This window comes from Podarcis gaigeae, assembly GCF_964106915.1.
Source record: "Podarcis gaigeae genome assembly, chromosome: 8".
NCBI lineage: Eukaryota > Metazoa > Chordata > Lepidosauria > Squamata > Lacertidae > Podarcis > Podarcis gaigeae.
The window spans coordinates 55,485,397-55,627,753 of NC_139684.1; the positions used below are offsets into that span (position 1 = coordinate 55,485,397).

General features: G+C 44.3%; 6 protein-coding genes and 1 long non-coding RNA gene across 10 annotated transcripts; 6 read left to right on the forward strand and 1 right to left on the reverse strand.

Moving 5' to 3' along the window:
• Positions 1-10,315: 10,315 nt before the first annotated feature.
• NUP93 (nucleoporin 93) lies at positions 10,316-79,606 on the reverse strand. Of its 2 annotated transcripts, XM_083751423.1 has the most exons (22): positions 79,483-79,606; positions 69,150-69,357; positions 67,889-68,006; positions 39,340-39,402; positions 35,321-35,449; positions 30,743-30,817; positions 29,709-29,798; positions 28,567-28,706; positions 27,327-27,459; positions 26,356-26,513; positions 25,747-25,912; positions 24,348-24,441; positions 23,564-23,755; positions 22,310-22,436; positions 22,116-22,188; positions 21,875-21,919; positions 20,675-20,791; positions 19,129-19,247; positions 17,775-17,892; positions 15,907-15,990; positions 13,279-13,407; positions 10,316-10,546 (listed from the first exon to the last, which is right to left on the reverse strand). In XM_083751423.1, exons 2-22 carry the CDS (start codon positions 69,326-69,328, stop codon positions 10,436-10,438), a joined length of 2,460 nt encoding a protein of 819 aa, XP_083607549.1. In that variant the 5' UTR covers positions 69,329-69,357; positions 79,483-79,606; the 3' UTR covers positions 10,316-10,435. The 2 variants fall into 2 exon arrangements, with proteins under 2 accessions (XP_083607549.1, XP_083607550.1); XM_083751424.1 differs by lacking the exons at positions 67,889-68,006; positions 69,150-69,357; positions 79,483-79,606 and adding an exon at positions 49,777-50,027.
• Positions 79,607-79,910: 304 nt separating this feature from the next.
• Positions 79,911-91,687, forward strand: POLR2C (RNA polymerase II subunit C). Its single transcript, XM_083751518.1, has 10 exons — positions 79,911-80,025; positions 80,825-81,202; positions 83,102-83,151; positions 84,108-84,176; positions 85,538-85,590; positions 86,310-86,438; positions 87,357-87,408; positions 88,206-88,374; positions 89,294-89,368; positions 90,015-91,687. Exons 2-10 carry the CDS (start codon positions 81,117-81,119, stop codon positions 90,157-90,159), a joined length of 828 nt encoding a protein of 275 aa, XP_083607644.1. The 5' UTR covers positions 79,911-80,025; positions 80,825-81,116; the 3' UTR covers positions 90,160-91,687.
• Positions 91,688-93,449: 1,762 nt separating this feature from the next.
• Positions 93,450-101,877, forward strand: RHBDL2 (rhomboid like 2). 2 transcript variants are annotated; one of them, XM_083751512.1, is made up of 8 exons: positions 93,450-93,578; positions 93,976-94,212; positions 95,746-95,897; positions 97,069-97,181; positions 97,893-97,993; positions 98,787-98,847; positions 99,805-99,866; positions 101,497-101,877. In XM_083751512.1, the coding sequence occupies exons 2-8, from the start codon at positions 93,997-93,999 to the stop codon at positions 101,677-101,679; spliced, it is 888 nt and encodes a 295-aa protein (XP_083607638.1). In that variant the 5' UTR covers positions 93,450-93,578; positions 93,976-93,996; the 3' UTR covers positions 101,680-101,877. The 2 variants fall into 2 exon arrangements, with proteins under 2 accessions (XP_083607638.1, XP_083607637.1); XM_083751511.1 differs by lacking the exon at positions 93,450-93,578 and adding an exon at positions 93,606-93,760.
• Positions 101,878-106,479: 4,602 nt separating this feature from the next.
• Positions 106,480-108,870, forward strand: GJA9 (gap junction protein alpha 9; the record flags this gene model as incomplete). Its single annotated transcript, XM_083752043.1, has 1 exon — positions 106,480-108,870. The coding sequence occupies exon 1, from the start codon at positions 107,533-107,535 to the stop codon at positions 108,868-108,870; it is 1,338 nt and encodes a 445-aa protein (XP_083608169.1). The 5' UTR covers positions 106,480-107,532.
• A 275-nt stretch (positions 108,871-109,145) lies between these two features.
• MYCBP (MYC binding protein) lies at positions 109,146-110,999 on the forward strand. Its single transcript, XM_083752342.1, has 5 exons — positions 109,146-109,299; positions 109,410-109,482; positions 109,755-109,803; positions 110,198-110,327; positions 110,911-110,999. Exons 1-5 carry the CDS (start codon positions 109,285-109,287, stop codon positions 110,953-110,955), a joined length of 312 nt encoding a protein of 103 aa, XP_083608468.1. The 5' UTR covers positions 109,146-109,284; the 3' UTR covers positions 110,956-110,999.
• Positions 111,000-112,132: 1,133 nt separating this feature from the next.
• On the forward strand, positions 112,133-121,937 carry RRAGC (Ras related GTP binding C). 2 transcript variants are annotated; one of them, XM_083751466.1, is made up of 7 exons: positions 112,133-112,571; positions 113,292-113,495; positions 114,054-114,253; positions 116,022-116,136; positions 117,782-117,924; positions 118,878-119,098; positions 120,625-121,937. In XM_083751466.1, exons 1-7 carry the CDS (start codon positions 112,179-112,181, stop codon positions 120,774-120,776), a joined length of 1,428 nt encoding a protein of 475 aa, XP_083607592.1. In that variant the 5' UTR covers positions 112,133-112,178; the 3' UTR covers positions 120,777-121,937. The 2 variants fall into 2 exon arrangements, with proteins under 2 accessions (XP_083607592.1, XP_083607593.1); XM_083751467.1 differs by having other exon boundaries at positions 118,878-119,026.
• A 3,985-nt stretch (positions 121,938-125,922) lies between these two features.
• On the forward strand, positions 125,923-127,660 carry LOC310850142. The gene is made up of 2 exons (XR_014567236.1): positions 125,923-126,042; positions 126,141-127,660. It is a non-coding gene; the product is annotated as an uncharacterized lncRNA (long non-coding RNA).
• Positions 127,661-142,357: the final 14,697 nt, after the last annotated feature.

A 142,357-nucleotide genomic window follows, 5' to 3' on the forward strand; every position in this document is an offset into this window, starting at 1 on the left:
TGAATTAAGTCCTGAGGACATACCAGCTAAAAATACAGTATTGGTGGGATGCTGGAATGGAGATACTTTTCTGATTCATTCTGTTTGGGTACATTGTGTTTTCTTTATAATTGGGTCAGGCAAGGCATGTCCTTGGAGGAAGGAGAAGAGGGTCTCTTCCAGTTGACCTCCTGGCTGAGTGTTCATCCTGATTTGCTTGCACAAAGCTTACCATGGAGGCTTATAAAGCATTTGCCCTGATTTGTTTGCAGGGAGGTTATACAGCAATGGACACTTATCCTGATTTCTTTCCATGGAGGTTATATGTCTTCCTGTCAATTGACCATTATCTCACTTTTTTGGGGGAGGGGGGGGCATTTCCCCATCACTTTCCTAATCACAAATGTCCATTTTTAAAAGGGGTTGTTGTGGCAAAGCTCTTAAATCCACTTTATGCCACAAATATAAGAGTCACAGACCCATTTCATTGCAAATTATTGGACTGCAGATGGAAAGGAAGTGTCATAAGGCAGATAAGATCAGAACAGCCATGCAATGATTCTTACCAAAGGAGATGCAGAAATCCTTAGATCTTGCAACATTAATATAAGAAAAGTTAAGATTAATGGAAGGAAAGAAACAATGAACAAGCAAATGGTCTTTATTTGTTCACTATTGAAATGTTTAATAAAAACACAATTAACATGAAAAGTTTCGCCAACATTTTAATATTGTGATATGATTAACTCTAATAAAGAACAAGTGAGCTAGAAATGTCAGTTTCATTGTTGCCTGGTGGATTGGGCCTGGAGTGGAGAGACCTGGATTCAGATTCCTACTCAGCCATGAAGTACACTGGGTGACCTTGTACTGGCTACCGTTTCTCAGCCTAATTAACCTCGCAGGGCTGTTGTGAAGATACAAGGGATTCAATGCATACACATTGTGCTCAGCTCCTTCAAGCAAGGGTAGGAAAATATAATAAATAAAACAAACTACAATTTTCAAATGCTCCCCCATTACATCTAACAATGGATTTTAAAAAGAGAATTAAAATAAACATCAGATATGAAAGGAAATATAACAAGTACATTTTCTGTGCTATAGTTTAAAAGCCAAATGTGCTTCTCTTGTTTTTCCTCCCATGTTTAAGTCATTGAGGGAACTAATCCTGAATGGGACCACACTTTGCGGGAAGAGGGATTAATCCTTCTCTGCAAAACAACAACAACAAAAAACCCCATTCTCACAAAAAATCACCTCTGAATTAATTCCCCTGGAAAGCATCACTTGCCATTGCAGGTCAGCTTTCAGATCTTAAAGGCCTAAGCACAGGCCAACTTGCCTAGTTTAAAATCAAGTACCCTGCAATTTCAAATCAAGATGTCAAACATTCAACAAAATGTTCAGTATTTAGAGTACAGCTGGGAAATATTTTGCATCAAAATTTATGGTGGAGAATACTGAGAATTTATGGAAGCAAAATTGTTTTGGCTCTAGATTCATTCCCTTCCTCATTCCATTCTAAGGCCAGTGTAGCGCTGCCAGGAATGGGGAGGCCCAGACTCAAATCCTGCTCTCAGGCATGGGGTGAGCACAGGCCAGTCTCTCTCAGCCTAACCAACCTCATAGGCCTCTTGTAAGGATGATATGGGGAAGGAGCAGACACCAGGTATATTGCCTTCAGCTTCTTGGAGGAAAGGTGAGATATTAATGCAATTAATAATAATATCCTCCTCTTCTTCTTCCTCCACCAATTCTCAAACACTTTTAGAAGTATAAACAGCAATGTTGAAAATGTTTCATTTCCAGAGCATACTGGATAGCCTATCATGAGCATTCCTAGTTAAGAAAATTTGCCAGGAAAATATGCAAAGCGCGATTACTGTTGCCCATAGCACTGGGAGGCCTGAGTTCCAAAGTCACATGGCAATTTAAAAGCAGTGACAGATAAGGATCTCGAGAGACAGCCAGTCAAAGCCCAGCCATAAAGCTCAGTTCTGGCTCTGGAAAAGCCACTTGAAATTCAGCACTGTGACTCATTTTGTCAGGTTAATGGGAAAATGTTTTCTGCTGTTCCTCTGGGGTAGGCTTTATGTTTGTTTATTTTTTTAAAAAAGGATATATTTTAGCTACTGTGTTCTGCAAGTTTTTATTAAGGAGTCCTGATTGTTGTGTTAGCAAGTTCCTACTTGGGGTTACTCACTGCACTGCTGTTTCACCCTTGCCTTATACCAGTCAGACCACCGGTCCAGCCCTACCTGAAGAGGCCATTGGGTATTGAAGCTTGGACATTCTGCATACAAAGCAGGGACTCTGCCACTGAACTACAGTACTTCCCATGACACCAAAGAACCAGCCCACAAACACAGCCTCTCCCCCACGCCAGTCACCACCATCATGAGAACTGCTACAACTGCAGGGCTCCATGGCTGAATTTTGCATGTCTCCAAGGGCACTCAGATAACCACTGAGAAGCCAAGGCTGCTCTCACAGATGGAAATGGCCTTTGCAAATTACAGCTGGCTTCAGAGGGTGGGCCAATTCAGCTTTGGGACTCGGCTTTTAGACACCAATTGGAGAGGCAGGGGGAGAAATCCAAAATAATGCCGGGCTGTTCTCATTTAGGGCTTTGGGGAAAACCACACTCACAAGAATGTGAGAAGAGCCTGGCTGCTGGATCAGGCCAAAGCCCCATCTAGTCCAGCATTCTGTTTTCCACAGTGGACAACCAAATGCCACTTGGAAGCCTGCAAGCTTCCAAGCTCTCTCCCCACTTGTGATTCCCAGCACACTGCTTCTGACATTGGAGGTAGAACATAGCTATGGAGGTGGTGCATAGCTTGGATGATGAGTACTAACTCCTCCTACTGCAAAGGTTTCAGGCCAAGAGAAGTCTTCCCCATTACTTGTTGAATTGTCCTTTTTAAAAGCAGAGGTGCTAGAGATTGAACCTGGAACCTCCTGTGTATAGTGTCTGGGCTCTGCCTCTGAGCTGTGGTCTATTCCCTGAAGAACTCTCTCTACTTTCTGGTGTGGCATGCGCCTCCCAGCTGAAAGGTGCTCACAGCACAGCGGGGAAACAGTGGAACAGCAAAGCCAGGGAGTCAAGAATTACTTGCACATCACCATAACCACTGCCACCACCTCCTCAAAATGGAGAAAGATGTGCCTAAAAGGTGTCTTCACTAATTTAAAGAGCATAGACACGCAATGGGGAATAATTACTCTAAACAGAGATACAGCCCATCTCCCCCAAGTGTTGAGGGCTTTGACCAGGTGATGCAAGCACCAGCAGAGTTTGCAGCTGATGGTCTTGCTCTCTCTCCTGAGCGATATCTAAACCAGATGTTTATCAGGCAGCCCTTCATAGAGAGGACTACGACCACCCTTGCCCAGCGGCTCTCCAAAGGCTGGATTATAGAGTAGACCATGATTTTCACACTCAGAATATCATGGAAGCAACACACATATAAATACGCACACATTTGCCGTTGAAGCAGCTTTATTTTCAAAATTCACATCCCAGCTGCGTTGGGAAGAGAGTCTGCGGCAAAAGAGAAGAGGAACAGAAGAGAGTCAACGGAAATGACACTGGAGTGAATCTGCAGCCTCTCCGATGCTGGATGCGTAGGGAAGGCAAGTGGTATGATGCAACCCTGGTGTAGTGAAATAGCCGGATAGTAAGATGCGCTTTTTGTCGGCCTGATTCACAACACCAGCTGCAGCAACAATACCGTGACTCCAGGCTGGGGGCTGCCAGGCTCCTGATCCACCTTGGAAAACAGCTTGCCGTTGTCTCGTTTCAAGAACAAATCACACTACTTTTTTTTTTTTTTTTTTTTAAAAACACACTTGCATTTTTTTACTCTTCTTCTTAGACAATTTCATTCATTCAAACCCCAAGGCCCCAAGGATCTAATGCAAGCAACAGGTCAATGATCACAACCAACAAGAAGCCAAATAGATTAATTCCACACCTAAGTAATTTAATTAATTTTAGTGGGCATGACCTGAATACAATTTAATTGGATACAGCCCACTCTCTTTAAACAGGAACAAAATCCATGTCATTCATCATAGTGGGGAAGACAGGCCAGATGTGGCTGATCAGTCTGTCAGGGAGTTAAACTGCTGATGGGCACCTTCAAGGTTCCTCTAGCTTTCCTTTCTTATCTTTAAACTGGACTTGGAATGGGGAAGGCCCTTCAAGGAGAGGAATGTCCTTTAGGTCAGAAGTCATCAGCCCCATGAATATGGTTTTGGACACCACCATGAGATTTATGGATGCTAATGTTCTGTTGAATTACGTACCAATCCTTTGGAACCTGACAGAGGGACAATTTAGCTGGCTTCTAAGGGTACTCATGGTGGCTAAACCACTAATACTTCAATATTGGAATCAGATGTATATCCCTCCCAATCATACAGTAGACAGAGGACATAGAGGTAAAATGGACCCCTGACCATTAGGTCCAGTTGTGACTGACTATGGGGTTGCGGTGCTCATCTTGCTTTATTGGCCGAGGGAGCCGGTGTATAGCTTCTGGGTCATGTGGCCAGCAGGACCAAGCCGCTTCTGGCGAACCAGAGTAGCGCAAGGAAACACCATTTACCTTCCCGCCGGAGCGGTACCTATTTATCTACTTGCACTTTGATGTGCTTTCAAACTGCTAGGTTGGCAGGAGCAGGGACTGAGCAATGGGAGCTCACCCTGTCACGGGGATTCGAACCGCCAACCTTCTGATCGGCAAGTCCTAGGCTCAGTGGTTTAACCCACAGCGCCACCCGGCAGCAAATGAGGTGACCATAACCACAAGAAAAATTGGAAATTCTCTGATATAGTATAGCTCTATTTGCTTGACTGTCTGGGCACTGGGCTGGACCTCCAGCTATTCTACTCCCTTACATCTACTATTATGATTTAATGTATATTGTTGTATTTGTTTTTGATTTTGGAAAAGTCAAGTTTAAAAAATGGTTAATAACAGCAGCAAAAGACTGTCCTTTGCAAAGTGAGCCACACAGCCGCACTATCATGTACAGAAGTTGGAAAAAACAGTGGCTGATAAAAACAATATGTTTAAAACTATCAATTCCTTTTGAGATCATCACCTTTTACCATTGATTCAGTGTATGTGTTTGTTTGTTTTTAACAGTACTACCAAATCTCCATACTTTTACCTTTTGAAGGAGGAAGCAATCTTTAATATTTCCTTTTCCGAACCCACGAACTTTCCTTTGCTGGTGATTATACTGACCTCCATCAATATCCAGACTAATTCTATGAACATTTATTTGAACCTATTGATATTTGGAGGGTTTATCCCAGAGAAAAGGGCACAACCCACTCAGAATTAGGCACTTTGGCACTGCATTGTTTTCAGTGGGAGAGATTTATGCACACATTTAAGAGTCCCACTGACATCAATGGACCCGAAAAGGGCTTCAGTCATGAATGGATTCTGCCCAGTCCACCAAATGCACAGGATTGTTACCTAAAGCAGGGATGTCTCTTAATTTCTCAGAATGAAGCAGGTTTTAGGGCTATTAGCCTCAATATGGTTAAAATTAAACTTAGAATGGTTGAAATAAAGAAAATGGATGCTACATCATGCCTACTTTAAGCTACCATGGCATAAACGACCCTCCCAATTCCCTTTTGCCAAAGGGAGAACCAAATTCTTCCCAACTCCAGTGAGAACAGTCAGGTGACACAAATCCGCTTCCAGCCACCGTGGAGATGTTGTGCCAAAATCAATTTACTAGAAGACCTTAGGAACATGGTCCCCATTCCCTAAAAAATGCACAGAAAACATTTTAGAAGAGAGACTGTGAACGATCATTTCTTCTTTCAGCAGAACCTTTCATACATCTTTGAAATTAAAGAAGCATTATTCATTTGTTTGGCATCAGGAGGGAAGTTGCTGTCGTGAGCATGCAGTGAAAGTGCCTGGTGGGGGATGATGGGAGCTCCAGTCTGACAACATCTGGAGAGTAGCAGGCTGTGCAAAGCTGAGCTGACTAGTTCAATCCACACTAACTGGTCCTGCCCTGTGATGTCTCAATGGACAGGGGCCACACCAGTGCTGCTTGCCAGTTTTTACTGAAATCAGGTGGTTGGGAGCTAGCTGTAGTTCCCACAGGGTTGAAAGGCACACATGTACATTATTGCTAAATTATTAGATGAGAATTACCTGGGGGGGGGGAGACCTGCAGGGGTTCTGGCTTAAAAATGGAAGATGCAAATAATAAGTCAACACCCTCCCTTTGCTCCCTTTATGCTGGTACTGAGCTACTGGATGAAGTAATTCTAATATTTTCCAATAGAGAAGATTTTCCAACAGAGAAGAGTGGGTAGATTTGCAGACTGAGATTTGAGATAGTTGCTTGTTGATTGATTGGAAGCAAACATTTCTTTCTTTCCCTGAACAGTTTGCCATCGTATATTTTAATTTTGGTTTGTATTCTAGGTGTGTGTGTGTGTGTGTGTGTGTGTGTGTGTGTGTGTGTGTGTGTAATGAATCTAATTGTGCTTTTCTGTTTGCAGAAGGACCTATTAAAGAGCCTATTAGTCAAGTAACTTAAATCCATTGCTTTCAACAGGTCAACTTGACAATGATTTAGCTAGATGTCACCCTGCATCATTTCACCAGGGAAATAAGTTATTGAGATACCCAAGTTGCTTTAGCTCTGTATTTATCTTAAATGCTTTTAGCACCATTTTTATGGAACACAAGCAGCCATTATTTCAAAGCCTTTGCTAAAACCCAATGGGAGTTGGACTGCAATAAATTACTGGCTCAGAATATCCAGCTCCAACCCCAGGCTATTATGCTGCGCTTTTCCTGACAGTAGAAATGGCATAAATGTGAGTTTTCAACACACTGGGCTCATTGACAGATCCAACTCAATGTTATCAGGACTTAAATCATGGTTTAGGCCTGTCTTCTCCTACAAAGACCCATCATCTCACACGTGAGGGCGTCATGGAAATTAATCCTCAACTGACCCCAGCTATGGGGTTTATTGATCATTTGTGATTCAAGCTCTGAGCAGCTGATTGACTCATAGGTACTGCAGTCAGGTTTTCATCTCACCTTACCTGCACACCTTGACCTGTGTGGGTATCTATCTGTCCATCATCTTCACCACCCACCCCAGTGCACCTACGTAGGCTGTTGCCTAGTTCATGTCTCATTAAACTTGTCCACCTTTAAAGAATGGTGAGGTTTTACTGTAAAAATGTAATGTGGTTTGGGGTGTGCATGTGCAAGGCTGACCCAAGACACCTGACACTGCATGGGCCTGTATCGTATTATCCCAAGAGCTGTGCCCAAGCATCATCTGAAACATGGTGCTACTCCAGGCAACTTCTTGGGCATCTGGGTTCCCCATGTATGTATGTACAGTGGTGCCCCGCAAGACGAACGCCTCGCAAGACGAAAAACCCGCTAGACGAAAGGGTTTTCCGTTTTGGAGGCGCTTCTCAAAACGAATTCCCCTATGGGGTTGCTTCGCAAGACGAAAAAAATCTTGCATCCCCCCGCGGGTTTTTTTCGCTTTTTTCGCCCTTTTCTTAAGCCGCTAAGCCGCTTATCAGCTGTTCCGCTGATAAGCCGCTTGACAGCTGTAGCGCTAATCCGCTAAGCTGTCAATGGGCTTGCTTCGCAAGACGAAGAAACCGCTATACGAAGAGCCTCACGGAACGGATTAATTTCGTCTTGCGAGGCACCACTGTACGTACATGTGGATGGAGTTTAACAACTTACTGTCACTTGCCACACAGCCATGACTTCTTGGCCAAGGGTCACCAACATGGTGCCCATGGGCACCAATGTGCTCACCAGCAGCTCTTGGCATCTGCAAAAAGGTCTCAGTAAATATATCCTCCAAAATCCACACTGCCAAAGAGGCTGTTTGCCCTATCTCAACTTCTCCTCCATTGAACATGCCCCCTTAAACATGCTTTCATATCACTGAATGCCACGGGTGCTCCCCACCCCCCGCCTTCTGAAAAAAGGAAATTGTTTGTTTGTGAGAGTGGCAGAGGCTGGCATTCGCATCTCTCCCTCCCACATTTATTCAGGTGGCACACTTGTCCCTTTTTCTGCTCTTTTAGGTGTGGTAGCCATTTTGTATTATGTCATTCCATACACAACTGTCTTTCTGTGACTAGCACCCACAGCACTCGCACAGATCTCCCTTCAGGAATTCCTATCATATTCTCTCCAGCTCTTAATCTCATCCCTCCTCCTCTTCTTTATGTTTTCTCAGTTATTGCCTTAAAAAAAAATCACTTTTGGAATAAGCCATGACAAAGCAGGTGATTAGCAAATCATGCTGTAGATTAGTGATTTTTGTTGGCCCTATTCCACTCTTTGGCTTTGTCGGATTTCTGTTTGCTTTTGTCTCATTGCATTTTGCTAAGTTTCTTGGTTTTAAAAATCTATTTGTATGTTCTGACTTGTGTTTTACCCTGGAATCATTTAATGAAGGTGGTTAAGATATATTTTAAATAAACAAAACCAACAGAGAAATTGAGGCTGATTTGCTTAATCATATTCTGATTGTTGATTCTGGGTTTCCCATGAACACCCACAAAGAAGGGAGAAGCCAACTCTGGAACTGTATGAAGTGGGACTCCAGCTTTTTTTATGGCAGCCCCACCTCAAATTCCCTCCCTTCCCTCCATAATAGGTAGAACAGCCTTTGCTAATCTGGTGCCCTCTGGATGTTTCAGACTACAGTTTCCACCTACTAAACATTCAGGGGGCACTAGGTTGGTAACTTACCTTGTGTCCTAATGTCATGGCGATGAGTATTCCTCCCTGCTCAGGATCACTAGTCATCACTAGCAGAAGTGGAGCTATGCTTGGCAGGACCAGTTGTACTATATCTTATGGAGGGGAAGAATGGAACCCCAGATGCTGATGTTTTCAATGGCAGTTCTTATAATTTCACTCTACACCTTCCTGATCTTACAGAAGCACTGAAGTCTAGACTATGAGGAGGCAGGGAGGATACTGCCTCCCACACTGAAATTGGAGACGCTGACCTCACTGTTGGAGAAACATGGACCTAAACAGCCTCTAGAACAGGGGTCAGCAAACTTTTTCAGCAGGGGGCCAGTCTACTGTCCCTCAGACCTTGTGGGGGGCCAGACTATATTTTGAAGGGGGGAAAAATGAACGAATTCCTATGCCCCACAAATAACCCAGAGATGCATTTTAAATAAAATGACACATTCTACTCATGTAAAAACACACAGATTCCTGGACCGTCTGCAAGCCGGATTTAGGAGGTGATTGGGCCGGATCCAGTCCCTGGGCCTTAGTTTGCCTACCCATGCTCAAGTATTCAACTGCACCTCCCTGCTTTCCAAAGAAGTAGATGCCATTGCATGCGAGGGAATGCTGCAGAACGTAAGCAGCAGGATGGCTTGAACCCAAGGATGCATGAATGGGACTATTCATGCAGCAAGGAGTCCGTGCCTGCCCCTCTCCACACTGTACCCCCTGAAAAGCCACCCTTGAGGGCTGGAAGATCGACCAGAGATGCACAGGTTGGGGGGGGGGTTTGCTGCAAGAAGGGGGCGGGGCTTCAGCTAGTGGATATGTCATTTGTGCAAGAGCACTTTGCGATTCAAATATCCTGCAGCCAATGCAGGTAAGAGTTAATTATATGATATAATTTAGGACCAATGCATCTCTCGCATCCCATAGCAATAGAAATTGAGCCTCTTCAATTTCCTAGGAGAAGAGTTGCCAACATGGGGCCCCTAAGCGCAACAGTACCCTCGAGGTTTTCCCCTGACACCCACAAAATCTAAGATAAACCTTATCTTACTGCCCACCCCCGTTCATGAGGTGGTGAGAATGGTAACCCATTTCTCCCTAAGAAGGACATACAACTGAAAGAGAAAACTGAGTGACACTTTCCCACTTCCCCTTTCAGAGGCTTGGATTAGTTCAAACTTTTACCCAGATCACTTGGAAAAGTGTGTGTGTGTGTGTACTTTCTCTTTTTCTGTCTCCCAGGGGCTGGGTGGGGGGAAGGGAGGTTGATGCAGGGAGAGAACGTCCAGGGAGGGGTATACCTTTGGCACTTGCTTAAAAATCCAAAATGTGCCCATGGACTAAAAAACATCGGTGGCCCCTGCCTGAGGAATTAAAATAAAGGACACAGTGCCTGCCTCCATAGATCCTGCTCCTTCATTAAAATGAGCTTCCCCCTTCCCCCACCTCTCAAAACAAATAAATATTGTAAAAAGCAAAATAAATGAATAAGTGAACATAAATAATGGCAAAAGTAAACCAAAATGTCAAAACAAATATAAACCAAAAAAATTTATTGTGGTTGACAAAAGTACATAATACAAAAAGCAAAAAACCCCAACTTAAACTGGGCCGCCCACTGAGGGTACCAACAGCATCTGGCAGGTTTCCCGAGGCGCCTAGTTCATGAGGACCTCCATCTGCACCAGCCGAGCGTTGGTGTCTCCTGAGGTTCGGTAGGGGATCATGCCGGCAAAGGTGATCAGCGCCCGAGCTTGAGATCGGAGTTTCTACAAAGCACAGAAACAGAACGCTTTGACATATATTTTAACTGGAGATGGATGTTGGGTGAGAGACTCTTCTTAGAATGAAAAGGGTGGGTGGACAGATCTAAATTCAAAGTATGTCAAAAAATAAATAAATGAAGCTGTAGACCACCAAGCAACATGACCATCAGCTTGCATGGCTGATACTTCCCCTCCCAGAAATAGATGTATGTGTTTAGTGCAACCAGGAGTAATCTGTGGGGGCTGGGTAATATTGCGCTTAGAGGAAGAGGAAAGGTCACAGAGCACAATTGTTGGCAGAGGACCTTCTATGCATGTAGAAAGTTTAGGTTCAATCCCTGATATCTTGAGTTAGGTTAGAAAAACATCAAATAAATATGTGTTGGGCTCTGTTTCCATCAGAGTTGAAATATGTCGTTCAAGCGACCATATGCTTTCAGAAAAAGTTCAGAATTAACTGAAGTATCACCTCACAAAAACTCCTTATCTTCTAACACCCAGCTGGCAGTTATTTTGGAAGGTCTTGCAGTTACTGACTCCTGTGGTGGGGGAGGGACCTCTGGATCACCCAAGGATCCTTGCTGAGACTGACTAGCTATGCACTTTGAGGATAAAGCCACTTGACTTCAAAGAAATCTTGACTGTGCAAGTGTTGCACTTCCTGATGAAGTACCCAATGCCAGATGGGTTGTGGGATCAGTATCAGCTAATGCAGGCAGTTGATTGGTACTGGCGGCAATATGTCTGACCCTGTGCCCTCTTGATCCCTGTCCCTTTTGGCTTATTAAATCTAACAAGAGGGGGGCTGGCTGGTTGGATCCAGAATGTGGTTCATGCTTCATTGCATGAGGGGACAGTTCTTATTGCCTTGAAACAGGTGGTGGTGCAGGCAGCTCCTTAAAAAAAAATCAGCCCTGGACCCCTTGAACTGGAAAGGCCAGTTACAAATACACCTTTTTTGAGGGAGTAGGTGGTGGTGAGGGTTGCGGTGAGCTAGCTGTGAGCATTCCTGGATGACACAGATTATTGAGTTTGGAATAATGTGGGTTCAGGCCTGGGACTGAGTTGGCCTTGGTCACCCTGGTGGATTAACTTTACACAGGGGGAGGGTGACCTTGCTCCTGCTTGTGTCTCTGCGGTTTTTCTGTAGAATGACAATTTGGGGCCCTGTGTCACTGTGGCTCTGGTCCTACCTGAGGAACCAAGTCCAGAGAGTAGCATCGGCAGAATTATTTTAGGCCCCTTGGCAGTTATGCTATAGGGTGCCACAGGGCACTATTCTGCCCCCAGTGCTGTTTAATATCTACATGCCACTGGGAGTTGCCATCAGGCATTTCAGTGCAAGGTGCCATCAGAATGCTGATGACCATCAGCACTATTTCTCTGTAATCTTTGAATCTGAAGGCTTTTTAAAAATTCAAAGCAAGTGCTATATAAATTTTATGAAATAAATATGTTATGAAAAACTTCTAGACAAATAAGCAGTAGAAGATTATGATGATGCAGCTCTGTTTGGAAACTGAAAATACCATTGCCCTCAAAGGCCTTCGGGGACAGATTGGCACAGCTGGTGTAGCCCCTTTCTTCCCGTCCTTGTTTGTGGAAAACAATTTAGAATTGAATTGCTGTTGCCCTCTCTACCGAGGTTAAAGGAGGCCTGGAGGTGCAGGTGTTCCATTTGTTATAAATTATTTAATCAAAAGCAGGAGCCACCCAAATACCTCGGCTGGTACCTCCCAAATGCCATCAGTGCCAATTACTTTCCTTTTCCTTTCTCAAGGGGGCATGAGAATGCCCTTTGGCGCCAGTAAAAATCCCAAAGCAAATAAACATGGTTGTTATGACCTGCAATGACACTGAAATGGCTGGATTTGTATTCTCTTAGTACTACCTTTTACGGATTTCGATTTGATTCAAGACTTAACAGGCAGAAAAAGAGTCAAGTGTGGATGAGGTGGTGTTTCCAAACTAGTAAGGTTTGGGTACAATGTGGGCATAAGGGACAGGAAAACACCTCCTTTGGGTCCCCATCTCTAAATCAGTTGAAACAGAGTTTCTAAAGAAAGAGAGTGAAGTTGTGTGAACACAAGGGTATGCCATGAAACAATAATCCACGTGCCCAGAGGGGACCTTTCCATGGGCCCAAACCCTGCTGTAAATGGGAGTTTCCAAAGAGAGGACTCTTCCAGTGCTGCCAAAGGTGCAAACTTCAGATGCATTCATGGCATGACCTTTGCCAATTCACTTTTTTGGTCTGCCTTCCCAGTAAAAGGAAAGCAGGCTTATCCTGGCCCCAAAAACAATAAGGTGGGCTTGCATTTCAATACAGGCATCTAAGCTCAGGAAGCTTTCTTAGCATTCACATGTGCCATTGTGGTCCAAGGATAGGATTAGATTTGGAGCAGGGATCTTTTCGTGTGCCTCACTAAGATAGTTGTAATTTCTCAGTTCTCTCTCCGTGAAGCAGTAATAAAATATAATTATTACTGTTATTATAAATGCCATAACTAACACTCTGGGCCTGCAACATTGCCTATCACGATTAGTCTTGTTTTTACCTGATCGTGTGGCTTTCCAGGTAAATGTTGCTGGATTATGGCTCCTATCGTCCTTGACTACTGGGTCAAGCTGGCTGGGGCTGATGGGAGCCGGAGTCAAACAACATCAGGAGGAGCACAGGTTCTCCATCCCTGACTTACACAGCGTCTTATGGGATTGAGGGAAGAGAAGATTACCAAATCTCGGTCCTCCATGACACGAGGGGGTCTGGCAGGGGTGGCTGGGCTGGTGCCTTTCAACCTCTTGTACTGGGTAAACAAAATATTCATTGTTGCAAGGAGGACCTCTGACAGATTGTGTCTGATCTGTGAAAACAAGGGAAAATAAAATGCAAAAAAGAATGAAAGACAAGGCAGGGAGCTCTAAGGGTCAATTTGTGCCCCACAGGTAGTCAAACTGGGTATTGCACTTTCTTGATACACCACATTCAACCAACAAGGCTTGAGAAAACTAGACACACAGGAATATACTTACCGTATTTTTCGCCTTATAGGATGCACTTTTTCCCCTCCAAAAATGAAGGGGAAATCTGTGTGCGTCCTATGGGCGAATACAGGCTTTCGCTGAAGCTTGGAGAGCGAGAGGGGTCGGTGCGCACCGACCCCTCTTGCTCTCCAGGCTTCAGGAAGCCATCAGCAAGCCTGGGGAGCCCGCGGGAGTTCCCACCGGGCTCCCCACGCTGTGGATAGCAGCCCGGCACGCAGCGCGCCCTGAGCAGAGCGCCCCTCGCACCGGGCAGATATCCGCAGCCTGGGGAGCCCTGCGGGAGTTCCCGGAAGCAGAGCGCCCCGCGCTTCGGGCAGACATCGGCCAGCCCCACAAGCTTGGGGGACAGTGGGGAGGCTCAGCGCTGCCATCCCGCTGTTCCCCAACCTGGTTTTGGGGGGGAAATAAAGGAAAACATTTTTTCCTTTATTTCCCCCCCAAAAAACTAGGTGTGTCCTATGAGACAGAGCGTCCTATGGGACGAAAAATACGGTATGTCATTAATGGACAGTTTTCCAGCTTTCCTTGTGCAAATTGCAAAAGATCTGGGACATGCTGTAGTGTGCAGGTGCAGTTTATGTCGGGTACTGGGTAGCTCACTTCTGCCCTCTGTAGATCCTTTCCAGTTGACACACGAAGGGTGAACTGAACACGCCCTTGTGGAGGCATCCAACACCCTCCTGCAGCTTCATCTTGCTTGGGGAGACTGGCAGGGAGGGGCAAGATGTCTTTTAGGGAATCTTATCTATCATCCCTGAACTTCGCATTGGGGAACCCCAGACAAGCTTCTGGGAAATCCTGGTGTTCCCTGGAGCACAGTCTGAAGAATAGTTAAGATAAATGATAAACTAAGGAATAAGAATTTTAAAGCATTCTTGTAAACTAAGAACTGCTGCACAAATAGATAATAGAAATCAAGTGCTGATACTATAGGGTTCCAGAATTAAACCTTGAATTAAATAAAGTTGGGGTAAAATTGGACGTCTTCATCTTTCTTTTTCTTTTTTAAAAAAGGTCAAGAAGAAAGCACACTTCATTCACTCACTAATCATCAAGGAATGAGAAGCAGGAAATTCATCTTTTCACTGAAGGGTAAGAGTTTTGAGCCAGGATTAGTGTACTGATCAAGAGCAGAGTCCCACAATGCCAAATTGCTGTGTTGGTTTTTGTGACCAAGCAGCCCAGAGGCAACTGATGAATGATAAGCAGCTTTTGGCTGAAAGCTGACAAAATGGATGACTCAGGAAATCAATATGTTCTGAGGCTAGAAGCCAAAAACAAAACAACCCCTCTCCACTTCCCCTGGCTGCCATTCATCCATCCAGTCTTTTGATTTCCAAGTTCACTTTGCAGCATGAACCAATTACCTTATCGACAAGCCCTCTTTAAGATGTGTTTGAAAGATTGGAGGTAACTTTCAATTCCACCTCTTTAAGCAAGAGGAAGAGATTTGCCACCCACCCCAACAATATTACTATTGACAGAAAGGCATCAGGATGTTATCAGTCCCCTTTAGGCTGTGTTTTGCAGGGGGCTCAACCTGACAACAAAACAAATATTTCCCTTTTTTTAAAAAAGAATTCCATAATAAATTGACACAGGAACAGAATCAATATATGGGGACTGACCAGTTTCCCCAACCCAGTATCATGCTGGGATATCAGATTTAAAACATAAACGCAGAGTGCAAACCGAGCTTGTTCACATCTTTGACCCAAAACAAATGCTCTGGCGTGAAAGTAAGTACACAAGTAGGGCAGCTCTTCCCCTTTCTCTCTTTGGTGCTGGGAAATGGGGATCAGCATGCAGAGCATTTCACGGCACTGAAGGGGAAAGGGGGAACCCATTCCCTGCTTGGGGACTCTACAACAGCAAGACCTCCTGCCACTCTGGAACACAGCAATTATGTTTTGGAGGGGAATGATGCCACCTCTCTCAAGGTGGCAGAAGAAGCTAAGTTACAGCACCTCCAGGAGAGTTTTTCCTACTTCCAGCTAAATACATCTGAGCTTCAATTTGGAATCATGTTTTGGGACCTGCAGCAGCTTCCTGTCAGGTGTGGCATCACATAAGGAGCATCAGAGAATGACACAGGCATGGGTGAAGCCCCGACCTGACACTCGCTGATCCTCAGTGCCAGGAATTGCACACTTGTCCTTGTCAGTGGCACTGGGGGAGCAAGTGCAGGCAGATGCATCCTGAGGATAGGAAAGGGATCCCCCAAGCACAGCACCTGCAGGTCCCCATGGCAGAGGTGCCTGGATGTGCGCAACTCATGGAAGAAAAGGGGAAGGACCAAACAGCCGTGGCTTGCTTACTTCATCACTGAAATTCCTGAAGGCTGCTACTCTTTCCTCCACATATTCTTGACTCAGGGGGACCAGTTTCAGCTGCTCCATGATCTGTAACGAAAGCACAGGAGTAACAATGGACTGTTGTGAAGGGAAATGACAATTTGCAGGCAGTTTATGTATGCAATATCTTCTTCTGTGTTCAGTCACTTTTCCTTACACACACACATTCTATCCTTTTGCACTGAGTGCATACAGTTTAATGTAAGCTCTGAACGAAACTTCTGTATGTACCCTAGTACATACCTTGTGAGCGCATACTACAGTGGTACCTCGGGTTACATACACTTCAGGTTACATACGCTTCAGGTTATAGACTCCGCTAACCCAGAAATAGTGCTTCAGGTTAAGAACTTTGCCTCAGAATGAGAACAGAAATCGTGCTCCAGCGGCACGGCAGCAGCAGGAGGCCCCATTAGCTAAAGTGCTGCTTCAGGTTAAGCACAGTTTTAGGTTAAGAATGGACCTCCGGAACAAATTAAGTATTTAACCCGAGGTACCAATGTAATTGGCAAGTTTTAGCATATAACAGGACTTTAAGCTATGCAAATCTACCACCAGAAATACTGTGATAAGGACCACTCTCATTTAAGTTCCTGGTGGTCATCAGAAAAGCAGCATCTTTATAGTGCTTGCACTGTTGCCACATCAATGCATTGTTAATCTTTAAAATGTGTTCAAGGAAATTCCTGAGGATTCCTCACCCCCCAAATGCATAACAAAGAGCATTCATAGCGCAAGGTGAAGTATTGAACAGTGATCATTTTATCCAGTGATAAAGCAGCCTTCCCCAATGGCCAGGCTGGCTGAAGCTGATAGGAGCTGCAGTCCAAAACACCTGAAAGGCACTAACAGTCTGAACCACTTCAGGGGAATCGGAAGACTGAAACACTCCATCATGAAAAACCATTTCCTGTAGCACAGAGCAAACTAGCACACTATGCAGAAAGGGGAAGAGATGGAATCCATCTTTTGCTTGGCTAGGAGTTTGATTCTTGTTTTCAATATAGAAAAAGCATTAAAATACGTGTCACCTTCAATTCCACCTGCTATCTGAAGTTGAACAGACCCAGATCAGCTTTACCTACTTGACTACTGTTTGTGATAACCAGACGGCTTTTTTTTTAAAGGATTAAACCAAATTCATGGAAGACTATGTCTTTAAAAGGAGCTAGATATGACAGCCAAAAACAGAACTTCCATATTCCAAGAAAGTATACCTTGGTATATAAAGCACCAGAGATTGTTAGGAGCGGAAAGGACTAGAACCAGGAGCATTCAGATCAGTGCTGACACCTGAGTTCAGAAGAATCTGTGGGCTCCTCCTCAGACGCTGGAGAGAGTCCATCCATCCAGGTAGCTCATTGGTTACCTCTGACCTGGTAGCATTTTAACAACTTTCAGGTCAGGCTTCACAACCATCAGCCATAAGTACATTTGCCAGCATTGGCTCTATGCTTGTAAGGCATGGATGGGGACTCCAACTCCCACCAGCCCCAGCTGGCATGGCCAATGGTCAGGGCTGATGGGAGATGAAGTCCAGCAACAGATTCCCCACAACCTGCTGTAAGGGCTTGCTCTCTTGCCTGCTTCATGCTCACTGGATTTTCCCAGAGGTCCCAGTCCTGGAGTCCCATGCCCCTTTATTTCTACTACACCAGCTTTCTTGGGCTACAAAAGCACAGGACCACAAGAAAAGCAATCAGGAGGCAGTGCCATCTCCACCATGCTTTGTTTGTGAGTGCCCAAGACTATTTATTTATGTTCCTTGTTGGGCTTGTCAAACTGCAGATCCCAGTGGCTTTATCTTATCAAACAAAAAACTTGAAACTTACATCGAAGGCCCTGTCAATGTGACCGGCATGATATTCATCAAAAAAGGTGATGAGGTCTAACAGGAGGTAGAATGTGGAGTCAATGGGTTTCTTTGTACTTATTCCCTGTGCTTTATATCTGAAAAAACCCAAAGCAAAACAAGTCACATTCCATCTGAGAAAAGGCTGCAGTACTATATGTGTGCAACACTTGCTAATTGCAGGCAGCTGAACTTTCAGGAAAGGACATTTCCCCTAGAATGAGTATATTTCGCATTTACATAGTGCTTCAAACTGCTTCCCACACATTCTCTCAGCAATTTGTCCAGCAACCCTGTAAGGATGGTTAATCTTGTTTTCTCCATACTGCAGCCTGGAGGGAGGAACTGAGGTTGAAATAACAGAACTGCCCAGGGGCCAACCAATGACTTCAAGGCTTCAAGCTGACAGGAGGGCCAAGGAGTTCTAGTCTCTCTGCTGCTGGATTCACTGGCCCTAGGCTGGAGCTGTGCCATGCACACATCCTTCTGCACCACCCTTGCTCAGTGAGTTACCTGCTTGGGGACTGCAGATCAACTCACAACCATGGTGGAGAAAACTAGAGTTGCCACCCTACTCAGCTGATTCAAGGGAGGGAGAAACACATGAACTTACTTTATGCCAGGTCTATATTGGTACTGACTCTTTCACATCACCTGATTTCTGACCTTTTTTTAAAGATGGAAATGTTAGAAATTTGTGATCTACTGCATGCAACACGTGTGGAAGATAATTTTGGACTCCCCCTGCTCTGAACTGATGGCAGTGGAGTGGGCAAGGGGACAGAGGGGCACAGCAACTCTATGGGGAGCAGGCTGGATCAGAACTTGACAGGGAGCTCCTCCCACCAGAAGGGGTGAAGCTTAGCTTGATTTGCATGTCTGTTGGTGAAATAAATGGGAGGAGCCAGGACACTGAAGAAGAACACAGGTTTTCCACAGCTTGTGTGGGAACCTCCTCCTCTGTGGGTAGGTTTTATGGACTGACGAAAGCCTTTAATTCATTCATTCATTACAGAACAGAGTTGGAAAATTACTGAATTAAGTTAAGTATAAAACTGTTCAGATTATATATCTAGATTCACTCTCCTGTGGACTTTCTGCTCTCCAGTTTTGATAATGGCATAAATTTACACACACATATAACACATTTACACACACATACACACCTGAGAAGCATGCAGGATTGAATGCTGAAAATGCACAGCAACAAAAAGCAGTGTGGGACACATCCAAGCCATGTGTCTTTTCAACAAACTCATCATTAAAGGTATTTCTCAAGCTACAGTGACAATGGTCATGAAACTCAGTTCCCCTCCTGGAGGCTGTTCTCTCACCTCTCAGCAATGGAATGTGCCATATTCTTCAGCCTCTCCTTATTTGACTGAGGAGCGCTGATCTGAGGGACCACGGGACTCAGCAACTTGTTCATCAACTCAAGCACTTTGTCTGGATTCTAAGGAAAGTGCAAACAGGGAAGAGAAGAACTGCAGAGCTCAGAGACAAGAAGATGCATTTCAAAGAGACACAACCAAGGGAGTTCAGGGTAGGGGGCAGGGGGAGACTTTTTTTGGTAAAATGTAGAAACTCCCAAGAAAAACTGAGATCTTCAGCAGCAAAAGCAATGTATGAGAACATGGAAGAAGTCTTAAGAAAGACTTTTGGGTTGTGGTATGGGTGGAACCTGCAGCCCTCCTGTGGTGGAGAGGAAAATGTGTGTGTATGTGCATGTGTGTGATAGAAATGGAAGAGAGAAATGAGGGCCCTCTGTCTATTTTGGATTCTAGTCCTCCCTCTGCCCCAATGACAGCATGTGACTCCCAATAGATTAGCCCTGAGGGAATGCAACTTTCATTAGGAAAAAAGGGTTCTTGGCTCTTGATCTATGGCATCATCCTTTGGAGGGAATGGAGGAACAGCACAGGAGTAGTAATACTGCTCTGCTCCCTGAGAGCCTCCACTTTCACTAAAAAATAAACAAACAAATGTAGTTTCTTGTCCTTTTCTCATCCTAGGTCTGGTGAAGTCTCAGAAAACAGTGGGCCTATAGCCGTAAATAAAATTACTTACTACTCTCAGAAAACAGAGAAGCAGCTGAGTGGGAATTTCAGTGGCTGGGGCTTCAGTGCCCTTGTCCCTCTCATCTCAAGCAAAACCAAAAATAATTATGCCAAAACAGCATAGGAAAAATCTGAGAAATTACCCAGATGTGTTCAACCTGCACAACTGATACAGATCACAAACTCCAGCTCATGTTTGCACAGCATCTCGATTGTGCAAAAGTATGTTTTATTTTTAGCACACAGTTGAGGCTGGAGTCCAAAGAGCTGCTTTGGCTCACCCGAGGGACTTCTACTAACCCAGTGGCACTTTTGACCTTCTTTCCATTGAGCAGCTAATCCAGCTTCAAAGGCAGTTTGGCATATGAAATTGGGAGGGGTGCTGATGTTGGAGGAAAAACAGATCTAAATAAAACCCCTTTGAGCTGACACTGTTCCAGTAATTTTCCTGTAGTGCTCAGATAACTGTTGTGTGTTGCTCTGCTATTCTTCAATCTGCCATGGCTAAACTGCTAATTAGTTGATAACTTACACATTGCCATTACTAACCAGATATTACTATCTGGTGGTCCAATCCTGTGAACCTTTCTACAAAGATTAACTATTCAGAGTGGTGCACAGAAGGAATCCTGAAAGGCCAGAAACATACAGGGCCAGATAACTAAAGGAAAAAAATAAGCATACTTTGATTCAGAGGCTGCAGCTGGCCCTAGTGTTGTAAATTCAGGTCACATTTCCAGAGACCACAATGCCTCCTAGCTAATCCCTACTGTTCTAAAAATTAAACGAGCTTCTTGGCCAGCAGTGATGGAAACCTGCTTACCTTGGCAAGGTCATAAAGTTTGGTAGCTTCTTCAAAGAGACCTTTACTTTCTGCCACTGAAGCAACTTTATTAATAAGTGGTTTGGTGTCTCTAGTAAACTTATCAATCACTCCAGGCTGATGAAAGAATACAAATAAAGAAGGGAGATAAAATACTTGGACAACAGAAATACTATAAACTTTTAGATGAGTCTTATCAACTGGCAACAACATTTTTGTATGCAAGATTATGGCTAATTTTATTTGTAAATTATCTCTGGGAAAATATAGAGATTTCTTCCTCACCCCTTGCCTTCCATGCTCCCCACCTTTTATTCTTATTTATGGGTTTTAAAGGTACATATAAATACACAATTTTGTGCCTAGATTCAGATTGTAATCTAAATCTGTTAACAATCTTGTGGCAGCGAGTTTCTCAGTATCAGAAAGCAAATGTCATTGCCTTTCCTCCCTTTCTGACTCTGAAATCACTCTTTGGTCTCTGTCTGCTGGGGCTACAGGGCAAGGTGGAATTATGGGCATTGCAGGGACAGAATACGTTGGCACTATTTGATTTCAGCTACCATCAGGCCCTTTGAGTAAGTCTCAAAGGTTAGGAGAACCATAGCTGGAAACTGTAATACACACACACACACACACACACACACACACACCTACCTCACATTTTTCCCTGGTGGGATACCAGAAGAATGAGGAGGAAGGGGCTTTCTCTTGATCTGCCCTTTCATACTAGTTTTCTTTGCCCTTCACTAATAGGTGGTGGAGGGGTTTGATGAGAAATCTGAAAAGGCTGAAGGAACACACCTGTCCTTTTTCTGGGTTTAGTTCCCTAACATGTGCTAATCATTTCTTTCTATCATCCTATAATGCTGAGCTGTCTGAATAATCTCCTGCGTGTTTATTTGAGGCACAAGAAGCTGCTTATTTGCGTGGCTAAAGACCAGCACAGACTGCAGGCCTTGGAAAGTTTGGGAATTATGACACCCACTGTAACTACTGTTGAGGTTAACCGGGCCAGATTTGAAACTGTAGTTTAGAACCTTTGTTAAGAAGAACCCTGGTTTACCATAACCGTGTTTAAGTTTGAGAAATTAATTTCAATACTGAAAAACCAACAGGGAACCTGCAAAAACAATAATTACAGCCAGCAATCAAATAGTAGTGGGGGTGGGGGTGGTAAAACATTATATATGAACTTACTTTTCTACTGCCATCATTCTCCAGCTTTCCAAGAATCATATCAAACTACCCATGAAAAGGAAAAACAAAATAAAGTTAGGAGGGTGTGCTAACACTCTGAGGGATGACTGCAATATTGTGATTTAAGGATTTAACACCCCTGGTGGTGGGGTTCCACTGCTGCACTGGAAGCTACTTTTGAAGAAGGGTGATTTCCACCCTAAACTAAGGAAGGAAAAGGTGCAACTGGAACCTGGCATACCTCTCTGCTCTCAATCACTAGTTCGCTCACACAGCGCAAGAACATGTTGTCCCCTTGGCTGTCCTTCTCATTCCTGCAAAAGAAGAGCAGAAAGGAAGAAAAGCCCTGCAGTTTGACTGTTTCCTGCTTTGCTTTTAACACAGCAGCTCTTAAAAAAACAGCCCAGCCTTCAAGCTGCCACTACAGGAGCCCACCTGAGAAAGTAGAAGTACTGCAGGGCTTCTCGAGGGTCAGTGGACTCAAACTTGCGGGTGTAGAGCATCAGCAGGCGGACAAAATTCAAGCGTCTGATGGCCGGAGGGTCACCTGCCTCATGGCTTACTGAAAAGTTAAGGGACAGGAAGATGAATCTCTCTTTTCCCCCAACCAAGGCAGCATTCATATGAAAGATGTTCATTATGCCTGCAGGGATTAACCACAGGCAAGCACTTTGAATAAAGGAACTTTATCAAAGGGCTGGACCACCAAGTGCAAGAATTGTAGAGTTGGAAAATGTTCTGAAGAGGACAACCAAAAATCACTGCAGGGTTGGAATAATAAGGTAAAGGATAAAAGTGAAGGACCCCTGGATGGTTGAGTCAAGTCAAACTTGACTGTGGGGTGCAGTGCTCATCTCGCTTCAGGTCGAAGGAGCCAATGTTTGTTCGCAGACAGCTTTCCAGGTCATGTGGCCAGCGTGACTAAATGGCTTCTGGTGCAACGGGACACTGTGAGAAGGGCCAGACAGCACGGAAACGCCGTTTACCTTTACCTTGGAACGATACTCCTATGAGGAAAGGTTGCTGTATTTGGTGGGTCTGGGCATAGAAAAATGGTGAGGAGGGGCTAGGTAGGGGACATGATAGTGGAGTATAACATCATAAAGGGTGTAGAGAAAGTGGACAGATGATCCAGTAAAGCTGAATATTGGAAGACTCGTAACAGGTAAAAGGAAGTATTTCTTCACCCAGAGCATTTGGAACTTGCTGCCATAAGATGTAGTGATGGCCAGCAACCTGGACAATTTTAACAAGGGATTAGATAAATGCATGTAGAATAAAGCTACCAATGGCTAGTAGTCATGACTGCTGTGTTCTAATGCCAGTGCCAAAGGCACTGAATAATGGCTGCAGGGGATTACGTGTGGAAACTGCTGTTGCGCACATATCCTGATTGTACGTTTCCCTGAAGCATTTATCTGGTTGGTCACTGAGAGAACTGAGCTATGTCCCTTCTCTAACCAGGTTAGGTCCAAAAGATCTTCATTTCATTGATCTGGGCATAATTTCTCATTTGCAATCAAGCAATTAATCCATTTTTTTTTAAGCTAACACTTTTCCTTTTTTTTTTTTTTTTTTTTTACAAATTTCTGCCCTATTGCAGTCTCCTGCTCTGATGGTTTCTTTTATATTCTGTGCACGATACAAATGAGATGGGGAAAGCACAGGATAAACACAATCCAGACTCACAAAGCTGTGCGCTCTGCCCAGAAGATTTCAGGAGCAGCTTTAGTTCAAAGAGGACCAAGGCAACATGAACGGCGTGGCAGCGCAGGCGCTCCGTGCGGAAGAGGAAAGCAATGGCAGCTTCAAACTGGGCCGTCAGAAACAACACTTGGAAGTAGAGAAATGGCTGCTGGTTCACTGCAAAATGCGACTCGCCTGAAGAAAAAATAAAGAATGAAGGGTTAGGTATTTTCACAGCTAGCCTGATGGTGCCTGACACAGCACACTGGCGTGCTTTAATCAGGGGAAGCTGAAGGAAACTAGTCACAAAATCAAACATTGTTTGCATTGCACCAAATCAACCTATGATTATTTAGAGAAAAGTTAAAATAAAAAGTAAAGTAGCAGAGGAAGCAATATTATCTATTGCTTAACCTGCCCCGCCGCCTGAAAATGTTCAAGGTGCTTGACCATTTATAAAATTATAAACATTTATTAAAACAATACTAGTAATGTCAGATTCACATGCCAGTAATTCAAGCCATGAATTACCAATTTTTCAGGCACCCATAACTATTTAAGTTGGCTTGTCCACCTTTTAAATGGGTATAACTCAATGTTTCTTGAGTAGTCCAGCTGATGTTGGACTACATCTCCCTAGCCAGCATGACTAGTGGTCAGGGATGATGGGAGTTCTAACTCAAGGTCTCGACTTTTTACATTGCCTTTATTTTACAAAAACTACCAGGCGTGCATACATATACAGAACTCCAAATATCACTCACTCACAGTCTCTGGGTTAACTTACCATAATCTTCAAGCAATTGCTTCTGGAACTGAGACAATGTCAGCCTGTCTTGGGGAGAATTGGAGCCATCATCATCAAAGCACACCTGGTTCAACTACACACAAGAGGGAGAAAGTGATGCTAAGGCTTTCCTTGCATGCAACAAAAAGCTTCTCTTCAAAAGTCAAACAAGTGAAAAGCAAACAAAGGTTGCCACCAATCAAAATAAAATCAGGTAAACCATCTATGCGAACAAAATGTGCTCTTATAAACGGGCAAGTGATCCTGAATCTGAGAGGCACAGCCACATATTCTACAGCTTTGGGCAAGTGACTTCTCTCTCAGCCTCAGTTTTCCACATCCTAACAAGACAACTAGACAGGCCAGCCTTTTTTAGGCTTATGCTGAGACAACAGTGTGTTAAGCAGGGATGGGGAACCTGTGGCCATCCAAATGTTGCTGGACTACAATTCCCATAACCCCGATTATTGGCCATGCTGGCTAAGGCTGATGGGAGTTGGAGTCCAACATCATCTTGGAGTGGGGAGGGAGGCACAGATTCCCCATCCCTGCTATACAGGGAAACACTCCCAATGATCCTCTGTCCACGTTCCTGATATGACTCTGCCTTTGCCTGATGAGACCCTAATTTGAAAGGTCCTGTGCTACAGAGTGCTTCCTCCCTGAGTCTCATGTCCAGCTAGAACAAGACACTTGGTCTGATGTTGAAAGACTCTATTTTGAAAATGACAATGGCACCACTATTTTGCCCAAGAAGATTGTGTTAATACCTTACAGATCATATCTGGAAATACTTTAGCCCTGGACTGGATCCAGTTCTTTTATTTATAGATCTGCTTGTATCCTGATTCTTCCAGCATAAATCAGACCCTCTGAACACCTAATACAGGCACAGGAAAACTCAGCCCTCCAGATGTTTTGGGACTACAACTCCCATCATCCCTGACCACCGGTCCCGTTAGCTAGGGATGCTGGGAGTTGTAGTCCCAAAGCATCTGGAGGGCCGAGTTTGCCTATGCCTGACCTAATACAACACATCTAAGTGGAAAGTAAAATCTAACACAATTTATCAACAAATAAACTTCAGCAGAAGGAAAGAAAAACCCTCAAAACGAACAAAAAATATCAAAAATCAGGAAGAGCACATCAGAAGTCAGAAAAAGCACACCTAAACAAGGCTGTTTTGACCTGCTGCCCAAATGCACAGAGTGAAGAAGACTCCCCTGGAGACCTGGCAACACAGCAGGCCACAGTTCTCATAATCCTTTGCAACTCACTGGTGGGAGCTGGGATACATAAGAGGGTATTCTCCAGAGGAAGGCAGTGTTCAAATGAGGGGGGAATTGGAAGTATAGTGAGCAGTGCTATCTCTAAAACTTTGAAGGGAAGCCACCGTTACCTTTAGCCAAAGATAATCTTCTGTTTTATCAGCAACTTCACTGTGGTTATCGGCAATGTCGCAGCGTCCTATGATACAGTAAACCGCTCTTTTGTAAGGGTCGGTGTTGTTTCTCAGGGCTCGTCTGTAGTGGAGGCGAACTTTGTTCTCGGTGGCAGGAGACAATCTACAAGAAAAGAAAGACAAGTTATTAAATGGAGCTGTGGCCCAGCTTACAGCCCACAATAAGACAGGCCCCTCCCACCAGTGCGCCAGTTGATTGACCCACACTGGCTCTGCGTGTGTTGCTCACAACATCCAACACTGTGTGCATGCAGCAAGCAATGTAGGTGTAAGGAGCCCAGCAGAGCAACAAAAGCAACAGCTTTGTTTCCACTAACTTAAAGAACCGAACTTGCCACGTGCAACTAAAAATGGGCAATGTTAACATCAGCCTTTCCAGCCGAGAAGACATGTGTCAATTCATAAGGGTTTACTAGTTCAAGCAAAAACCTTAGGAGGATAGATTGATAAGCTCCAGCTCCCTTGCAATTCTATGATGCACTTCAAAATAGACTCCTTGACCCATCCCACACATTTTCTTGGCCTCTTTTTGAGACATCCCAGTACCTTCTATCTTTGCTGTGCATGTATTCCTGGAACCAACTTTTAAATTCTCCCAACTGGTGCTGAGCTCGATTCACCACTTGCAAGGCTGCCATTAAGTCGCCACATCGCATGCAGTAGTAAATTATTGCCCAAACAGGGTGACCTTCTACTTCCCCATCCTAAAGAAAACAGATAAATGGTAAAAACAGAGAGGAAACCTTTCTTGATGTTGTGATTATGGTCCAGTTCCCACAGGTGAGAAACCTATGTTTGGGGTGTCCTGCTTCAGGCTGCAGGTAATGACTGAACGCTCTTCCACACAAAACAATCCCCTGTGCATGGAGAACTGGGTAGCCTTGCTTCATTCCTAACATGCTAGATTTCTACATGCAAGATTTTCCTTTGTACATTCATGGAAGCATCTTTAACTTAACTGAGCCGACCAGGAATGGCAGGGAGGGAATTTTAGCAGATTTTAGGTCCCTCTGTACACAAGGTGTAGCTGACATGGTGCCCTCCCGATATGTCAATAGTGAGGGATGAGGGAATTTGGAATCCAAAATACCTGGAGGAAACCATGATGGCTACCCTTGCACATACACACACACCCGTCACAACAGACACACAATCTGTTCTGGAGGGCTGGGGGATGCTGTGGAACAGTCTGGAAGATGGCTAAGGGAGCTCAGAAGGAAGCAGTGAAAATTGCCTCTCCCACTCACTGAAACTTCTGCTAGATTCAGATATCCTTGCTGTTCACAGGAGAACACCACTGAATACAACCCATAATATTTTCTTTTTTTAAAGATTAGACTACCCACAGCCCTGCCCCATAAGCAACTGCAAAGAGATACCTTTCTCATGCTCTGTTCTTGGCATACATGACAACCCCCTACCCAACCCCCAAATTTATGCATGGGTTAAGAGATCCAGAATGATCTGAATGGGTGAATACAGCCATGGCAGAACACCTTGGCTGTGGAGATACCTACCTGGAGTCCTGGGACAGATACTGGGAGTTTGATGTTCAGGAAACTGCGGACTAGCTGGTAGGTTCCAGGTACCCCTCCCAGTTGGGCTTGGTGCAAGTTTCCAAAGACTGTCACTAATGTGTAGTTCTTGTAACTGCAAGGAACCATCCATTTCTGATTCATAATACATCTCACACAGTTGCATGTTTACTTAACATAGTTTTAAAGAAGTATTTAAATATATGCTTACAATTTCCACCTTAATGAGCTACGCCAGGTGATTGATTCCACTCAGCTTTATGGTGAGTATACAACCCACAGGAATAGCATTTGAGAGGGGATTGTGCTGCACAACTTGGATGTCCCCAACCTGTTCCTTTAAGACTGTTCTCTCTCCCTAGCCCTCCATTTTCTGCAAATGAAACAGTCATGTCCCAGAGTTCGAATAATGTTGCTCTTTTCACCAGGGTGGCTTATTTCCAGTTTATGGCCATCTTGAGTGTTTCCCATCTCTGTCCTGGGACTGCATTGGGATCGCCTGGTTAATCCTGATGGTTAAACTCCTAAAAGCAGGCTGTTGTTACACAATCCTGTGACCCTAATCGCACTAGCCCATCAATGAGATTATTCCATATTTGAGGTTTCCAGAAGCCTTTTTATAAGCAGCTAAAATAGGCTAGCTACAATTGGATTGAACTGTTTCTTTTGTTTCAATGTTCTGTTCTGAAAAGTATGTCACCCTGGTCTTGGGGAATAGAGAGGTACGTGAGATGCTATCCCCTGCTCCCCGCTGTGGTTATTTCTTTGGGGTCTCCAGAAGTCACTCCTCTCTGGAGTCAGAGAGTGACAAATGGGTGTGGTGACAGCGACATGAGTGCATTGAGCACGGCTATAGTTTACCCAGCCTGGCTGTTGGGGGAAGGACATGGGTGAAAGGTTCATCCCTTCCACCCATTAAAGGAATCCCAGTTCCAGTCAGCCTCCTTGCATGCTGGAAGATTCCACCACCCACCCACCCAGGATCAGATATTGCAACGATGTTCCAAGTCTGCTTTCTTTGGTACTGAGGTGGCAATGCTTATAGAGGACACTTGGGTATGAAAGCACAACATGTGAAGGACAGATCAGAAAAAACAGTTACATCTTCCTTGCACTGCATTTTCAGTTAATATATGAATGGGTGGTAGATCTTTCGGAAGCACTATAGGCATCTGTAACAACAAATGAAAGCTCCTGAGTTCTAACTATTTTGCTGCACTACCTTTGCTCGAGGTACTGGAGGGCCTGCTTGACAAACTCCATCTGCACTTCCATGCTTGTCCGGACCTTCAGCGCATCACTTGCAGGAACCAGCAAAACATCAGTCATTTGCTTCACCATAGCCCACAAGTCAGAAATGTTCTGCAAAACAACAACCAACCAAGTCAAATGACTAGAAGAAGCTACCACTAAAAGAAGCTGCATCCTTATCTTCATGAGAATGGCATTTTAAATGGACAGGGTATACATAGTAACGGTTCACAGGAACACTGTTGCTGACAGTACTAACTATCCTCACTTTTCTAAGATAGTAGTCTTCAATGTTTTCACCACTAGCATCATATGTACAGATATGGCAACAATAAAGCAATATGTCCTCACATATTGCTTTATTGTTGCCATGTCTATACATACGAAGCTAGTGGTAGTGATGTGACCCACCTTAGATCAGGCCACAACCTGGTAGTGGGCCCTCACCCATGAGTTGAAGACCAATGCCCCAAGGCCACAACTGTATTATAAAGGCTTTAAAGCAGCTGAAATTAAGTTGTACTCTTATGGCCCATACCCCAGGGAATTCTCTCTCTCTCTCTCTCTCTCTCTCTATATATATATATATTGCTGGAAAAGGTTTCTCTACAATGGGATGGACATGCAGCTTCCAGAAAGCCAAGTATTATATGTAGTGTCCATCATTTCATCAGTTACAGTGTGATTAGTAGACCATATGACACTAGAGTCTGTTCAGTGTCCCCCAAAACAAGGGATGGAGTTCAATGTTGTGCTGACATGATCATTCCATCAGTGCAAGCATTTCTGCTTGCCTGGATGAATGATCTCCCCCACCCCTTGTGCTGTTCTGGGGGTTCTCCTGAACCTCCAGAGAAGATTTTGGGAAGAGGCATGACAGCAAGCACTGTGGTGCTGGGGGCAGTCCTTTGCTGGCTTCTGCTAGTATACCAGGTTACTTGAATTTGGACCAAGATGTCTACTGCCACCAACCACTGCTGTACGCAAAAATGTCTGTATGCAGCAATCTATGGGCATATGGAAGAAGCAGCCAGTGTTTCCTCCGTCAGCAGGCTGCTCAGCTCAGTTGAGCACAAGCAGAGCATCTCCTTATGCTCACTTCACAGGCAGTACCTTATCATCCAACTCTGCTACAGAAGCACAAAGGTCCACCAAGTTGGGCTGCAGGTATCCATTCACAATCTTCTCGTTATAAACATATATCTGAAAACAAACAGAGTAAGCAGCTTCCTAGCACAAGTACCCCTTCCCCCAGTGCCTTCTCCCTCCAAACCCTTCCCTCCCTGCTAACCACAGAAGAATCTGAAACAAGCCTCCAGATCACATGGTCTTGGGGATGTGCTCCTGCCAGCAAGTGCCCCCGTTTCATTGCCTCGCAGCAATGGTGCATCAGGGGATACAGAGGAATACAAAATGTTCTGCCACATTTATTCTAAAGCCCCAGGCAGGCCTCAGGGTTGGGAGCGAGGCAGGATTTCTCACTGTTCCACATGGCATATCTCTAAGGACAACATAAGAGGATCAAATGCTGGCAGGTATGTAAGGGGTTTTTAAGTACATGCTCACATGGTGACACAATGGCCATATCTGCATAAGTCCAGGTTGCTGACTTAGTGTGGTTCATGTGGAACAAGCTTTGTGCTGCTACATGATGCTCGATTGCTCCCACTACACTCCTCATGTGTGGAAGAATGCAAGGGCTGTAGCTCAGTGGCAGAGCGCTTGCCTTGGAGGCAGAAGTTCCCAGGTTCAATCCCTGGCACCTTCAGGGACGGCTGAGGAAAGTCTGAAGCCCTGGAGAGCCACTGCCAGTCAGTGGAGACAACACTGAGCTTCATGGACACGTGTCTGATTCTGTTTCCTATAATTCTGTTTGCTATGTCCTGTACTTTCTGGTAAACCAATGTGTTGCAGCAGTCAGTATGTCTTTTGGTTCTCTTGGTCTGATCCACTCAAATCCGATCTGCTTCACACCACTGCTTTTATATCTGGTGTCAAATTCCATTTTTAAAATGTCTGTGTTTGTTTCATGCCGATGTCACTCAAGAGGATCAGCCTCTGAGGAGCTGGCCTCTAAGCCTGACTGTGGGCCTAACTGGGAGTTTCAGGTAATATAGCTGAGATACTGAAGTTTCTAATTTACTCACTTGTCGAGCGTAGGCCATCTCAATGTTGTCCAAAGAACTACGAACTGGTGGTGGTAGCTCACTGATGTAACTGGGCTGTTGGAAGGCAATGAAAATGCAGGTCATATTATGAAGCTTCTTGTCTTTGCTGGTTAAAAGAATGGATAAAATTAGAGAACACAGAATTGTTGGACTTAGAAGGATACGATAATAAATTTGGGTGGCATGTGTATTTATGGTGTGATAAGAACAGAGTGCACAAAGGTTTTGGAAATCATATTTTTAGAGGAACGTTAATTGAAGTGTGGAATAGGTACAAAAATTTATTAGAGCCCAAAACTCCAATGTGGCTATCGCCATTGGAAATAATGAGTACGAAAGGGGTCAATATGACAGGGAATTGGGTCACATATGAAAATTTGATAATCAAAGAAGGAGATAAGTGGAATCTGAAACCATATGAAGAGGTTAAAGAAAAGGTGAATGTTTGGTTGCAATACTTCCAATTGAATGCAATGTTTAAAAAAGATATGCGAGAAAAAGGTTTTTTAGGGGAAAAAATCGAGGTTTCAGCAAGAAATTTTGAATAGTGATGTAAAAACACTGTCAAAAATGTATAAATTATTACTTGAATGGCACACAAAAGATGAAGAAGTAAAAACGGTTATGATTCAATGGGCCAAAGATTTTGGTTATAATATACAATTAGAAGAGTGGATTAAACTTTGGAAAGAGGGAACAAAATTCACTGCATGTACTACGATAAAGGAAAATGTCATGAAAATGATATACAGAGGGTATATAACTCCTGTGAAACTTGGAAAGATGTTTAAAGTTAGTAATAAATGTTGGAAGTGTCAAGAGAAAGAAGGGACATTTTACCACATGTGGTGGGAATGTAAGAAAGTGAAATGCTTTTGGGAAATGATTTATAATGAGATGAAAAAAATGTTGAGATATACTTTTGTAAAAAAACCAGAAGCATTTTCACTTGGTATAGTAGGGAATGATGTTGGAAAGAAAGATGTGAAGTTATTTAGATATGCAGTAACAGCAGCCAGAATTTTGTCGGCCCAAAGGTGGAAACAGGAAGAAATGCCAGCGAGGGAAGAATGGAGAATGAAATTGATGGAGTACGCAGAAATGGACAAATTAACTGGGGAAATTCGAAACCAACGCGATCAGAGATTCACCGAGGACTGGAACAAATTTACAGAGTATATGAAAACTGTGTGTGATCAGGAAATAACGCTTGTAGGATTTCAAGAAGCTTTGTGAAAAAATAAACTGGAATGTCGCTTAAAAGAGAAGATAAAATAGGGAATGTCAAAGTGCAACATAAATGTATGAAATGTGAGAAGTTGTGAGAAATATGAAAATTGTCAGATAGGCTGATGGAAGTCAAAAAGAATGTATAAGTTAAATTGGATGTTAAATTATAAATGGATTGGTTATTGGAAATTTGAATAAAAATTAATTTCAAAAAAGAAAAAAAAGAAAATGCAGGTCAGAGTATTTGACACAAATTCATTTAGCAATTGGGTGGCATTTTTGTGCCAATACCAAAACTTCGAAAATCCCACCAGAGCATGAAGCTGCTGGGCAAGAGGCTTTTGCTGTAGCAAATTACTCACAGCTGTGAATCCATCTCTCTCTCCCTGTTCTTTATCTCCCTGCAACCCTTTAGAAGAAACCTGGGGACACATTTACAGGCCCAACGTCTGGTCGCCCTGCCACAGCGAGGTATTTTATTGCAGTGCCATAAGCACCAACTGGCTAAGTGGCCTGTGGGCGTGAAAAGAACCCTTGGAAAGACGTATGTCCTTCAATATCAAAATCTTGACATATGCCACTACCAACCCCCTCCCCCAATGCTCTTCCCCCACCCTTGTCCCTTAACAAGAGAGCTTTCAAATTCATAACTGCCAGTCTTTATTGCTTTAAAATAATGGTACATACACAAAGAGAGATGGTATGACAATGAATAATGTCAAGTTTAGAGTCAGATTTAGGTTTTGTAATACTTAGAGGTGTTGGAAAATAAATCAATTAAGGGATAGCTGCCTCCCACTCAGCAAAGTTTCTTGCTATGTTGCTAGGAGAAATCCCTATCAGCATGACTTCCCTGGTTCAGTCTGCCTGTGTGGCAGTGCTGGGATCACCAAACTCAGTCAGGAGAACATTTTGTTTGATGAGAAGACTCTGGTTTCTCTGGCATTCATTTCAGCATTCAAGACTATGCAACTTCAACCCTCGCATGACCCAAAGAAGGAAAAATCAGCTTGGTGTGTGAAAAAACCTGTTTTTATTTTGTGTAATCAATAAGTATGAAAGCAGGCAACATCTGCAACTAGCCATTTGGTGTGATAAAAGCATTTAAAATAATTGTCTTCTGTTTGCATGAGTCTCAAAAAAATGTGCAACATGCTTGGAAAGCACAGTCAGGCTTTATTGTCAAGTGTCATGGGCAGGCCCACTTTTTGGATTTCAGTGCAGGAAAATAAAACATGCACTTCTAATTCCCAGTGGACTTCTCCACCTTTACAAACAACTCGGCAGCACAGAAAGCTACTACAGTGGTACCTCAGGTTCCAGATGCTTCAGGTTACAGAGTCCGCTAACCCAGAAATAGTACCTTGGGTTAAGAACTTTACTTCAGGATGAGAACAGAAATCGTGCAGTGGCGGTGCAGCAGGCCCCATTAGCTAAAGTGGTACCTCAGGTTAAGAACAGTTTCAGGTTAAGAACGGACCTCCGGAACGAATTAAGTTCTTAACCCGAGCTACCACTGTACTCAATTGTGCCTCTAGCCCTTCTGCATTTAGCTTCAGTTGTTGCAAACTGCAGGCACCCAAAATCTGCATTATTCATACACACATTCCAAAGCAAAAACCTTGGCAGCCATTTTGGCAAAGCTCCAAAAGACTTGGCCATCCGCTGCAACATGGGGGGGAGGGGAAAGGGGGGACTGCAATGCTGCCAGTACACTTGCCATCTTGGCTCTATCTCGAATCCAGAAAACCTGAAGAAATACAGGAGTTTAAAGAGACCTGGGGATATCGGAACTCTGACAGAGCAGCCATGCACTTTAGATGGCATAGAAACAGGTTGTGTGACAGCTGCACTTTAAAATAAAAAGATGGGGGTGGGGAGATTCAGAAAAAACAGCAAGATGGCCAAAGGGTGTGGGGATGAGGGGGAGCAGAAGATCCCATTTGAACTGGAACCTTGGCCTGAACACTCCTGGAATACATAGCTAAGCCAAACATGATCCATACTGTTTTTCCTTTGACCAGACACCATATGCCCTTCAGGGAACTGTGGAAACCTCTAAAAGAGAATGTGTGTTCAGCTTTCTTTGAACCGTAAAACATCACTGACTAATTGGTCTTCTTTCCAGAAGCAACATGTCTGTATTTTTCACAAGCCCAAAGCTTGAAATATAGCTCCCCAGCTGACCTGCTTCCTGCTGTGTGGGTCTGTGCCTTTCAGCTGATTCTGCATATCCAGAGGTATCAATTAACTCTCTATTATATTCTAAGGATGGGGGTCTGCCTCTCGCTCGCTCACAATTTTTCTGAAATAGGATTTAAGTGCAGCATGAATTTGGAAAGTTAAGCAACTGGCTTTCAACGCAGCAGATGCTTGGCAAACCTCCCAGGCCTTTGACTTCAAGGCTGGGGGCAAAACATCGCATCAAGGGTTTCAAATGCTCTCGCAGCGACACACCAGTATTATATAGGCTCTGCAGGAGAGAGAAGAGCATTACAGAGCGATAAATCACATCCTGTCTTTTAACTGATTTGTGAAGTGTATTAGATGGATTTTTTTTTCTTCCTTTGAGATTTCAACATTTGTGATAAGGGCAGTCTACCACTTAACTCTAAGCTAGTCATCCTTTGTACCCACTGTTACCTGTTCAAAAGATGTTCCCAATAAAGGTAAACTCAATTTCACATAAACCCCCAGAAACTGTTGAATGCTTCCTGAACAACCTGCTAAGTCTGCAAGGCTCTGCTACTGAAGAGCAGTGAGTGATCACCCAGTTTCCAACATATTTTGTCTGCATCCCCCACAACTGAAAAATTTGATAGCCCACTGAGTTTAATAAGTTGTCAGTAAAACATCTTCCACAGGGTATTTCCATAAAAAAAATGCTTCTGTGATTAGCACAGGCTTAAGAAAAAGAGATCCCAGCATCATTTCCAGATCACAATATGAAGCATAGCCAATTAACATGAGCAATTTGGAAAATGAACTTCAGGGTTCCACCCGTTTCTACAATGAAGAACACTTTTAGATGCAATTAGGAAGTGAAGAGTTCGAGGAGGATCAAAAACATTTTTTAAAAACTACAGACGCTGAAGACTGCAATTATGTGAAAGCACCGGGGGGGGGGGGGGGGGAGAGACGCAGGAGGTAGTAGTGAGCAAGCTTAGATTTCATTTTAAAAGCGAGTTCCTTGACACCATGACTGTGAAGATATGCTTGAGAGTGTACAGGAAGAGAGTGAAATCTCAAAAGCCAGAGAGAATAAATGATGATGATGATGATGATGATGATGATGATGCAGCAGCTGCAATAGAGCCCAAGAGATACCTCATTCTCTTGAGTGAAGTCCAAGGCATCTTCTCCTGAAGCCAGCAGTGTGTGAAGGATCCTTTGCTTCACCTGTTCCCATTCGACCAGCATTGATTCTCGGTGATACTCCTCAGCCATAGCAAAGGTCTAGGAAAAGCAAGATTAATGCACAAAACACTGACCCAAGAGACTACCCTTCAGCAACCTGGTGCTTTCCAGATGCTCTGGACTCCAGCTCACATTTTATGTGAACATTTAGCTTTATAAAAGTTGACTTCTGAGGACTGGGTGTGATCAGAAAGAAGACCCTTTCTAAAGGTATGCACTGAATCAGAACAAAGTTTTGAAGAACCAGATTAAACTCTATCACTCTGTCATTCTCTCCATTCTGGTACTATCAAAAAATGAAGTTGTTCCTAAATATCTTTCATTTTGGGATAAATCAAATGCAAAACAATATGGCTACTCTTGGTTTAAGTGAAGAATATTTGATCGTTCCGAGTGAATCCAAATTTAATCAGAAACAAAGACTTGCAGACACGACAAGCTACAGAATCACTTTGTGTCATCTTGTCTTGCACTCTCAAAATAGTTACCATAGATTTATTAAAATTATTTATTATAATCTAAGCCACGTCTGCGTCCTGACCATCTTGTTAAGAACTACATTCTTGATGACTTGACATTTTAGCTGTGAATCAGTGTCCACATACACCACATACACCAGTTCACGGTGAATTATTTGCAGGCTCCAAATGGTTAGTGATTTACCAAATGTCTTGAAACTAAATATTTTGATTGCTTGCATTGCTTTTGTTCATTGTGTTACTATGACACTGACAACTGCAATACAACATTAAATATGTTTTTCTAAACAGGCAGCCATGTTTGACAAATATGTTTTGTCTGCATGCCCATATATAACTGAAGCATCATGTCCTCCTCTCTATTTTTTTATTGCTACACTTTCATTGCAGGCTGCAGCTGTTTTCCCAGCAACCAAGTTGGGCATTCTTTATGTCTATAATAGGATAGTAGCTTGTAAAAAGGCTGATTCATACTGGTCACAAATTTACAAGGGCTGGTCAGCTGGACATTACTGTCCCTCCATTTTAAAAGAGCAAAACTCCATTCTAAGGCAGTCAGACCTGCATTTATGTGGCATTGCCTTTGTTTAATTTTGCCTCACTCACCAGGAGCGTGTCTATGTGTGGGGGTTGCATATCAACCTGACCTTACGCCATATGGGCTCTCTCGTGTTATCACTCTTAAGTGATAAGACATTTGCTTCCCAGCAGAAGTGTGGTTACCTGGTGCTTCTTCTCTACAACAAGTGACCCTGGTGCAAGTGTTTTCAAAAGCACATAATATTTCCATCCACCTGTTACTCCGGAGACTGCCTGAATTGGTTTACATTCTCTCTAGAATGGGACATTACACTAAGATGAGCAAGACAGATGAGTAACCTTGGCTGGGACAAACAGGTGTATGTGTGTGCGTTCGTATCTCAGTCCAAAAGTCAGCTTGTCCCCACGGTTTGGGTTTGTTTGGGGGTGTTTGGAGCACTGCATATCTGTAGTGGTAGTGATAGCTATGGAGAATCAGGCTTTGCTAAAAAGATTAAAATGCAGAATAGGATTTGAGTATGTGTTTTACTCACATACAAATGCAAAAAGAGAAGGTCAAAGAACACATTTTTTGCTGTTCAGCTGACTTCTGATTTGTCTTAAAACAGAAATTACAGGAAGTCAACACAGGCATTTATTTTGCTGTCAAATTAATGCCCTGAATATAGCGCTCAACTAGAAGAGTGGAGCCAGTAATATTTTAAGACACCACCTCAACTAATATTTAAGACACATCTTTTCCTACAGGCATCTGGGGAAGATTTGAGATGAAGAAGTGGTTTTGTTCTGCTGTTCTGTGGCTGTTTTATGATGTTTATTGGTTTTATGTAATGCCATATTTTATTTATTTGTTTTTTAATTCATACTGACTTTGGCTGTATACTTCCCTTGGAATCTTCAGATTGAAGGACGAGTTATAAATGGAATAAATAGATTAATAAATATCTTATGGTCTGACGATACTTTATCATTTATTCATGGTTACAAACAATTACAAGGAAAGCTACAATTTCCAAGTGGTGGAACAGGAGCCCCCAGTTGGCCAAGAGAGCCTTGCTGATGGCTTGTTAAATTCCTGGCACTGTGATCTGCTTAGCATGCTGAGCAGGTAGAAGACCAAATGCCAGCATTAGCTGGGGCCTGATCTATTTTGGCTAATTACTACTAATGCTGGCAAAATCAGTTATGCAACTGATTTCATTTCATTTTTCGACAACAGAAACATACAGCTTTTCCTTTCACCTGCACCCTGCCCTTTCAGTAGATGATGCTCAGTGCTGGATGTCAGCCAACATTTTGTAGATAAAGTTCAGAGTGTGGTGTTGGAGGCAAAATGCAGCTGAGAATTCTCAGCTTTCTTTTTTTAAAAAGCTTCCGGTTCTTGGGACTGAAAAGTTATGCTTGGGAGTGTGCACACAATGCTGGCTGAAATGTCTGAAGTTTGTGGTGCTCTACAATCCTCACTATTTTCTCACTTCTTCAGGCACAATTCAAGATCCTGATGCTCATTTCTAAAGCCCTGAATAAACTGGTGCCCACATACTTGAAAAAAGAGCACCTCTTTCTATATGTGCCAGTTTGGGCCTTACAAACAGATGGGGAGGCTCTTGTGGTCTTACCCATCATAAGGTGATTCAAAACAGGGACTTTTCTGTAGTGTCACCCCATTTACAGAAACAGCTCCCTCCTCCAATTTGGAGATCAATCAATCAGTTTCACCTAACCACCCAGATGTTTCAGTAATACTGAATGTTTTGGTTGAACCATCGTTACTGTTTTTCTCATACTGTACCGATATGGGAGTTGTTAACATTAGTTTAGTAGTTACTATTTTTATGTAAAACATTTTTATTGTTTTATTATTGCATTATGAACTGTCCTGTGATACTAAATGCATGAGGGTAGTCAACAAATGAATTAAATAACAAAAAATAAAATAAAATATGTAGAGCAGTAGGAAAATGTATTAAAGTAGACACATGTATTAAATTACACACAAATGAGAGAAGTTAGACAAATAAGCTTGATTAGTATTAGTCATACAGGTCAAAGTTTTCTTAATATAGGCTTTGGTTTGCCTATGTGCCAAATTGATGCCAATGGCACCAGACTTAGGGTAGGGTGGATATTGTACATTACAAAAGCATGCTGTTGGCCAGTCCCGGAAATAAATTGAGAAAAACCAATGCTTCCACATCTTCAAGAAAAACATAGCATTAAAAATAATAATCAGAGGCCATTACACATAAACTTGAACTTAATCACAGTGATTTCAAATCTTCATTTTGTGGTTTCTCACTATTATTATTACAGGCTATTTCAAAGGCAAACCAGTAAAATAAGCAAGAGCTTAACTCATGTTCACAGAGTACTAATGTATAACTCTCAGCTGAATGCATGTAATCTTAGCCCTACTCATGTAGCCAAATAAGGAACACCGTACACCATGGATGAGAGTGGGAGACTGTGGCATTAGGGCCAGACACAAACTTTCCACTGACTCTTCTATGCACAGCCCATGCACAAGAGCCAATCAACTCAGGAGCAGCAATCCCACTCCTCCACTCACTTTGGGTTTATTACAGAAAAGTATTTGTCTATACAGTTTATTCAATTCCAGTGTGTGAAGTCATTACTCTGAAAGGGTTTTAAAACTAGGCATGGGAAAGAGCTCTTGCACTTGTAGAGCAAAAGCAGGCAACAATGTCATTCTCTATTGAACTGATGGGATTTGGAGTCCAACAACCTCAGGAGGAAGCACACTAGCTACTCATGCTATGAAGAATAGTATAACCACAAATCTGTCATGTTGCAATGCCAATTAGAATGCAGAATTCTCTGAGATTCAGCCTCTCTACTGAAGAGGTGTTTCAATTTCAGGACTTTTTCATATGCCCTTCTCCAACTTACCCGTTTCCTGGACTCTTCAATGGCAGACAGCAAAGCATTATCTTTTTCATTTTTTAGGAATCCCTGTTGAAAGAAAAAGTGCAGATTCAGAAATTGGCTTGACATTTAAATTCGGACACATTTGGTACTACACCAACCTTTACCAAGCTGGTGCCCTCCAGAGGTTTTGGTCTATAATTCCCACCAGCCCCAGCCAGCACGCACTACAGGAGTGATGGAAGGCTGCCTTACATACACAGCTGGCTTAAGTTTAGTTTTAAGACTAAGCTTAACAATATTCTCTGCAAATTGCTACAACAGCAAGATTATTCAACTTGAGAGGGGAAAGAGGAAGATGTTCAAGAAGCTCCATGTTAAAATGAAAGAAGTTGAACACTTCCCTTTCAATATATATCTGCATTAACTCTTTACAAAGTGCCCTGCTTCTGTTCTCTCTCAGCTCCGCACTGCAGCACCTGCTGCTTCTCTTCCGGTTTGTGAGAACCAGAACGAAAAGCTCTGGATGCCAGTGAAGAGACATTAAGCTTGCCTGATCACAAGGAAGAGTTAAAAAGTGATGGTCTGGTTCCACAAGCTCCAGGCCAGTCCCTGAAAACATACAAATAACCCCAAAAAGGGCAAGTTGACTGAACGGCAGAAGCCAAAAATAATTGCTTATCCTTTCACTTATCCAGCTAAAGCATGAGAATAGCTGAACTCCAAAGCTATTCTATTTTTGTTTGTATTATTTATCTATCACATTATTTTGGAAGAGTTTAGCGTAGCCCAAGCCCTCAGCCAATTCTCTGGGCAAGGCTTAACAACATGTCATTGATTTAACACACTCTGCTTTCCACTTTATTTATTCACAGGGGAACATACCCAAGCAGGCAGGCAGCCAGATCAACCATCAATCCAGAACAGCAAAAACAGCTACTCTTTTATTTGCTGTGTGCATCTATTTTGCTTTTTAAATCCTGGCTTTATACCCAGTCACATTCCCATCAAACATGAACAGACAACTTGGGGAAATGAGGCACCATCATAGGAATAGGTAAAAGGCAGAACAAGAGGGGGGGGGGGAGTCAAGGAAGCAAACAGCAATTTCGAATAACAGAAACTGCAATAGGAAAAATGACGAAGATTTAAATGGAGCCTCAAATTTGGATTTATGTAATTTGCTTTTTAAAATATTTACCAACAAGCTTAACAAAGTTCAATAAGTAGCTTATGCATCAGGTCTGTGGCTCTCCTGAAGACACTGGGATCGAACTTCTAGCAGGGCCAATGGTTGGTTAGGGATTATGGGAGTTAAGAGTCCAACAGCATTTGGAAGGCCAAAGATTCCCCATCGTCCCATAAATTAACATAGTGGGTTTCAACCTCTGTCCAGAGAATTCCAGCTTCTTGGAGATTCCTCAATTAGAAAAATCAGCAGCACAGTAATGGCAGAGTGCTCCTGAAAGACAGCTTGCCCATTGCAACTGATCTTCCCCAGGAATTGGAAGCTTCTGGAAAGCGTCGGGTTGTAATTCAGTTTCTATGAGTGAACCAGGACGCATTTGTAGATCAGCATTTTCAAAAGCCAATTTCTAGCCTGCACAGTTGCTCATGTATTCTAGAAAAGACCCAAGGAATGCCTACAACAGCTCTCATGCTAAAGGGCAAATGCTCTCTTCCTTGCACAAGTACATCCCACATCAGCTTTGGCCATTTTCTCCTTTTCATATTATTCTCACAATTTAGGTACAAATAACAATTGGGAAAAAGATTAGGCTCCAATTTGCTTGAATTTTGAAAAAGAGAGGCTGCAAAAAGTGCATGCATGAATACGTCACATCTGACTAGTGTCACATTCCAACTGAAAATGATTTGCGTGAAGTGATCCTGAAATAAAGTATTAAAGTGGGAACGGGAAGAAATTGGCACATCACACAGAATGTGTGTTTGATTAATAAAGACTATTACATGGAAGATGCAAGGGAGAAGATTAAGAACAAAATCAGAATGGCCAAGACCAGTTAAGAAACAGGCAGAGTTCAGTCCTTCCTGTTTAATAAATTAAAAGAAAGGGAGTTAGATACCTTATACAACTTTGATACAAAGTAAACAAGCAGGACCACTGAAAAGCCAAGGTGACAATTATAGATCATTTGGCTGTGGCATAAACAGTTTATGACTACTTGGCTGGAGTTTTTAATTATGCCCAGTTTATCACTTTCTGGTTCCTTCCAGTGGCTATGATTAGGAGGAGGCAGAATGCATGGGCAGAACACATGCATACAAAAGGTCCCAGGTTCAATCCTAATCATCTTCAGGAATGACTAGGAGAGATCCTTTAATGAAACTCTGGTTTTCACTCCTTCCGACGTCACTTTTGCACACTTAGATGAATGTGTTTGAACAAGAACAAACGTAGCTTGAAAAGCTATTTTTAAATAGCACACGTAAAGACAGGGCACCACCAAAGGAGTGAGAGGCAGGGAAGATTAGTTTTTTCCATCGGAAATGCTTTAGGAGCCCATCTAACATATACTACCTGCAAACAGGCCATGCCAGTCACTTAGGCGATGCTTGCAAAATAAGGACGTTACTGCTAGACGGCACAGTTCCTGCCAGCAGACGATGAACAGGGACAGTCCTTGTTAGTGAAAGTCAAGGAGCCAGAGCACAAACAGCTCCAATTTTGTTTAGCTCCAATTTTGTTCTCCTTTTTTTTGGCTCCATCAGAACTTCATGGAACATTACTGAAAATGTAGACAAATTGATGTCTCTTCTATGCCACGGAGAAATTGGGGAAAAATATGTCTTTCTGGAGAATATTTAGTATCAGAGCTGTAGCATTTGAAATGTAAACAATACAATATGATAGGCAACCATATTCCAAATAAAAAATAGGAACCAATAATCAAGACACTTACATTGAAGAGAAGGAACCTGCAGGGTATGCCAACTTAGCTTCAAGGCTGTTCTCGTTACATATGCAAAATCATAATTGGATAACAGACTCTGACAACATCATTCTGGTTCTTAAAGCATTCAGGTTAATTTGGCAATGGTGGGAAGAGACAATTCTGTATGAGGATTCTTTACAAGGAAAGTAGAACATGCTGATCTTAGAGCAGAAAAGATGGTGAGCAGGAAGTCGTGGACAGGGGGTTAAACCAAGCAAAAAACCAGACGTTCTGTAAGAGACAGCCCATCTGCACTAACATCACAGTTGTTTGGTATGGCATTATTTTCAGGGCCACCAAAAGAAGTAGAAGACCACTCAGAGGCAGGCCCAAGATTGTTTGCAGTATTGCAAGGGATCCTAGGCTGCAATTTGTGAATCATGCAGGGCAAAACGACTGGGACCAGCCCTACCAAGTACATATCACTGAAGACCTTCTTCCAGAGTTTTCTTAAGGTAACAAAACTGTGAAGGGTTAGATGTTGAGCTTGTTCAGATATAACACCAAATTATGATTTGAGACTACAATAAACTGTGAAGGAGTCTTGGGTTTCTGAAACACGACCCCAATGTAGTAATCCATCCCCTAGTTTGAGGGAACCCACTTGCTGTTTGGTCTAAACTAGCAAATTGTGATTTGGTTATGGATTGCAACCCTGGTATGCAGGGCAAATGTAAGTATTAGGTTTGTTGGGTTAGGGTGAACTATAGCTTGCCTCAAACTAGGAATAGAGAGAGGGAACTATGAGAAATATATTTATCACAATATTCAAACCAGATTAAGGGACATTGAAAAACAAAACATTGAGTCAGCTGTAAAAAAAAACTGCTCCCCCAAGTTCTATGGTTTAAATACAACAGATAACAGGGGCACTTATATTTCAAAATTAATAATTCTATTCAAGGCCTTCATGTTAGCCCGACTGAACGTTTTCCCCTCAGCTTTTGTCAAGGACAGACATTTAAACATCCCCATAAACAAAAGACATTGAATGTACCAGACACTGTAGAACATCTTATTTAATACTGTCCATGCTACAACCAGTTACACAAACGTGTGCTATCCCCTTTTTTGGGTAGTCTAACATCACCGCACAATGAAAATATCAGATTCTATCTTTCTGACTCAGAAGTAACTGCAAGCGTAGCTGAGATTTTGTTAATAGTATCTCTTAAGAGTAGTGAATGGTACCATTTAGCGGGAAGAAACTCCAACGAAAACCCTCGTTATTACATATTCTACATGGCTGTTTTTGTATATATTTTAACATTTTATATATGGATGTTTTATGATGGCCTGTATTTGTAGTGCCTAATAAAGGCTTGGTGAAGTAGAGAAGGAACTACAGCATAGAGGGTGGGAGGAAAAGGCAGGGAGCATGGCCTCAACTTCCCTGAAGGCTTGCTCTTATCACACCAAACCATGGTTTGGCATTACACCTGAACCAGCTTACTATGAGTTATTGCACTGCGCTGCACTGCAGACTTGTGAGCATCTAGAATACCCTTAAATAAATAAGCAAATGCAGCAGCTCTCTCTAACTTGACAACAAAATGATATACCACATGTGGTATCAAGGTTCGTAAATGTGTTTTAGCAACTATATATACAAGTGTGATCGTTTCTTTTGTTTGAAACTAAATGATGTGCAAAGTAGAAAGGGAATTTTAAATCAAGTTTAGAACAAGGCTGACAGGTGAGGTGGTCTTGGAATTTTGTACACTCCAGTAAAACTCCAACATGTGCATAGAGAAGGAAGCACAGTCCTCGCACAAGGCTTCAAATAGCTGCATTGCTGCAGATAATGGACGCAACCCATCAAACACGACTGCTGGGTCATCTCCATTTATTTCAGGAAAGCTCAGACTGAGATACATACAGCCCACAATGAAATCAAAGCTGCGGCCATGAAGGATGGATCAGACCCAACACAGGGATGTTTAAAAGAGAAGTTCAATTACAACTGGAAATCTGACAAGGGCTCTGCATTTAATATTTGGGTGCCAGCTGAAGGGTTTGGATATCCAAAGCAAACTGAGCTAACCACTCTGAATAAGTTTGGTATATGAGACAATGCCATTTGGAATGCAATTTCGCCAGTAAGTATGCAGAAAGCATGCAAACATGAAGAAGAAAAGGGAGGCAGGACTAATCTTACTGTCATTGACCTCCATTTTTATGAGGGTGTTTCTGACAACAGCAGCAGCAATGGTGCCGGCAGCCATTTTAACCTTCAAATTCTGAAATAATTTCATCAGTTTGTTTTTTAAATTGAAATTTCTTAATCAATGCATTGGGACGGGTACCATTAGTTGATCATTATTTAATCTAATTCTGCTTGTAATTTATTTCTGTTGAAATGTATATTAACGCTGACATTTCATACTTGGCACCAGACACTTGTTAAGCTTTAAAAATGCATGCAATATGAATGGGGCGTATGAGTGCATGGCAAGGTTCAGTTTTGAGCTGTCTTTAGGAGTCAATTCAACCTCCACCAGGCAGTAAATCTAATTTGAGTTAATAATCTGTTAAAGACAGAAATTATAACTCCATGTAATACTACTTCAAAGTTTGAGCTACATAAATACGTAGAAAAAAATAAAAATAAAATTAGTGCATTTGTTTTTTCTTTCACCTATTATTTCACTATCAGCAGAGGGTCCATACTGCTCCAAAGTTCCAACAATATTCTTCTCAGTTCTTGATGACCATTATTTTTGACAAAATAATTTAGTTCATAGCTGAGAATTTGCAGAAGGGACAGGAAAAGACCTCTTACCACCTATTGGAAACTTATCATCATTTGAAGGTCTGTGTCCCAGTTGATAGCCTGGACCTAAATTTGGGGTCAATGAATATTTGTTTACCATCAAGCAAATTAAACCCTGTCTTATTTGGTTTCACTACTACCAAGCTATGTCACAGACTTCCGGACAGTAATTCTGTGACAGTTGTTGTGTTTTTTGGACCAGAGATTATTATAGCCAATAATGGTGATGACAGAAAAATTAAACTAATTTTTACATTAAAAGTATACATTCTGCATTCAGCCTTCCTCTGGGCTCAGCAATATACAGACTTCACAAAGTCAGTTCTGTAAGTAGTTCTGCAAGCTCTTGTAACTCCACATTCTATGTGCTGGCTGAACTATACCTAGTGAAATGATGGGACCAGTGCTTCAAATGCTATGACAAGCCATCTTGAGCATTGGCACACCATTATACTTATAGCTGGATATATGCTACTGTGTATGGCACCCCGGTAGAACACCTGTTCTAAACCACAAATTGACCATTTCCACTGATGTCCTGTCCCCTCACATTAAGTTGCAGGAACTCATATGATGCTTCTAAGGAGCCAAGCATGGTTATCTGAAAGAAAGGTTCATCTTCTGAGGCACACAGAGAGAGTCCTTTTAAATGATAGTTTATTCTCAGAATAGAGAAATGCCGTAATAAGAAAAAGATAATTCCAAATATAATTTTCCATTAAAGAGGCTCCCATATACACTTGCTTAAAATTGGATGCAAAGGTATAGAAAAGGAAAAAGGAGCTATTTCTGGTTCTAGAATGGAAACTGAAAAATGATGGTCATAACTGGCAGCAACCAGAACTGAAAAGAATCATCTTCCTCAGAATGAGCAAGGGGAACGCCCTGAAATCAGGCTAGTTAACTAATTTTTCCTTGTGACGCCATTTTATTGCTTTTTGCTGCCATTTTAGTACTCAAGTTACACGTATGCCTTTTATTTTTCAAGGAAGAAACATTAATGCTTTCTTTCTCAAACAACCTCAAAATAATTTAGATGTGTCTTTTTACCCTTCCTTCTTTTATGTAGCTGTGGTTTCTGCTATTGCACTGTCCTCAGGTACAAGGGGCAGAAAAGCACAATTCTGCTACTCCAGGACCCCGCCTTAGCTCTCAGCATTCAATGCATTCAAACAGGGTTAGGAAATTATGAAAAATCAATGGAAAGAGGCTTTCTTTGGGAATACAAGAGGCAGGGGAGTCTGTTTCCCAATATAAAGACAAAGAGAAAATCCATGAGCCATAGGGACTTGGGCTACAATACTATACTCACTTACCTGGGAGTAAACCCAACTGTACTCAACAGGGCTTACTTCTGAGTAGCCATGCATAAACTTGTTACCCAAAGAGAAGTTTGTTTGTTTTTTTTTTTGGGGGGGGGAAAGAAAAAGTAACACACACACACACACATACCCCATCTATCTCCAGTGCCTACCTGGAGACAGCACTGCACTTTTGCCACTGCAAAGAAGCCTGATTTTAACATTCATCATATTAGAAACACTTTAAAAACCATCATAAATTAGCTGATAAAAACCTCACCATTGGTGTAGAATCACTGACTTCAAATGAATTATATCAATGAACAGCTTCCCTGGAATGCCATCCAAAAATCAAAACCAAAACCCCTCTAAAATATTAAGAAAACCACCCAGCAATTAACACTGTCACTGATCCTCTGTCCTATTGAGTTTCTTAGGCTGAAAAGGCAACTCCTCTGTCTTCACCATGTTACTCCTGTTCACATGATATCTCTCCTTTTTTTTCAACAGTCAGCCCTCTGGCTCCCTGTCAGAAATGCTTCATCTGCAGCTTTTCAGAAGCATTTCCATAGCTGGATTTTTACCGACACATATATTCTTGTACTATTGCAAATGGAGCTATACGCTTCACAACAACTACATTAAAATGTAGTGCATGTGCTCAAACACATTTTTTAAAAAGCTTCTTTGCTGCCCACATTTCACACTCTTTGGTTCATTTTAGCTTTGTTTCTTTAAGCCTGCAAGCTTCCCCAAACCTAAAATACAACTGAGTTTAACCACTTCATTTTTCTTGCCCTGAGACAATCCCATGTACCTGCTTATGATTCTTTCCCCTGGAAACACTAAAGATCTTGCAGTTTCTGTAAAAAAGCCAAGAGTTATAAGCTTCCCCACTACCCCACCTTCCATCTACCAAGTGTTCAGCATCTGCACACACCAACGCCCACTTGCTGGGAAACGCCTGGTTCGAAAGAGCCTTCTCGGTATATTGCAAGCACTGAAATATGATAACCAAGTTAAATGGAGATGCAAAATGCAGAACCAGGAGATGGACACGCTCACTCACTGCGACACTTTTGAAAATGTCATTTAATAATTTTCTTTCTGAGCATTTGAAGGGTTGAAAGAACTTTGTCACTATCAAACTTTCAAAGCAAAGCTACAACCTATTTTTCCCAGACTGGTATGATCAATGCGTATAAGATTACAACAAAGGGGCAGCAAGCATAAAAATACCATACTTGATATTAATACATTAGGGTGAGGTGGGGTGAGGCAATTTGGAAGAATCAACAGATCTGAGACTTCAGGTGTCTACTTTAAATAGTTATCTCATACATTGCACCAAGACAGTCACCCAAGAATCTTAAATTCAAATAAGACAAATTGCAACAAAACAATTGGAAATTAATGAATCATTTGTTAAACAGATGATTAGACTGAGAAACAAATACTATTCCTCCTCTGACAGCGGGGGGGGGGGGGGGGGCGGGGGGAGAGAGAAGGAATCACTCTTGAGCAAAAAAAAAGTTTTAAATAGGTGGTGATAAGGCTGGAATTAATTTTATTTCTGTTTAAACATTTGGCCTTATAAAAATGGTACATAATTAAAAATGGATATAGTTCCTAAACACATTATACAAATTAAATTTGTATAGAAATTTGATGTATGAAACATTATTTAACACAATCTACAAAACTTATTTAATAATAACCATGTATTTTATCTATTCCTGCTATAAGTGATTTATGTCCATTAATTATTGTAGGCTTGATGAAGAAACACTGCTTCTACAATAATTTCCCCATTTTAAACTTTTTCACACTTATGACCATGAGACCAATGTGGTAAAGACACACAGAAGACAAAAGGTTTCCATTTTCCCTCATTCAACAGTATGCATATCCACACCCTCATTTTTTAAAATAAAAAATAAAATGCATTCTTCTATAGAATGTATGTGATATGTTAAAAAGACATGAAAGCTAAACATTTTAATCACACACACAAGACAACTGCAACCCAAAAACACCCAGAGCATGGTTTTAAAATAAGCAAGCTGGACCTAGGGATTCTAGATGGGGATTTAGGTGTCTCCCCCTCCCACCTCCCCATACGTTGATTTACAGAGCTCACATTTGAACTCTGGTTCCCACCCTCTTCAGACAAAGGAAAATAATTTGCTATAAGACAGTGCAAAACTGCAAAAATAACTGAGGCATCTCCCACTTAGGGACAGTGGCAAGCTCCATCTTTGCATGAACATCTCATTGTCTCTCTTCTCTCTCATTCATATATACGAAAGCATATATATATATATATATATATATGGGATTGCCAGGCTGTCTCTGTAGCAATGCTCCCTTTTAAACCAGGCTTAACACACAACTGTTTGGTCAAAGAATGTTGCCACACAGCAACATCTGTGTGCCAAGCTAGTTGTCGCATTTCTCATGGAACAAGGAAAAGGGACCAGGCAACCGTCCAGTCTACACCTTAATGATTTTAAAGTACAACCTCTAAACTGGTTGGATGAATCCTTAACTGCCTGTACCACATCAAGAGATGTATAAAATAGAAACCTTTATTTAGCTTCCCCAATGAAGGCAGAATACTATGTTACAGACAAAACCAAATCAGCCACTCCACAGAAATATGTGCGCGCTCTCTCTCTCTCTCCTTCGTTGTTTTACATGGCTAAGAAATTTTAAGTTCAGAGTACTGACTCATGCCCAAAACCTAACAATATAAAAAGTGTCTGACTATCAATTATACTTAATTCAAACCACTTTCAGTGGGGGAGAGAATATACTTCAGAACCAGGAAATAAATAATAACTCTTTATTTATTGACACCTTCCCTTAAAATTAGGGCTTCATCTATATATTTCACAACTGAATTTCTAAGAATATAAAGCAAGTGGCTATACAAACTGGAACATATACAGATTTCCACCACAGTTATATCATAATCCAATTTACAGATATTTCTCTTTGAAAAATCTACCATCCAAGGATGGTAATATCTTCAATGAAATCAGCAGGCTACACCTTAAAAACGTAGCACTCCTGACTTTTGCCTACATGTTAAAAAAATAAGCAGCAAAGGATTCTAAGGAGGTGAATAAATGGATATATTTTAAAAGCAGACAACAGACGCCCCTCCCTTACAACTATTTCAAAGGGAGGAGGGGAATTAGCAGAAGCAAAAATCTAATATTTTATTTTTAAATTATCACAGTTATTTTTCTAAATTAACTCTCAATTTCTACATATTTAAAAACAATCCACATTTGTATCTTTCATTACTACAGAAAAGAAACTGATTGAGTTCTTTGTGTGTTAAATATACATGCATTTAAACAAACAAACAATGTGTAAAATGCATTTCCTATCTTGTGGGCTACAAGAATGAGAAGTTACAAACCTTGTCGGGGTGAGTTGCAATACTTTAAATGCCTGGCATTTGGTTCCAGGCACCTCAAATCTTCCTGTATCAGAGCTCACAGTTTTTCTTCTCAAGGGTGGGAAACCCCCTGCAAGCTCTGCTATGGCTGAGACAGTGAAGAGTCCAGCAAGACAATGAGAAAGCAGCTGTTCCCACAGTGGAACACCACTGCCAGCAAAGCAGCGGTGGCATTTGCTCAGGGCTGTCCTTCACCAAGGATAGGCAGCACTGGTGTGAAACCAGTTACTGAAGGGAGCGTTTATAGGTTACAGAAGGATACTTTATTGTTAATGGAATGTACCATGTAAGATTTAAGAGCGGGGAGGAGAGAAGGGAAGGAAAAGATGAGATGCAAGCAGAGAAAGATTTAACAAGGGTTTATTTTTCCCACCCCCACCCCAAGCCACTGCAATTACTCCAATGTGAATTTTTGATGACTTCCGACATCTTGCATGGTTAATAACCGTTTCAGCTGTCATGTTTGGTTAATGTTGAAAATGCATTTCCTGCACTGGAGGTGCAGGGCTGTGGCTACACATTGCAACACCAGCTTGTAAAGCTATTCTCTTCACAAGCCGCCATGAATTTGCACAAAACACGAGGCTGCAATAAGGGACAGCCAGATCATCATTATTATATAGAAATGTGATTCTGCCATCTTAAGACTCACAGAAGACTCTGGAACAATGTCTGCATTCTTATTTACACACTGATGGCTGGCGGACTGATTGGCACCTTTGTTCACTAAAATATGTTGCTTGCATTCTTGACGAGGTTAGATCTGGGTGCTACTGGGGTTCACTAAGAAGCCAAATAATATACACTGTCTGAGATGTACCTATGCATGTATTTTCTAATTCACACACTAACATGCATTGCAGTCACACGTAACGCACAAATCCATACGCGATATAATAACATTATTATTCTGCAGCGTGTATTTAACCTCAAACTAGTGACTGTGGCTGGCTACAAAAGGGAGAAAATATGCCATGCAGAAAAAGGTTTCAAAAGCGAACAAATGTTTCAGCAAGCGATAAGGCTGGGCGTGGTATGTTTAACATTTGTCGGTCATCGTCGGCATAGGAAATGCTATACAGCAGCAGCTACACAATTAAAATCAGGAACGTGGGGGATGCAACAGAACCAAGATTAAAGCATGCTGAAAGAGCCAGTCACCCCACAATTCAAGGCAGGCCAGCCTTTCCTGAGAGTCAGGTGATGGTGCCATCATTACAGTGCAGAAATCCAGAGAAGAATCGAGAAGTGGGTGTTTCCTCCTCCTCTCCATCTTGCCTCACCCAACCCTCATCATAAAGAAAAATAAGGAGCATTAACAGACGCAACTGCAAATGCGCAGGGTACAAGGCCACGATAAAGCATTTTACAAAGCACAGCTAATGGCCCTGAGCCCTCCATTAATGCACATGATATTCTTTATCAATGCAGCTAGTGAACTTCATGAGATGAGCTAAAGGGTTTTTTAAATTAAAAAAATACAGCTGTACATTAAAATTGCATTCAATGGTGGATCAACTGTGCCAAACCACTACAGACTGGCAATACCTGATAAAACATTTTCTTTGTTTATTGGATTTAAAATCTGCCCCATCCACATGGGTTTAGAGAATGTACTTTATGTAATACAACAGTAAACCATAAAAAAATCACAAAACAATACCCAAAACCGTAGACATTTTAAAGATATACTCCTAATGTAGCCCTCACATATGTTCACCCACAGAAAACATCTCCATGTGGTTTTGAATTTGTCCAACATACTGTATTGCATATTTAATGAGGGCTCTATCAGATGAAGAAAATCAAGTTGGAGATAGGCAGGAAGCCACTCCTTGAAGGGTCCAAAACCATTTTGGGCTTTGTGGGTCAAAGCTAGCATCTCAAATTGTGTCCTATTAATGAAATGAAGTTAGTGTGGATGGGAGAAATAAGCCACTAGGGAGCAATCTCCATTGGAAGGCAGGTGTTAAGAGTCCTAAATATTTGTTTTTTCCACAATCATACTCTGTAAGAAAAGAATAAATTATAGTATAGTTCAGCAGGAAGAATGGCAAACTTGGCTAACCAAGTTCAAATTCCAGCTAGGTTGCAGGCTTGTGGTTTTGAGTGACCGATTCCCTCTCAGTTGCAGTTTTGTAGAAGTGAGTGTGTGTTTGAAGGAAGGGGGGAGAAATAGAATAACATACTATCACCTAAGCACACGCAGAGAGAGAGAGATGGGGAGGGGGAGAGAGAGAGAAGAGCACACAAGCCAGAGACCAATTTAAAATCTGACTTTCAGACTGAGTGTTTGGCTTCCACTTTGGAACTGAATTATGAGGTATTGGGGTGGGCTGCAACAACTGGCAAGGCTTCATGAATGGCAAACAGTAGAAAAAGCCTTGTGAAGTTAAGTGAAATAGAGAATTATAAATGTTATGTTTCCTGGTTGCCATAAAGTTACAATATGTGCTTAGTAATTTGGGCATATCAACGTCAAAGGCCAAGTAGGGACTGCCTGTCTGAGCCTGGTTCTCAGGCTACACAAGCATCCAAGTGGCCTCTTTATTGCTGCACTTTTGTCCTTTGAAATTAGTAACACCTGAGTGCTGGCTCACTTTGCTGCAACAAGGAACAATCCTAGGGGAGCAGTTCCTTTATCACTGCAAGAAGCCAAACCCTCCTTGTTTCAGATCAAACAGATGCTGTACTCAGAAGCTGGAACCTTGTACCAGCAGTCTCAGGGGTGAGAGTTGGGTATCTCTTACACAGAGATTCTCAAAAGGGGAATCCAGCTAGATGCCATTTCAGGAAAAGCTGTCTAGTTTCAGGTGAAACAGAGACAGGAAGAGGACCATCTCCTTTAAAAAGATCTAACTCAAGTGTTTATCTTTTTTATTCTAAGGGGTTCAGTTAGCACACAAGTCTTCTACAGTGGCAAATGTTTTTGCAATTCATATGCAGGACTGCAGATATCCTGAACAAAAGAGGGGCAATCTAGTTTCTATATGCAATAAACACAACACCAAATTCTGTAACCAAATCCACTATGCAAACAAAGCAAATCCGTATTTTCTGCATAATTTATTCTGATTTTTCTCAAGGCCACCCACAAGACTGCTGGGGCCAGGAACAGAAAATGAGAGGAGACCATGAGTGCTGCTCACAGGTCTGGTGCACAGGGTATTCTGGGCAGATGGGAAGTGGATATGGAAAAGAGGCCCCTATGAAGAAGCAAATAGACTAAAATTAAATGAACTCCATGGGATGAGCACTGCCTATTAGAGGCAGAGCACATGATTTGAATGCAGAAGGTCCCGAGTTCAAACCCTGGCCAATCCAGTTAAAAGATTTCATATATCAGGCCCAGGAATTTCCTCCTCCTGGGACCTTGGAGAGCCACTACCAATCAGAATAGACAGCAAACAACTTGACAGACCAACTGTTATTTCTATATGAAACCACTGGGAGAGATCATCAGGGAGACAAGGCTGTTCACCAGTATGCAGATGATACCCATCTCTACCTTTCATTTAAATCACAACTAGTGAAGACAGTGAACGTCCTGTGTGAGGGTCTGGATGCGGTTGGAGGTTGGATCGAGGTTGAATCTCAACAAGATAGAAGTACTGTTTCTGAGGGACAGGGGTCAGGCAGGTCTGGGGGACTTCCTGGTCCTGAATGGGGTAACTGTACCCCTAAAGAACCAAATGCACAGTCTTGGGGTCTTTCTGGACTCTCAGCTGTCCATGGTGGTACAGGTCAATACACTCTACATGGGGTTACCTTTGAAGGTGATTCAGAAACTACAATCAACCCAGAATGTGACCACCAGACTGATGACTGGGATCAGCCACCAGAGACCATATAACACCAGTCCTAAAAGATCTACATTGGTTCCCAGTGCATTTCTGAGTACAATTCCAAGTGTTGGTGTTGACCTTTAAAGCACCAAACAGCTTCAGCCCTGTATACCTGAAGGAGCATCTCCACCCCCATCATTTAGCCCAGGCACTAAGGTCCAGATCTGGGGGCCTTCTGGCGGTTCCCTCATTGTGAGAAGAAGTTACGGGGAACCAAGCAGAAGGCCTTCTCGGGAGTGGTGCCCACCTTGTGGAATGCCCTCCCATCTAAGAGATAACAATTATACAACTTTCTATATATATTACCCTCCCCAGCCAAAGCCGGGCTCAGAGCGGCTAACAACAGTAAAAATAAGCTGTGAAAACATTCCCACTACACAAGTGACTATTCCAACCATGATATCCTGGCTGTGAGTGCTGAAAGACCTGCTCCCTTTCTTGCAGGCCTTTTCCGTCCTAGCCTGGGTGAGGCCCTGACTGACTCCAGCTACAAAAGTGCCAAAGGCCATGTTTGCAGACTCAGGTGACTGAGCCTCCACTGCTGCCACCTGCCATGAATTACCACTGGCAGCAACAGCAGTAAGTATGTTCTATGCTTAATATTTTATTCTCTTGCTAATTATATTTTAAATGCGCATTTTATATTTGACTTTGTTTAGTAATGTTTTCTTTTGAAATAAAGATTTTTTTTGTTAACTTTGCTGCGTTAAATGTGCATTCTGGAATTGACTTCTTTTGCAATGTTTTATTTTGAAATTTTTCAGATAATATTGATTTGAATGTATACTTTATATTTTACTTTCTTCTGCAGTGTTTTATTTTGGATTGTTTTTATTTGATGTTTTAGGGTAGGTTGTAAACTGCTTTCTTAAAAATATAAAGTAGTAGAGAAATGAAATGAATAATAAATAAATAATAAAACGAAGAGCTTCTTATGGTGTCCCAACCTAGATTAGACATCATGCTTCTTTACCTGCTAGTGCAAATGGGACCACAAAGTGAAAATATTTGAGCTATGAACACTAGCTTGCAACATATTTACAATATGGCTTACGAAACTTGCTTTATAGATTAGCATTATTATGTACAAACACGGCTACTGTAAAACACAACACATCTCAGGACAAGCAACTGTAAATACAATCAGGGTGGTACATTTAAATGAATGAATGAATGAATGAATGATGTATGGTCAAGCAGACTAAAACAAAAATAAAAAATAATGTTGTGAGAGAGAAATTTTTATGCACTTGGTTTGCAGGGTTGTTCCAATCCTTAATCTAGCAGGCATCAGAAAAACCAAACCAAACCAAACCAAACCAAACCAAACCAAACCAAACCAAACCAAACCAAACCATCTCAAGCAGCCACCAGCATTGATGCCTGAAGCCAGACTTTGCTGGCAAAGCTTAGCCCACTGCTGCATAAACAGAATAGAGCATTTTCCCTTTGAATTTGGCAGAAGTTACAAGGGATAATGATCAGGTCTAAAGGCGATGACAGTTCTGGAAACCACTGCCTTGCAAGCGTGTGGCGCAGTGGACTGCAGTGTAGATATGTCCTATACAGCAGAGAGTGATACCCTTCCCGCAACAGTCTGGGAGGGAAGGTGAGGAGTTTCCTCCTTTAAGTGGCAGTAAAGATTGGCACTCAGACGGGCTGTGCTGATTCTGCCATGAAAATCCCACTCACCAATTAATGGTGTCTTTTGCCCGGCTGAATGGAGAGCTCGCTCAATTCAGCAGCCTGACAGAATGCTGGCTTTTATACAAACACAAGGAAAAAGCAGAATCGGTTTTAATTAGGAGTTTTTTAACAATCAACCTAGGGTATTAATTGTGCTCTTGCCATCAAGTGATAATTGAGATGTAATCAAACAAAGAGTAACAAGTGTCCATTATCCAAAGGACTGCGTTGTTGAAGGTTTGGTCTAAGAGGAATTTGTTGGCCTGTTTGTATGGGGAGGGGTTTTCTTCCCAAATAAAGAAGAGGGGTGAATATTCAAAACCTTTTCAGCCTCTGCACAGACAAAGAAAAACAAGAATCATTTTAAGAACATCAACTCAATGTTAAGGTGGCTGGCTTGACAAAGGGCAACTTTGATGGCTTTGAAAGGGCCAAGGAGGACTAAGGGCTTGATCCCAGGCTCTGTTGCACATGAGGCACAGCAGGGGTCAAGGGTTCTGGCTCCTTCTCCCATGCAAGCAGGCAGATCCACCCCTACCCCTTTCCCAGCTGAAGAAGTTGCTGCTTCTTATATTTGAGGGAAGGGAAATTTCCTTGTGCCACAGAGGCTCAGAGCTGGCAAAAAGTGAAACAGGGAAAGTGGTGCTTGTCTGATTCCAGAAGGAAGCAAGGTAGGATAGTGCTGATCTGCTCAGCTTTCCTTGCACAGGATGCTGCAGTGGAAGTCTCTGCTTGTGTTGCAACAGCTACAGGAGTGCGTACGATCAAGCAGCAAGTCTTATGTTTTGCACTGCGTATTAATCCTTCTGCAAATCATGTACAAAGACAAACACACAACTCTGGGTTTTTAATTCAGAACCCTGACCTGGCCAACATCTTTCCACCAGACAACTGCAAGAGCAGAGGCAAGCCAAAGTGAAATCCCTCATGTTACAAGGCACTGCCCTGTAGAAGTCAAATGAAAGCTACATTAAAATGGCTCTCAGTCAGACTGTTCAAACAGAATACAAGGCTTTTGCCATGGTAAGCCAATGCTTTTTTAGCTCCCCCTCTCCCTCTCATTCACACACATATACCACTTTTGAGTTAACAGCACTTTTATTATCAACACCCTGTCTAGGAACAGAATCCCCAGAGATGTGAAATTCCCAAGATGCCCATCACCAAAGCATATAAGCAGCAGACCAACGGCTTCTGTTAGCCTAATCTTGGGGTCTTTAATAATGTCAAAAAGAACCCATAACACCTGCACTTAAGGTGGGACATCTGTGGCCCTCCAGATATTTAGATTACAACTCCCCTTTTCCCTGCCCACTGGACATCCTGGCTAAGGCTGATAGGAGTTGTAGTCCAACAATATTGAGAGAGCCACAGGGTCCCCACCACTGCTTTGAGCAAACATTTAGATATATTGGGTTGAAAATACTAAACCCCAAACCAACCTAATCCTCCCCATGCCTCCAATGTTTAGCTATGCTATCCCTTTCACATGGGCAACAAAGTGCCTTGCACACGGTCCCAGTTCTTAGTTCCAAGCCCCTTAAAAGGTACATCAACTGTCTGCTTTAATAAAGTCTCTTGAGTTCTCTTCCTAGAAAAAGAGAATGGATATACCACCACCCTCCAATTGTAGGACAAGTCAGCACAAATGAATATTACTCCACTTTAATATGAATTTAAATGACTGCACTGACCTTTAGACAGCTAATTTGATCTTGTTGGCTTTAAAACAAAATCTTAGCAGCTGCATTCAGAGGACTGGTTAAAGTTTGTAACCGTTTTTCAGATCCTTCCCCCGCCTCCCTTCTGCTTTTAAAAGTCAGCTTTACCAAATCTAATAATTATAGGCAGCTGCAAGCGCATCTCACTGGCAGCCTGATTAACAAAGGGAAGCAGAGAGGAGAGCCTGACAAATGGGGTTAGAAAGAACTGCCTTGGTGCTGACCACAAATTACTTGCCAGGTAGAGCCAGCAAGAAAGCAGCAGGAGTCATTAAGAGTGTGGGTAGGTGTGTACACCCCCCCCCCCACGGAACGGACAGGCACCCACCTTTCCATTTTACTGACTCATAGCAAGAGCTTGGTAATTAATGGTCTTAATCCACTACTAGAGATTGAGAAAAATCTCTTCAATACAGTCCAACAATGCATTCACTTCAGTGGAAATAAAGCTTCAAGCTACCAGTAATTGTAATCCTTCTGCACTAACCATGCAGAAAGCAATTAAATCCAGCTATTTCTCTTTCTCTTAGGGCCATTTCACCCCACAAATGGTCCCAAGAAAGGGCTGCTCCAAATTATTGAAATTTATACCCTACATTATAGAATGTAGGCCTGGAGGATAAATTTGGTTTAATTCACACTTCCCAAAACAATACATAAACTAAAACACAGCTGTCTTTTGAAATGCATCCTTCTAAGAATCTTACAATACAATTCTCCAATCAAACACTGTTCATGCAAAAAGGTGCATATTGGGGGGAATTGTTAAAATCCATACCTTGGTGGGTACATTAAGAGAAACATGTACTACATTGTTGCAAAACTTCATGAAGATTTTTTTTTAAATAACAAAGTGATGCAGAAAGGTGGTGAACGGAACCTAAGACTGTAAAATGAAAAAACGAGACACAACAAAATCAATAGATTTGTCTGTCTATAGCAGAATGTGAATGCACCTGGTGAGTACATTGAGAAATGGTGTAAAATCATTGTAAATGGTGTAAAATAGTTTTCCCCATACCCCACCCAGGAAAAAACAGCCGTTTTTTCTCATGGCTTCAACATTTCTGGAAATTTTACATCTATAGTTTCCAAAATATTAACTGAAGTGAGTTTCAGCACTCTCAGAGCTTAGACCAACATCTCACACCACCTTTTGTTCTCAGATGCAAAGGCAACACTTTAGGTGCTAAGTACTTGTACAAATATACTGCTTAAGTGACTACTGTTCCTTTTTCAATTGAGGAGGATGGGGACCTAGGCATCATCCATGTGACCTCCTAGGTGCCCCACCAGGTCTAGGTTCTACCACTTGACTATCAAGATCTCCAGTGTAATGATGGCACATGGCACCAGAACCTAAATCATTTCAGTGGATTGGGGCCTGGTACATGCCATGTGCACCCTGGGATATATTCTCCTCCTCCCTGTTACCTGACCCCAGCTCCGACCCTTTTGTCTCTATGAAATCCTACGTGGCATGAACACAGGGATCCTGGCATTAATTGCAGCAGAACAACCAGGAAATAACATTGACAATGATCCTGAGCTGGAGAACGGTCATGCCAAAACTAGATTTAGATCACTCAAGCCTGGCCCTGGAACTGTATGACTCATAGTTGGCATTTATTTTTTCCATGCTAACCACTACATCCATGATGAAAATGTGAAAACTACCTGCTTAGAAACCTATGATTCACAACAGATATGGCCTGCACCAATTCAAATAAAGGGGAGGGGGAGAGGGTTACGCCCAAGGGTTAAGACAGAATGCCCACCTCTGTAATAGAAAATGTTTTTAATTAGAAAAAGGGTTTAAAGAATGCAATCAAATTCTTGCCCTTTCAGGTCTACCGAGACACCTATTAATTCACCCTCCTGCAGATAGTTTATTATCTCTTGCAGCAGCAAGTAACTAAAGAAGTAGAGCAGAGTGACCCAAATTGGCATTGTAATTATTTAAGCCTATAAATAGTCATTGTCACTGCATAAATTAAAATGCTATATGGTAATGCCCTCTTTCTGGCTGTGCTGAAGTATGTGGGCACATAATATGATACAATACGATCAATAGAGCAATTCAAATATGCAGACCTTATTAATCACACCTGCTTAGTAGCTGAAAAACCATGTGTTTACATGCCTTTTTTGTTAGTGTAAATACTGACTGCAATATATATAATTTTCTAATGTTCATACAAAATCAGCCTTAAACCACCCAATGTAACAAAGTATTCTATATCGTATACGTATTGAAACAACAAAATGAGAGCATTCTAGCTTACACATTGTGAGAGATTACCTAATTTTTATTTTTATTATCATTGCTTATTATTATTTATTATTTGCTTTTCATCCACCCTTCCTCCCAAGAGAGACTGGGACAGCAGACAACAAAGCAATACAAGCAATACAAGCATTTAAAAACAAACCAAATGCCCCACAACTAACTAATAATGTCAAAGATGCCAGAAACAATGTATTTCAATTACCCAGTACTGGCAAGGCAGCACACAACAGTGGTGTCACCACCAACAGGGCCTCCACTGCCAATCATAAAGCAAAAGATTGTTGATACTGAAAATATGCCAACATCACTCAAGAGTAGTGGGGAAGATAGGCCAAGATATTGCTGTTCTGGATTTCACTTTGCCCACAAGATCACCAGCACCTCCTCATCAGGGACAGCTTAAACATTACCGACATAAGATCACTCCCACTTGAGCCAGCAAGTCTTGCCTATATTGTGTTCTATGGGGTTGTCACTAGGCACCATGGATGAACTCTGATCTGGACCTGCTGGCTGAAAACATCTGCAAAAATACAGAGTGATGCTCCACACAGAAAGCAAGGGAACATTTTTTTTAACCACTATAAGGCAAAATACTTCCATATTTATTTCAGAGAAGAAATCAAAGTGCTGTTTCCGATCATATCATCACCAATAATACCCAAACCACCACCAATTCAAGAAGCTGAAGAATTCAGGCTTCTTACAAAAAATATATATCATTTATTTGTTTACATATTTACCGCACCCAAATGAACAATGCTACTTCTAAAGGTAATCCCAAGATGTGATGTGACCAGACTGAAATGACAGTACAATACAATACACAAAACATAATGACGTTCATGTCTTTTCTATGCTATGCTTTTTTAAATAAGACAAACCTGAGTAATGTGCGTTAAAGAGCCATCCTTCCTAGTATTGGCAAGATAATAAATATTAAAACAAAAGAAACTGCAGGCTTCATGTGCTTTTAAAATTAAACTCACATTAGTACTCTAAGGACAGATGGCCAACGTGCATTATAAACTGCAGAACTGCAACCTATCCTGGCCCAAAGCCAAAAGCTTAATGGACGTTCCAAGGCACCAAGTAAGGAAATAGTTCTGTATTAATGCCTACAAATAAGTCAACAATCAATGCTTCAATATTACCGTAAATATGTGATACACCCTTTGAAACTCACTCTCCAGTAAAAGCCTAACCTCAGCTGTAAGCACAACAGCTGAAATCTTAAGGTAGGAATGAAACCCAATTTGTTATCACAGCTATCAGAACAGATTTACCTTCCTGGCCTATGCAGTATTTTAGTACTGCAGAGTAATTTTTTATCCTATATCCTGTGGTCACCCTAAGGTATAAAATTTTATAAAATGCAGCACTTTAAACTGTAAATAAAAAAGGCAGATCAGCAGATAGACAAAAAAAGAGAGAGAGAGACAAACTGCTTAGGTATTTAGTTCAACCTTTACCATTCTGCTGCCCTCTAAATGTGTTGCACTACAACTCTCATCAGCCCGTCAACTATTAGTGAAGGCTGATTGAGGTTCAAACACAGCCCTGAGAGCATCTGGTACTTTCATCAGTCCTACAACCTCCTCCAATTAAGATAGTATGGAAATCTGCAGATAAAACATGGAGCTGTGGGTTGTAGCCAGCTACATTCTACTCAGAGTAGAGCCACTGAAATTAGGAGGCCTAACTTAACCATGTCTAGTAATTTCAACAGGTCTACTCTTAGTAAAACCTCTCTTTTTTCCAGGGGAGCAGTACAAAAACATTTTGCCACCCCAGCTGTTATGGTGTCTGGCAAACTGCAAGCCCAGATGGGATGCTGCTTGCACAAGACATGTGGTTGTGTGTTGCAACATCATGCCTCACACCCAAAGAGTGTTCACTAACAATTCCTCGTTATCCTGGGGAAAAGTGATAAGGGGGTGCCACAGGGTTCTGTCCTGGGCCTGTTGTTCTTCAGCATCTTTATAAACCACTTGGATAAAGGTATTGAGGGGATGCACATCAAATTTGCAGGTGACATGAAACTGGGAGGGGTAGCTAATGCTGCATAATACAGAATTGGGATTCACTATGACCTTAACAGATTGGAGAACCGAGCCCAAACTAACAAAATGAATTTTAATAGGGACAAATGTAATGCTCTGCGTTTAGGTAGGAAGAACCAGCTGCACAAATATAATGGGGACATTTAGCTTGCCAGTAGTACAAGTGGAAATGGTTTAGGGGTCTTAGTAGACCCTCAAGCTCAGCATGAGTCAATAGTGTGATGAAGCAGCAAAAAAGTGAATGCTACTCTAGGTTGCATCAACAGAAGTCTAGTGTCTAGATCAAGGGAAGTAAAGTAGGGCAATGGGGAGTAATTACTCATTTATGTGTACAATGGGCACAGTGGCATAGTTTGGAGCTTAGCCAAAAGGAGGAGACTGGATGCTCTTGCTTCTGTTACAAACTAACCATCATGTCATGTTATATCCAAACTTGGCCACAATGTATTTAGCTTTATCTACATTTTACAAGGGATGAGGGTGGTGCAGTGGTAGAAACCACTGAGCCTCTTAGGCTTGCTGATCAGAAGGTTGGTGGTTCAAATCCCCGTGACGGAGTGAGCTCCTGTTGCTCGGTCCCAGCTCCTGCCAACCTAGCAGTTCGAAAGCACGCCAAATAGGTAAAAAGGTACCGCTTTGGCAGGAAGGTAAACGGTGTTTCCTTGTGCTGCTCTGGTTTTGGTGTTCTGTTGCACCAGAAGCGACTTAAGTCATGCTGGCCATATGACCCAGAAAAACTGTCTGCGGACAAATGTTGGCTCCCTCGGCCTGTAAAGCGAGATAAGCGCCACAACCCCAGAGTCGTCTGTGACTGGACTTAACTGTCAGGGGCATTTACCTTTAAAAAAAATATTTTTTTACAAAAACATGCCAACTTCATAAACCATTTTCTACCCAAATCAAAATGAATACAGCCATGCAACATTTCGTAAAAGGAATTAGGAAAAGAGATGTCTCATCTGTTTCTGAAATGATAAAGCATTTGCTCTGACAGAGCATTCTTTAACCCACTGAGGTCTAGTAAGTAGTAATCTCATGATTATTTTACAGCATATGATGGACTCTAAAGAGCTGTTGCTGCAGAATGTTGAACATCTTCAGCTTAGAACTTATAAATTAGAAACAAACGCAACCGGCACTCATGTAGTATTCCTTCTGGTGCTGATACTCTGGAGCAGACTCTTCAGTCAGCATTGAAGGTATGAGGTTTCAGCTCTTAAGATTTATCCATTTGTTTCTGGTGACATAGAGCAGAACACAAGCATGCATGCAAGCAAGCAAACAAACAAACAAACTACTGTCCAGCATATTCTGATTGCCACCAAATGGAAAGTTCTTATTCTTTGCAGAGGTTTCGGCACAACAAGACCCAGTACACTTCTCCAACAGCTTTCAGAAACAACAGGCTACATTCTGAACCAAGAATACCAAATGAAATATTCACGAAGTGCATTAGTGCACTAGAGCCTACATTTTGGACAGGCATGGAATCCAGGCACAATCCAGCACTTCAGAGACCACTAAAGCCTGGCTGCATTTCAACAGTATTGGGGTGGGCAGAGTCTTCACAAAGAAGGAACACTTTCACTCAGCTCACCCCTGTTGCTCAGCCAATAAGGATTGCAGATATATGAGGCAACGAGAGACAGCATGGGACACACCTGCCATCGGCCCACTTTCTTCTGATTTTATTAGACCACTGGTAACTCTAATGCAGGGCTGTGGAGTCTTTTTCAGCCCAAGGGCAGCATTACCTTCTGGGTATTCTTCTTAAGTGGGGCACATGCCCGTTGCGGGTGGGGCCAGAGACAAAAGTAGCGCAGCAACAAATGCAAAACAAATGCACATGCTATCTTTACACAATAGGTAGTTTTACACACACTCCTGCAGTTTCTTTTGTTTTAATATTTCTTTACTGTATATACAGCAGCACTCTTTGATGCCCTAACTCAATCAACTGGCATGTCTGCTAACCCTGGGACCAAATAAGAGTGGCATTTAAATAAGATCTGGCTAATGCATTAACACACACACCAGTTTGGACCATAACCGAACAAATCTGGCTTTGAATGAATCTGTCTGAACATTCAAGAGGTGAAAATTTAATTTATCCCTTAAATGATTCAGTAAGACAATAAGCAAACTAAGCAAACAGTGTTGCTGTGTTTTAAGCAAAAGAGCAATATTCGGGTGGACCACATTTTTTAGGATGCACTGTCAATTCTTGCAAGGGAAAATTGTTGCTGAAAGTCCAAACCTCAACCCCTATATTTCCAGACCACCACCCTCCCCACATAGAGCAAAGACTAAACCAAGAGTATGTCCTGCTGTTTGCATTGGACTGATGATCATTTGAAATAGCCCAATGGTTGCCATGAAGTCCTGAGCTAGATCTGAGGCATCCCAACTGTGGATGCTGAAGTCACCCTAAAACACAGTTATTGTTTCTTCTAACATCACACCCAATTCAACCTTAGCCAGCACAGTCAGGGAGGCTGATTAGCAGTAGGGTGGGCAGTAACAACTACAGCATCCCTAGCCAGTCTCTTTGGCCCAACACCAGATGCAAGCTTGAATACATGGGCAACCATAGTGGAGTCAAAGTTAGCCCACCCACCTCCCACACCCAGGTCTCAGTAATGCACTAAGCCAACCTCCTCATCCACAACAGAATCGTGGATCAGCATGGTTCTGTTATGGACTGTCCTGGCATTCAGAAGTAGAACCACTAGACTGTTGGGGACAGTGGCAAAGCATCCATTGTTACCAGCAAGAGGATATCAGGCACAAGCACCTATCACAAGGTGACAAGGCTGTGAATCTGGCTTCAGAAAGGCAGCATGAGGGCTCTGGCAATGCCCCTGTCACATTCTCAAAGCCTAAGTACTTGCTAAGCTTTGGGAAGGAGGCACAAGGGTTCAAGAGTCCTGTGCTTCCTTCCCAATGTCGGCTAATCTCACAATCACATTTTTTGCACAGGTCTGGGAGGGGAGGAGCAACAAATAAATGGAGAGTTGGTTCCTTCCTTCCTTCCCCACGCACCTGTGAAAAGCTGTGACTGCATAAGTAAAGTAAGTTACCTATACTTGATATGATTTTTTAAAAAGGTACTTTTTGAACAGCTAAAAAGTAGAATGGATTCCTTGCAGATTTAACCACAGGGAAATAACCCAAAGCGTACAGCTCAGTATAACAGATTTTGCATAATGCCATTAAGCCTGTCATCTTACTGGCAATTCTGAAGCCAAAGATTTAAAAGCTGAAGAGATTGCAGATTCACTGTAACACTAAAGGAGCCCCAGTAAACATCACTGTGCCTATTATTACAAATGCATTTCACATTTATGGGATGTGTCATCCTTAATTCCAGGCAGATTAACTGGGAATTGCACTGAGCACAGACTAATACCTGAAATGTAGCAGTGATGTCAATACAAAATCAAATGAAATATTGCATGAGAAAAAACAGATGCTTGAGAACAGGACCTCTTTGTTCTGCACTTTGGGCTGCTTTTCCCACACTAGTTCTGAGGTATGCATCTTAGAGGGACGCAGGTGGCGCTGTGGGTTAAAGCCTCAGCGCCTAGGACTTGCCGATCGAAAGGTCGGCGGTTCGAATCCCTGCGGCGGGGTGCGCTCCCGTTGCTCGGTCCCAGCGCCTGCCAACCTAGCAGTTCGAAAGCACCTCCGGGTGCAAGTAGATAAATAGGGACCGCTTACCAGCGGGAAGGTAAACGGCGTTTCCGTGTGCGGCTCTGGCTCGCCAGAGCAGCGATGTCACGCTGGCCACGTGACCCGGAAGTGTCTCCGGACAGCGCTGGCCCCTGGCCTCTTGAGTGAGATGGGCGCACAACCCCAGAGTCTGTCAAGACTGGCCCGTACGGGCAGGGGTACCTTTACCTTTACCTTTATGCATCTTAGATGTTTTAAAAGTACAGTTAAAGCATAATGTGCGAAGGCAAAAGGCATGAGTTTGCACACGCCCATCCCTTAGGCTATGTTAGAATATAATGTTATAACTAGGGTTTAGTGTGATGAGGTGGAGCCATAGCCAGTCTTGGACTTATGCATTTCCTTTTCTTCCTCTGCCACAACCACATGCTTCTGCTTTCATTTTCAATTAACTGCTGTCATATGACCCCCCAAACTGTAGTTAATTTTGACTATGATTTGCTGAAATGAGAAAATCTCGTTAAGCACGGTTTGAAGTTGATGTGCTTCAACAAACCATAGCTAAGTTTAACCATAGTCTATCCAGTTTGAACCATCACAACTACCTGTGGTTAATCGAAAATGAAAATTAAAGCTTCTAACCTCCTCCTGTACCCACAACCAGAGGAAGACAAAGGAGGATGTAAGACCAAGATCACTGTGACTTACATTCACTGGGAGGTAGGACCAGCTGCAGCTTTCTCCCAATTCTTCAACTGGTGGAAAGAGTCAATCACTCTTTATCATGTGAAAAGGCAATTAGGTTTCTTCCTCACCTTATGATGACATGCCTTTCAACAAACCCAACATCCAACCATTTTCTGTCATGGTGGAAGAATAAATTTAGGGGTATGGAATTTCTCTGAAGGCCTGGTCCTAATTTAATTACAACATCTGACTGCAAGTGGTCCTCTAGCTACTGCTCAGATTTAAGATTGTTGGGGTAGGTCAGCAATTTAAACAAGACCAGAAAACAATTTTATTTGTAAGGAAATTTATTCCCTAACAAAGGGTAAAGGTTAAGCAGTTACAGATCAACACTAAGCAAGCTGATGTGCCTTCCTGATTGATGGGATCCCACTCCAATCATGGAATGAAAATCCTATTTTGATCAAAACCTACTACATTCTTGGTCAGCTCCTCCTCCGTGATCTACACAATCATGACATAACCTTCAGTATCTGATTGGTTAGGGCCTTCAAATGGATTTAGTATTCTCATTTTAGTAATAAGGGCTCAGGCTCAGGTTGTTTGTTGCTGAAGCAACACCAAAACTTTGTGTTATTCTAGCACAGCCTGAATCCTGCCTTTCCTCAGAGCAGTGCAACAGGAAGGAAGCCCTGTGTTCTCCCTTAAGGACTCTCCTGGTTTTTTTAACCATATTGGGAGGGTCCAAAGGAACCCCAGTGGTTCACTGGATGCTGCACCCCATGAGCTCAAGAGTAACCTATGAAGGCATGCATACCTTCAGTGCTACACTGTCTGCCTTCAAAATGGATCTGAAAATGAAGTCCCTCCAAAATACAAAGACTCATCCACCTAAGAAAAAACTCACCCCACTCTCAAGTGACAGGAATCTACTACAAGATTCCTCATCAATTACTCTAATGGGAGCCATTTCCGAAACTACCCTCTTTTTGTATCAGTCATCTAAGTTTATTACTGCTAAATAATTCACATAATTAACCAAGATGCAATTTGGCATGCCTCTCCCCAATCAACAGTAAAAAAAATATGGTTTAAGAAACAAGTTCAGATCAGCAAGACACTCAATTGATTAACAGAAGAGGGCAGGGAGGCTGATGGGCTAAGACCTTGGGCCAAATAATACTACTGAGCCATTCAAAGCACAAATTTTATAGACATCCATTCCGGCTAAAGCCTTGATTGAAAGGAAAACAGAAGTTTACAAGGATGTAGTAGCTGAAGTTCTGTCTGCCTTTATTTGAAAGTCTGGAATCCTAATGAATCTGCCAGTGCCACCCACTACAACACAATGGGGTGGGGAGATGAAGAGGCAGCTGATTCAGTAAAGAAAGGAATAATGTTGAAAAGAGGACAGATTGTACTTACACTTCAAATTCAGTACTAGAAAACTCAAATTCTGTACTGAAAATAGATTGTGCATCAGTATTATCTACAATCACTTGAAGCTGCTCACCAGAGATTCAGATAAGAGTCTCCCCGCTCCCCAGCCTTACCTGGGGAATCTGGGGGCTGAACCTGAGACCTTACACGCACAAAACATGAGCTCTACCACTGAGCTACAGCTCTTTCCCTAAAGAGAAAACAGATGCAACAAGGGAGGCAAACACAGAATTCTGCCTTCTGGAATTGGTGGCTTTTTGCAAAGATGGGTCTTGAATGCAGCACATAGTTCATGCTGATGAAATCACAGCAACTTCAGGGAGGTTTAAGCAATCTATGTGCAGAATCATTTTTCCAACCTGACTGTCTCATACTAAAACTTTTAATCCTAATATTTAAAGCATGAATATTTGAAACATGTAGATATTGAAGGTAGAATTTGTCATCAGTGAAGGAGGGGAGGTAAGAAAAGAACTGTGGGAAATTCACAATTAACTTCATAGAACATATCCCTGTTGATAGGAAAATGTGGGGAAACTATCCTAGTACTTAAAAGTGTTGCAATCAGTGCAGCTCAAACACTTGCTTCCCCCAAAAGCTGGCAGTAGCCCATTACTGTTCACTGCTGATTCTGATACTGTTCACACTTCATTACACAAAGACCCTTACCTGTATATCTGTGTCCTTTACAGGCTCTAGAGGCTCAAATGTTGTTACAGCACTAAGACTCTCCAACCGCTGGGAGATGTGGGAGATGTCAAGACCTCTGGACCCAAGGAGAACTGATCTATAAGAGACATGAAAAGGCAGGGGGATGAGACTACAAATACTTTCACAGTGACAGAGCGGGATCCAGGACTCCAAAATTATGCACTTGATCCTTCAGGGAGAGTAGCAACGCCATCCAGGGCAGACAACTTACTGACTTCCAGACACACTCACAGAGCCTCCATCTTCCCAGGATTCAGACTCAGTTTATTAGTCTTCACCCAGCCCACCACTGCATCCAGACACTGGTTCAAGGCCTTTTCAGCCACTCCCAGTTCAGATGTTACAAAGAAACAGAGTTGGGTATCATTGGTGTACTGATGAGACTTTGCTCAAAAACTCCTGGGGAAGAGATTCATTTCCTTCAAGGACACAAATCACTCCATGTATTGAATTGCTGGAGCAGCTTTGTATTTGTATGTGTATCTGCAAAGCCTACAAGCTGTATGTATTTATCAACATCCAAAACTGCATCACTGAAGCTTTATTTTCCACAGAAGTAAGCTAGTTTGGACCTTAAACTGCCTCTGTGTGGTGACTGGAACTGGGGGCAACTTCCACTACATGGGCATCTCACCTCAGACTCCCAACACTAATGACCACTCCCAACAACTTCATGTAAGTGTTAAATGGCATCAGAGACAATATAGTGCTCTGCAGCACCAGTAGATCAAAAGCAAAGGGCTGAGAAGCAATAATCCAGTGCTACATTTTGCCCCTAGAGAAAAAACTGGACCCACTGTGAAACTGTGCCCCTGATACCCATCTCTTGTAGACACAGTCCAGGAGGATACCACTGTCAATAGGATTTACTAAGAGAAACAGGTTCACAATCTCTCCTCTCAATAGAGGTCCATCCACCAGGGTAATCAAGGAAGATTCATTCCTGAACCCAGGTTGGAATGGGTACAGATAATAATCCACCCTTCCTCCCCAAATGGTGTCTAGGACAGCCCACAATAAAATTACATAAAAGCAATTTAAAAATACATCATAACACATTCCACAGAGAATATAAAACTAATGAACTACAGTGCAACCCTAAGCATATCGCTCAGAATTCAGTCCCAAGGGGTTTATTGGGGTTTACTCCCTAGTTAGGTCTGCTGCTATAAGCATCTTACCAACAAGACCAAAAGCTTCAAGCAAACCAGGAACTTACGCCTTGACATCTGCAGTCTCCTGGGAAGTGCGGGTCAGTGTCCGGGAGCGCAGGCGCTCTCCTGCTTGCTGGATCTCTTGGAGGTTGCGTTCGACATGAGGAAGCTCAGCGATGCCCTCTGTTTCTGCTGCAAGCTGCTCTGCCTGCTGCAGGAGCTCCCCAAACCCTTCCCCATCCATTTGGGAGGCTGCTCACTGCGTGGACTGATCTGAGGGAAATGGGTATGAAAAGGCACCTCAGAAAGAATGGAATGTACAATCATGACAACCTGAAAAGGCTACTGACAACAATGTCAGCCTCCAATTAACCCGTGTGAAAAAATAATAGACTGAAGCTTGCTGTGGTCAGTATTATGGATAAAAGCAAAATATTTGCCAGTCCATCGCCTACATATCACTTGAGCATAAAGAGGTAAAGACTGTAAAATTTCTAGTGACTGTCATTAAAAGAAAGGTCTCAGTGATGGTCTCAGAGTTTTAAATTGTATAATTTTTAATTTGATTCAGCATTTTATGGGCTTGTAATGGCTGGTGGCTTATAGAAATTTCTATCTATCACTGGAGAGGTGGTATGGTAAGCTCATCGCACAAAAGGCATTGTTACTCAACTCCAACAAAGGGTTAACTGCAAGGATAGCTTAGCATCCATACTACAAGAAATGTACAGAACAGGGGTAGCATAGGTAAGTCTTTCTTACCAAACCTGTCATGATTTGTTTTTTTCCATGTAAAAATGAAATCTGAATGTAAGCTTATTAAAGCCTTCACTTATCATCTTAGGTAACTTTAAGAGGAACTAGAAAAAATGATGGCTGATAAGGCTATCAATGTCATGATGGCTGTATTCTACTTCCAGACCTGGAAGAAGAGTAGCATGGGAACAACAGCAGGAGAACACTAGAACCCTCCTGTACTGCTTGTGGGCTTTTCAAAGGGCCAGATAAAGGCCTCATTTGGGTCGCCAGGCCTGTGCTAAAGCAAGAAAGGGAGAGCCAGGAACCAACACTGCTCTACCACAGAGGCTTAGTTGCACAGCTATGTCACCTGAAAGACCTGGAAGCAATGGCCATTGCCATAAAAGTGACACAGGCTGACTGCCACAGACCACAAAGATAACTATGAGCTGTGAGCCAAGCAGTCTCTGCTTCTAAATTTAAGCTCTGATCACTGGCTCACAAAGTGGCCTCAGACAAGCCCTACTCCAGATATATTATGGGGATATTGATTATGATTTTTATTATCTTAATACATGCCTATCTTACAGGGCTGTTATAAGGATGAGTCAGCTAAACATGAAGTTAGAGTTTCTTGAATTAAGTGTTATATAAGTTATTTGCATTATTATGACCAAAAGGCCCTGAAGCATCAGTGCTACTCCCCTTTCCTTGAAAGCTCCTCAACTTCAAGTCTCTGAAATTTATACGTTTGTTGACAATTTATATTCTGCTTAGTGACAATTGTCTCTAAGCTGTGTACAGCAAGTTTAACAAATAAAATAGAAACAAACTCAGATAAAAACTAACAGATAAATAGAAATACCATGTGGTCTTTCAAATGAGCTAGTCTTAAAACAAATTACAGGAGTGGGATCTGATCATTCAATTAAAGCTTTGATCCCAAGTGGGTGCTTTGCACTTTCTTCTATATATTTCAAGCTTGAGGTCCAGGGAAAAGCTAGAAATCTAGAAAATATTGCTGTAGAGAAGGGCTGTGCTTTGGGCCCTGCTCCTGAAGTTCCAGACCTCCTATAGAAGCCTGCTCAGTATTGTAGCTGAAACCCTTGCAGATTTCAGAGGAAAGACTTACCAGCAGCAGCTGGCAGGAATCTGATATCCTAATCACAGTTATCTTCCAGAAAACCCACAAGGGGCTCCCATCCGACAGTAACACTTTTCACATGTATTCCCGCGTAGGAGTCATTTCAAAGAACTCTCAGGGAGGAATAAGTTATGCCAAAACAGGCTGCAATCTGTTAAGTGCTTTAAAAGCCAGAATTTATAAAGCTTGATTTTTTACTGTGCCAACCCCACTCCATAGTCTTACTTTTCACTTCTGTTTGCATTGATCTGCCTGTGGTAGTTTATTTCTCTTCTTATGTGAAGTTTGTTGATCTGTCCAATCTAACCTTTTGTGGAATTCCCAAAGCATCTGAGTCAGCCCATCCTCCACTCTGTTTAAGGCAACATTTCACTATTAGGGTAGAAACAGAAGCAATACTTGATGGTTCAGACAAACTGATAATAGGTATCAGTATAAGATGGGGTGGAAATCTTTCTTAGCCTAAGGGCTGCAATTCCCTCATGGGCAAATTTCTGGGTGTCACATGCCTCTGCTGGGCAGGACCCTACAGGAAAGTAGGCACATATATGATTATTCCCTTTGCACAGTAGGCTATCTCCAGTTAGAGGTTTCTATGCACACTTCCATCTCTCCATCCAGGCAATCAAAAGTCATTATTACACTTCCAGAATGCAAAAATAAAATAAAATAAAAAGCATTTGAGGAGTGTATGGAACAGGGCTGATCAGAGGACTGTAGCCTAGGGAGGGGTGTGTGGCCTGAGCAAAGCCCCAGTGCCCAGTAAAAGAGGCCAGGAGGGCTGCCTTTGGCTTCTGGGTCTAAGGTCTCCCACCCCGATACAAATAAAGCCACTTCCCCTCATGCCATGACACTTAAGGGTGACCAAGAAGCAGAATCCAGGATAGAGCTATGTAGGTAAGAACAGGCTTCAGTGGCTGGGGTCTAGAAGGGTCTAGAATATGCTTGTTCCCTACAGGGAAGTGTGCAGTGTGCACCCTGGAACCCAAGGCGCAGAGCGTGTATATGCCTTTCCCCAAAATATGGCCTACCCATCCTTACAAGGCTTTGCTCCTGAAGAAGAAAAGCTAATCCCAGAATTCATGCAAATGCCAAAAAATGCAAATAATCAGGCTGGCTCCAGGCAATGGAGACCATGTGAACCTCCCCTATCGCCAGGCCCTGGGCTCTTTGCTAACGTAAATGGCCATCAGACTTCAATAATCCAATAAATAGCGCAGGCGGTGGCCATGGAAGCCAGGGAGAGCGCCAGGTCACAGAGAAAAGGCAATTTCATGCCCTGCAATGCAGTACAGGATGTCGCCTCAGCATCTCCTTGCAAGCTGCTTCCTCTTTGGCAGAGAATGACTGTGCACCGCTGACAGAAAAACCTCTGCTGGCAGACAGTGACCGAAGCAGTTGCCCTCCCACCCAGTTAAGGCTGCCACTGCCGGTTCCAGAAGGTGCAGCAGTGTGTCTGGTACTGACAGAAGGAACAGCACACGCTCCACTTTGATCCGGTTCACTTCTCTTTTTCATTAACTACATCGTCAGTAAGACGACACCAAGAGCACCAGCAAACTTCTGCGACGACAATGAAGCCAATAAGTATGTAAAGCAAAGCACACTCCATGGGCTGCTTCCGATGATGCATTTCCCTGCTCTCGCTTTTGAACGGCACACAGGGAAGCAACCATAAATCAGTATAAAACACACATGCAAATCTGTAAAAATGCTGGAATGATCCTGAGAATATTGCTAGATTTAACCCACATCTGGCCTTTCTTCTATCCAAACAGCAAGAGTGGGGTGGGAAGGGCAGTAAGTGGAGAAAATTGGAGTGAGGATCAGGCATCTCTCAAACCAACCTCACTGGAAATTATTAGAAATATAAAAAGGTACTGTTACGTTTATTTTAAAATAAAATAGTACTTTTATTTAAAAATAGTACTTTTAAACTGAACTGTGCAAAAAGCATTGGTAAGGCTAGCTGACAGCACTGGATCACAAAATATGATTCAGAACCTGGGTTAGCCTCGACCAGCCATCCCCAAACTGATGCCGTCCTAATCTTTGGACTACAACTCCCATCAGCCCTAGCCAGCAGAGTTATGCTGGCCAAGACTGATGGGAACTCTAGTGCAAAATGTCAGCAGTGTACCTACAAAGGCTGGTATTTGTACCAAGGAAAGCTTGTCCCACAAATCTCCAGATAAAACTGCATTTGAATCAAAGCCTTGGCATTCTTTACATTTTCTAAAAGTGAAGGTTTTAATAAAAGCCTTAAAAACAATATAATAAACATCCCCGTAACTGGAGCCTCTTTATACATCTCTGTTCCACAGCACCAAATTATGAGTCAGGAACTAAACTACAGGTGTAGGAAGCCTATAGAAAACTAGCTTTCAGCACTACCCTAGCAGGGAAGCTTGAAAGGGTAAAAAGAAAACTCTGATATACTGTACATAGTTCCACACAATATAAATCTAGCTAGTGAGAGAGTCAGATTTGATTTTAAAATGGTATGTTTAAAAACAAATAGAAAGCTCAGTTTTCCTAGGTTAAAATGGTTAAGCAGTTTTGTATGTGAAAATTTCAGCTCTCAGTTCATCTTAAAAACAGCTAAAACTAGTCTCATTCATAAAAGCTAGAATTCAAGCTACACCTTAAAACCTTGGCAAAAAAAAAAGTACAAGCATACAGTAATGGATGCTAGGAAAGAATTTTAAAAACACATTGCTAAATACTGAGGTAAGGACATCCTGTTTCATTGAAGCAAAATGGGAAAGTGCTGCCTCAGCTGAAGCCTCCCTTATGTCCCTTGAATTTTGCAATCTGTGGGGAGTGAATTCAGGAGGCAGGGTCCAACAATAGAAGGCTATGTCTGATTATGGTGAATTTTGAATGAAGACAACAGCAGGGGCAGGGGTGGGGGCGAGATACTTAAGTGCTCTTGTTTTTCAATAGCTATTTAGCCCTGGACCAGCCAAGAAATAGGGGGCTTTCTTCCCAAATGACAGGATTCAATATTTTCCAGACCATTGGTGCACAGAAGTTATAGCCTTTACATGGATAGAATTTTACTGCATTCAAGGGACTGCAGTCAGACTCTTAATGTGGTTGCTCAGTATGGAAAGCAATAGCACAGTCATGAGCGGAATGATGCCAGAATCATCACATCTGGCTGAGGAAAAAGCAACAACTGAGACCCCAAAGAGGTGGATCTGGCAGAAGGTAGTAAACTAAGTTCTCTGAATCAAATAGTTGTCCAAAAGCCAGGTAGAGCAAAACTCATCAAAATCAAGATTGAAGATCTGTCAATAGTTCCTGCTGCATTAGGCCAATATCTGTGCTCTGAAACAACAACCTCCATTAAAATGAAACTATAACATTTGGCAAACAGAACAGAGAAATAGCCAACTTCTAACAGGAAAATAACCAGTCTACAGTTTATCACTTGGTGAAACTTAAGAACATAAGGGCCTACAGATTAGGCCAACATCCTGTTCTAACGGTGGTCAGAAATATCAAACAGTGCCTGAGGGCAACACCGCTCTCCCCTGTTGGGCTATCCAGCAACTGCACATGGCTGGATGGGTCAATTAAATGGAATGCTGGGCCATTCATTTTCCTCTAGTTGGTCAATGCAACTCTTGCCAGTATACAAGGTATGTGCATATGTGTGTGTGCACAGCTCATTCCCGTTGATTATGTATCCATTTATAAAGGGCTCTTGTTCCAGAATAGGAACTTTTTTCAACCTAAGGGCCACATTCCGTTCTGGGGGTCATATGTCAGGGGGGAGTGGGGCCAGAGGCAAAAGTAGGCACAGCAATGAACATAAATTAAACCTTTGTACAGTACTCTAGTTTCTGCACACACACTAACACCCCACTCTGTATCCTCCACACAAGTAAGCAAGAGGCATTATCCGAGTTCGATGACACATTCCAGTCCGGCAAAAACACTCAAGCTGGTGAGAGGTGTGGCCTGGGCAGAATCCTAAAGGAAGTCTGGAAGGTAGCAGCCTGGGGTTCTCCACTGCTGCTGCAGCACTTTTTCCAGTGACAGATTGAAAGTAGAAGTTTCTGGCTTGACTGCAGTAGAGTAGGAGGTCCCCCAGGGCTGGCTAAGGCAGAGAATGAGGCCTGTGCTTGCTTCTCCAACACTGCTGTCTGCTTCTCAGCTATGCAGCCTACAACTATACCTGCATTGCAGATGGGCTTCACTTGCTACTCCAGTTGGTCTCTCTCATACCTCTGATAAGTTGCAACACACTGGACCGAAAGGTTAGTCTCTAATGCTCTAAACCATTTTTTAGACCCTCTTCTATTCCTTCTCCCTGATTCTCATGCACTTCAAATCAAGGTTGTTGCCACCAGCTGATCCTTCTTCAGCTTGATTCCTTATCCTGGAAGAGACTTACAGAGAGTCTCTCTCCTCCACCACCCTTTTTTAATAAAGCAGCTGACAATCACTATGTTGGGGAATCATTACTCAAGCAAATACAAAAAGGATTTTTGGTCGCTAGGCAAGGAAACAGTTTCTTTCCTTTGCATCCACTAAGAACTAAAGGCAACAAAATTTAGTTCTCTCTCACACACACACAACTCCACATACATGCCAGATAGTCTCCTGTTACTCTGCCTGCATAGGTAGAGTAAAAGTGTGAGGTGGAAATTGTGCCTAGGTGTTACCTGTTCAGTGTTCATGCCACAGCCATACCAAAAGGTGTTGCGGACCCAAGCAAGAGACAAGACAATATATTTGTGTGCCATTCCCCAAGTCCCGCTCATTTAAACAATGTTGAGGAGGAGGCATTCCTGGTGGATTGCATATTAAAAGGTAAGCTCCATCTTGAAGAAAATAAAACTGGAGCACAAAATTAGAGAAGATGCATGATTGAGAAGGAAAAGAGAATGTATAATGAGAGATTCAGGAGAAGTCCTAAGAAACATTTCACAAAGCCTAGACAATTAGGGATTCATACAGAGACTCCATTCCATTACGATAGCTCTAGCCCTGCAATGCAGGTTCACTTGATAAAACACATACAACACCAATGGACAATGCACATTTGCAATGTAAAACCATCTTCGGTAGTAAAGAAAATGGCATTGTGCTATTTCAATGCACAGCCCACTCTGCAGACAGGGACAAAACAAGTCACATTGCTTTGTACACAATTTCCAGTTAATAACCCTGGTGCTGAACATCAAGAACTTCCCCTATTACGATAGCTGAGTTCACACCAATCCTATAGTCTGCTTTTAGTAGTGAATTTAAAATTCCTCCTCCTAAGTCCAAGAGAGTTCAGACACATCCAGCTCTAAAAAGAGTGCTAAAAGCATTCCAATTAATAGTGCAAGATTCAACACTACACAACACACACACACAGGCATGCCTCTGGGGTGCTCCAGCACAACACTGCAAAATATTTTTTTATGCCTACTAACTAGAGCAAGATCACTTCTGTGTCAAGGACCTTTGTGAGATTTGTCGCAAGAAAGGAACAGGACTAATCATTTTGGCAAGGTACCGTAGTTTCCGTGCTGTTTTCATGCTATGTTAACTAGTTAGTAATGAAGAGTTAATGCAGCTTTACATAATCCTGGTGAAAAGCAGGGTGTGCAGTGTTCAGCCTTTTCTAAAGAAAGTAGCAGACATCTTGAAAAATAAAGGTGCATAGTCTGGGACTATGGTGGGCCCAACCACCTTCTGAATACCAAGGAAGTAGCTGTGGCCAGAGGACGTTTGCCCAGTTTAGGCTGGTGAACCAACTATTATCATTTCTGTATCTAGCCACAGTAACACGTCTTGGCTACATAACGACTGTACTACTGCAATGTACTACATGAGGCTACCTATGAAGAGAACCTCTGGAAGCTTTAACTGGTCCACAGTGTGGCTTGGGATGCTCATGAATGCGGGAAAATATTGTGGTCACTTAAGGACAACTGCTCTAGTTAGCAATACATTTCCAGGTGCAATTAAACTTCTGGAGATTACCTTTATAAACCCCAAATGGCTTGGAGTCCAGGAAACCTAAAGGAATTCCTTCTCCCATACACAAAATGGAGATGCCCTTCTCTGTATCATGAGGAAGGGTGATGCTATGTTCGTTGGCACATGCAAGAGGGCCTTTTCTATAGCTGCATCCCAGCTGTGGAGATTTTCCTGTGTGGCATTCAACTGCCCCCTCACTTTTGAGTTTCCACCACTTTCTGCAGTTTTGCGCAGAAGAAAGTCCCACTATACTCAATGGGCTTTATTCCTCCATTGTACACAGAGCTTTGACACTACCCAGCAACAACAACCGGAAACCTGCTATAGCGAGGCAAGGATCTAAATTGTATTATCTCAGAGAGCTAAAACAAAGAAGTGTCTTATGGCAGTTTAACAACTAACAAATTTATTATGATAAACAGCAGTGTAACAAAGTAGCTAAGAGACTTGAGTTGTAAACTCTTCTAGATTCATTGAGCAGCTGTAGGCAACACATTAGGGACGCAGGTGGCGCTGTGGGTAAAAGCCTCAGCGCCTAGGACTTGCTGATCGAAAGGTCGGCGGTTCGAATCCCCGCGGCGGGGTGCGCTCCTGTCGCTTGGTCCCAGCGCCTGCCAACCTAGCAGTTCGAAAGCACCCCTGGGTGCAAGTAGATAAATAGGGACTGCTTACTAGCGGGAAGGTAAACGGCGTTCCGTGTGCTGCGCTGGCTCACCAGATGCAGCTTGTCATGCTGGCCACGTGACCCGGAAGTGTCTGCGGACAGCGCTGGCTCCCGCCCTATAGAGTGAGATGAGCGCTCAACCCTAGAGTCTGGCAAGACTGGCCCGTACAGGCAGGGGTACCTTTACCTTACCTTTTAAGCAACACATTCCCTCTCAGTCTCATCCTCATATATGTTCATATCCTTGTTTCTGAGAGTGAAAGTCTAGATGTTCGTATAAAGAGGTAAGTCTGAAAGTTCATATCCCTGTTTCCTGTCCTTATGGATTCTAGACGGCTAGCTCAATGACCCGTGTTTTTGCATATGCTAACCAAAAATATGGGGGGCCCTATGGAGACAAGTTTGCTAGCTCTGCCTGCTGTCATTCTCCCAATTGTGCAGAGTGCAATCACAATTGTGGTGGGAAGCAGTGCTAACAGGACTGTCCCTGGAGCTCCTCCCCACCACATTTAATTAACATTAACTTTATTAACACACCTGAAGAAGGCTACAGTAGAGTTGGACAGATGCAGAAAAAGAAAAACCTTACCTTTCCTCAAGAAAGAGAACAACTCCTCTATTATTTTGTTTAAGTGTTTGAGCAAAAGAAGACAATTCTGGAAGAATATGCTAGAGGTTGATAACGCTATGGGTGATGTGATATGGATGGATAGAAAATAAATATATTGCCTTCTCTTAATATTAGAACTTGGCGATCACCAACTGATCCACAGTAGATTTAGGAAAGACAAGACAAAGCACACAACTTCTGCTTTAAAGAATTTGTTGTATCTAACTATAGCCATGTGAACATACAAAATCTCACCCATACAGACTCAAGACCATTGGGCTTATCTAGCTTCGTGCTGGTAGTGGCTCATCCTGGTCTCAGGCGAGGCCTCTTCCATCATCTACTTTATCTGGAAGAACCATTGACTAAACATGGAACCTTTTACGGGCAGAACTGGCTGCTTTAGGAGAGGTTTAGAAAAATCCAAGGCAACGGTTACCGTTGGCTGCACAGTCCTTTGCATGTCTACTCAGAAGTAAGCTCAATTTACTTCCAGTTAAAGGTGTGTAGGTCTGCAGCCCAAGTGGTTTGGGTGACAAACCCACAGAGCAGGAGGAGGAGGAAGAGGGTCATCTGCTGCTGTTAGCCAATGATTTCAAAATAGAGCCTCCAGGTGCAGAGGCAGTCTGGCTCCGCACAAAACAAAACAAAATCCTTCCAGTAGCACCTTAAAGACCAACTAAGTTAGTTCTTGGTATGAGCTTTCGTGTGCATGCACACTTCTTCAGATACCTGAAGAAGTGTATCTTCAGATACCTGAAGAAGTGTATCTTCAGATACCTGAAGAAGTGTATCTTCAGATATCTGAAGAAGTGTGCATGCACACGAAAGCTCATACCAAGAACTAACTTAGTTGGTCTTTAAGGTGCTACTGGAAGGAATTTTTTTTGTTTTGACTATGGCAGACCAACACGGCTACCTATCTGTAACTGGCTCCGCACAGTTTCTCCATGGTGTTGGGGATAAGCAGGAAGGGGAAACCCTCGCTCCCCGCTATCTAGTGAGCGACCGCTGTTTGGAAGCAGGACGCTGGGTCAAGAGGCCCATTCTGCCTTGGCCTTAATGGTGTTCGGCACCTTAAAGCGGGGCGGGAAGGGTGGAAGGCGGCACATCCGGGTACTAGGGCCTACGGCTGAGGAAGGAAAGAAGGGGCTGTAAACGCGTGCCGGGCGGAGACATGCGTGAGGGAGGCTAAGGTTTAAAGCTCCCCTCAGAAGCGTCTGCTCCCCGCCATCCCCCAGTCAAAGGGCTTCTTACCGTTCTCGCTCCGCTTCCTCCGTCCGCCGCGAGCCCGTCACGTCAACGCTGTTCTGCTCCGCGCCGCGCGCTCTGATTGGAGGAGAGCCCGGCTTCTCCCAGCAACCACCGCGGCCCCCTTATTTCTACGCTAAATATAATAAGGCACTAAGAACAGCGGACAATTTTTGTTGTTGTTGTTAAATAAATAGCTCGGGGGCGTAAGACTTGTCCCACTGCTTAGAGTAGGTCCGGAAAGCACCCTCTTTCACGACCGCGGGAGGTGGAGGGAGGGTCAGCGGCTGTCGAAAATACCCGGATGTGAGCGAAGGCGAGGCAGCCATGCTCCTGCCGGTTGCAATCACTACCAGCCGGGCTTGGTTGCCATGGAGACAGGAGGCCCCAAGAGCTTCGTATCTGTTACTACAACCCGGAGATTTGGGGAGGAGAGCAGTTATTTTCCCTCCCCCACAAAGATACTCCTGCTGCATTCATCAATCAAATACGAGCTTAAAACGGAAATGTTTTCTTTTATAGATTTATGATAAGCTACCTTTCAAACAGGTGATATAAAAGGAGTAGTAACAAATCAAGGAATGCCCTTAGCATTAAAATGTACAAAATAAACCAGAGTGATAAAGAAAAAGCAGTAAAATATATTGAATTTTTTTTATCAGAAGGCTCAGCACCCCACCGCATAGAGCAAGGATTTATCGCATCCAGTCTTGCAGCGGCATCTCAAATATTAAGGCTGCAATCTTAAGCACATATATTTTATCAATTTTTATATTAGGCTGGTCCTAAGAAAGATGCCCAGCTGTGGACTTTGGAGTGTATCCTGTATACAGGCAAAGTAAAGTAATCTTACTGGGGCTTCTGAGTACTGTAGACTCAGAATATAGGATTGCACTGAAACAAATTCATTATGATTTCAAGGCCACAGTCCACTTCATCGTGGTAAAACCACCTCCATTTTTTGCTGAATAAATAGCGATGCACAAGATACCCTTTGAAGCTTTCTAGTGTGATAGGAATGTTGAGGTCTTAGATATGTTAAATGTTCATAAGTGTACCTTTACAACACTAGCTATGAAATGCAACAAGTGCTTAGACCAGTCACAAGGTCTTGGGTCATTCTACACATTGTGGTATAGTATCTGGAGGAAACAAAATGATAGCAAAGTTGTGCACTATGCTTTGTAACCGAAATTGTGTTTTATTGTGTGATGCTTTTAATGCAAGCTGCACTGGGAGGAAAGGTGGGATATAAATATGAGGACAACAACAACTGAAGCAGTCGTCCAAAGTCCTTATAAATACGAAGCCGACGTGATTATTGACAGAGTTTGTGTCCCATGTGCAGATGAAGGAGGAGAAGCAGCAGGAACAACCACAACCCCACGTACCCAGGCGAAGGAAACATCCCCCGGCTTGCGGCGGAGAGCAAAGATCAGACCAAGGCCCACCAGAGCCACAGAGGGAAGCAGAGAGCAGCGACCACGAGGCAGCCGCCCAGGCCGGGTCCTCCGGGTCGCTGGGGGGCGAGCAAGGAACCGTGAGCCGGCGCTGGGCTGCGCCTCTCCCAGGCAGGAGGCGCGGAGGAATTGTCCCCGCTCCTCCTCCAGGTCCTGGTGCTTCTGCCGGGCGGTCCCGCCATGCCTTACGCCAACCAACCGACGGTGCGCATCACGGAGCTCAGCGACGAGAACGTCAAGTTCATCATCGAGAACACCGACCTGGCGTGAGGACAGGGGGGGGGGCTACGGGCGTGGGGTCGGGGCCTCCGCAAGCCCCCCCCCCCGGGCGGGTTCCTCTCGGGCCGCGCTACTACCGGCCGCCGCGCGCCTTGAACCCCCCCCCCGCTCTTAACTCACTGCATGCACGTCGAAGAGAGAAGAGCTTTGGGGGCTCAAAACGCAGGGGGGGGGGGCGCACCTAGTCTAGCAGCCACATCCCCCATTGGGAAGCCCGAGAGCAGGGCCAGAGACAGCACTCTTCTCCGCCTTGGGATGTTCAGGATTCAGGGGGCTCTGGCCTCCCATGGGGGCGGGGGGGGGCAGCGCGTGGATGTTGGGGGGTAGTAGCCGTGGATTCACAGTGCCGGATTTACGTATAAGCTAAACAAGCTATAGCTTAGGGCCCCACTCTCTTGGGGGCCCCCAAAAAAATCAAAGGGGGAAAAACTGGATGTATTTTGATAAAATACATATTTTGTTATGTGCAAATGGCTTTAGATACCTATTAGGTCCATAAATTAGCATATAGCATGTATTCAACACAAAAAAACAGCGACACTTTGTTGTTGACAAAGGACAGCTGGATATATAAAGGGCCCCATTACCTTCAGTAGCTTAGGGCCTCATCAAACCTAAATCTGGCCCTAGTCATAGACCCCATTAATTTTAAAGCCGTGTAAGTTGCTGGCCCTCACCACGTCTTGTGGGAGAGAATGCCACTGATTAACTGTGCTGTGTGAAAAAGTCATTTATCTGCCCTGAAGTCATCCCACATTCAACAGGTTATAGCACTATGGAGCTTTTTAGGTTAGAGAAAAGGTGAGGAAGGCCAGGACATGATGGAAGTTTATAAAGTTATATATGCCGTAGAGAGAGATCCCTCCTCCACATAACACTAGAACTTGTGGACATTCAGTGATGCTGAATGTTGGACGTTTCAGGATGGATGAAGGAAAGTCCTTCATGCAAGCGCATAGTTAAACTCCCACAGGAGGCAGCAATGACCACCAACTTGGTATCACCAACTTGGATGACTTTCAAAGAAGATAGATTCATAGAGGAAAGGGTTGTTGATGGCTGCTACCTGCAGTGGCTATGCTCTGCAGCTATCCTTCTGAATACCAGTTGCTGGAAACTACTGGAGGGGAGAGGGCTGTTGTGTTCTGGTCCTGTTTGCGGGTTTCTGTTTGGGGCATCTGGTTGGCCACTGAGAACAGGATGCTTGGCAATGCAAGTGCTTGTTCTTCTGGTTAAAGAGATGCTAACAATATCTGTAGGAACTATAACAACTCTAACTACCGGTATAACTCTCTCTATGTAATTGTTCTATAGAATATTAAAAACAGTTCAGAATGAATCTGTCAGCAGCTGCTATGTGTAACATAGCAAAGTCTGTACTATTGGGCACATTAGTGATCATATGCATGCATAAGCCCTGGATGAGGAAGACTGGAGGATAGCACTTTGGGCAGATAACACTTAGAAACACATGCACACATCCCTAAAATACCAAGCAGGAAAGGACTATTGGTTTCCTCTGAAATTGGCCCAGTCATTTCCCATTAAGTCTACACTGTGCCACTGACTCTTAAAAGACCTGTTTTCCTCAACACAACTTGTGTTTTTTCTCTTCAATCTGCCCCCCCCCCCCCGGCTCTGCTTCTCTGTTGCATTGAAATATGAGTCTCTTGCAAGATCCCCTCCATGGCCTGGTTGTGGTTCCTTTGCCCTGGCTGCCTTGTCTCAGGGCTCTGATCCATAGCAGAGTTTTAGAGGGAGATTGCACCCAAGGCACTTCAGAAATAGTTCTCAAAGCACGAGCTGAGAAGGGGGCTCATAACTTCACACACGTGGTTCAGAAACACAATTCAGATTGTATAAAAACTTGTTTTTTTCTATTCTAGAGTAGCAAATTCCATCAGGAGAGTCTTCATTGCTGAAGTTCCCATCATAGGTATTTCCGCATTTTATATTTTGTCTCTTCTTGCAAGATAATAATATTGCTAGGCTGATCAAAGAGGCTGGTGTGCATTCACATGCATCATACACACCCAATATCTATTTCAGATATTGTGGTCCGCAAGCTGCACTCAGGTAGTCCACAGAAAGGTTGAGATATCTGAACTAGGCCTGGCACTTGATTTCCCCCTTCCCTGACACTGGAGATTGAGGCAGTTTTCCCCAGGGTTGGATTTATCAAACAGGCTAACAAAGTCCTGGCTTAGGGACCATGATTTTCACATTATGGCACTGGTGCAGTATGCTAATTAACTCCCCCACCACAAAGAATATAATTTAAAGGGGTTCTTTTCCAGAGCTTGACCTCTTAGTGGTCTTCAAAACACAGCACTATTTTTGATTATGCTGGCTCTGAAGGGGGGATTTAAGTGGTCCACCAAGACTCCGGTTTTCAAGCTCTCTTGCAAGGAAAGAGGAAAAATATTATTCATCCTGGTCAGTAACCTGTATTACGTAGAAATAATGTATTACGTGGAAAAAGTTGTGCTTTTGCATGCTTCTCTTAATAGTGTTGAAGTTTTCAGTTCTATACTAAAGTGGACTGCCAAGGCTTCTCTCAAGGCCCTCCAGAACTAGTTCTCTAAGGAAATTCTGGGTCTCTAGCAGAAAATTTTCAGCATTGCCCCAGTCTGCAGTTCTCAAAGTAACTTGTGTCCACCCTTTACAACTAAACCAATTTAGGTTTGTTATAACCCACACAACTTCCATCAGCCCCAGAATCATGTAGCTGTACTGTCTGGAGCTGACAGAAATTGTAATCCGAAACATATGGAGAGCACCAGGGGAGAAGCCTGGTTTGAAGTGTAGACGTGCCTCAGAGCCCACATTCTCTTACCGTTGATGGGTGAAAAAGTATTTTCTCATTTTGGGTTCTTACTGTCTTGTTTACAGCCATAGACTGGGTCCAGATAGACGCCAACTCCTCTGTACTCCATGATGAGTTCATTGCACACAGGCTGGGTGAGTACACAGAAGATGGAATGAAGGAAAACAAAAAATACAACCCCTCATTACTCTTTAAAGAGGGGCAGCTAGCATTAGCCTGTGGTGCAGCAAGTCTTGTAGTGTCTTAAAGACTAGCCAGTATATTAAGGTAGAAGCTTTTGCGGCCCAGAGTCCACTTCATGAGATTCATGTGCCTGTTGTTTTTTACTTACCACTTATAAAGCACCCAAACTTTTTAAACATTGTACAGTGGTTGCACAGTTCACCAACGTGATGCTCTCCAAATGTTGAACTACAACTCCAATCATCCCATTGCCTCTTTCTTTTGCATCTTTTTTTAAAAACTATTTTCCACATATAATCAATGAGATACAATAAGGTACATAAAGAAACAAGGAAGAGAGGCATGATGTTTTGTTAATTAGAAATCATAACAATATTTCAGCAAAAGGAATTAAAAGAATTAAAGGGATTAAAAGTGTCCGTCCGTTAATCGCTGTGCATTTTAATTGTTGCAAAAACAACATATTTAAACCAAACTGCATAAAAGTTATCAGATCATTTTCCTTTTTCTCTTGCATGATTTGCATTGGCTTTTTTATAAGTGCTCATTCCCAAAGTTGTTGATCAAATCTCCATAAAAGCAGTCTTTAGGGATCTCCAATATCTTGCTATACTGATTTGAGTGGCCGTTACTCATCAAATTAAGGGTCAAGCAGCTTGCCTCCCCCAAGGTTTCAGATGGTACAAGAGTAAGACCTGACATATATTGATCAGGCTGTATGTAATTTCCATAGATTTGCTTGTAACTCATGCCCTGTTAATGGCTCATATTTTCATAGAAATCTTTCATCCATATAAGCCAACAGCTTCCCAATTTTAGAATACCAACCTGTCATTATTATACAATTAAGAGTGAAAAATGAGAGGATTGAGTGCAGGGTTTGGAAGGGCTGGTTTGGTGTGCCAGTTTTTCCATATAGCTAAATTAGCTCTTAAGTTTCTCCTGCATCTTTGTGGGGTTTTTTTTTCTCTTCTATCCTCTCCCTGCTGCCACCCCCCCCCCCTTTTGGATACTGTGATCTTTCCCCAAAAAGAGACAAGCCCCAAATTTTAATAAAATAATGAGATGTATTGGGCATTTCACTATTTTATTAAGTTCCATTTGATTTTTTTTCAGTGCTTTGTTGAGGTTTGTTTCCCCACCCACCCCATCTTTGTCTTTGGGGCTATTTCTTTTTTTACCTTCGGGATACTGTGAGCCACAAAAGTTATTCTAGTGTCTGAAATTTGAATAGGGAACTCTGTTTGTTGATGCTGACTGGCTGGCTGCCTTCCAACCCTCACATGGCTGTTTTCACTCATTTCCTTCTTAGGTTTGATCCCACTTACCAGTGATGATGTTGTTGACAAACTGCAGTATTCTCGGGTGAGTCTTGACCCTAGTCAGCAAACTAGATTTCTTGGAGGATCACTGTGGAAAGGGAGTTGGAGACAGAGGGCCAAAGGCCTCCCTCATCTCTTCAAAGGGGCCTCTCATGAACCCCTTCCTTCACATCTCTTTTGCTCCTGTGTTGGCCACCAGGGCATAGTATCCTTCAGGAAGCCAGAAAGGATCCAGGAGTGTCTCATTTCTAATTCCTTGCTTACTTGCAGACAACTAGTATATCAAACAGTCATCCTGATTTGCTTGCACAAAATTTGCAGCAAGATTAGATTATCTTGGCCATTGGTTGATTAGTTTGTGGAGAAATTAGACCATGTTGTGTCAAGCAATCATTATATCTGACAGTTCATTTCCACGCCATTTTTCTTATTATTAGTAGTACATTTATATCCCAACTTTCCTGCAAGGAAACTGGTGCACATGGTTCTGCCCATTTCCCATTTTGCTGAATGATCATTTTCTGGGAATCGTGAACAAGAGAGGTCTGTTGCCTTCTTGGGCAGCTTGCATCTTCCCATAAACATCTGGTCAGCCACAGTAGGAATAGGATGCTGGACTAGATGGGCCGTTGGCTCTGATCCACTTCAGGGTCCTGTGTTCTAGTTCTTGGGGTGGGAGAGCAGCAGCATCACTGATTTAATGGGAGATGTTTCGAGTTGCAGTTGGACCATCCTGTCCTGCTTTTCTTCCCCTCCCTTCAGGATTGCACCTGTGATGAATTTTGTCCTGAGTGCTCGGTGGAGTTCACGCTCGATGTCCGATGCAATGAAGACCAGACCCGCCATGTCACATCACGTGACCTCATCTCCAACAACCCTCGAGTTATACCGGTCAGTACAGAGTTCCTGCTCTATCTCTGCAAAGTCTCTTAATTATATTTTTTGTACAAATAAAAGTGAAGAAATGTAGGACAGCTCCAGTGCAGGAATAAGAGAGGGAAATGCCTCAAAGGTACCCCCAAATACTGTGCATGCTGTTTCCATTCATTTGGAGCCTATTTGCATAACTAGTCCATGATTTCCATTATTTCCTATGTCAATATTTCTAATCTGGATTTTTTCCAATCTCTCCATTTTTCAATGGTTTCTTCCTGAAATGGCTGCAGCCAACCAACAAAGGAAAAAAACTGATTTGTCCAATGTCTCCTGCTTTCTGATTCATTTGATCTTGCTTACTTCCTCCCTCCTTCCCTCCCTGCATGGTTTCTACCCCAAAATGGCTGCCACCCACCAGCAAAGCACAAATATGCAAGGAAATAAGGAAGCAAGCAAACTCCCGATGTTCAGATATCTGAATCTGCTGTTTTTAGTGAGCTTTGGGCATAATTATTTATGTGCAGATAAGTGAGTTTTTGCAGAGCAGGTGGACAGCAGGACCTGCATGTATATGACGCCTGATGCCTTATACACCAGGGCTGTAACTCAGTGGTAGAGCACCTGCTTTGCTTGCAGAAGGCCCCTGGTTCAACCCCCAGCGGTATCTCTAGGTAGGGCTAGGAAAGAACCCTGGAGAGGTCTGAAAGCCTGGAGAGCTGCTGCCAGTCGGTGTAGACAATATTGAGTTAGAGTGACCAATAGTCTCCCTCATTATAAGGAAGCTTCCTATGCTCCTAAGTCAGGGTGGGAGAAAAGCAGATTGGGATCAAGTGGTATTCTGATCCAACTTGTGTTTAAGTGAGGAACTCAGTTTTTAAATTCAGAAGATGCAAACTGTCTTCCTGTGATCTCTTCTCTCTTGGCTCCACACAGGTGACGTCCAGGAGCAGAGATAATGACCCTAATGACTATGTTGAACAGGATGGTAGGTATCCAAGCCTAAGGCAATCTACAGGCAGAGTTAGCCATGTGATTGTATTTTATCTCTATGGAGGAGCCATCATTTGATGCAACTGATGCTTTACCAGGCTGTGTAATATGTATGTATACCTATCAGAAGTCCACCACAATGCACCCGTATTTTGGCTTCTGGTGAGAGTTGTCTTTAGATGGCAGGATTGAGCCCCTAGCCTCCCAAAGGGTTGCAGGTACAATTGTGTATGTTTTCTTTAGACATCTTCATCTGTTGTGTTTGTTTTCTTTAGTCATATTCATCTGCCCATTATGGAAAACTCAGTTTAAGAGAAGGTCTGTTACATGAGAAGCAACTTGTGTAAGGTGTAAAGAGGAGGAGCTCCATTCCCAGCATCCATATGCACATATATGAGTAGGGAAACATGAAGATGGGATACCCTGTCCAGGAATCATGCCTGAACAGAGCTGGATTCTCTGATCAAACTAGACTTCTTTGTTTAATTCTTCCTGAATTGTATCCAATAACATACCCTTTGAGGCCCAAGGGCTCTATAGGCATTAATACACATGTTACTCAACATGGGATGAGAGATGGTCCATGTAGGTCCCTGCCCACCTTTGTGTGAGCAGCACAACTGTTGGTATTGAGGGAGTCCTTGAACTAGATGCCAAGATCCCTGCCCCAGCAGCCCCATGATAATACACCCCCGTTTGGGCTTCTGGTGAGAGGTGATTTTGAAGGTACAAAGCATCACAGCTGTTTTACACCTCTTCACCAGTGTATCTCTGTGTGTGTTCTTCTTCTAGACATCCTCATTGTCAAGTTACGGAAAGGCCAGGAGCTGAGGCTGCGAGCGTATGCCAAGAAGGGGTTTGGCAAGGAGCACGCCAAGTGGAACCCCACAGCAGGAGTGGCCTTTGAGTACGACCCAGATAACGCCCTGCGACACACCGTCTACCCAAAACCAGAGGAATGGTGGGTTTCCATAAAGAGGTGGTTCAAGTGAGGAAGACACAAAGTTGTCAACTTCTATTTCTCGTTTTTCCACTCTTAAATTCAGTTGACCAGATTTCTACATTGTTTATTAAAAAAAAGTTCTGAAGAATGTTTGCCAGCATTTTAACATCTAATTCACATCTTTTCCCAGGCCATGTGCCAGTTTCTCAAACTGGGACCACCTCATTCAGGTGGTTCATAAAGTGTTTGTAAAAATACAATTAAATATCAGACATTATCTGGCGCAGCACATTACAATTGCTAAAACAGGCAGGAAGATCATTGAGTGGTCTGCCAAGACCTTCAGCAGTTTTCAAGTTGTCTGTGAGGGGGTGGGGGAAGTTTAGGGACCACTGTACTAATGTGCATTTTTCTGCACACTTTATGCTAATAAATGCATTACTGTACATGGATTTTGGTTCAAGAACTGCATCACAAAATTTGGAGAGGTGCAATTTTTTTTCGTGATTCAGTTCTCAAACTGTTGTAGGCAGTAACAAGTTCATGTTAAAACACAAATCAAACTCTTCCACCCCACTGTATCTCTAGTTCAAATGAAAGCAAACTGTTTAGGGTATATTGCAAACTTTACATCTAACATTATGCGGAAGGAACAGAGATTGGCAAGCCCTGTGGATTAAATTTTTACACATTCACACAAAGATGCCCCAAAATGGGGGTGGGGGGCTGTCCTGCTGGTTGCCCTGATCTGTCATTTTCTGTTTGCAGTCAAGGTGAGAGATAAATGCAAGGTTAAATCAATAAAATCTGTAAAATGTGCTGAACAAATTTAGTATTGCATTTTTCCCTCCCACCCCCAAATATTTATGGGATGAGGGGTAGTTTGTTTTCTCCCTATGGATTCAAAATTTCTGGAAATGTTATGTCTCTATTCTAGGCCAAAGAGTGAATACTCTGAAATTGATGAAGATGAAGCCCAGGCTCCATATGATCCCAATGGAAAGCCAGAGAGGTGAGGCGTTTGATATCTTACCAGTGCCTGGATGTGTGTATGTGTGACTTTATTTTGCCCCCCCCCCCACCATCTTGTAACAGCAAATTCCACAGTTTAAGTAAGCGCTGTGTGAAGAAGTATTTTCTTCTATCCTGAATCTTCCCAAAATTCGGCTTTGTTGGATGTCCCCAAGTTCTGTTGTTACAAGAGAGGGAGTAAAGTTTTTCTCTATCCACTTTCTCTACATATATCTATGATCTGTATGTTGAATATTGTGTTATAGCCATAGCTCAGTGGTGGAGAACCTAATTAGCATGCAAAAGGTCCCAGGTTCACCCCTAGATAGGACTTGGAATGTCCTTTATCTTAAATCCTGGAGAGCTGCTTCCAGTCTATTTTGGACTATGTTGAGCTGGGACTAGTGGTCTGTGTATACATTCCCGGCATAATCAAAAACACTTCTTCTTCCCTGGTGAGTGAGTGTCATCAGCCTCCATGGAAAACTGAAGCACTTTTAGACATTCACAAACAACTGAGTTGCAGTGCATCCTTTTAATAAGCAGTGTCATGAAGATAGTTCTCTTGAGTTTTCCTTACTGTGTGCTGGGGCTCGAGCAAAGAGCATCTCTCTCTGAAAACCTCTCTGGCCTCTTTATCCTCTCAGGTTTTACTACAACGTAGAGTCCTGTGGCTCCCTGCGTCCTGAGACCATCGTCCTCTCTGCGTTGTCTGGCTTGAAGAAGAAACTGAGCGATCTCCAAACCCAGCTGAGCCACGAGATCCAGAGCGACGTGCTGACCATAAACTGAGTCTTCTCCGTCCCCCAGAGTAGCACCAATTCCTGAGACTCTTGCAATGTTAGTCAGGAGACTGTTGGCATGGAGACAGCCTCTGAGGAAGATTATGTCTGTTGATGTGTCTCCTGTTGCTTTGGTCTGCAACTTCCATCAGCCCCAGCCAGCATAACTGATGGTCAGGGGTGATGGGAGTTGTAGTCCAAAACAGCTGGAGGGCACCAAGCTGGGGGAAGGCTGATGCTTGCCATTTTCCCCACAAAGAACTAGGCCCTCCCCCACTCTCTTCCTCCCAACAGCACAGGTTGCCTTCTGTTCTTGCCCTGCCTGGGCTTTTAAAGCAAACTTTCCCTTCCTAGCAGATGTACAGGTTACGCAACTGTTGTTTGATAGCATTTGCATTTATTACTTTTTGGAATAAAAAAAAAATCCTTTCCCTCCTGCTTAACCATGTGTGAAAGCTTGTCTGATGCCTTGGGAAGGAGATGTCAAAGCGCTGATTTCTTTCCAGCCAACATTAAATTAATGAAGGTTGCAGATTGTCGCTCTGACAATTTCCCTTTCAGCAGTTTTTATGACCAGGGAGGTCTGGAAAGCAAAGCTCAGAACATAAAACTGTAACTTCTAATGCAGGAATTTAGTAGCTTGAGCAAAAGTTTTAGAAAAACAACATGGTTCTAGCCCTGTTGCAGAACATAAGGAAGCTGGGAAAATGATGAGCATTCTTGTTAAAACTTAACAAGAATTTACACGCCCTTCTCTTCCCCATTCCCTTTCTATTTGCAAAGTGGGAATGACTCTGTGGGTGCATAATAGACTTCCATTGCTTGCGCCATCTTTATCCTGCCCTTCCTCCCAAACACTAAAACACCCCTATGAAAATGTGTAATGAAATGTGAAGGTTGGGAATCTCAGATGAGAAGACCCCAGGCTTCAGAATGGTTGCAGTATGGTTTAAAGAACCCTAACCCTCAGACGAGGGTTATGGACCAGGAGGACAAGGGAGTGGATGAACTTTCCCCTCCTCTCCCTTTACCCTCAAATTACCTCTGCAGGGATGGGGGACCATCCTGATAAGAATTTGGGAGTGTGGAGGGGCAGGAGGGCTGCTGGTTGCTTTCAACTGCAGGATTCTCTGATTCTTTTACTGATATTGTGAGTTAGACAAGGGCAGGTCACATCCATAAGTGTGTCCCGAATGGTCCCTTGGTTCTTTTAAGGATGCTGCTGAGGTCTACCTACCTGATGAGTTGTGCTAGAGGGCATTCTTGCTTTCTTTGATGAATGCTGAAGCAAAGTAAAAGTCCCTCCTTGATGGGCAATCCGGTACCCATTCTTTGTTGTCATAGAAGTGATTCTGTAAGTTGACATGCCTTACCTCTTGCATGTAGCAGCAAGGGGGATCTGTTATTTAGGAAGAATGATCGTTTTAGTAATAGCCAAAATGTCCAATATAGTATAATTCTCTCATTTCCACCTATTTATTAATGTTTTGCCAAACAGGTTTATTGTTGTTTCAAAATAAACTGTTCATATTTCTGAATATATATGTGCCTAAATATTTTAATTTGCACTGAGTAATGCCCAATGAGTTTAAAATACACCATTTTTGAATTTTTTGTTACATTAACTGCCTGCCCTTTGGACGCAGGTGGCGCTGTGGGTTAAAGCCTCAGCGCCTAGGACTTGCCGATCGAAAGGTCGGCGGTTCGAATCCCTGTGGCGGGGTGCGCTCCCGCTGCTCTGTCCCAGTGCCTGCCAACCTAGCAGTTCGAAAGCACCTCCGGGTGCAAGTAGATAAATAGGGACCGCTTACCAGCGGGAAGGTAAACGGCGTTTCCGTGTGCGGCTCTGGCTCGCCAGAGCAGCAATGTCACGCTGGCCACGTGACCCGGAGGTGTCTCCGGACAGCGCTGGCCCCTGGCCTCTTAAGTGAGATGGGCGCACAACCCCAGAGTCTGTCAAGACTGGCCCGTACGGGCAGGGGTACCTTTACCTTTACTTTAACTGCCTGCCCCAAATCTGGAATTGAATACAGAGAAAATGAGATGGGAAAGGAAATTTTAACTCAATTGCAAATGAGCTACTCAGTGAGTGCATTTTTTTTATTTCATAAAATTTATATGCCACTTGTAGAAAAAACCTCAAAGCGGTTCCATTAGTAATAATTTATAATTTATTAGTGCAAGGATTTACACTTAAGCAATAGAATTTCTCCCTTTCATTCCTCACCCCTTTGCAGCATGCCTATCCTAGTTCTGTTCCAGAGGGTGGGGAGCCTTCAAACAGATTCAGGGGGGAGAGGGGTGGAAGTTCAGTTGCCTCAGAATAAATCCTTCCATTACTGAAACAAGCTACTTATTACTACAGTAGACACCTCCCATAGTTCTCTGCTCCATAGCAGCTGTGATTTTTCACAGTTTAGTATGTGGATAGAATCTCTGATTTCATCATGGTTTGGGGGGGAAACATGTAAAAATCACATAAATTCACAAGGATCTATGGCTTGGATTTATGTTTTGCAGGGCAGTGAATCCCTAAATCTGTGCTGGGGTTTTGTGCTGCAATATTCTGATCTGGGTGTGTTAAGGAGTGGACAGTTGTTTTGTAGGATTTCCCTATAAAAATTCCAGAGGATCCATGATCTGGATTCACATTTTTGCACTATGGCAGAACCATGTAATGGGTTTTATTGCTCAGTTTGTGCGCATGATGACTTCCAGGAGTATCCCGTATAAAATTTCTGAGCGTCCATGACACGTGACATGACACATTGCGGGATCCATGGCTTCTGAGCTGCAATTCAATGTAAGGATGTGATCAGTGATTTGAGTCACTTTGGAGGGAACCCACCTTAAAAAATCCATAGGTCCATAAAGATCAGTGGCAGTTCCACATGTTGATAACTTAAAGGCACAGATATGCACTTTTGTTGCTGCTGCTGTTGCCGTTTGTCATTCCTTCTATCTAAATACCCAGAGGGTCCCTGCCTTGCGCCATGATTCACGACTCCCACCCCAGTGTGCTATAGTAATATTTATTTATGCCCCACTTTTCCCCCCAAGCAGGGACTCGAAGCAGCTTACAGATAAAGCAAGAAGTGCTTAAAACGGGCGGAGGGGCGGGGACAAGCCCAATCACAACAAAAATAGCAGGGCACCACCACCAGTCAGTTCTCCAAAGCTTGTCTTCACCTGCGGGCGGAAGGACTGTAAGGAGGAAACCCGTCTAACTTCCCTAGGGAGGGACTCGCAGACGCTCCCTTTCTGCCTGGCTGGAACCCCCTAGGGCGGAGTCCGCTTCGCCTGCCTGCCTTCGCCCCGCCTGGCCCGGATCGCGACTCCTCGGCTTCGAGGGCGAGCGAGTGCGGCTGCTTCCTCTCCGCCTTCGCGGCCCGCCCCTTCGTGCTGCTTCCGCGCCGCGCCCGACTCCAGGTGAGCGCTCGTCGGGGCCGGTGGTGGTGGACTGCTGCCCTGCCCGCCTCCTCCGGAGACACCTTCCGTCCAGCCTCGGAGCGCCCTCTGGGGGATCCCGCCAGCCGCGCGCCCTTCCTTCGCGACGGCAGCGGCGGTGGGCGATCAGACAGCCACGCCCCGGGCTTCTGCGAGAGGCGGAGGTGACTGCTTCCGACGGGGTCCCCGCGCTCGCCGTTCCCACAGCCTGGCGGCGCGCAGCCCCGTGCGCTCTGGCCACGGCTCGCTCTGCGAGCCCAGTGCCGATCCGTGATTTGGACGGGGCGGGCTTGGGGTTGGGCTGCGTAGGGCGAGGCTGCTGGCGGAGAGCCGGGGCTTCCCTGACGATACCCGCCTCTTCTTCTTCCTTGTTCGGCAGGAGCAGGCTGCGGCGGGCGCGATGGAGCTGGAGAGGCTGAGCGCCGAGGAGGAGCGGGCAGCCCGGTCCCAGGAGGGCGAGGAGGAAGGTCGGAACCGTGCGGCCTGTCTGAGCTGCGACAGCCTCCACAACACGGTGTCCAAGTGGATGCTCCCGGAGGATTCCCGGGCCACCTATCTGGAGAGAGCCAACTGCATCCCGCCACCCATCTTCATCCTGGGCATCAGCGTGGCTGAGGTAGGGAGCTCTCCCACAAAACGTTCAAAACTCTTCCTTGCTACGCTACCCCCGCCTAAGATCCCAACATAGTTTTCACAATTTAGGATGACAGACAGTGTAATAGTCCAGGATGCCCTCTTCCCTGTACGTGTGACAGTTTGAATCTGTGGTCTCATTTGCCTTCATGAGTAAAGTGTTCCTGTTCAGTTACTTGGGGCTCCACCTAGCTGTCAATTTACAAAAAAGCCCATGCCATGGTGCAGCCTTCATGGGATTATATGCTTTTCAGAATGCAAGGGTGGAATGGCTGAAATGAATTCTCTGCCTTGTCAGGAACCTTGCACTGGGAAGGCTAGTGTGTCAAGGAAAAGCAGTCCATCCTCCTCAGTAAAAATGACTGCTACCTTTCTGTATGCAGGGATTCTTACTTTCTTCCTATGTGCATATTTACATGCTCTTTTCTGAGCATATAAAGTTCATTTCAAGTTAAGTGTCAGTTAATTGACAATAGAAATACTACTGCCTTTAAACGGGGAGTAAACATTTTGCTTTGCTGATCTTAGTTTACATGACTTCAGATGAATTGTGTGACTGTATTTAAACTAGAAATGGTCCAATGAGGGTCTGAAAAGACACATACCCATTCGAAAAGCTACTGCTGCTGAGGGATTGCAGGGTTCTTTCCAGTCTGCATTGGAATTGAGCTCCGAAATCATGAGTGCCAGGGTTCCTCTGGTCCACAGAAAGTATTGTGTGTGTATAGAAAAGTTATATTGTCTAAGGCTGCTTAGCAAGGCTCCTTTGAAACACATACTCAGAGATTTCATAGGAGAACACTGGCAGCAGTTGCCTTATACCAAGTAATGTTAGTCCCATCTAGCTCAGTAGTACCTGCACTGACTGGCAGCAGTGGCTCTCCAGGGGTTCAGACGGGGAGTTTTTCCCCATCCCTCTCTGGGGATTGAACCAGGTTCCCTCTGCATGTGCAGCAAGTGCACTGCCGCTGAGCCTGCCATAAAGGAGAACAAATATTGAGGTATGTGGTCCCGCAGTGCCACTAGTCTATGCAAATGTCTGGCTCCGTTAAGACAACATAGAACATTTATTCCAAATAATAATGAAACTCACAGGTGAAAAATACTTTTATTTTTATAAACATTTAATGTTTGCAAAGGGAACATTTGCATGAGTTAACACTTCATTATCCCTTTGGAGCTGAGCTGGATGATTGGACTTTGGTCCTTACAGGCTGCGGTGCTTCATGGGTTACATTTTTTATTCTTTGTTTTCTTTCTTTTTGTTAGGTTTGCACTTTTCTTTTTGTAACAAATCAATAAAAATAATTTAAGAGGCAAAATTAATAAAGGAAGACTACTCTATCCTTTTGCCCTCGGTGTAGACTTCCTGTGCTCCTAAACTTTCGGATGCACCGGGTTCTGGCGACTCTGAGATATGGGCGAGAGATAGGCAGCAATAGCTGCTGTGCCCTTTCATTGTTTCCCTGAGCCAGTCTGAGTCCGACTGCAACTCTCTCTGTGTGTTTCTTTCTAGGTGGCTGTGTTCATTTATTATGCTGTTTCGAAGCCCCAGAGTCAGTGGCTCACCCTAGACTGGGAAAGCAACCAGAACAGTCCTTTCATTTACAGGCCTGACAAAAGGAAGGAAGCCTGGAGATTCTTGTCTTACATGCTGGTGCATGCTGGGTAAGCAACCCATTGCATTGATTGATGGGAAGAAGACTTGGCCTGTTTAAAATAAAACAAAAATCCTGGTCTATGGGATCAATGCCTGGGTTAACTTTGGAAAGCGCAACGGAATCTAACAGGCTTTTAACCTCCTGGAGTTAAGAAATGATTCCCATCTCAAAGAGTTTGGTTTGGAATGTGCATCCCAGACCTAATAAATAAAAAAATTAAAAATTATCCAGTAGCGCCTTAGAGACCATCTAAGTTTGTTCTGGGTACAGTGGTACCTCGGGTTACAGACGGTTCAGGTTACAGATGCTTCAGGTTACAGACTCCGCTAACCCAGAAATATTACCTCGAGTTAAGAACTTTGCTTCAGGATGAGAACAGAAATTGTGCTCCGGCGGCGCGGCGGCAGTGGAAGGCCCCATTAGCTAAAGTGGTGCTTCAGGTTAAGAACAGTTTCAGGTTAAGAACGGACCTCCGGAACGAATTAAGTTCTTAACCTGAGGTACCATTGTATAAGCTTTTGTGTGCATGCACACTTCTGAAGAGGTGTATCTAAAGAAGTGTGCATGCACACAAAAGCTTATACCCAGAACGAACTTAGATAGTCTCTAAGGTGCTACTGGACATTTATTTTATTTTATTTTTTTATTTTGACTGTCTCAAACCAACACGGCTACCTACTTGAATCATCCCAGACTTGTTAAGCTATATGAGTGTCTCCCCTTCAATGAAGCTGGGATGAGTTATGGATTATTCTTCGGTGGTCACCCCCTTCTCCTAAAACGGTGATTCTCTGGCTAAGCCTCAAGACAGCAGTGCACCTTCTACGATGTGGTTAAGATTTTCAGTTTCGTGAGGCTTGCCCATTAGAGCAGCACCCATTCAATCACAGCCATGTTGGCTCTCTGGCACAAGTGACTGAGTGGGTGACTTGTTGAGTGCCCCACAAAGAAGGGCAGCAGGGTCCTCAAAGTCTTTCCTTTGTTGGAGACCTTGTCTCAGTTTCCATCTGGATCTAAATCACCTTATGGCCCAGGGCTAAGAGATAGTAAGCAGCCTGTGTGTGTCAGCACCTGTAGTTACTTAGCCTCCAGCACTTGAATGTAGATTTCGTTTCTGTCTTAATCAAGATAAACATAAGTGCTGATTCCTCTTCTCCCTGTGCTCTTTTCCTCTGCAGCATTGAACATATCTTAGGAAACCTCTTCCTGCAGCTTCTCTTGGGGATCCCCCTAGAACTGGTTCACAAAGGTCACAGAGTTGGGTTGGTCTATATTGCAGGAGTGCTTGCAGGTGAGTGGGACGAGAAGAGATTGGAAAACAGGCAGCACAGTCATGTCTCTTTCTATGGGAAACTGCCAGACTTGAGTGTTGACACTTGTGAGCACAAGACAACAGGCATGAGGATGGGTGATGAGTCAAGGGGTGGCGTTTTGCAGGGTCACTGACTTTCAGGGGCATGTCCAGGTTTCTTGATGCTGAAGCGTGGACTGTTAGGCCAAGTGCTTGAAGGTAGCATTGCCATTATTACCGTATTGGCCTGAATATAAGCCTCACTTTTTCCCCAATTCCGACAGTGAAAAGTTAAAGTGCGGCTTAAATAAATATAAAAAATTGGCTTTTACAATAGTGCTGCTGAAACAGACATACAGTAAAATGGAACAAAAAAATGTTTTCTTGCCAATTTGCGAACTTGAGATTGTTCATTTGCCATTTACAGGTGTGAATGCCTGCGGAATTGTAGCAATTGAATAGCAATTTGTGATTTTAGCGATTGTACGGTAACTTTTGCGAGCTTGCAAGATCAAAGGCTTAAATTGGCTGGAGTTACAATTCTACCAACCGCAGCAATTTTCAGCCTATAGCCCAATTTTAAGGGAGCAGCTTATATTCGGGTATTGTCTTTTTTTCTCCCCCCCCCCTAAATTTTAAAGGTGTGGTTTATATTTGGGCCAATACAGTAATTAACCTGCCACAATCCTTTTTTCCCCACCACTGCTGCAGGTTCCTTGGCAAGCTCAGTCTGTGATCCTCTCCAGGGCCTGGTCGGAGCATCAGGAGGAGTCTATGCTCTCATAGGAGGATACTTCATGAATATTCTAGTGGTAAGGAGGTTGCTCAGGATTCAAGTGAAGTTGTTTGCAATTGGGGTTGGTATCAGTAAAGATATAGTTACTCAAAGGTAGACCATACCTGTATTGTTGTGGGTGCCTAATCCTAACTCTCTTTGCTCTATGGGGAAACAATTCTTTTAGGCACAAACCAAAGCCCTGTGAGGAACAGTTGAAAGAGCTGGACATGTTTAGCCTGGAAAAGGGAAGATTAAGGAGAGCAGCTCTCAAACAATTTGAAGGTCCGTCAAGCAGAAGGTGGAGCAGACTCTCATTCTCTTTTGCTCCATGAGGACGAGACTAGAACTTTGGGGGATAAAGATGGCAGGGGAGCAATCAGGAGAAATGTCTGAATGGCAACGGGTTGTCAACTGATGAAGAGGCTGTCCCAGGAGGTGATGGGCCATTTGTAGTAGCAGACCCTCCATTGCAGACTCTGCCCTGAGCAGAGGACTGGACTAAATCACCTTCAAAATCCCTTCCAATAATATGATTGTATGAAAATGTAAGATACCTCCAGAACCCATCTCTAAGACTCACCCAAATGTTTCAAAGATACAGGAGTCCCATACCTTCTCTCCCCTTTCTAAAATATGTGTTTTGGTGGTGGTGAAGTAACATCTGAATCATAGAAACATAGAGTTGGAAGAGACTCAAGGGTCATCTAGTTCAACTCCCTGCAATGCAGGAATCTCAGCTAAAGCTGCCATGGCAGATGGTCATCCAACAGCACCCTTAAGAGGTATGGGGTTGTTCAAAGGTTTCTTAATGTTTTTGTTCTTTACAGAACTTCCGAGAAATGATTCCGCTGTTTGGAGTTGTCAGATTACTCTTCATACTCAGCATAGGTATTTTTTAATGTGTCCCATTCTGATCTAATCTCTCTGTCTATCTGTAAGCCCATTTACTAAGCCAGCCTCCTTTTTCTGTCCCATGCTCACTTGGGCATACCTACAGTTCTTCTTTTATGTGACAATTTAATTACATAGCTCCTTATTTGTTTAATATCACGCCTTTTACCCCGAAAAAGCAGAGTGTCTAACGGAAAACAATTTAATACAGTCATAAAATAATAGTAATAATTCAATGTTGTCACCCACAATTTGGAAGCAGAACAAAGTCTGGTGGACTGTTTTCTTTTCAAAGAAGGTGACCCTTGCTTAACTTGGTTGTAAAAATCATTTTAAGGTGTAGCAATTACGACTGAGCCATACAATTCAGGCTCTTCTTATATCTACAATGGTCTTCACTGCCACTACCAACTTCCAAAATTTGTCATTTATATATAAAAAAGATTGCTCTTATGTGCTTCCTCACTTGTGATGCCATGATCACAAATTTATTCCCCCCCGCCCGTCTTCTCCCATCCACCCCCACCCTTGCTGTGATAGCAAAGTATTTTTATGGCCTCCCAAATTTGTCCCTTTTAACTTCTTTATAAATTTAGTTTTCAATGTCTGCTTCCATGGGTGATACTGTGATGCCAAAGGTTTGGAGTTTTTTACGCCCACAATTTTTTTTTTTTAAATACTCATTTACTTACCATTCCTAGGGGGCCCCTGCTGTGATTCTGTGAAGCCAAAAGGTTGTTGTGACCTTCCCAGACTCCCAAAATATGTCTTTTTATAATTTTTTTTAAATAGTGATGCCCACTTCTACATTTTGGCCCTTAAGGACTTGACCCAGTGGGTCAATGTGGCCCTTGTGCTTAATTGTCCTGTCAGTGGTTCCCAGACAGGGAGGCTGCTCAGAAGTGTTTGAGGCCTTGCCCAGTTTCCTTCTGACCACTTGTCTTGTTTTCCTAGTTGGAACTGATGTGGGATTTGCTTTGTACAGAAGATTTATTCCCGATAATTCTGCGCCTCAGGTAAGCGTGTTTTCTGCAGCAGAGTTTCATCGGGCTCTCTCAGCTTTCTGCTTTGGGAAACTAACTTGGCATTCTCTTATTTCCCTTCACCAGATGCTCCTCCTTCCTTCAAGGGCTGAATCCTTCCGCTCTTCATGCTGTTGGCCTTTGGGACTGTATGATTTACCTGCGGCCTTCTTGCTCTCTCTTTTTCCTCTCTGGCACCTTACGCAGGGTTAGAATGAAGAAAGGCCTGTTCTGCGGGTCCAGCTCAGTGGCTGCCTTGGAGCTTCAAATAACACTGGAAGGAAGCTGAGGGGCACTTTGCATGCTGCAGGTTGCAGAGGAAAGTGGGTGGGCGAGGAAGCCTGAAGAGAAGTGGCTGCATGTGGAAAGAGAGTCCATGAACGGTTCCTACATGAAGATAGGGCCGAATGCTCTGTGGGAAGGGACGATTGGTCTTGAGTCAGCCTGGCAATGCGTTGGAAGGAAATCAGCATGTTCTCTTGGTCCATGCAGAGCAGAAAGGGGGCCCCCAACTGGGGGGGGGGGGGCGTTCTGTAGCTGGAGTCAGACAAGCTGCCTAGGAAGGGAGACCTGGCTTCCAGCAGCAACCAAGACAACGAAAAGCAGTTTCTACTAGGGGGTGGGGGATGTGTGGCTCACTCTGAGGTGGGTGCTTCCCTCTAGCATTTGTTGTGGGGTCCTCCTGCCCCACCCTTGCAGTCTTCAGCTGGTTCCCCATTTTTGTGGGTTTCCTGGGAGGAATTCAGTACCCCCTTGAAGTGATGGACATGAGGCAGGAGTTGATAATGCAGGTGAGCTGCATGCGAGCTGCTGATCAGCCCTGTGGAGCCTCCTTTTATTGAAACAAATATGCAAACCAGGCAGATACATTTTGGGCTGTGACCTTTACACATCTTCCAGTCCCGAGATTGTGGGGCGGTACAAAGTTATTTTGGCACCTGTTTCCACCGCGTCATTTTCCCCTTGCACAGTGTATGACGAAGGAGACAAAAGGTCTCAGAGACAAAGGTTATAGACAGGACACCGCAGACTACTGAGACCGCAAAAGGTTAGACAGAGGCAACGATGTTCAGACAGCCATGGCTTTGTCTGGGGAGGGCGGTTAGGGTCACGCATGCAGGCAGGCTGAGGCTGCCTGCAGGTGGGGAGTGTGCTCCTTCCGGACCCCACTCCCCACTCTGCGATCATCCCTACACCCCCTGTTGTATCAGTGCAAGCATTTCTCCCTGCCAGGTGGGACGATCCCCCCATGATGTCTTGGGAGTTCTCCCAATCCTCCAGAATGGATTTGGAGAAGGGGGAAGAGAAGGTGGGAGCCCTATTACACTGGATAACGTGCTGGGTTAACCCCTTGTTTTTCCTGCCTGCTGCACGTTGGCACGGTTGTTAGAGCTCTTGGAAGCTCTTCTTGCAAAGTCCTTGACTTGGGGCCATTGTTCCTGCTTGCAGCCCCCGCCTTCCACAGTACAGACTGCACTGAAGTCCTTCTGGACACTTGCTGGCAATTCTGCTCTGACTTTCCCTTGCGCTATACTCGCAGCCTCTGTGTCATGACCGCTGCTTGATCCTCCATCCTAAAGTGGAACACCTGCTAAGTGTCTCTCTGTGTGTTTTTCCTCTTAAGGTTTCCTTTGTGGCCCACATTGCCGGAGGTCTTGCTGGGATGTCAATAGGCTATGTCATATTCAGCTGTTTTGATAAGAATTTCATTAAAGATCCTCGATTCTGGGTCTGCATAGTTGCTTACTTGGCATTTGTAGTGTTTGCTGTATTGTTCAATGTGTTTTTTTCACCAGCAAACCAATAGAACATCTGACAATGATTATGCAAAAAGGACAATATGAAGTGATTTTCTTTTCTATGGGTGATATTTCATTGCAACAGTGGTTTTTGTTGGTTGTTTTTTTTTTTTAATCACTATCTTGCCAAAGTCAAATGTTGCACTTCAGTGCTCTGAAAATATATTTTTTTGTATTTTAATATTAAACTGCAAGCATTTTCATTACTTCGTATGTTTGGAATTATTTTGCTGTGCCATAGCATATGCACAATATGTTGGTATTTCATTCATATATGAGCCTGTTGATCTCTACACACAAATGCTCCTGCATGTGATCGTGTCTTTCCTCCTTGAGATCAAAGAGATCAGTTTTGCCTGATTCTGTCCAGATAGTTTGCCATGTTCCGACTATAGTTACAAGAGAAATAAAAATTCTGAGAGAAGGCAGTGGGGTGGGGATGAAGCAGATTTTTTTAGACCCATTTCAGTTTGGCTTTAGGCCTGCAACAGCTCCTGTTGCTCTCATTGGTTATTGAGAAAGGGGTAGGTGAGTTTTTCCCTGTGGATTCTTTCCAGCCTTTCAGTGGTTTTCTATACCATTGACCGCAGTATCCTCCTAAAACAACTCTGTTGGGTGGGGTTGCACTGTTATTAAGGTTCCCACTAGAGAACAGCACTAGAGAACAACAAAATTCCCCTTCTTCACAACTGTTAATGTTACAGAATCTCTGATGTTGAATGAGGAAAGTCCCAGCCTTCAAATTATTCTAATAACCTGCCAAAACTTTCCAGCAACAGAAGAGGTGTCCTGTTCTTCGTTCTGGTTCAGTTGTTGTCCCTAAGTAGCAGGAGATTACAGATGACAAGTAGTTGGGGTCTTGAGTTAACTGAACCAATGTCAAGATTAATCCACTGGCTTTTACACTGTGTGTCCATTGCAATGTTTAGACAGCCAGTTTAATATAAAAACACTGCAAGTTAAGCCAACTTTAGGTAAGAAAAGCTTTTTTGCCGTTGGATCTTGCAACTAATGAATAAGCTAGGCTCTTTTAACCAGGCTTTCTTTGTGAATTGCAGGCACAAAATGGTAAACTTTGGAACATTTTGCTAACTCCTTGTGCATAAGTTGGTGCATATTTAGGAAGAAAACTGGGTGTGTTACAAAATGCATTCTGGAAGATTGGTTGTTTGCAGGAATAGCCTCAGCGGTTGTGGCACTGCCTTTTCATGTGGGGAATGGATATGATAATTACAAGTTGTCTGTCAGGGGGTCCTGGCCAGAGCAAGGATAAATGACTCATGTCCTTTTATAGAGTCAGGAGGGAAAGGGCAGCAGACTCTAAGCAAACAGGGTTCCTGCAGGGCTATTCAGAAGGCACTTGAGGACTTTGGGAGTAACCCCTTTACCCAAGCCAGCCATTTTTATGCAGCAACTATCCTGAGGTTCTTTTTAAAATGCATTCAGCTCTGTCTCCTGAGCTGTTCTTGGCCAGTAAGGTTAATCTCAGGCTGGAGGTATTGGGGATTGAACCTGGGCCTTCTGCATACCCCCGAGCTATGACTGTCCCTCACTGTACCTCAAAAAGTGGTTCCTGACTCTCTGCAAACACAGATACTAAAACAGGGAACATCTGTTTCCTGGAATGACAAGGAGAGGCCAGATCCAGTAGAATTATTCAGCAAACATAATAGAAGTAGGTAATTCAAGGAATAGGGTGGGGGAAGAGAGTCATTCAATGGACCGACTTCAGTTACTGAAGTTGCATTTAAAAAACGGGAGAAATCAGTTGCTGAAAGGCCTGTGGTGAAGGAGAGGCTGGCACAGAGGATTTGACTGCGCTGGGGCCTCGTTTCATTTAACTATGAAATCGGACGTGACCGATTGATTGCTACTCAGTGCCAGAACATGATATTGATCCGCTGCTGGGAGCTCTCTCCATCTGGTTGTTTGCTTGTCCTCTGCAATATGTTCCTTAAATTGTGCAAATAAATAAGGCGGGAGGAAATACAGGTGCTCATGGCTTGCTAGTAATTGGAAACCAGCTAATTATTTTTGTATGCCATTATTGTGTGTGTGCCTGTCTAATTCTGATTGCCCAGGACTGTTCAATACCAGTGAAAAGAAGCAAGCTAACAAACTGATTTAAATATTGGCAATGTGTTTAGTTATTGTTCTCTTCCAGAAAGCAACAGCCTTTTTGCTTGCACTTTGGGCCTTGCCCATTTAGAAGCTGCATAGATGCGTATTGCTTGCCTCCTGTTTCAAAGAAAAGAATGCACAGGCTCCAAGGAGAGAGGACTCCAGAGGGTGAAAGAAAATACCCTACCTTAGTTATCTGCCATGTGAAGAAATGAGCAATAAATGGTGGGATAAGTCTGCCAAGCTAGCCTAGCCTTGTACAGTATAGGAGCCTACCCTCTGAGGAGGCTGCCATGGTGTCTCATGGGACTAAGCCCTTAACTCTATTGGCATGCTCTAAACCAGGCATCCCCAAACTTGGCCTCCAGCTGTTTTGGGGCTACAACTCCCATCATTCCTAGCTAACAGGACCAGTGGTCAAGGATGATGGGAATTGTAGTCCCAAAACAGCTGGAGGGATGATGCCTGCTCTAAACAAAGTAAACTATTGGCAAGAACCCATTTCACTGAAGGCAAACCTTGCATAAGAACCAGGCAGGCCAGCCCACCTGAGACCCAATGTAAAACCCCCCCACTCCTTTGGTCCCAGAGTTTTCTGCTGTGAATTTCACAACATCAATTGGTACTTCAATTAATTACCCTATTAATCAATAATCACTCCCAATTAAAACAAATGGGGTTTGTTGTTCCTTTCAGGTGATGGGCCTTTCTTCTGTGGAAGGTGAGTGGGGTACCTGATGGAGGCAGCCAAGGACAAATCAGCCAGCAGCTGATCTGCCTTTGCAGGCTACTCCTTGCTGTGCCCGCTGTGATGCAGCAAACACAAACTGTTCCCAGAGGCTGCAGGTGTATGTGTGTTTGAGACTGCATTTTATTCCCCGGTAACTTTGTGGGAACCTGCCTGGAAAGAAACAGAGACAGCATAATTTCCCTTCCTTTCCAGGGGCTTAGGGTAACACAGCTGCAGGCTTACAGCAGTATGTAGTGCCTTTTGGGCCTGGAACAAAGTTTTCTCCACCCCCCAATGCTCAGATCTTCTGAGAACTGGAAGGATTTGAAGCATGTGGAGTTTTTTAGACACTTTAAAGCACTATAGAAACATTATTATTCTACATTGTCCCTCGAAGTGCAGACTGCCTGGATGGCTAGGAGTGCTGGTTCCCATCTACAGCTGGTTCACCAGCTATGGCTCCTTTCGGACAGAGATGACTTCGCCACAATACTCCATGCTCTGGTTACCTCCAGATTGGATTACTGTAATGTATGGCTGCCCTTGAAGACAACTAGGAAACTTCAACTGGTCCAAAAGGGCTGCCAGTTCATTTTTGGGCTCAATTGAAGATGCTCACACTACTTATTTCATAAAATTTATACTGTTTGATTGCAAAAAAAACAACAAAAAACCCTGAAAGCAGTTTACAACAAAACTATGAAATTATCAGTAAAAGCAGTTCAACTATTTAAAGATTCAAAAAACCTTGATCGAGTCCAAGATGCACCCCCACCTTGTTATTTGGAGAGGATAACATTTGAAACTGGTCTCTTTGGCCCTGCCAGAATATCTTCCTCTCTATATACCATTCCAGCCATCATTATTCAACAGCTTTTGCTGCAGGGCACAGGGAAACTTTTTTCCTACAGCAAAGGCAACATGAACTCTGCAGAGCCTCATGCGAACATCTCTTTCCCCTGCCCACTTTCCACCTTGTGACAAAATGCAGGCTCCACCCTGTGGTTTCAGTGCCTGCCAGCTGTTTCCCGCCTCTTGTTTTGTTCACCATCTCATGTGATGAAGAGTTCCGGAGAGCTCAATAGGATCGCGCACAATTTTGTGACATGCTGGTTGGCCTTATATATGACCTTAACGTGGATTATGGGTTTCTTGCTACCTGTTTCTGGATATGGAATAAAAAGAAGAGCCATGGCTCACACCAACCTTGGTACCAATAAGGTGGTAAGAGATGCAGCCTGCCAGCCTGTTATCTAGAACTGGGAGTGGAGGTCAGTTATTTGAACATAGCCTGGATGATTATTTCCTTTTGCCTATGGCAATTGTGATGGACCAGAAAATCCAAGAAGAAAAATAAACTGCACAAAGGCACAAGGGCTGATCTCTTCAATTCTGTGGTTTTTGCTTTTACAGCTTGATTATCATTTTGCTTCTAATGAAATTTTGAAAAGCAACTGCGGCTGCAAAGGGCTGATTGATTTAATGTCCTCGCATTCCATTTTTTCCCATGAAGAAAATAAACCCCGTGCCGTTTTGTAATGCCTATGGAATATACAGAAGGTGAACTAGTTGCAAGAATCCACTGGGCTTTCAGAATTTGTTTTCAACTGAAAAGGTATGTGCACTACTAAAATAGTGAAACAAAATACAAGAAGCCATCAGCTTCTTCCAGGGAGCAAAGCTTGCAAAATCTGAATTGTGGTCAAGATGCAAATTAATTTATAGTGCATTATATGCAACCACCTCTTGCAAATGACTGGAGATATTGGTAGAGACTCATGTACTTTTTGTACAAGTAGAGATGTCTTTCAATCTTTGTTAGAAAGTTGGAGGCTCAATATGGGGGAAATATTAAAGTATTCTACTTTTCAAAATGGAATTTTAAGTCTTCACAGTTCTCCCAATGGAGGGATGTAGAAAGCATCCCAAAAGATCAGTACAGTGGTGCCTTGGGTTAAGTACTTAATTCGTTCCGGAGGTCTGTTCTTAACCTGAAACTGTTCTTAACCTGAAGAACCACTTTAGCCAATGGGGCCTCCTGCTGCTGCCGCGCTGCCGGAGCACAATTTCTGTTCTTATCCTGAAGCAAAGTTCTTAACCTGAAGCACTATTTCTGGGTTAGCAGCATCTGTAACCTGAAGCATATGTAACCTGAAGCATATGTTACCCAAGGTACCACTGTATTGGGACCAGCGTTTTTTAACTTGCTCCTAAATCACCTGGTGTTAAAGATGAACAGTGAGGTAGCAAAGTTTGTTGATGATACCCAATTATTCAGAGTGGTTAGAAACAATAATGGATGTAAAGAAGCTCCAAAAGAATTTTTCCAAACTGGGTGAATGGGCAGTAAAATGGCAAATGAAATTCAATGTAAACAAATGTAAAGTGATACACACTTTACAAAAAATTCCTAACTGCACATATGCCTGTGGGCTCTGAACTGGCAGGGACTAACCAGGAACAAAGCCCTGGAGTCGTAGTCAATTAAAAAGATGTTGACTCAGTGTGCAGCAGCAGCGGAAAATATAAATTCCATGTTTGGAATCATTAGGAAAGAACTGAAAATAAATTATCCATATCATGTTGTAATGCAAATCTGTGGTGTAAACACACTTGAAATACTGTGTACAGTTCTGGTTGCTCATCTCAAAATGGATTTTATAGAGTTGGAAAGAGGCAACCACAATTATTAAGGGGATCATTGCAACATTTGGGCCTTTTTCATTTTTAAAGAAAAGGCAAGTAAGAAGAGACATGATAGTGGCGTATAAAAATATGCATGGTATAAGAAAATGGATGGGTATATGTGTTTATCCTTTTTATAGACCCTAACTATTTATTTAGAGCTGACTGGAGTATCAAGCATTCAGAGTAGGCAGAAGAGGTTCATCTGGAGTTGGTTGATAAGGGACAACTTTGCCTTTGCATTTTCAACATGTGCCCACCAAACACGACCATTTTCCATTTCTTCTTCTGCTCTGGCTTCTAGGGTCAGAATGGCAGCATAGCCATGGGAGACTGGAATTTCCTGGGTGGGATTTTGGAGGAAGTCCACATCCACTCTACCACGATTGGCAAGATCTGGCTGACCATCCTCTTCATCTTCCGGATGCTGGTCCTTGGCGTGGCGGCCGAAGACGTGTGGGACGACGAGCAAGCAGACTTCATTTGCAACACAGAGCAGCCCGGCTGCAGGAACGTCTGCTACGACCAGGCCTTTCCCATCTCCCTCATCAGGTACTGGGTCCTGCAGGTGATCTTTGTCTCTTCGCCCTCCTTGGTCTACATGGGCCACGCCTTGTACAGGCTGAGGACCCTGGAGAAGGAGAGGCAGAAGAAGAAGGCCCAGGTGAGGGCTGAGCTGGAGGCGACAGCCCCAGAGAAGGCGGAGGATCGGCGGAGACTGGAGAAGGAGCTGCGGCAGCTGGAGCAGAAGCGTCTGAGCAAAGCGCCCTTGAGGGGCTCCCTGATGTGCACCTACCTGGCCCACATCCTGATGCGCTCTGCCCTGGAGGTGGCCTTCATGATGGGCCAGTACCTGCTCTACGGCTTCCAGCTGGAGCCGCTCTACCAGTGCCGCCGGCCGCCGTGCCCCAACGTGGTCGACTGCTTCGTCTCCCGGCCCACCGAGAAGACCGTCTTCCTGCTCTTCATGCAAGCCATCGCCGTCGTGTCGCTCGCCCTCAACGGCCTGGAAGTCGCCCACCTGGCTTGCAAGCGCTGCCGGGCCGGCTCCTGCGGCGCTTCGCCCTCGGCCCTCGGCGGCAGCCCGCGCTCCGCCCTGCTGGGCCAGCAGCCAAACCCCCCGCCCTGGGGACCCCGCCCGGACGACCGCCTCGCCCAGGGCCCACCCCCTGCCGCCGACGAAGCCCACCCGCCGCCCGGCCCTCGCAGCCCGACGCGGAGCAGCAGCAGCAGCAGCGGCAGCACCAAGGAGAGCGGCCCCGGCGCCGCCGCAGCCCCGGCGACGGCCGGCTCCTCTTCCTCGTCCCGCTCGCCGCCGCCCGCCAACGGTGCCCGGCGCGGCTCCTGCAGCGGCGGGGACTCGGGCAGCGCTGTCTCCTCGGCCACGGCGGCGCCGAGCACGGCCGGCTCCCCGCCCTCTAGCACCGGCAGCGAGCGGGCACAGCAGACCCCCCAGGAAGGGAGCTTCCAGCCCGGCCAAGGCCGGACTCGCGCCGCCGCCGAGGGGAGTCAGCCGGGAGGCTCGGCTCCCTACAAGGGCGGCGGCGGCGGCAAGGCGAGGAGGAGCGGCAGGAGCGGCGGCCCAGGACTCCCCCCGCCCCGGAAGGAGGCCTCGGCCGGCGCGGGCAGCCACAGGCGGGCGCCCACGGACCTCCGCGTCTGAGCGCTGCTCCTGGAGGGCGGGGCCGCCTTGAGGCCTTCGCCTTCCCCCTCCAGGGAGGGGCGGGATCTGCGGGGAGAGGCAGCACAACCATAGAGGTAGGAAAAAATAGAGTGCCCTCTTGCTCTTTCTTCTCCCCTGTTGCCTCTGCGGGGAGAGGGGATCTCCTCGGCCGCGTTCGACCTTCGCCTCCACACACCCTTTTTCTCCCGTGGCGGGCGCCGCCTCCAGGACAACGTGCGAGAAGGGTGACGCGGAGCCACAGTGAACGTGGAGCGTGTACGTCTACCCGTCTACGTTTATGATGGCGTCGGCAAGAGGAGCGCCGGTCTCCATGGCGACGCGCGGACGCCGCGTCGCTTACAAAGGGTGCGGAGCGCAGGCGCAGTCTGACTTCCGGCTCAGGCGGCGGACCCCATGGCGAATTACAAGGTGGGGAGTCCGCGGAGGGGGAAGGAGGGAGGGGGAGATGGAAGGAGGGGCGGGCAAGGGAGCGCGGGAGCCCCCTCGAGCCCCTGACTCCCTCATTCTCTCCCTTACAGCCCGCCGACTCCAAGAGGGAGCAGTTCCGCCGCTACCTGGAGAAGTCCGGCGTCATGGACAGCCTCACCAAAGGTAAGCCGGGCAGGAGGAAGACGAAGAGGAGGAGGAGGGCAGGGACGGAGCTCAGTAGGCAGAGCGCCTGCCTGGCATGCAGAAGGTCCCAGCTCCAGTCTTGCCTGAAACGCTGGAGAGCTGCCATTGCCAGTCTGTGCTGACTATGCTGCTAGACGGACGAGTGGTCTAGCTCAGTATAAGGCAGCTGTTGCCTATGTTCCCAGGGGGCAGAGAGAGCCACTCAGCCTCCTCTCTCCTTTCCTCCCTCTCTCTCTTTTCTCCTCCCGCAGTCCTGGTGGCCTTATATGAAGAACCGGAGAAACCCAGCTGTGCCTTGGAGTATCCTTCACTTGCCTGGCCTACTTGATGGGGATGAGAATAATGGGGGGAGAGGGGAGCCCTGCTGAGCTAGGGAAATGGATTCCCACAGTAGCTGAGTACAGCCCTGAGCTAGCCCTGAGTCCCTGGTTCTCCTATAGGATAAAGTGCTGTGGCCCCAATTACGAGGCTCACTAAAGGGCTCCTTTCAGCTCAGCATGACTCACTATTTTCAGGAGTAAACCTGACTTTGGTGGGCTGTAATCCTAAAAACGAAAGTAGATGTGCCGACAGATGGCAGCACCTGAGTTAACTGGCATAGTTTAAAATTTGGTGAGTAGCTCAGCCTGCAGCTCACCAGTTGCACAGTGAGGTATCATCCAAGCAAGCAAATAACTTAACTTTTGGTTAAAAGCTTTATGAAACATCACTTAGGAGCTACTGCTCCAGAAAATCCTGAAGTGGAAGCCCTTCGCTTGGAAGTGGCAGAGATGAAAGAGAAGTATGAAGCCATGTTGGAAGAAAATAAGAAACTAAAAGCAAAGGTAAAGTGTTCAGTGTTTGTGGAGTGCAAAGCTCATCCAGGCAGTTTCCTGCTGCTGACCCAGGGCCACCTCACCCATGAGGCAAGGTGAAGTGACCGCCTCAGGCAGCAGGATCCACAGGGACAGATCCAGCCTCCAGGGAATGCATTGTTTGCTGCCGCCGCCACCACCATCACTGTGAGAGCATTAACAGCTGCTCCATGCTCCTTGGAGGCTGGATCTACTGTCTTCTTGGCAGCCCTCCCCAGTGCCACCTCTGCAGCAGCTTCTTGGCAAATAAGAGGTGCTGCTGGTCTCCTTCCACCCTTGTTCCCAATGTGCATCTTTATTGTCCCCTTATTCACAATGTAATCTTTATTGTCTTGTTGAAGTTCTAGCAGCTAACACATAAGTCAATCAGATCTATACTTTTAAAATCACAATTTCTTTATAAAGGTAGCTTAGTAACTTGTTTGGCAAGCAAACCAAAGGGCTATTATGCACTGCTAATGTATTCACACTAACAAGAGTGTCAACCCATAGCATCCTTTTTTTGACACAACAAAAATGATCTGAGACTTAATCAGGGTTTTTCTCTTTGCAGCTCGCTCAGTATGAACCACCTCAAGAAGAGAAGCGTGGGGAATAAGATCCTTTTGTATTACTTGAATAAAAGACCCTGAAGCACACAAATCTAGTGTTCCTGACTCTTGCAGTAATAAGTCTCCTTCATATGCTTTTGTCAACATGGTGACTATTATCTTTCAATACCTTGTCTTGAAAAAATAGAGAACATTAAATAGAAAAGCACTGTTTAAAAGCGGATCCATTGTACAGCAGGGCAGTCTTTCTATTTTGTTTTGTTTTGTTGGAGGGTTGAAAGCTTTTATGAAAGACAAATAAGGGTACAGACATTGGTGTGGCGAGTCATAGAACTGTCAGGTTGGAAGAGACCCCAAGGGTCATCTAGTCCAACCCCCTGCAATGCAGGAATCTCAACAAACAACCATGACAAACAGTCATCCAACCTCTGTTTAAAAACTTCCAATGACTTGGACTTGAATGCCACTTAATATTCCTAGGGTGAAGCTAACTTCCCTTAGAACAGGAGCAGCAACCCAAGATCCTCCTGCAATTCTCAATTAAGACTGCTTAGAACTGTAATCTTAATTCTTTTTGGCCAGTGAAAGAATCAACATGTAGTAATTGTAGCCCAGTGCAAGGAGACCATGAGATTAAGGTCGCAAGTGGGATGCTGGAAGTTTCAGCTATTCCTCCATAGAAAATTCCCGGTCATGCTGTTTTAGTGAGTCCGTGGAAAGGGGGAAGGAGTGGGAGGGCTTGGGGTGTCGGTTTATTGGCTTCCACGGCCGTAGCGCACTTTCTCAGGAGAACTTTCGAGTGGGTGGAGGCCAACCCCCCGCCCCCCCGCCGCGCTGCTTCCGCGCGATTCCAGGGCGGTTCGCGACGCCGAAACAAGGACATCCTAAACGTTCGATGAATTTGCTGCTGCCGCCGCAAGTGACACACTGAATGCAAGGCCGCCACTGTTTCTGCTCCCTTGACAAAACCAGGAAGTCGCCCGGAAGGCGGATCCCAGGTGGGGGTGGGACTAGAAGAAGAAGAAGACGCGCCATTGGGCGAGGCGTTGCCTGCCATCGGACGTCATCAAAGGGCGCCCCTTCCTTACCGGACAGGTAGCTGAAAGCACGGTCCCCGCGCGCCCCCCTCCGGTCAAGCGCCGCGCTGCCGTCTCATTTTCGGCCAATGGGAATGCCTCTTGCTCCTGCGGGCCAATCGGTGCGCGAGGTGTTGGGAGGTGGGGGCGGGCTCAGGAGCTGTCGGAGTGGGGGGCGCCTTTGGCAGCTCGTGATGGCGGCCCTGCAATTCGGGGCGGCGGCGGGTCCTGGTGCGGTCGAGGAGCCAGCGTCGGGGGCTCTGCCCGGCGGGAGCCTCGGGGCGGCGGCGGCGGCAGCAGCGGCGGCGGCGGATTCCTTCCCGAAGGACTTCGGCTACGGCGCGGAGGACGACGACGAGGAGGAGGATGACGAAGAGGACATCGATGGCGGGGCCGAGCTGGGCGGCGGCAGCGGAGGCGGCGGCGGAGGAATCATCGGGGGGCCTGGCGGGAGCGGCGGCGTAGGAGGCGGCGGGGGCAGCAACTGCGGGCTCGGCTCCGGCGGCGGAGCGGGCGGCGACTCCTCCAAGCAGCCTCGGATCTTGCTTATGGGGCTGCGTCGCAGCGGGAAATCGTCGATCCAGAAGGTGCGTAGGGCCTCCCGCCCCCTTCTCCCTGGCGTGGGGTCGAGTCCGGAACATCGCGGGGGCTTCGGGACAGCGACGAGGGAGGAGATCGAAGTTTAGGGTCGGACTAGGACCTGAGAGGAAACCAGGGTTCAAACTCCTTGAGTGATCTTGGGGGGCCAGTCATTGTCACTCAGCGCAACCTACTTCACAGGGTTGTTGTGGGGATAAAATGGGGAGGGGGAATCATATGCACCACTTTGAAATCTTTAGAAGAATGGTGGGATATAATTGGGTGTATTATTATTAACAATAATAATCACTCATGACTGGGGAGAGCAGGGGGACTAATCAGGTGGAGGGAGCCTGCAGGGGTATGAGCAAGATCTCTTTTCTTCATGCCCAAGTGGAACAAGGTAAGTTCTTTCCCTAATACTCCACCGTTCAACCTGTCATTCCACATCAGGATGTCTACAGGCCTGACATTTCTTTACTTGCTCCTCCTCAAGGTAGCATCATAGTTGGCGGTTCAGGCAAGAGACTTGGGAGAAAGATGCAGCTTCAGGTTCTCAGTCCTGACCCTCACTGAGAAGGGGGGAGTTGTTCCTCTTGTTATTTTGGAAATAAAATGGATGGGTGGAGGAGAGAACAAGGATTCTTGAGTTCCTTAGTGGAAGGAAGGGTAGAAATGTAAAACAGCAAAAAAGTAAATAATGGTTGTATGCTCTCTATTGCACACAGGTGGTGTTCCACAAAATGTCTCCTAATGAAACCTTATTCTTGGAGAGTACCAACAAAATCTATAAAGATGATATTTCAAATAGCTCCTTTGTGAACTTCCAAATATGGGATTTTCCTGGACAAATGGATTTTTTTGATCCAACGTTCGATTATGAGATGATCTTCAGGGGAACTGGAGCCCTCATCTATGTTATTGATGCACAGGTCATTATGAAGCTTCACTTTGGGGAACAGAGTAGGTTGCTCTGTGAGTGGTGGGGAGGATGTATTGGGGATGTTGCAAGCAATGATCCTGAACATAAATATCAAGTGTATGTAAATATCAAGTAGCTGTAGTCTGTCAGTTGTTCTCTTTTAAACAGGTCACAGCTCAGAGCAGATTACAACCTTTAAAATACTGGTAATGGCAGGAATGACATTGTGTAGGGGCATTAGCATATCAGATAGGAATACTACTGAGTAATTTGGGCAGTGTTAAGTAAGGTAGAACACAGCTCAAGCAAACAATCCAGCTTTTAGAGACCAGTTTGTAGTTGAATTTATCGGTTTCTGTAACAATATTTTTAGTCTTTGGGATGAGATCTGGTCAAGAATAGAACTATTTTGATTCTGAATTATCCTTGGGATTCTCACAAGGTCTGTTTCTATTATAGTAATTGTAAAATGTAAATATCAACAAGCAGACATCACTACGTTTCTTAGTAATGTATGGCCTGTACATTTAATTCTGACTGAAGAATGCAAATTATATTTTGCTTACAGGATGACTACATGGAAGCATTAACCAGGTTGCACATTACAGTCTCAAAAGCTTACAAAATTAATCCAGAAATGAACTTTGAGGTTTTTATTCATAAAGTTGATGGTTTGTCAGATGATCATAAAATAGAAACTCAAAGAGATATTCATCAGAGAGCCAATGATGATCTTGGTGATGCTGGGCTAGAAAAACTTCACCTTAGGTAAGTGGACTTCATTTGGACACAATTTTCTCCCATTTGAGACCAAATCTGGAGAAGCTGCATTTTTGAGGGCTTGTTTAATGCTGGGACCATCACCTGAATAATCAGTTGTTGTTGTTGTTGTTGGCATTTGCTTGTCTTGAGACAATGAAGTGTGCTTACGGGGATGAAGTCAAATCACTGTGCAAGCTTGGGCAGTGTGTATGGAGGTGGTGGGCTGCACAGACGACAGGACCCCAATCACTGTGCAAGCTTGGGCAGTGTGTATGGAGGTGGTGGGCTGCACAGACGACAGGACCCCAACCCCCCACCCACCTTGCTGATGTTGTCCAAAAAAAGGCAGAACAGGATGCTTGGCACCAGCTTGGGTGCAAGAGTTCCAAGGTGTCGTCTAACTCCACTTTGGATTTATGTAGGCTTTATTCCTTAGACTTTTCTTCTCCCTCAAGGCAGTGGAGGTTTAAGATCAGAATTTCCCTTCTCCTAGATGGGCTACCTTCCCAGGTTGATGAGCCGCAACTGCCCCTCACTTCCCTCTACAGCATATGCAGGGTGTATGTGGTGTTAGGGGAGGGGTAGTACCTCTGGTGCGGTGCATGTCGTGCTCCTTCTGGGGTAGTTTGTCTACCTTTGGTCCTCACCCTGCACTCAGCTTTCACCTGTGTCTCCTAGAAGCTGTCAGCATGCAACAGCAGCCACATCCCAGGAACAACTTTTAACTGGTTGGCTAAACCAAGTGAGGGTAGCCTATGGATCTCAAATCCTCAGTGAATTAGGGACTTCCCCTGCATGTAAATACTGGCTCTGAGCGGCTAAGACCAATAGTGAGTCTATTGGTCAAGAAGAAGTCAATTGTTACTTGACTAATAATATGAGTCTTAATCTACACATGAATAAAGAGGTAGCTCTGATGGGGGGGCATTTGCATAATGTTAGAAGAGGTATTTTCTCTTCCATACAGAAAGGAGGAATATGTATTCCAAGATGGTACTAATCATTTGCAGGTTTTGTGAGTAGTTGTGTTTAAAAATCATTAGTCTCTGTCGATTATTGTTGGCGTCTTCTTAAAAAGTGTACATTCAATTTGACCAGACATTATGGAAATTACAATTTGTGCAAAACGTATTAGCTAGGGTGCTGATAGAGTAGTGGGTCAAGCACATCTAATTCCCATTTTACAACAGTTAACATTGTCTGCAGATGTTGTTCTGGGCCTAAATATGGTGCTCACACTTAGGTTTAAAGCCCTTGATGGCTTGGGCCCCAAATATCCAGGAGAACACCCACTCTCATGTGTAGACCTGTCCATGCCATGAGATCTGCAGATGAGGCCCTCCTACTGGTCCCTATGGGGGAAGGCTCTTTCCAGTAGTGGCCCTGCAGCATTCCTTCCCCCCTGAGGTATGTCTGGCCCCTTGATTATATTCTGTATTTCCAGAGAAATGTTTACAAAAAGGGTTGCTCCTTATTGTGTGCAATAAGGAGAGATTGCAAAAATATTTAAACTGCTTTTGCTCTTTGTTATCTCCCCCCTCACGGTTTCTTTGAGATGCAAATTAGTCTTCACCTTAAAAGGTATCTTTGGAAGCAATGATCTCATCTCTGAGGGGAACAAAGAGAAAAACAAGAATTTCCAGAGTATGTTAAATGTATTTGAAGCTGTTCAGTGTGGGCCTCCTTGATGCTTCAGTTTTGCTTTCAGTATGCCAAAGCAGCAAATTAAACCTGGAACTGTTCTGATAGCTAATAACAGTGTTCTGCTTTGTAGTTTTTATTTGACCAGCATCTATGATCATTCTATATTTGAAGCCTTCAGCAAGGTGGTACAGAAGCTCATTCCACAGTTGCCAACTTTGGAAAACCTGCTAAATATCTTTATATCAGTAAGTAGGTGCTGTACATGTACTTTAATTGTCATGTTTTTGTACCCTGCCCTGGGAACGTTTAGTGAAGATTGGGCAATGAATGCAATGACTTGTTTTTAAATGTTGCAGTAATGCTTTGTTGGGTTGGTAAGCGTATGAACTTGCTTAGAAGCTCTCATTTGGAAGACATATTGCTAAGAAATAATGAGTAACTGGCATACTTGGTTAGAATTTGGAACTACAGGCTTTTGCTTCAAAAACGTGTGTAGTTCTCTGGCGGCTCCAGCAGTTGGGGAGCTCTCAAACCATGATCTACGCTAGACTTCTTCATTACAGCACCTGCAATAGCAGCTTGTGCTCAGTCGAGGCTCTTGTGAGCAAATAGCCTGTCTCTTCAGCTCTAGCCAGTGGCCAGATGTCCAATGGCATCTTGGATTCTGAGATGCTCTCTGCAAAGGGAAGATTTTGAAGGTGGGTTGGAGGCTCTATAGGCTTATATCCTCCATAGACAGAATAATTGCGCTTATTTATAACAATACATTTTAATCAGCAAGAAAAAGATTTACTTCCCCTTAAAATTTAAGCTTCCACCTTTGCACTTTATATTTTTTAAAACAAGAGTCTAGTACAGGTTTCCTCCCACTCGGCCCTCCAGATGTTTTTGGCCTACAACTCCCATGATCCCTAGCTAGCAGGAGCAGTGGTCAGGGATGCTGGGAACTGTAGTCTCAGAACATCTGGATGGTCGAGTTTGAGAAAGCCTGGTTTAGTATAGCAATCAACTTCTGTGTAAAAGAGCAAGTTTTTATCCAACCTACTTACATCCCCCCACAATGTGTATAATAAAACACCAGTGAAATAAAGCAAGCACTTGTGCAGCATAATAGGCTTGGGGGGGATTTAGTAGGCCTCCTAAAGTGCACAGACATTTTCCTAAATAGTTGACTGATATCTTCGGAGATGGCAGCAAATGTGAACAAGACATTCCTCAAAGCAGAATCCACTACTAGAGAGTCTTGCTTGTCGCTTTATAAAAAGATAGACAGTTATTTATTACCTTCTGAGCGTGCTTAGTTGTTTCGGGTGCCTTCATTTCAGACTTCAAAATGGACAGCAGTTGCCCCATCACTACCACCAGTTTGAAAACCAAACTGGTGGTATGGCTGTCAGTTTTGCAACTGGCACAGTGTGCTATTTGGAACGCTGGTGGTGGTGTCTTTGAGGTAGGTTTGGCTAATGTGAGGCCACCATCTTCATTTCCTGCAAGAGATAGTGGTGGCTGCTTGGGTGGCTTTGAAAGGAGATCAGACAAATTTCTGGATGTCTGTGCTCTGCCTCTGCCATTAGAGGTAGTTTGCCTCTTGGAGCCAGTTGCTGAGAATCTCAAGTGGGAAGAGTATTGCTGCTCTTGCACTTGGGTCCTACCTTTGGGCTTCCCATTGGGGCATCTAGTTAACCACTGTGGAGAACAGGATGCTGGGCCAGATTTTGGCCTGATCCAGCAGTGAGCTCTTCTTCCTTGCGCTCTTAGAGTGGGGATGAAAGGCCCCTTCCTGTCTGACCATCTGCCTTCAGTAAAAAAGTAAAACAAGAGTTGCCAGTAAGCTGAGAAATAGTTCAGTATGTGAGACAACCATTTTAACTTGTTTTTTTCTTCTTTAAGAATTCTGGTATTGAAAAAGCTTTTCTCTTCGATGTCGTCAGCAAGATCTATATTGCAACAGATAGTTCGCCTGTTGATATGCAGTCATACGAGCTCTGCTGCGACATGATAGATGTAGTCATTGATGTTTCTTGTATATACGGGTAAGTACCATGTGGTGCTTCTGTGGCATTTCAGAGAATCTTAAAGTAGCTTAGAGGGAAATCCGTTGTCACATGTCATGAGAAAATGAAAACCTAGCATTGAGGAAGCCCTGGCTCTTGGAATATTGGGTGTGAAAACTAAAACACATTTTCCATATGATTTTGTTGCTAGTAAGGAGGGGTACTAGAAATTGCAGTGTCTGTTTTGAGTGAGTGATGTAAAGTAGGAAGGTGTTTGAATGGATTCATGTGTAAATATTTTTCTGTATTTATGATACTGAGACATTTTAATATATTCATTTGTACTGAATAATGAGGAAACCCTTTTGTATGCTGCCCATTCACATTATGCATATTACAATCAGCTCCAACTCTTTCCCGTACTATTGCTAAACCTACCATTCCACACCCACCCACCCACACCCCAGTCCCATACTTATTTGCCTAAATATAGAACTCCCGTTGAACTTCATTTTGTTTTGGCCCTTTTATCAAGGTTGCTTTGAATTTTCTTCTGGCCTTTGGAGGTGTTAGCTGTCCTCCCAGTCTTGTATAGTTTGCAAATCTGATCAGAATTCCTCTCACCCTCCATCTAATTCAGTGGAGAGGACCAGACCAGGTTAGGGGCCTGCACTACCCCATTCCAAAACTTCTCTCCAGTTTGATGAGGAGCTGTTGGTGAGCATTTTCCTTTTGGCTAGTTTTACAACCAGCTGTGAATCCCTCAGCTGTGAATCTTCAGTCCTGCATTTAGCTAGCTTCTTCATCAGAATATCCTGGTACATTGTTAAATGCTTTGCTGAACTCAAGATAAACGGTGTCCACAAGATTCTCACATTCCTCATTGCTGCTTAATGCCTCAGTCCAGTATTTAATTACTTTAAAAATGCTGCCTCAAAGTCCTTAGCTAATTATGTGCCCTGAATAGTCCCTTCTGTCTCAAACAACCATAGGCTCAAGGAGGATGGGAGCGGCAGTGCCTACGACAAGGAGTCCATGGCCATCATCAAGCTCAACAACACAACCGTGCTGTATTTAAAAGAAGTGACCAAGTTTCTGGCCTTGGTGTGCATCCTTAGAGAAGAAAGCTTTGAACGCAAAGGTGAGGAAGAAGATTGGTGTGTCCCGCGATTGAGTTCCTGGGCTCCAGCTTCTATGGGGTTGCACAAATCTGGTAATTGCAATTTGTGAAGAGTTGATCCTCTGTGAGCTGCACTCACCAAAATCCCCTTGGGGCAAGTTTTCAAATCTTCTCATTAGACTTCTACAACCTTGTTTATTTACAGTATTTATAGCCTAGAGTGGGGTAAAAAAGGTAAAGGGACCCCTGACCTTTAGGTCCAGTTGCCAATGACTCTGGGGTTGCGGCGCCCATCTCGCTTTACTGGCTGAAGGAGCTGGCGTACAGCTTCCGGGTCATGTGGCCAGCATGATTAAGCCGCTTTTGGTGAACCAGAGCAGCACATGTAAACGCTGTTTACCTTCCCGCCGGAGTGGTACCTATTTATCTACTTGCACTTTGATATGCTTTTGAACTGCTAGGTTGGCAGGAGCTGGGACCGAGCAACAAGAGCTCACCCCGTCGCAGGGATTCGAGCCACTGACCTTCTGATCAGCAAGCCCAAGAGGCTCAGTGGTTTAGACCACTGTGTCACCCGCGTCCCTCAGAGTGGAGTACAAGGAAATAAAAATAAAGAGAAATAATATACAAAATTATATAAGCAGAATCAATAAACAACTAAACAATCTATCATAATGTACACAGGCAAAAGTTTTATGGTGTCAGTCCTCAAGTGGGAGCTGAGCAGTGTGTGCCTGGGCTTGTGGTGCCAGCCTGGAAGAAGGGGAAAAGGGCTGCAAAGATTCAAGCAAAGGGCAGCAAGCCTAGGAGGGTGCTGAGAGCCTCCTTATGGTAGCATTCCGGAAAAGTTCCTTCTGCATGATGTGTTTTCAGTGCAGTGATTGGAGGCTGTTGTTTTTTTGTGTCTCTTGCATCAACTAGCTTGTGCTATTTGATGCCCTCCTTAGTGCTGCCCTCCACATCTCTGCCTAGTGCTCCAGGGCCTCTGGAGTAACATACTCTGCCCTAGACTCAACCTATATTCATTTTTCCAGGTTGGCTGACTCCAAAATCCATTTTGGATGGCCTCCCCGCTTCTAAAACCATGTTGCAGATCAAGGGCCCGTTTCTACATTTATCCTGTCCCGGTTATTCTTACTAAAGAAGCTCAGGTTTGGGCTTCCATCCAACTGAATCTTTATTTGCCATGCAATCTTTGCTGCTTGGATCCAAACCCTGAAGCAGCACGAGTGTCTGCCTGAGCATGTAAAGTTGCTCATCCTCCTGGGTTGTTGAGTTGTGTTTTGTGTTGTTGTAGCTATTTGTGTCTCAACCAGATAGGCAGTCTGAGATGCTGGAAGAGCAGGGCCCCTTTCTAACATGCCTGGATACTGTCAGGCATGTTAAAACAAGAATGGGCATGTTTAGTCAACTGTGTTTTGGAATGCATTTGGCAGTAACTGTGATGCAGCTGTAGAGCTTCTGTCTGCTGCTGTGCAGAACAGCTGGGTCAAGGGCTTTACACCCAGAATGAATGGCAGAGGGTGCTGAGGGTCTTCTGGTAAGTCAGGCTCCCAGATGAGGTTGTGCTTTGCCTTCTCTCGATTGTCACCTGTGGTTTGTTTCTCTTGCTCTCCCAGGTTTAATAGACTACAATTTCCACTGCTTCCGCAAGGCCATCCACGAGGTCTTTGAAGTAGGCATTTCCTCCCACCGATCCTGCAACCATCAAGCAAGCATCCCTGGTCTAAAAGCAGTGACTCATAACGGCACTCCTAGAAATGTCGTCTAGCAGAGGGGACCTAAGGCGGGTGGCCAAGTGTTCCCTGCTCCGTGTCCGTGTGTTGGGGATGGACAGCACAGAGAACTGGCTCCATACATTCCTGTGTGCGCATTCTGGAAGAGACGGGACTTTGCCTTGTGGAGCTGCAATCGTGGCAGGCATGGCACAACTGAAATGGTCTGGAAGTGGGGCTGCTCCCTCCCCCGCTTCGACCTCTCCCTTGATACAAAACAGGGCGTGGATGATTCCGGAACTGAGCTGTTTTGACACTCGGCATTCCTTGTGTTTTTTTAGACATGCGTAGTGTTAGTGCATTTGCGTTTCAAAGAAATTGGCGTTCGTAAACTCAAACATGACAGCTTGTAGTTTAGTTTAGCGCAATTTCAAACATTCCATCCTTTGAGTTTTATCATATCCTATTGCGGTTAACCCCTTAAAAAAATTCCATCTTCTGTGAAATGAATGTGATGCCAAGTGGTGCCATTTCCCTCTGCAGACCCACTGAGCGCAAAGCTCTCTTTTTATTGGAGAACAGGATAAAAGACAAGAATTGGCAACCTTAACTTCGTCGCTCGAAACTGGTTTAGAATATGCTCGTCTTGCATTCTCAAGCTTGTTGGCAGGCCACTTAACAATTTGCTGCAGCAGTTCCTGTACTTGTCCTTGAAGATGCTTTTTGTAGTAAATGATTCAAATTCTGCCCAGTTGTGGCTAATGTGTTTGGATTTAAGTGCGTTTTCCATTTTTTGAAGCTATGCTTCAATTGCATAACAGGTTAGTTTTTGTAAAATATGGTGTGCAACTGAACTCTGGTTGCTAGAATTCTCTGTAGCTGCTCACCAGGCAAGGAAGTGCCTTTACCTCAAGGTCAGGAAGATACAAAGGCCTCCCTGAACTCCATATTCTGCACATATTCCATTGGATGGAAGCTCCCTTCCAACTCGTGTGTGGACTTTCCCTTGTTGCCTCGTGCACATCAGACAACGCTTGTATATTCCCAAGCCATGGAACCTTTTCTCTCCTCAGATGTCAATGTGGACGCGCCAAAGTTTAACAGGGTGGCTGGTATTGCCGGCAGCCGACTGTGTCCTTGCACTGTTCGGGAGGCGGGTGGCTCTTGTGGGATTCACTTCTCAGTAGTCCGCATTAATAAAATGCATTTTACCTTGACAGCTGTTTTCTCAGTTAAGTGCATGTGTGAATTGTTGGTTTTGGTGCCTATGCATGGACAGGGCATTGCAGGTTCGTACACTATTCCTGATGAATTAATTGGGTAGTTGTAGCTGCCGACGGATGCCCTGCAGAAGCTATGCCTTCTGCTTTGCAACACTTGCAATTGTGCTCCATGCCAAAAAAGGCTGGCAATTGGTTGTTCCCCCATTAATACTGTGTCACTTCAACCACACTCTGGACGTTTTGAAATTTGAACTCTATAAGAGAGTACAGTGATTTTCTGAACAGTTTTTTGCGCTTTTAGAGCTTGGAAGTCTCAAAGAACTCAGCGGAAAGGCAGGAGGTGTGGTGCTGATCAAGAGAAAGAGAATTTAGAGGCCTTGAGCAGCTGCATAATGGTCTTTGCTTGGTCAGACCCAGGTCCGTCTGCTTTATTACTGCAGTGTAAGCTATCCCCTGAGCTTTGCCTCCATTGTGCTTGGTACTCGCAAGCATGAAGCTTCTCTTTTGGCCAGTAGGATTAATAGCACTCTCCTTCATGATCCTTCCTGAGAAAAACCCCAGTAAGTTGGCAACAAGTGGCAAGGTGGCAAGGAAGAAAGGACTCTGCTCTGTCCTGAGCCCACCACACAGATGGCTGATTGTATGGTTCACATGATAGGTTTATCTCCATAGCACACTATTTTATACAGACGTGTTTAAAGCCAAGCAAGTATTTTATTTAGAATAGAAATCACTTAAACACTTAAGCATTTCTGCAAGCTCTGTTTTCCTAAAGATTCTCTGGATCAGCCTCTAATTTGTATTCACCTTTCCACAAAATAAAATGTGCTCAAAGCAGCTTGTGGTACACAGAAAGTAAAAACTAGATCTTTGAGGACTGACCTAAGCGGAATTAGATGGATTCATTGTACTGAAATAGCTAATAGCCATGGTGGAACTGCCATATACTGTAGTGATAGCCCTTGGATGAAGAGCAGTATAGATATATTGTGAAGAGCTGTTTGACAGTGGAACTGTCTCCCTTGGAAGGGGGTGGATTCTCCTTCCTTGGAGGGTTTTAAGCAGAGGTTGGATGGCCATCCGTCAGGGATTATTGAGCAGGGATTCCTGCGTTGCAGGGGATTGGACTAGATGACCCTTGGGATCTCTTCCAACTCTACAATTCTGTGATGGGCATATGCCCTCAAGTCCCAGGTGCTTGGGCTAAACAGGAAATGGTTATCCATCCTGGCTTGTGAGCTTTCCAGTTACCCCAAGCAGGGACCTTGATGGCACACATCTGTTCTGCAGGTGGGCCTCCAACTCAAGCAGCCCCTACCGCTTCCATGCTTGCAGGAGGGGAAGAACACCTGTCTCTCCTGCAAGCACCAGACACCTTCCTTGCACTACACAGTGTAAGGGAAGGGCATCATTTAGGCAAGCAGAAGAATCCACTTCCTGTGGATGAGCACAATCTTGTTACTGGATGCTTCTTGCCCACCACCTTTCTCTGGGGACAGGGATGGTGGATGGGAAGCATTCTGCCAAATGTCTGCAACCTCTCTGAGTGAGGTTATTGCATTATTGCAGGCCTTAGAGGCTGATCTTTGGGCGAACTTAGGCAGCTTAGCAAAAAGAGACTTGGCCACCTGTCGGACAGGTGTGTGCAGGGTGCATTTGGGTCCCAGAGACTCGGGTGATATAAGGCTGGAAGGTAAGCGTGTTGGGAAATGGATTTCCCCATTCAAGGAAACTGGGTGTAGGGTTTGCTGCAAGATCATTGTGGGAAGAGGCATGTATGTGGCATCCCAAGATTAGGAAGAAGGCAGAGCCCAGCAAGCACGTATTCTCTTCCCCTGACTTGGCACTTGTAAGATTGGCTGCCCTCCTAAATACAGTGGTACCTCGGGTTAAGAACTTAATTCGTTCTGGAGGTCTGTTCTTAACCTGAAACTGTTCTTAACCTGAAGCACCACTTTAGCTAATGGGGCTTTCTGCTGCTGCCGCGCTGCCGCTGCACGATTTCTGTTCTCATCCTGAAGCAAAGTTCTTAACCTGAGGTAATATTTCTGGGTTAGTGGAGTCTGTAACCTGAAGCGTATGTAACCTGAAGTGTATGTAACTCAAGGTACCACTGTATTTTTATGTTTGTAAACTCAGTAATTGAGGATTTTACCTTAATGCTCCCATGAAATGCCACAGGGCTCGAAAAGAAGCACACAGTAGTACCTCGGGTTACAGACGCTTCAGGTTACAGGCTCCGCTAGCCCAGAAATAGTACCTCAGGTTAAGAACTTTGCTTCAGGATGAGAACAGAAATCATGCAGTGGCGGTGTGGCGGCAGCAGGAGGCCCCATTAGCTAAAGTGGTGCTTCAGTTAAGAACAGTTTCAGGTTAAGAACAGACCTCCAGAACGAATTAAGTACTTAACCTGAGGTACCACTGTAAAAGTTTAGTGTTCCATAAGATAAAATACACACTACGGAAAAATAGTAAGAATGCTGTCCTACATTCAGCTTATGGTATGGTTTATATGAGTTTTTATTGCTCTAAACCATTTGGTATATTTTTATGATAATAGTGGTATTCAAATATTTTAATAAATAGATAATTGCACTCACCATATGCAGACACTCCATAGAAACTCATGCATATCTCCCCCTCCCCATATCCTTCACATATACACAACTACACACATACATCTCGCCTTCTCTCACACCACATTTTCTCTTCTTTCTTTCTTTCTTTCTTTCTTTCTTTCTTTCTTTCTTTCTTTTTTTCTTTCACACACAGCACAGATGTGTGGGTCTTCCTAAGTGCATCTCTTCTTCCCCACCCTCATATATATCTACATTTCTCTCACATGCAGAGACAGATCTCTCTGTGTGTCTCACACAAACCACCCATACAAACATGCCACTCTCAATCACTCAAGTCTCAATCAATCAATGGCCTGGATTTCACTTCAGCAAAGAGTTGGACAAGAGTGGTGCCTTTGCAGCAGCAGCTGGGACTGATCTTGATAGAGCCCCCTTGGGTCTCTGGGCTCCAGAGTGGTCTGGTGAGGTTGGCACAAGGCAAAGTTTCCGAACCAGAGGTTGCTCTAAGGCTCACCCAATAATCAACTCCTTTCCCAATAACTTTTGCAGGCAGTTGGTTAGATCTAGCACTTGGGCCCCACACTTCCAATGCGACCTTTCTAGTCACCCAGGCCTTTTTAAACAACTTCTTTTTCAACTTCTGTCTGGGTCTTTCAAACACTGTTTTGTGTGTTAATTGGTGGTTTTATTTTATATCGTATTTTTTGTTTCTTTTTGTAAGCATCTCAGAAAATCTCCTATGGGTTGGCTCTGGCTATAGTTCAGTGAGCAGAGCATGAGACTCTTAATTCTCAAGGTTGTGGGTTCAAGCCCCACATTGGGCAAAAGATTCCTGCATTTCAGGGGGTTGGACTAGATGACCCTTGTTGTCCCTTCCAACTCTACAATTCTATGATTCTTCTGTATGCAGTAAATAAATGTGACCAGCTTAAAGGTAAAGGGACCCCAGACCATTAGGTCCAGTCGTGACCGACTCTGGGGTTGCGGCGCTCATCTTACTTTATTGGCCGAGGGAGCCGGCGTACAGCTTCCGCGTCATGTGGCCAGCATGACTAAGCCACTTCTGGCGAACCAGAGCAGCGCACGGAAACACCACTTACCTTCCCGCCGGAGCGGTACCTATTTATCTACTTGCACTTTGACGTGCTTTCAAACTGCTAGGTTGGCAGGAGCAGGGACAGAGCAACGGGAGCTCACCGACCTTCTGATTGGCAAGTCCTAGGCTCTGTGGTTTAACCCACAGTGCCACCTGCGTCCTCTGACCAGCTTAGTCCGGTATATTTCGGGAACCACCTAAATCTGGGTGGCTGCCAGGGCGAGGAAGAAATCTTGTTTCTGCCATTCAGCCACAAGGTGGCAATGCTACTCCGTGTATGTGTCTTGAGCCGACAGGCTCATTCCAAGGCAGAAAGGAGCTTTTCCTGGCTGATATCCTGGTCGTCCTTTGCTCAACTGCTAATGATCAAAGCCTTGATTGGAGGGTTACACCAGAGGCTGCTCTGCTTACTGTGCTGGGAGAGGTGCTTGCCTGTCCCTTCACTATAGCTGTCAACATTTTCCTTTTTTTAAGGGAAATTCCCTTATTCCAAATAGGATTCCTTGCAAGAAAAGGGAAAAGTTGACAGCTATGCCCTTTACTTTTGGCACCTGTTTGGGGGACCCCTTCCGACTTGTGTCTGGAACTCCTGTGGGCCTGGCAACATCCTACATGGGGTGGGTTCCCATTTGCGTGAGACCTGACTCGCTCCGGTGGCCTAAAAAGGCCAAGGGCTAGCTGGAAAGGGTTCCACGACAGGCCAGGAATGGGTAACAAAGCCAAGTGACAGATGTGAGTGGCTCTTTTGTCTAGTTGGTGTGAAGTGTTGGGTTTCAACCTTTCTGGAAGCACAAGCAGAGGTGGGGTTTTCCTTCAGAACAAAAGTGCTCAGGCCGGGCTAGGGTGGTTCTGCAGGCAGAGAGAGTCCAGAGCATTCACTCTCCCACCATCCTAGAAATTGCCCAAGGGGTTGCCCACATGACAACAAGGCTTTCTTTTAGCTGCACTCAGCAGAAATCTTCTAGGGTCACTTTGGCCCAGGCAAATGCTTCACATTTTATGTACATTGTTGGCGTCAGCTTAGTAAGATAAACGCTGGTGGCTGAGGCAAAGGGCAGCTTTGCAAAGTTACATGGTCCCTTCATGGGGAGATTATTTAGGTAGCAAAGCCCAAGGCAGCAGGACCAGTTTGGCACTTGGTCTGAATTCTCCAGTGTTTTGTTCTCTACTGCAGTGTTGGGGGCTCTTGGGGGCTCCCCACAGTAGAATCTACTGCAGGAACCCTTTGGGCTTCTTGACCTCCCTTAATCATTGAGGCAGACTGTGGGTGCCCTGAGTGTGTTCCTGGAGTGATTCTCTAGCTGCTACCTGCTTCCTTCTGGCTGCTGCTCCTGGCTCAGTGCTAGAACTCTCCCTCTGAGCATCCTTGACCTTGGCTCTTGTTTTGCAGGAGAGGTCCTTGGCTTGCCTCTTCTACTTGGAAGGCATTTGAGCAGCAAGACTCATTGCCATGTTTGAAATGTGTGGGTCTTCCCAGATCACAATTTGTTGAAAATATTGCTTTTGGGAGTGTGTTTATTTTCAAACACCTCCTGCTTTGATTGCCTCCTGCTGAGGGTTTCTCTTGCTTAGGGTGCCGCTCTTCCAAACTTAGGTGGGATTGTGTGACTGTCTGCTTCAGTCCTTCTCTGTCGCCTTGCAGTTTGGCTGCAAATCCAAGCCTAGCTGGATGGTAGCTTTCTGGTATGGCTCTGCATGCTGAGTCGGTTCTGCCCATTGGTCTCTGTCGTGGTGCCAACAGTTAGTTGAGATTTACTTTTTTTAAACACCCCAATTTCATCATTTCACAGAAGGAGCGATCAATAATTCTCAAGTTAACAGTTCTTGTTTAAAGCTCTGCCCCTGCTGTGCAATGAAAGCAGGCAACTTCCCTTGGCTCAAAACGGCTGTGATGTTAATGCCCTGGTTTTGTGTCAGTTGAGGGCAAATTACCCTTCCATTTCTCGCCATGAGTCATCCTGTCATTACGTGTTAGGCACTTACTGTACCTCCACTACAATGCAATTTAGATCCAATAAAAATTGTGACAGAGTTTTTATCCACTTCATTAAGCTACTAATTTCTTGTAAAAATGTACATTAATCTTTTTTTATAGCTTCATGCAGAGTGGCACATTTCAAGTCCATAACATTGATTAGGTCCTGCCTCGGAATAATTTTCATGGTGCTTTAAAAAATGTAAATGAAGTTGCTATAATTTAATTTTCCAATATAGTTATGACAGTATTGATCTTGGAGAGGAAATATTGGTTCCATTAAAAAGCCAAACAAATGAATTATTGCTAAATATGTTTAGAAATGCAGACTGCTGGAAGGGGCTTCCTTAGGGTTTATTACAGTTATGGTGGACCATCTCTGTAGAGCACATGCCATCAGTGGCCGGGCACCTTCTGAAGCTGACTGCTGCTGCTGCTTTAACTCCCAAGTTACTTTAAGTGTGCTAAGTTATAAATCCAAGCGAGAGCAAACTGGATTTCTGCCTCGCCCTCTGCTTCCTGCACTCAGTTCTGGGATTCAGGTAGGGCATCAGGCTAGCTGTAGCCAAGACAGGCTGGGAATCCAAAGGAGGGGCCTGATCCTGCTTGCGCCATAGAGATTTTACATGGTTCTACCTTAGGACGGTGAAACTGAGGACTGCCTCAACAGCAAAACCAATTAAATGAAATGTGTGGTGACTGTCAGATTTCCATTAACCCGCATGCTGGAGCTTCATCCCTCTTGTTCGCTGGGTGTCTCTGCTCACTTGTGCTGCTGCTGCTTCCCTTCCCCTGACACCCCTGCTTCCACCCCATGCAAATGGTCCAGAGGACCCAAGCGATGGCGCCACTGAACAGCAAATGAGAATGTGTGTGTGTGTGTGTGTGTGTGTGTGGATCCACTTGCCTAAGGAGAATGCCAAAGAACCATGGACTTGCCCTTCTCGTTGATAGGTTTTTCATCCGTTCTCCAAATCCGGGCAGCCTGATTTGTGTACACTTTAAATTGTTTGCCGATCTTGCAAATATTACTTAACACTGTGTGTGTGCTTTTGAGTTTTTAAACAGTCAATACTGCACTTTGCCTTCCTGCAGGACCATGGAGCAGGTGCCTCTTTTTAATGCAGCTGAGGGGCCCTGGGAAGAAGGCTGATGTTTGCTGTGATCCTGAGGGGTGTTTTGTGTCCTGGGCTGGAAATCCAAACCAGCCATGGACAGAAACCAGGGGGAAATGGCTCTCTTCTTTTAAAGCATTGTTTAACACTCCGGAGGTTAAACATACACATAGGGGGTGAGGTGTGGGGGAGACTGTGGAGGTGATTCCAACAGTGGGAGAGGGGTGGTTGAATGCTTCCCTTTGGGTTGCTTTTTGTGGTTAAAATGGTACCCCCACTCACAAGACTCTCTGTAATTTATTTTCCTGGAGAGGTGTGAAAAGAAGGAATGATTTGTTCCCTCTAGCACTCCTCTCGAGATCACCTTTGCATCTCCCTGTCCCCCACCCCCTGTGCCCCCTGCCTCCTACCATCTTGGATCACAGAGGATGGGCTGTGCCTTCCTCCAGTCTCAGCACGCATGATTCTCTGTCCCACCCTCAGACAACCAGAACTGACCTGGCAGGGTTGATGAGGGAAGCTACAGAAACACACACACAGAGAGAGAGAGACGATGGACTTTGCCTTGAGTGACAGGGCATTTTAAAAGTAAATGAGCCCCTAAGTTAGAAAGAGCATGGGCCCTTGTCTCCTCTCTCTTGTTTCTGAATCAGCAGGGGCCCAGTCGCAGCTGCATTAACATCCTGGGAGATTCCCTTGTTTCTTACTGGCAGCGGCTGCCGCCATAGAGAAACCCCTAAGCAAGAGCTGCCTCTTTAACCCAAGGGGGCAGTCAGATGCTGCCTTGAGGCCTCCTGTGTACAGAGAAGATATGGTGTGGCAGCCACTTGACCTCATGGCTCAGTCCTTAGGAAGCAGCAGCAGCAGCAGCTCGGAGCAAATGGGCATGACTCACGAGAGAGCCCAGCAGTTTGTTTTAGGACTTAATTTGCTCATAAGTGATCTGGGTTTGGGGGTGAGCAGGCCTCAGTAGAGGCGAAACCTGAGCTCCTCAAGGAGCTCTAGTGTAGGTGAAATGGTAGCAAAATGACAGCAGGGCAAAAACTCTTGGCATTTTCTTGGCTCCGGGAAGGACCATTGCAGCTCGGTGGCAGAGCACCTGCTTTGCATGCAAAAGGGCTCAGGTGCCTCTAGGTAGGGCTGAAACCTTGGGGAGCTGCCGCTGCAGCCGCCACCAGTCAATGCAGACAGTACCAATTAGTCTCACTCAGTATAAGGCAACTTCTGCATTCCTAGCATTGCATAGACAGGGATAGGGACTCGTCGGTTATTTGCCAGGAAAAAGAACTTATCAAAACATCACTGCAGTATGCAGCAGTGTTTAACAGTCAAGTTCCATTAAAAAAACACATTTATAATAAATACATGGAATTTGAGTGTTATAATAAATACAACACCCTTCAACAATGTTTCTGGCACAGTTTCCAAGAACCTTGATAGCATGTTGCTTTGATTTTTATTTTATTTTTTTAAAAAAGCTACATCATGCTGCATTAAAAAGCCTGAGACAAACACTTTTGCCTGATGCTGAAAATACAGTGTTGGTGCCAGGTGGGCCTCCTTAGGAAGGGAATTTCACAAATGGGAAGACTCTGGCCAACACTGCCTGCCTTCCTGATCTCTGATGGCTGGAGCACTTGGAGGGAGGTCCTCTGGAGATCACCTCACTGTACAGGCAGGTTGGTTGGTGTTTCTTCAGGTAAATAATCAGCGACACAGAATGGCCATTTCCTCTTGCTGGGTGAGCAGAATCGCTTTAGTGAATTGCATTTGCTATTTCACCATCTATTAATTCAGTTTGGAGAGGTCCTTCTGGAGCTCCTCCGTATTATTATTATTATTGTTTTATTTTAACAACCCTGAACAATTCAGTATCATCAGCAATCTTGACCACCTCACTGCTCACCCCCTGCTCTAGATCACTGACAAACAACTTAAAAAGCATCCTTGGAGGACTGTCAATTTATTCTTGTTTCCTGTTTCTTAATCAGTAACTGATCCATAAAACGACTTATCCTCTTTTCCCATGACTGCCAACATGGGTGTAGTCAGGATTTTTGTTAGCGGGAGTGGGGTGGGAGGCAGGACCTACATGATTGGTCAGTTAGTTAAGTATTTCTATTGTTTTATTTGATGGGGGGGAGCTGCTTGTTTTGTGCAGGTGGCCCTCTAGGGGTCAGTATCCTCTGTGTGCCAGAGAGCATCGCTCAAAATCCCAGAGCACCACGTCCTCATTTTATCAAGCCAAGAAGACCAGGTAATGGGAGAAGCACTTGAGTCAGGAGGCTTCCTTCTTAATCTTTCTCTCTCTCAAGCTTCTCTTTCCCTCGTTTTCTCTCTCTGCATGTCCCTCAGCATCTTCTCCATCTGCCCCCATTTCCCCCTCCCAAAAAAACCCCTTTCGGAGTTGAGGACCAAACTGCAACAATAACCACCCTCACCTGCTCTTCTGCTCTTGGACTTGCAAGAAATGCACCCAAGAACAACCAAAGCACATCACATTAAATCAGTAGTCAGAAGCCCCTGGGATATGAAGTGCTAATCACTGGGAACCTTAAGACAGACAGCAGCGGAAAGAAACAGCCCCCAAGCCCCCACTGTACTAGGCTGGTTCTCAGCCACAAGAGGAAGTGTTGGAGGAAGGGTGGCATAAAAATTTAGCAGGCTGGCATTTGGAAATGGAACTTTTTCCCCATGAGGACTAGGGACTTGTCCCCAGGGAGTGCTTGCAAAGTGTAGCCTGGCTTGTGCTGATCCACCAAAGGCACCATGAAGAAATGCCTGGCACATCCTTGCCTTTCAGCGCAGCCGTAATCCTTTGAACATCTGTGTGTCACCATGCCTTCCTTTTGCCTGGAGGCTAAAGGCTGGATTCTTTTCTTTTTTCACCACAGGGCCTCAATGGAGGGAGCAACCACTGTGGTGATGATGTGGTGGGGCACCTGCCCTAGTGGCTTGACTAAATACTCTACTTCAGATGCTCTGAGGGAGGATGGTGTTCCAGAAAAGCAAATGGTCACATGGGAGGCTGCCATCTCTCTCTGTGAGCAGCTCCTAGGAGCAGGAGCAGCAGCACAGCCTCCTCTTCTGCCATCGCAGTCCTGTGTGACTCACAAGGACCACTCTTTGCATTAAAAGGCAGGAGAGGCATAGCACTGGGACCTCTCATGCAGGCTGAGAGCTCACTGGAGTGACTAGGTGGCTAATTGGCCAGCCACAGCTGGAGCGACTGAAGCAGGCCTCCACTTCCTCCCGGGCAGGATGATGGAACAATGTTGAGGATCAGGCCTTTGGGGTTGGCTGTACCACATCCATGGTTCATTTCTCTGAGTGACATTTCCCTCTTCCAAGGGCATGCCTAGCTCCCATCCACTGAGACAGAAGCTCCTCCTTTGCAGCTGGAACCCCCATCTGGTGCGCTGAAGTGGGAGTTGCAAACAGCAAGTGGGAGTGGCTTCTCCTGGCGGTCCATCTGTGGCCAAAAGTGGCTCTGTGAGGAATTGCTGCCTTTTCAGATTTGGCCACCTTGTTCCACGTGGAGCTTATCTATTGAATTTTGAAAGTACCTTTGGAGGCCCAAGCACTCAGGAGAATCTAAAGTGAGGATCATATAACAACAAAATAAACAGCACTAAGGCACATTTCAGCCCCGTTGGCAAATGAAGAGAGGGAGAGACAAAAGCGTTTGCAAACAGAAGTGTTTTCATTTGCAGGCAGAAACAGTAGATGCCAAAATTTAGTTTAGTAGACTAATTTACCACTTCACACAACAGTGCTATTTTTCTAGAAAAAGAGGTGCCGAAGCTCACGATGAACTTCTCCCTTGTTCTCTTAGAATGGCAATGGCACCCACCTGAGAGGTGCCAGAGCTGAGCTCCTGTGTGAGCTCTGGCTGAAAAAAACCCCTGGTTGTGGTTGTCCCTTCAGATTCTCTAAATAGACTGGTTCCATCCTCTGTTTATTGTGGGAGGCACCCGTGCTCAAGTGCAGTAGAGAAATGCTTACAAACCTAAGCTTCAATTTTCTTTCTACATATGTGAAGACGGCCAAGCGGTAGAATTCCTCTGAATGTTAAAATGCCAAATTGGTCCTTGTGTAGTTGATGAAGAAATCCCAGAGAGATACATCTGGCAAGGTGAAATCCATTCCTTCACGTTGGCCAAGTTTCCTTAATCTCGCTGCTCAAACTTTTCAGTGAGCCATCACGCTTCATTTCATGCTGCCAGATAATCCCTTTCGCTCTGAGTTCTGGGGGTACGGCATGCGCACAGTCTTTTTGGGAGTCATCACCGATGACATTGATGTGTCCGGGCAGCTGATGTAATGAAGAAGTATTGCGTTTTCCACTGTGTTGAACCCAGAGGTTCAAGTGTCTTAATGCAATTGAATTGATTGCAATATTTTATAAAAGTTTCTCCAGCAAAAATATACGGCTAGGGATTCTATTTGCCAAAGGCTATTAAAAACACAACAGCTTGGATCTTGCTGGAATGACGCAAGATGTCAAGTGCTGAATAGAGGCAGCGCTGGAGAGAGGCTGTCTTCTTCTTGCTCATGCACTGCCCAGGTTTTCCTCCCTCATAGAAAAGCTCCCTTGCAGTTGCAACTCCTTCTTGAGCTTAAGTGTGAAAGCTGAAGGTATGAGGTGTGGAGGACATTGTAAGTTGGCAGCTGCCTTTTCTTCATCTCTCTCTTTCACTAAAGGCCAGGCAAGTCTGCTATGGGTGACGGCTGCCATGAATTGCTGTACCGTTGGGGGTAATGTTACCACAGCCATACATTCTTCAAGGAGCAAAGGTTATACAACAAAGCAATGCCCCTTTCAACAAGCGTTAATGCAGGCTCCCGCACTGATCATGGCCACCATCAATCATGCGGCCCTTTCCTACAGACCCAAACCTACATATTCCACCGTGGTGCGTTGAGCAGGCTTCTAGGAGAAGACAAAATGTTCCTTTGGGCTCTCTGGCCAGCAACAACATTGATTATATCAGGTATGCAGAACCTCTCTCTCTCTCTCTCTCTGCAAAGCCACTTCTTAACGAGTTGGTTGGACAGTGTTCTCAAAGCTACTAACATGAGTTTGACCAAACTGCAGGAGGCAGTGGAAGACAGGAGTGCCTGACTCTTGTCCATTGGGTCACGAACAGTCAGACACGACTAAACGAGAACAACCCATGAACTCTGCAGTGTGGACAGTTGCCAGCTCCCCTAGATCTACAAATATTGCTGAAAAGTATTGAAAGTACTCAATTATCTGAGGTTCTGCCCTCCCAGCAATGTCCTATTCACGGGGTGTTTTTACCTGTGATTTCCCAAAAGAAGCTCTACAACTTTAGCTGCCCCCCTCTACCTTTTCCAGATGAGAATGGTACCTCAGAGGCAGCTGCTTGTTCTTTCTCTTTTTGGTAGCAAGTCACTTTGAGGCACTGTCGTATAAAAAAGTGACAAATGGCAAATGACTAAGTAGTAGGGAGAGCAGCCCCACAACCTCTTCCAATTTGGCCTTGAGCTTGAAAGCAATCCAGGGACTTGGCGCATGCCAGATTTCTTGATCTCCTACGCAAGCTATAAGGCAGAGGAGTGATTGGCAGGGGCCTCCTTCTTCCTGCATCCTTCTGCCAGGTTCTGCCACATCCTTGTCCATCAAGCTGCTTTCACAGAAACAGAAGCCAAGCAGAGGGCAGGACCTGTTGAATCCATCCTGGTCAGCCCTGGCCTTGCTGACGGCCTCCTCAGCTACAGTCTGCAGGGCATTGCACAAGAGAACCTTTTTTCCTCCACACCTTTTGGGGAGCTGCCAAGTTATGCGCGGAGAACCCAAGCCTGTGTGCTTGCCAACAGCTGTCTTAAGTGTTCACCAGGAGAGGGGGATGAGAATTTGCCACCACCTCCATGCTCTTGGGAACCTTGGAAGCTGCATTGAGTCAGACCATTGCTTCATCTAGCTCAATATTGTCTACATGGGCTGGCAATGGATCTCCAGTATCCCAGTGTCTTTTCCATGCAAATACATTTTCCCATACAAAACACCAGCTCCCCATGGAGCTAGAACCCTCCTTCTTCCAGGACCCTGGGCTGAGCCCCTCTCCCACACTAGGGATACCCACTGCCCGGTACCGGCATTTGGAGAGTCAACCACTGGATTATATAATATACCCAGAAATACTCTATGTTGGGGTTGCAAAACATCTCCTTTCTGCAGGGCATATTTACTTGCATTGTTTTCCCCACCCCAACATTGCTGCTCTCTGATATGGGTGCTGTGGTTGTTGTGATGGGGTTATATAGTGGCCACATGTTAGAATAGGTTCCAGAATCAATCATTATCCTGTTCCCCACCATAGCTGTGGGAGCAGAACTGGAGGTCAGGCCAGGCCTCTAAGCACTTAGAAGATTTTGGTGCCCCCATATATATCTAATTCAAAATATAAACAATAATAAACCATAAAATAAAATTTTATTTTTCAATATGAAACGAAGCCTACAGTAAGATGGAAAATAATGTTTATTTTTGTATACTTTATTTATATTTGAAAAAAATATATATTCTATTTTTTCTAACTGCAAACTCTTTGATCGGATCCTCAAAACTAATCTTACATAACGCATCTGCTTCTACACTTAGTAGACATAAGGCATCCTGCCTGCCTTCTTGAACAGTTGTTCTGCTGGGATTTTTTAAATATACTTCAACTGAGAAAATGAATGCTCAGCTGAGCAACTTGTGACCATTAATGTTGAAAGCCTGGCAATGGAAAATTTCTGTCGTGCCCACCTTCCCTTGATGCCCTAAGCACATGCTTAATGGTTAATCCAGCCCTGAGTCAGGCAGAGTTGCCTAGTGGGTCCTCTATTGACTTCAATAGGAGGGCTTTCATTTACACCACTTGCTAATGTGATTTGCATGAGCAGAGTTATGCTGGCATTGCCACGACACAGACATAACCATGTGCCAATATCCCCACGTCTGGCCTTCCTTCAGAATCAAGAATCAAGTACTCAAGAATGAGTGTATAGGGATGCTTCTAAACAATTACATTAGCTAGAATATTTGCAAATTGCCCATTTCCTCTTGCAAATTCCATTTGTTTGGCACGGGAAAGCCATCTCCTTTTGGAGATGCTGAGCGGAAAAAGGTAAAGCTGGTTTGGTGAAGACCTCAGAAGCAGCATCCAATGTGTGGGCTCTGGTGCACCCAAAGGATTATGGGATGGGGAACTCTTTAAGTGCCATGTTTGGTCTTGGTGCCTCCCAGCTGGCCTCTGTCACTGGAGCTCCTCTCTGGGGCCAGGGGACCTCCCTCTTTCAAGGGAAATGCTGTTTCCTTTCGGCTTGTGCTTGGATCGACCTGAATTGGATGAAGGAGGAGAAACCATAACTGTTTTGGAAACAGGAACTGGGCAGATATGGAAGGAGGAGGTGGAGACGGCCATGGATGCTGCCCCCAGCACCTCAGTGACAGGGGTGAGAAATGCTGTCGCTGCCCAGAAACAGCCCTGCGAGCGAGTTCCTTGCTCTTCTCTCTGAGTGGCTGTCATGTCTGTGTCCTTGGGCCACATAAGATGGTCAGGAGCCACTACAGACCATGGACTGATGCTGCTTTTTGACTAGAGAGTGCCTAGTCCTCCTTTTATTGATCGATATCTGTATTTCACCTCAGGACGTCTTCCTCAAGATGGTCGAGGTGGCTGTGTGTCAGTGAATCTCCGCTCGCTTTTGCCAACAGGCAGCCCCCCCCCTGCCATGCCTCTCTTTTGCCAAATGCTTCCGGAGCCCAGCAGTGACTGACCACCGCCGCTTTTGATCACCGGAGAGGACAGAGCCTCCTACTCCTCCGTCGCCTCTCAAGCCGGCCTCCTCCCCGCAACATCCTGTGGTGAAGGCAAACTTCAGTCTGCTGCGCATGGAGTTTCAGGGGCTGACCCTGCCAAGCGCTGAGCGTGTGACATGGAATGAAAGGTTGCGCTGCCTCCCTGAAAGGCGGTGGAGCAGATCAAATCACAGAGGATCAGGCAGAAAGATGTTGCCTTGCTCTGAGTGACAGAAGTTAATAATTAGTGACAATGATTGACAGATACACTCCATCTGCTGCTCTGATGCCTGGAAGCATTTCTCCCACGACTGTCTGTGGGCACAATGAAATCCTGTGGGAGAGGAAGATGGCCCATGATTGACAGCTGCCTCGGAGAGAGACGGGCCGCTGACAGCGCATTCACTGTCAGGAAAAGCACTGAAGTCTCCGGGTGTTTCATGGAAATCTGGCTGGCTGTATACATTTATTCCATTTCATTTATCATGTCAGGAATGGGTTTAAATATATTACTGGGTAGCCTGTATTTTAACTGCAGGCTTTTTCGCATGCTAAATTAGGCACATTCATATCCTAACGGGGTGGCTGCCTCGCCACTTTCTGGCCACAGACAGGGCAGAAGATGTCAGCCCACCTGGACTGGGCTAATTAGTCCTTCTCTCAGGAGGGAGAGAACCCAACGCAACTGGCCCTGTGAACTGCCATCCTGAAGGGCACCCTACGGATCGAGTCCCTTGGCACGACACGCACACACAGAGCAGCCTGCTGAGCAGAGGCTGAAGGAGAAACATGGGGAGCATCTCCTTCCACTTGTGCAACTGAGCCTGGCCAGCCACACAGTCTGGCTTAAGCACTGGCTGAGGAGCTTTACCTCCGTGGCTGACATAGCATAGCATCATCTGCACAGTTTTCTGTAAGGAAAGATGCAGAACTGCAGTCAGCAGAAGCCCGTGGACCGACCCAAGGAGAGGAAAGCTATCTTAAACACATTCCCGTTTGTTAGTCAATTGCAAGACGAAACACTATTCTGTTTTGTTTTTGTATTCTTTATATATAGTGGCTATTTTTAAAAAAGCAAAAAATAAAGCACTCGGTCTATTTTGGAATAGCTGCACAGCCTGACCCAGTTCAAGGTGCTCACTTTGGTGTTTAAAGCCCTGAATGACTTTTGGTCCCAAATGGATTCTCAGTGAGGGTTGGTGTGTGTGAAGAAGGGCCTTGGTCTCCTGCCTCCCCTGCCCCCAATTTCTCTAAGCCAGGCTTTCCTGTATTTCCCTCCAGTTTCTTCAAATGCAAATGGATCCCTGAGATAAGGGCCAGACTGGCTTTGCCAAACTGAGCAGTCCTTGCAGCTTTGGTTCCCTCCTATCGTTAGGGGGTCCAGGCTGGGTCTTACCAAGAAACACTTCCTTTAATTCAGATTGTAATGCTGTGTCACATTAACTAAATTGTGCTTGAGACTACAGACTACAGACCCTCCAAGTTTCCCTATTTTCCAGGGATAGTCCTACTTTCTGATTTGATCCCAGAATGTCCTCCTTTCGCTTAGGACATCTCTATTTTCATTGGAGAAATGTTGGGGAGTATGGAGTTATGTGACCCCTGAGCCGAGGAGTTAAGCAACTTTACAACTTTAAAAGACATCTGAAGGCAGTTTAGTTTAATGTTTGATTATGTTGGAAGCCACAGAGTGGCTGGGGCAATTGAGCCAGATGGGCTGGGTATTATTATTATTGTTACTGTAATAATAATAACAACAACAATAATAGTTACAGGTAGGTAGCTGTGTTGGTCTGCAGTAGTTGAAACAAAATAAAAAGATTCCTTCCAGCAGCACATTAGAGACCAACTAAGTTTGTTATTGGTATGAACTTTCATGTGCATGCACACTTCTTCAGATACCAAGAATCTGAAGAAGTGTGCATGCGCACGAAAGCTCATACCAATAACAAACTTAGTTGGTCTCTAAGGTGCCACTGGAAGGAATTTTTATAATAATAATAATAATAATAATAATAATAATAATAATAATAATAATAATAATATTTTTATACCCCACCCAACTGAATATTAAAAACACAGTACAGCATCAAACATTAAAAACTTCCCTAAACAGGGCTGCCCTCAGATGTCTTTTAAAAGTAAGATAGTTGCTTATTGCCTTGACATCTGATGGGAGGGTGTTCCACAAGGTGGGTGCCACCACCAAGAAGGCCCTCTGCTTGGTTATGGTTATTGTTATTATTATTATTGAACAGGATGTCCCTATTTTCATTGGAAAAACGTTGGAGGGTATGCTTTAATGCTGTGTCACATTAACCAAATTGTGCCAATACTACAGATGAGCATAGAGTGGGTCATTGAAGAATTCTGAGCTTTGGGGAAGGTTGTAGGTTCCCAAACTGGAACCGACCGTGGCCGATGCAAGTCTGAGGGGCCAGGGTTTACCCACACCTTTGCAGCAGGTCCTGTTCCTGAGATTGCTTGGGGCTACTCGGCCTTCCAATGGTGACAAGGAGGCAAGATTTCATTGGCTCGGTGTCAGTTTTGCTGCATGCCCAGGAAAGGAAAGAGAGAGAAGCTTGCTGAGCGATTTCCTTGCATCGGCTGCACAAGCTCCTCCAGGATATGTAAATACATTACCTTCCCCAATGTCATTCCAGAGGAAAGCCGGGCAGTCAATCTGCAGAGAAATAAAAAACGAAAATAAAACCCATCAGTGTCTGAATGCTTTAAAAATACGCAGGACTTTCTTGTACAGAAGTGCGTAGATTCTTCCTGTCACAGATAATATCGCTTATCTCGTTCCTGATTTCTTTTCAGTTGCTGTTTTTTTTTTGTAAAAAACTGTATTTTAATTACATTAAATTCAAGTGCAGATTTTCAGATGGCATTGAAACTTTTATCATCCTTTCTGAGTACTTGAGAGGAAAGTACAATGTAACTTCAAGATTTCATTGAATTGGTAACTTAAATTCTTGAAAAGACTGGTTCTTTAAATACTGAAATAATTACAGAATAGATTTAAGATTGGAATCTGGGTGCTACAAGGATCCAGGTGAAGAGGGGAAAGAATATTTGTGAAAAGTCTGCCCTCCTCTTCCGCCTTGCGCTGGGCTGCAGGCGAAGCCCTATTGGGCCTCTGAGGGTGATGGTGGGCACCAAATGTTGAACATGTTGTCTAAACTACTTCTACAATATAGGGAAAAGGCTTGGGGTTTGTGATTTGGTAATGTTTAAAATTAGCTAGAAAACCCAAGCTTGAAAATATTCAAAGAGGAATGTGAATGAGATATTTACTGTTTTGAACAAGCATGTACAGATTTTAAGAAAGCTTTGGAGAAATGGGTATCACTGACCACAGCAAAAGATCTGCAGTGGTTTTTAAAATTACCAGGTTTCCCTTTCTCTCTTGGAAGGGCTTTAAATAACTCTAAAATCTGATAGCAGGTCAGTGTTCTTATGAAAGTCCTCACTGAAAAAGGTTTGTCTGTAGATACAACCTGCAAAGTAAAAAGATTTATGGGCCTGAGGGTTATTTACTGCCATTAGTCACCATTGAGGAGATGTTATACAGGCCCTGAGGCTTTCCAGGTCCCACGAGGAAATCTGATGTGGCAGAAAGGGGCAGTGCCAAATTCCAGAGGTAGCCAAGCCTGGCTCTCCTTGCAGCATAAAATACCCTTGAAGCCTCATCAAGAGGGAAAGGGCAGAAAAGGAGAGGACCTTTTACTGTTGGAGGAGCCACTTCCTTGGGAAGTAGTTCATTGGGGCCCACATGCCAGCACTGGCGGTCCTCTCCTCTTCCACTCGCCTGCTTTATCCTTGCCCAGAGGCACCCTGTGCAATGCCCAAATTCAGTGCCCCTGCCTCTCTCACTCCTTTCTAAATCGTAGTTGTGGTGTTCCCGAAGCTCAGTGCCCAGTGCGACAAACCCATCACATACCCCTAGATCTGCCTCTGCCCCTTCCCTCATTCTGCTGATTTCAATGCCCCTCTGCACCATTTCCCATTCTTCCCAGCTCTCCCCACCTGGTTTAAATTTGGCCGTTCCTTGAGCAGCAAATCCATCTCACCCACCCCCCACAAACAGAAAGGAAGAACATCTGGCTTTGGAATCCCTCTCTGGGAGGAGGAGCCTTTTTGATGGTGTTCCAAAAAGTTGCCCCTCCGTTTCTTTTTTTTTTATGAATGTCTGGAAAGTCGGTGGCTAACAGAAGCCATCCTCCCTGGCACTTTGAAGTCTGAGGGGCCTTTCAGTCTGAGGCCACCCCTCTCTCCCTCCCCTCCTACAGACACAGGATCCCATGTCTGTTCCTGTTAGCAGGGAAAGTCAAGTCTTGTTGAGTGTCTGTTTGCTCACACAGCAGGAACCGCATCAGCTGTCTTTGAGTGGAGCTCCTGTCGGCTTGGCTGACATGTACAAGAGGCAGCGTGCCTCGCAGAAATGAGTGTGTGATAACCATACACTGAACACAATATTCTTAAGGCATTAGAAAGCCGAACAGATCTCGCCACGTTAGGCTTTATCCTGGCAATTCAAAGTGACAGGTTTTTATAGGTTCCGCGGAGCTGAATGTGCCTTTCTGCCCCTGCAAGAACAGCGAGAGGATTGGAAGGGGAAGCCTCGCAGAGCCCACGAATGGGGCAGGCTGCTTCTACCTGCGCGGCAAACAGCGGGGCTCTGTCCACAGCCAGGCGAAGGTCAGGCTCCTGGCAAGTGTCAAGAGGTGGATGTGAACTCTGCACACCCCACACAACCTGCCCTGATGCATATTCGCAGGGCGGCTGCTTGGCTCTTCGGCCTCCCTGCCTTGGGAGCTGTGTGGCACTTGCCAGAGAGATGCAGCTGCAGTTAGATGCTGTTTTGGAATGTGACACTGAAGCTCTCTCCATTTCCATAGTTAGTGCACAGGCAGTAGTTCTTTGCATTTCCAAACTGAAATTCAAATTCGAAGCTTCCCAGTCTAGAATTGTCATCTGTTGCTTGCAGTTCTGCCAAGAGGCCAAGAAAAGGAGCACTTGCCAAAAAGACCTGGCCTCCTGTGAAGCTGCCTGCTGGGCTGTTCCTTGCCATTGATGGCAGGCTTCCCCTCTGCAGATAGTTGCTCATTCGGGGACAGTTAATCTTTTCCCTGATACATTCGGCTCATGCTAACTACAACAGGTCCAGGAAGCTGCCAGGAGCCCCCTGACTTAGTTCTGAGCTGCTCTTGTGCCAGGCAGGACATTTCTTCTTCTGTTCCACAAACTTCTACCCTGCTTGCTCCTGTTTCTCACCACACCCTCCACACCCCTTCACAGCCTAGGACCCTCGTAGGACTTCCCTGGCTTTTTTCTGGCCCATGTAGGACCAGAAATAGTTAGCCTTGGTGAAGACTTGACGTTTTTATCCCCCCAAAAGTTTTTGATTGAGTTCCACTGAAATGAGGCTGCGTTTTAATGTTTTAATGTTGTATTTTAATCTTGTTTTTAAAGCTGTATTCTAATCAATTGTTTTTATATTTGGTGTTAGCCGCCCTGAGCCCAGACTTGGCTGGGGAGGGTGGGGGGTATTATTATTATTATTATTATTATTATTAATAATAATAATAATAAAGTAATAATAATAATAGCAAAATCTGAGTATTAACAAACACCTTCCACAACAGGCTGCTCAGTTAGATGAGCCCCTGGGGGAGAGGTTCTTATGTCTAGATCATCAATGAGACTCAAAATACAGGCTGGGGCAGCGAACGGCATTGGAGACCTTGAAGCTTCCCACCCTCCAATGGTTCACTCTTGGTCTTTCTCATGTTTGATGCCCACAAGAGCCTGGAAGTAAAAGCGTCATCTT

Excerpts from the sequence above, each read along its gene's own strand:
- NUP93 (XM_083751423.1), bottom strand. The coding sequence starts at position 69,328 with ATGGATGGGGAAGGGTTTGGGGAGCTCCTGCAGCAGGCAGAGCAGCTT. Across the intron at positions 27,460-28,566 it reads CTCCAGTACCTCGAGCAAAG|TTACAAGAACTACACATTAG; the intron begins GTAGTGCAGCAA and ends GGTTCCTTGCAG. Across the intron at positions 15,991-17,774 it reads ACATTGACAGGGCCTTCGAT|ATCATGGAGCAGCTGAAACT; the intron begins GTAAGTTTCAAG and ends CTTTCGTTACAG.
- POLR2C (XM_083751518.1), top strand. The coding sequence starts at position 81,117 with ATGCCTTACGCCAACCAACCGACGGTGCGCATCACGGAGCTCAGCGAC. Across the intron at positions 81,203-83,101 it reads ATCGAGAACACCGACCTGGC|AGTAGCAAATTCCATCAGGA; the intron begins GTGAGGACAGGG and ends TTTCTATTCTAG. Across the intron at positions 88,375-89,293 it reads TACCCAAAACCAGAGGAATG|GCCAAAGAGTGAATACTCTG; the intron begins GTGGGTTTCCAT and ends TCTCTATTCTAG.
- RHBDL2 (XM_083751512.1), top strand. The coding sequence starts at position 93,997 with ATGGAGCTGGAGAGGCTGAGCGCCGAGGAGGAGCGGGCAGCCCGGTCC. Across the intron at positions 94,213-95,745 it reads TGGGCATCAGCGTGGCTGAG|GTGGCTGTGTTCATTTATTA; the intron begins GTAGGGAGCTCT and ends GTTTCTTTCTAG. Across the intron at positions 99,867-101,496 it reads CCGATAATTCTGCGCCTCAG|GTTTCCTTTGTGGCCCACAT; the intron begins GTAAGCGTGTTT and ends TTTCCTCTTAAG.
- MYCBP (XM_083752342.1), top strand. Across the intron at positions 109,483-109,754 it reads CATGGACAGCCTCACCAAAG|TCCTGGTGGCCTTATATGAA; the intron begins GTAAGCCGGGCA and ends CTCCTCCCGCAG. Across the intron at positions 109,804-110,197 it reads AAACCCAGCTGTGCCTTGGA|CTTTATGAAACATCACTTAG; the intron begins GTATCCTTCACT and ends TTTGGTTAAAAG.
- RRAGC (XM_083751466.1), top strand. The coding sequence starts at position 112,179 with ATGGCGGCCCTGCAATTCGGGGCGGCGGCGGGTCCTGGTGCGGTCGAG. Across the intron at positions 117,925-118,877 it reads GATGTTTCTTGTATATACGG|GCTCAAGGAGGATGGGAGCG; the intron begins GTAAGTACCATG and ends AAACAACCATAG. Across the intron at positions 119,099-120,624 it reads TATGGGGTTGCACAAATCTG|GTTTAATAGACTACAATTTC; the intron begins GTAATTGCAATT and ends TTGCTCTCCCAG.